The sequence below is a fragment of the Neolamprologus multifasciatus genome, chromosome 22, assembly GCF_963576455.1.
Source record: "Neolamprologus multifasciatus chromosome 22, fNeoMul1.2, whole genome shotgun sequence".
Classification (NCBI taxonomy): domain Eukaryota; kingdom Metazoa; phylum Chordata; class Actinopteri; order Cichliformes; family Cichlidae; genus Neolamprologus; species Neolamprologus multifasciatus.
Window position 1 is genome coordinate 33,143,823 of NC_140459.1, and position 121,896 is coordinate 33,265,718.

At 39.4% G+C, this 121,896-nt stretch overlaps 2 protein-coding genes, 2 long non-coding RNA genes and 2 pseudogenes across 4 annotated transcripts; 4 read left to right on the plus strand and 2 right to left on the minus strand.

The window, feature by feature from the left end:
- Positions 1-765: 765 nt before the first annotated feature.
- On the minus strand, positions 766-2,515 carry LOC146493826 (uncharacterized). The gene is made up of 2 exons (XR_014871979.1): positions 2,384-2,515; positions 766-2,049 (listed from the first exon to the last, which is right to left on the minus strand). It is a non-coding gene; the product is annotated as an uncharacterized LOC146493826 (long non-coding RNA).
- A 37,199-nt stretch (positions 2,516-39,714) lies between these two features.
- Positions 39,715-40,545, plus strand: LOC146493827 (uncharacterized). The gene is made up of 2 exons (XR_014871983.1): positions 39,715-40,143; positions 40,363-40,545. It is a non-coding gene; the product is annotated as an uncharacterized LOC146493827 (long non-coding RNA).
- A 7,847-nt stretch (positions 40,546-48,392) lies between these two features.
- On the minus strand, positions 48,393-121,579 carry LOC146493828 (neurexophilin-1). The gene is made up of 3 exons (XM_085148957.1): positions 121,500-121,579; positions 120,183-120,659; positions 48,393-50,384 (listed from the first exon to the last, which is right to left on the minus strand). Exons 2-3 carry the CDS (start codon positions 120,234-120,236, stop codon positions 49,629-49,631), a joined length of 810 nt encoding a protein of 269 aa, XP_085005083.1. The 5' UTR covers positions 120,237-120,659; positions 121,500-121,579; the 3' UTR covers positions 48,393-49,628.
- On the plus strand, positions 52,231-54,364 carry LOC146493829 (uncharacterized). The gene has a single exon (XM_085149360.1). The coding sequence runs from the start codon at positions 53,168-53,170 to the stop codon at positions 54,362-54,364; it is 1,197 nt and encodes a 398-aa protein (XP_085005486.1). The 5' UTR covers positions 52,231-53,167.
- On the plus strand, positions 54,550-55,712 carry LOC146493830 (uncharacterized; annotated as a pseudogene).
- On the plus strand, positions 67,547-68,824 carry LOC146493831 (uncharacterized; annotated as a pseudogene).
- Positions 121,580-121,896: the final 317 nt, after the last annotated feature.

A 121,896-nucleotide genomic window follows, 5' to 3' on the forward strand; every position in this document is an offset into this window, starting at 1 on the left:
GATGTTGGCAGCGATCAGCGAATAGTTATCAGCTATTTTGATACAAATAAAAAAAAAAGACACTTTATTCATAACAGCAAATGAACTGTACAACAGAAAATGCAAATGCTATTTATGGTCTCCTCACAACAATGATGAGAAAAATAAACTGGGCCGATATGGCATGTTTGTTAATACAGAGACACACATGTTAATGTGATCTCTGGTCTCCCACTCAGACACACAGGTCTCCGAGTGTCCAGCATTCAGAGGCTACCTGAGGACACTCATGTGAGAGAAAATCTGCTCACACAGACATGTAGAGCCAAATACTGTCAATAAGGCCTCTGCAATGTTCTGAAGACAATTAAACTTGTCAGATAGTGATGTCCAGCAGGTGAAAATGCAGCTCCATGAACACACAGCTGTGGATTCCAGCTGCTTCGATGTTTTATGTATGATTTCTATACATTTTACATCAGATAAAAACTTTGGTTGTAAGCTTCAGATAATTATTTATTAAAAGCTAGACATTTTAAATGAAAATAAGAAAGTATGTCTTTGTGCCCCACTTTCCCTGTTAATGCCCTACCTGGCCCCCCTGGCAAAACTTTGCTAGACCCGCCCCTGCACAGTTACCAGCTGTCAGCTGCATAGAAAAGGATCCTGGTGTTATTTGTCTCTCAGAAACAGTTCATAACTTCAACTCATTCATGTCACCTAAAAGGTAAACCTGTTTCTCCATCAGCTGTTCAGCTCTGATGATTCAGTAAGGACATCTCCTGGTTTCATCTTCATGTTTCCCTCTCACCACATATACAAACCGACATCATGACCAGCAGCTTTACAGCTGTGGCTCCAGCAAACATCAGCTGATACTAGAAATGAATACTAAATAAATTCTAACAACAGCTGATCAAGCTTAAATGTGCTGCTGTTGTTTAGCGCGACATTCAGCGGTTTCCTCTTTCTGGCGCAAAGTCGGCGATAAACAAACGAGAGAAAAGCCGATCAGCTGATCATTGATCCGTTTCATGATTGAAGTAGCAACAGGCAAGAGAGGGGGAGAGAATGAGATAAGAAGAGGCAGCTGTGCAGCGTAAGGACACAGAATAACTCCAGTTTTGTGTCTTTTTCCATTCTAGCTGAAGTATGGGACATAAGAAAGCATTGCATGTGATGTAACAGAGAAAAAAAAACTCAACAAAAAAAGGTCAATAGACATGTTTCGTTTGCTAAATACTTTATTAAAATACATTTTCCTATATACATTTCTGTTTCACATAAGTTTGTCATTTTTACTCCGGGATGGGGATGCATGATGTGCGTCCTGCGCCACCCATACGATCTGGGGCGTATCGGAGCCATTTCTGGACTGCTTGTGCAAAGACAAACTCGGACATAGAGTTTGCCCCTAACTGCTGCGTCAGGCCATCTAGGAAAAAAATACACACACACAAACAAAAAAAGTGAATTAGAGCACATGAATAAGCTCTTGTTAACTGTCTTCAGCGGGGAGAAAGTATGTAAACTCCTAGGCTGATAAACATGAAAGTCACCAGGCGTAAATCTGCAAACTGCCGCATTTGATTCCCAAAGAGCTATGAGCGGAAAAAGTGATAAGTCTTAGCATGGTGTGCCGTGTATCCTTTAAAACAAAATAAGCATGGGGTCCTCAGGCTGTACAAACTGTACAACCTGTGGACTAAACAACTAAACTGACCAAAGTCTCCATCTCCAGATTAACTGGAAATGAAAGTCTTGTTATTAAGAAAGACAAAGTAATATAGCAAAAACCGGACATAGGAAATGTGAAACACACCCAGCAGATCAATTGATCCTTTTATTGTTCACTTTAGGCTCATAAAACTACAATAAACGGTAAAACTTACCACATATGCATCTGCACAGCGCTGTATCTTTAAATGCCCTTTTTTGCTTTGTCTGGTCCTTGTTTTTTTTCCCTGCCCAGTTGAGTACCGAGGCCAGCTCGTTTGTAATGGCATAAGCCATTACACGGCAGACTCGCACCTTCAGTGTGGTCCCTCCAATCAAGGCAAAGCGTCTCACCTATAGGCACATTTTAATAGAATAGAATAGAATAGAATAGAATTCAACTTTATTGTCATTGCACATGCACAGGTACAGGGCAACGAAATGCAGTTTGCATCCATCCAGAAGTGCTTTAGTGATATAGATATATTACAATATATATTAGCAATAATATAGATATGTAAGTATATTACAGAAATGTTACAGAGATGGAATTAGCGTGTCTCATGTCTTAAATGTGTATGCAAGTGCTTGTGTGTTTAATCAACAGGCCGTCGTTATGTATTTAAATCACATCTGACAGCTATTACACTTTATATATACAAAGTGTACATAACCTTTATATACTTACCATTGCCTTATTTGCCTCTTGTGATTGAAGAGCTGCCTCTGCATTGTTTAGCTCCTCAATGTTGTGCAAGGGCAAATCCAGAGGCAGTACCCCAGCATCTACCGATTCATTGCAGCAGGGATGGCGGATGGCTCCGACCTCCTCACGGAGTTCGTTAACTGCTCTGGTCAGGTCTGACAGCATCGTTAACATCTTTTGTGAGGTCGCATCTGCTTCAAAGAACAATTCTAGAAAGATTAATGGCTCAAGCAGTGAGAGGCGAAAAACGAATATATCCATAAGTGATGGTGTAACATTCTGCATTCAAGTATAAGTTGTTCTAACTGCTAAAAGTGTTTGCTAGTTTTTGCCTGTCACATACATTTGATATTTGTATATGTAGCTTGCCATCACCAGTGTGTGAATTGTGTGTGAATAGGTGGATAACTGAATGTGTAAAGCGCTTTGGGGTCTTTAGAGACTAGTTAAAGCGCTGTACAAATATAGGCCATTTACCATTTATACCATGTAAAATCTGAAATTCCAAGATTTTTGAACTTGCCTTGTAATAGTGGCCTCACAGAGTCTCTGGAATCTACAGAAAAAAAAACACAACAAGATGACATTCAGGAGTATAAATTGGTGTTTTGAGGATAAGAGCACAATGACATTGTGATTCAGCTTTAAACTATTTTAAAAGCAGACCATCTATAGGGAAGGCCTCGACATCAGACTCTGCATGCTGGGGAGAGCTCAAAGCTGTGTCGTTTTGTGTGTTCTGCCGGAGTGGCGAAAGTATTTAAGTATTTAAGAATACAGACTACATGTCAAAAAGCCACCAACGAGACTAAAAATGTAGAAGCCCAGTATCTTAAACTTGTTATTAAGAATTCAGTATTTGGCGCTTCATCATCAGCTTCAGCATCACTATTATCAGAATCAAACGGTGGTGCATGGCAACCAAAGCTGTCAAAACTAAAGTCAGAGTCATTATCCTTGTCGGGTGATACATAGGTCTCACATACTTCTGAAATCTGCTCATAGCGACTGGTAAATACTTGACTGTCTATACCTGGGTGACAACAGTGGGACACACCAGACTCTACCGCAACCTGCGGTCGCTTAACTTCAACTTGAGCATTGCCGTTTTCTGTTTTTCAGCAACCATCTCTTTAAAGTGCCTGAGTATATCTGACTCTGCTGCCTCAACCATTTTCCGTAATTTGCGCCTCCTTGACCAGCGTGATGTCATTGTCAGTGTATATCAGATTAAACAGATAATGCTATATTTGGAAATAGCCAAATAAGCAAATTGTTTAACACTCGGAATTTATTTAAGGACGTGAGTTTCTTACTTATTGATGGTAGTTACCATCAATCAGATCTGAAAAAAATAGGAAAAATAGGGCACAATGTCAATAAAGAGGGAAAACTAGATACAAAGACGGCTCATAGAAGCTGAACCGAGTCCTATGTGTGAAGGGACAGTAACTGCGTGTGTATATGTAAGCATTTAAACACTGAAGATAATAAAATTAACAGTATTTTGTCATTGTGGGAATTCATGGCACTGAGACAAAAACATGGCGCACAGTGTGACGTCAAAATAGGCGCACACCTTTGATGCTGTGTTTTCTCGGTTTTCCTCGTCCACACGTAAATGCTAAAACGGAGTTTACGAAAATATCCAAACTGGCCGGTGTATTTAAAAATCTCAGTTTTCAGTTAACGAAAACGCAGTTTACGTGTGGAAAAAAGGTGCAAACGCAAGGTAGGTGACCGTGCAACGTAAAGTTAGGTGAGCGTACAACGTAAAGTTAGGTGAGTGTACAACGTAAAGTTTGAATTGAGTGCGAATTGAAGCGGGTGCTCTCCAATCATTAAAAGTAACAAAGTCATTGAACACATTTATACAGTTACCTTTACGTTTATCAATCATATATCACAGATTTACAATTTTTTGTAGTACTATGCTAAAAAGCAACTACAGAGCGAAAGTCTGGGTCAAGCGCCGAGGCGACGGCAAGATCAAAGGAACCCTCGAAGCGTTAAAGCTAGCTTTGTAAGGGAATATAATGGAAAAGTATGAAACCAAAATGTTTTCTTTGTTGATAGACTTTGTTCGCAGTGCAATTTATTTGTTGCCGGATTGTATGATGAAAGTAGACACAATTTCGGGCTCCCACATTTTGTCCGAAACTGTACATTGAGTTTTTTTTTTTACTGTTATTCAAATGCAACCGTGGAAATAACAAATGGAAAAAAATTCATTCATTCTTACCTTATACTAATCGTGGTGCAGGCCAGTGCAGTGCATGAACTGATGCCTTCTCCGGTCAATTCCGCTGAGAGTAAATCTAATGGAAGGGATGTACCACTGAGAGGGGTGCTGCGGAATAGTCCAAGTGATCGCTGCTTTAATTTCCCGGTCAACTATACATAAATTGCCGTCGACACGATTTTTTAAAGCTGGTGAACTAGACCAAAGTCATTGATAACAAAAGAACAATAAATCTACTTTCTCCGGTACTTTATACCCGCTCAGTTGCAATGCAATTTAACGCTCAACTACAAATCGATTGGCTTTTTGATGGTGACTGGCGCCAAATGATGGTCAACTACAAATAGACGTTTTCTCGACGTTGTTGTTGTCACCTGGTCGACTACAAATAGATCAAATATCAATGACAAAAAAACAATGGTAAATCAACATCATTACAACATCCCTATAGTAAGACCGTCGGTTTACCACAGAATTTCAATGTTGTTACAGCATTTCAACCCTGACCATCACCGGGCAACCGAGCAAATGCCCAGTATGCCCAATGGCCAGTCCAGCTATGGTCGTGCCATCAGTTAACCCTTCACGTTCCAACTGTGGCACGTGTGCCTAGGGTTGCCGACCCCTGATTTATATGCTCCCTCTTGGTCATATATTCCGAAAATATAATATAAATTTTCATTGTTATGCTGATGACACCCAGCTCTACATTTCTTCTAAACCCAGTTCATCCCTCCCACCTACCTCCCTCTCAAACTGTCTTATTGAGATTAGATCCTGGTTCTCCTCCAATTTTCTCAAACTCAACAGTAATAAAACTTAAAAGTTTTACTTGTTGGTACACCATCTATCTTAACCAAATCCCACAGTTTTTCCATTAACATTGAAAATTCTCCCACCCTTCCCTCCCCTCAGGTTAAGAGTTTGGGTGTCATACTTGATAATACTCTTTCATTCCAGTCTCACATTAATTACATAACCCGGTCTGCATACTTCCACTTACGTAATATTAACCGACTCCGTCCCTTCCTTACTCCCCATGCTGCTGCCATCCTTGTCCATAGTCGTATTACGTCCCATATTGATTACTGCAATTCCCTCCTATTTGGTCTCCCTAAAAGGTCCCTTCATAAACTCCAACTTTAAAATTCTGCAGCTCGGGTCATAACTCGTACTCCGTTAAGAGCTCATATTACCCGAGTTCTTCAGCAGCTTCACTGGTTGCCCGTAGAAGCCAGGATAAATTTTAAAATCTTACTTGTGTATCCATAAATCTGCTCCTTCATATTTGTGTGACCTGCTCCATATCACCACTGTTTCCCGCCCTCTCAGATCATCATCTGCTATTCATCTTACTGTTCCGTCCTCAAGCCTTATCACTATGGGGAACAGAGCTTTCAGTCGCTCTGCTCCTCGGCTCTGGAACTCTCTTCCTCCAGCCATAAGAAATATTGACTCCCTTTCCATATTTAAGTCACAGCTCAAACCACATCTGTTTAAACTGGTTTATTCGCTTTAGTGCTGATTTTATCTGTTGTCAAGCTCTGTTTTGCAATTTTAACTTATTTCATGTATTTTATGACTAATGTTCCTTTTATTAATTTTGTTCTTTGTAAGGTGACCTTGGGTTTCTGAAAGGCGACCTCAAATAAAATGCATTATTATTATTATTATAAAATTAGGAAGGAAGAACAGGGAGAGGAGGGGAAATGTTTCTAAATGAAGGTGTTTATGATTAATGAAAAAAAAATGCCCTAAACATAATAAGAGTGTGGGCCACCCTTAGCAGCAACAACTGCAATCAAGTATTTGTAATAACTAGCAATGAGTCTTTTACAACACTGTGGAGGAATTTTGGGCCACTCATCTTTTTCAGAATTGTTGTAATTCAGCCACACTGAAGAGTTTTTGAGCATAAATCGCCTTTTAAGGCAATACCACATCAACCTAATTGGATTCAGGTCAGGACTTTGAGTAGACCACTCCAAAGTTGTCACAGCGGGGTACGCCGGTGTGTTTGTAAAACGGACCCAAATCCAGAATACTGGAAGAAGCTGTACTTAGCTTTAAACAAAAGGGAAGCCTTTATTAGGGCTAATAACAAGAAGGCAAAACAAAACAACATGAACAGTGGTGAGAACTAAACTAAAACGTAAACTGGAAAAACTAGGAAAGACAATGATGACCATGAACATGATTTTGAGCAGGAGCATAAAAGAAACTATGAAATACAAACATGAACTAGGATCATGAAGACCCTGGAAATCTGAAGTGATGCGGAGGGAAGGAATACAGATGACCTGACACTGAACAACAGAAGACAGAGGACTTATGTATACACAGGAGGTGATCAGGGGATGTGGGAAGCAGCTGACTGAAATGAACATAATGGCTCACACAAGGCAGGACCAGAAGGTGGCGGAGCAGACTTTTGGTGGTGGCTGGATGGTTTCAGCTGATCCTCCAGCTCATGGAACAGGAAGCTGGACAACCTCGCCTGAGCCTCCAGCTGGCACAGGAGGCTGCATGCTGGAACATGAAGTTCCTGGCTGGCCTTTTCAAATCCTCCAGCTGGCTCAGAGGAATGTTGGGCGGGCTCGGCTGAGCCTTCAGCTGGCGTTCGATTTTATTTATACGGCGACAAATCACAACAACAGTCACCTCAAGGTGCTTTATATTGTGAGGTAGACCCTACAATAATAGGAGAAATTGGTTGACAGAAGGACAACCATGGAGACTGACACACAGATGCAAATGAAGCCACAGAAATGAAATGCTAGGAGGACTAAAAAGCCAATAACTAAAGATTAAAGGCACAAATAAATAAACCATAGAAAATTCATATCAGAGGTGCGTGTGATAGTCAAAATTCATGAACACATGAAAATACAATTAACTATTTTAGAAAAATAATACATATTCTTTATAGTTAGATCCATATTCTGTAATATATCTATATTATTGCTAACACACTTTCTGGATGGATGCAAACTGCATTTCGTTGCCTTGTACTTGTGACATGTGCAAAGACAATAAAGTTGAATTCTACTCTACTTTATTCTATTCTCAAAACCAAAAGAACCATAAATCTACAAAAAAGTAAAAAGTCTGGGTAAACAACCTAGTGAACCTGATGCAAACTAGTCCTAATCCTGGTCAGCAGTTCTCATCCCCAACAAAACATGAGCCAAGCCCTTGAAGTCAAATGGCTTGCTGGAACTTCCTTGAGGGCAGTCGAAAGTCTGTTCTCACACCAAGTTTGTTTTTGGAACTGCCAAAAGTGTATCCCCCTTTAGCTCAAGGTTACACAGGTGCTGGATCAGGAGCAACCGTGGCTAGCCAAGCCATTGAAAACATTTTTTTTTTAGTGTGGTGGCTTCACTTTCTGCTAATGTCCTGCAGCAAGAGCTTAGGTTGCCGTAACAATAAGTACAGGTTACTTTATGATCACAGTCTTCCCTGGGATGCAAGTGAAATCACTTTGGCTATGGAGGCCAAAGATCTAAGGCCATGCACTTCTACCAGACATCCGCAGTTCATCCCCACTAGCCAGCTGGGATTACCAGGTCTGTCCAACAGCTTTCCCTGCCATCTGATCAAACTTGCCACTAAGTGATTATTTGACAGATTTACTCACTTGAATGTCAAATGTCTAGGTCTCAGATCAGATGACACAAAATCCAAATCAGTCATTGACCTTTGGTTTAAGGTGCACTGTACTTAAGTTTGCTCATAAGTTGTTACTTTTTTTTTTTAATTTTTTTTTTTTTTTTATGGCCAGAGCATGCCTAGCAAAGAAGTCAAATAACAAAAAAATCACTCTGGTTTAGAGGCTGGTTATTCCTCTCAGTCACTCTTCACCAACTATCTCCATCACTGCTGCCAAAACCTCTTCTTTGAAAGGTAATCTAAGGAACTTGGAAAGAAAAGCATCTGGACTTCTTTAAGTTGCCTGAAGACGTTTCATCTCTCATCCGAGAAGCTTCTTCAGTCCCTGTGGGAGTATTCCCCCAAAGAGTCCTTGTGAAACCTAGCCCCACTCTATCATGTGATTTCCTGAGGTCAGATGGCCCAGGCTGTGAGTGGTCGTTAAGGTGTCTGGGAAAGGATCTCAAAACTGGATTATAGATGGCAGGAAATTGGTGTCGTAAGCCACTGCCTCTGTTAATAGGGTGGGTCTAGGTTTCACAAGGAGCTCACCTGAAATCCTGGCTGATTGTGTCCCACAACCGTTTTCAAACCTTGGCTCATGTGATTAGGTAGAGGATCATCAGGGGGTCCTTTTGTCCCTCTTTGGGGGGATACTCCCACAGGGTTTAAATCTGGGACTCTCCACCATTTGACCTTAGAACTGAAGAAGCTTCTCGGATGAGAGGTGAAACGTCTTCAAGCAACTTCAAGCAACAAGTCCAGACGCTTTTCTTTCCAAGCTCCTTTGACTACGATGACCTGGATGACTGAGAACCTTCACAGACACTTTGAAAGGTAACAGAAGCAGTGTTGACCAGTCACCATGGCACTACTACACAAGGTAGTAGTATTATAGCATACTAGCATATAGTTTCTAGTTGTACGTCCTCATTGTCACAGGAATTGTGGGGTGTGGTATTATAGCCTATGCCCGATATTATTCACTAGTAATTATGTAAGATTATCACATAATTACGAGATCTCAGGTCATGTTATATGTGACATAGTGCTCTCAGTTTTTTATTTTTTGCCTTTTCTTCTGTCAGTTTAATTACTTCAAACTCCAAATCAATATGGAAAGGCTGAATTCTTGGATTTTGGGGGACAGTATGAACTTCATACGACCCCAGAACTGCACTTTATAGTACCAGAGTACCAGAAACTATCATTCCACCTTTGTGTTGTTGCAAGCAGAGGAGTGAGCGAAGGCAAAAGGATGGCAAGAGTTAGGGGTGGGGTGTGCAAGGCTTCATGCTAACCCACATAAAATGGCGTTTACAAGTCTCTTTATCACAAACTTCAGGTCAACAAGGAAGACAAGATGAGGCTGCCGATTGTTGGCTGGGATCCCATCTTGGCCTTCTGGTGCTATTGGATCATAATAAAAAGCATATTCTGTCTCACTCTAACAATATGGTATGGTAACTGCACCAAATAGGACAGAACTTGACCTGGATAGTGAGAACAGCACGGGGGATCCGTATATTTGTGTTTTATCTGTTTGGGGGCACACCTACCTGCCTTCCAAGTGGTACCCCAGATACTTATTAAACCCGATTCTTTGATCCTCATGATAGAACAGAGAAAACTGACTCAGAGTGGTCAAAACATTTATATATTTATTCAATCATCTTCCGGAAGAGAGAGAGCCCTGCACAGCCCGAAGCCAGTTGCAGAATTTCTAACATTAGAAGCTCAAGGTGTGTCTCATATGGTGTTATTTTGGTACTTCACACGTCACATATAGTTTCAACAACTCCTTATATGGTACAAGTTCCTCTTTTCTGTCTTTATTTATTAATATGCTTGTATAGCTCTACACTAACTTCCCGATTTTCAGTCTGGCTGAGCACTTAGTTTGTGAGTCAAAAGTGGCCTTGCTTTACAAACCTTCATTATTAAAGTACATAAAACAATATAATCAGCAAATAAGCATTAAGAATATATATTAAATACATGACAGCTCTCCCCCTTTTCGTCTTTTTTTAAAAGACAACATAAATCCTAATTTATCCCATTCAATTTTACTTTCATGTGACAATAATAGCTAAAATATAACAAACATCTAGCTCTTAGACAGTACCTCACGTTTGCGACGGGCTGTGAACTGTCCTCCCTTAAGTATTACCCCCTTTAATGGGTAGCGCATATCTGGCCTGAACACTTTGTTTGGGCAATTTACATAACATAGAAATCTTGCAACTATTCCTAAAGTCCCTCTCATTACTCTTCATTACTTTTATGCTCACATTTAACCTGTGTCTAACGAGCTTTTAATCTCCTAAACAACACATTTGCTAGAACTGTGGTTCTCTGTGCTCTGTGCTTCTTTTTGCCCCCCCCCCCCTTCTGTGATTGGTTCCCTTCGGTCTCGCTACTCCTTCATACTTGCCAACCCTATGCGGTCGCTGTTGTCCTGAAATCTCCTGTAAAAAATAAACAAAACACCTTTCCCTGCTACGCCTCCATAAGCTATTATGTTCATCAATTGTTCTCTTAATTCTTCAAACTTGGTTCAACCTATCATGTTTGGGACTCTCTAATCAAAAGGATTAGCCTATTTATATGTATAATCGCGTTGGCATTTATCCATCGGCACTCAAGGTCATCCCTACAATATATCAGTTCAGTCAGTCACGCTGAACGACGTTTTTGACCTTCACTTGACCGAGTGACAACTCCTATGAGCACAATTGCAATGTGTATAAAAAAAATCATTTATACATACAGTGGGGCAAAAAAGTATTTAGTCAGCCACCGATTGTGCAAGTTCCCCCACTTAAAATGATGACAGAGGTCAGTAATTTGCACCAGAGGTACACTTCAACTGTGAGAGACAGAATGTGAAAAAAAATCCATGAATTCACATGGTAGGATTTGTAAAGAATTTATTCGTAAATCAGGGTGGAAAATAAGTATTTGGTCACCTCAAACAAGGAAAATCCCTGGCTCTCACAGACCTGTAACGTCTTCTGTAAGAAGCTTTTCTGTCCCCCACTCGTTACCTGTATGAATGGCACCTGTTTGACCTCATCATCTGTATAAAAGACACCTGTCCACAGCCTCAACCAGTCAGACTCCAAACTCCGCCATGGCCAAGACCAAAGAGCTTTCGAAGGACACCAGGAAAAGAATTGTAGACCTGCACCAGACTGGGAAGAGTGAATCTACAATAGGCAAGCAGCTTGGTGTGAAAAAATCAACTGTGGGAGCAATCATCAGAAAATGGAAGACATACAAGACCACTGATAATCTCCCTCGATCTGGGGCTCCACGCAAGATCTCATCCCGTGGGGTCAAAATGATCATGAGAACGGTGAGCAAAGATCCCAGAACCACACGGGGGGACCTGGTGAATGACCTGCAGAGAGCTGGGACCAAAGTAACAAAGGTCACCATCAGTAACACACTACAACGGCAGGGAATCAAATCCCGCAGTGCCAGACGTGTTCCGCTGCTGAAGCCAGTGCATGTCCAGGCCCGTCTGAAGTTTGCCAGAGAGCACATGGATGATACAGCAGAGGATTGGGAGAATGTCATGTGGTCAGATGAAACCAAAGTAGAACTTTTTGGTATAAACTCAACTCGTCGTGTTTGGAGGAAGAAGAATACTGAGTTGCATCCCAAGAACACCATACCTACTGTGAAGCATGGGGGTGGAAACATCATGCTATGGGGCTGTTTTTCTGCCAAGGGGACAGGACGACTGATCCGTGTTAAGGACAGAATGAATGGGGCCAAGTATCGTGAGATTTTGAGCCAAAACCTCCTTCCATCAGTGAGAACTTTGAAGATGAAACGAGGCTAGGTCTTCCAACATGACAATGATCCAAAACACACCACCCGGGCAACAAAGGAGTGGCTCTGTAAGAAGCATTTGAAAGTCCTGGAGTGGCCTAGCCAGTCTCCAGACCTCAACCCCATAGAAAATCTGTGGCGGGAGTTGAAAGTCCGTGTTGCTCGGCGACAGCCCCAAAACATCACTGCTCTTGAGAAGATCTGCATGGAGGAATGGGCCAAAATACCAGCTACTGTGTGTGCAAACCTGGTAAAGACCTATAGTAAACGTTTGACCTCTGTTATTGCCAACAAAGGTTATGTTACAAAGTATTGAGTTGTATTTTTGTTATTGACCAAATACTTATTTTCCACCCTGATTTACGAATAAATTATTTACAAATCCTACCATGTGAATTCATGGATTTTTTTTTCACATTCTGTCTCTCACAGTTGAAGTGTACCTCTGGTGCAAATTACTGACCTCTGTCATCATTTTAAGTGGGGGAACTTGCACAATCGGTGGCTGACTAAATACTTTTTTGCCCCACTGTATATAGGGCTGCCACGATTAGTCGACTAGTCACGATTATGTCGACTATTAAAATCGTCGACGACTAATTTAATAGCTTTGTAAGATTCTGAAAGATGCAGGAATAAGTAGTAGGATTTAAGAGTGTAATAACAGACTGAAACAGAAGATGGCAGCACTGCATGTACAAGGATGCCAGCTGCTGTTAAACCCCGAAGAAGAAGAAGCTGTGTCCCAGAATTCATAGCGCAGCCCAGCTCAGTTTCCAACAATGGTGGCAGCTAGTTAGTTTTAATATTACTCTTATTATTCTTTCTGGGTCACAAAATAAATGTTTAACATATTTTCAGGTGAGAATGTAGCTGTGTAAACCGCAAATATCTGCTCAGTTTATCAAGACACCACATATTTTCAAAAGCGCTCTGACGTTTTCAGAGACGTCTGTTACCCACTAGCTCAATAGCTAGTCGGGGGCAAGGTTCCTTGAGAACACCGGACTCCCGGCAAATCGTTTTCAAACCCACTGCCGTCTTTCACTACTACTTAGGTTAAATATATATAAGTCACTTAGTTAAAAATGTTATTGTTTGGCTTTTTTCAGTATTTTATTTGTTCCTGAGTAAATCTGTTTGGCTGAGATTAAAGTTATAGTTTTTACACAGCTGAATAAACGTCAAGCAGACAGCTGATTATCAGAAGTGTGAGATGCTCAAGAATTTACTCCGGTGTCCTGTTATATTTTAGATAGCAAGGAGTTTATTAAACTTCACCGAAACAATCTGCAAACTTCATTAAAATTTACTAAACTATCATCTTGTCTTTATTGTTAGTTAGCACATACCTGAAACACTTAAAGCTGTAAGCTAATGATAGTTATATAAGAGCAGATGCTGCTGGTGCAATAAGCTGTACGTTTTACGTCCAGTGGATCTGATTAGTCGACTAATCGCAAAAATAATCGGTGACTAGTCGACTATCAAAATAATCGTTTGTGGCAACCCTATACATATATAATCTTCAATGTTATTCATTTGGGTAAGCTACACTTTTGACACCCTTTTAATAAGAAGCTCTCTTCTTCTCTTATCTGATCATGAACATCCTGTACAAAAACTGTTGCTCTGCAAGTGCAAAGTTTCCAAGCAAACTGTGTCTTAACTTCCTTTTATTTGTCTCTGCAAGCATTGTTTTTACATTGACCCTTTACTACACTCTGTCACCTTTCACAATAGATCATCTCTTCATGTAAGAAAATCATTATAAAAGATCAAAGAGAAAACAAACATTTTCAATCAATTAAGTTTAAGCATAAAAGCAATTACTTATGAGTAAGTTTTATCATAGCTAACCTATCGAACACCCAGAAAGTCATAAAATGATCATAAAGCCCCTTATTTCAACTTAAACCCAAAATCCCCCCTTCTTGACACACTTTATGTGTCAAACAGTGTTGGGACTAACGCGTTATTAAGTAACGCGTTACAGTAACTACGTTATTATTGTGGTAACGAGCACGGTAACTAGTTATGCCAAAATCATGGACTGGTTCTTATATAGCGCTTTTCTACTCTGTCCGAGCACTCAAAGCGCTTTATACAGCTAATTCATTCACCCAATCACACCCATTCACACAAGCACTTCTAAGTTTAAGTGCTGAGTATCTAACATTGGTACACATTCACACTCCGATGGATGCATCGGAGAGCAACATGGGGTTAGTATCTTGCCCAAGGATATTTGGCATGCAGACTGGAGCAGACTGGGGATCGAACCACCGACCTTCTGGTTAGTGGCTGATCCGCTCTGCCACCTGAGCTACAGCCACCCCAATCAGGAAAATCAGGAACGCGTTAGTCGTTACTGGGATTTAGATAGGGTCGTTACTCGTTACTTCGTGTGGTGGCTATCGTGGAGCTTCCACAGATTCAATAACATTAGCAAGTGGTGGAGGCCAGCAGGTGGATGAGGGAAAGGGGACGCAGAAGGAAAAGAGACCCGAGGCGGCCGCCGGTCCAAGTGTGAACTGAACTTCAGGTAAGAAGTTATGACCTGCAGTCTATCTGGGTCAGATATAAACCAAGTTTAGGTGGAGTTTATTTTCGTTATTCTGACTGTTTCCGTACTGCGTACTAGCTAGCATGACGGAGTTTCTATACAGCTGGGTGGGTGCTATGAAGTTAATGATGTTGAACTTTATTTTGTTCATAAGTTATTAGAGTTGCCAACCGTCCCGTCTGGTATTCAGATAAAATATTACGCGTTTCTTATTGAGGTGAAAAGGAACAGTTTGTCCCGTAATTCAGCTACAATGAAAAAAGACACACAGCTCGAGTTATTCTGTGTCTTTGCTGCACAGCTGCCTCTTCTTCTTTCATTCTCCCCCCTCCCTCTCCCGTTTCTACTTCAATCATGAAAACTGATCAATGATTAGCTGATTGGCTCTCTTGTTTGTTTATCACCCACTTTGCGCCAGAAAGAGAAAACCAGCCGATGTCGCGTTAAGCAACAGCAGCACGTTTAAGCTTGATCAGCTGTTGTTAGAATTTATTTAATATTAATTTCTAGTATCAGCTGATGTTTGCTGGAGCCACAGCTGCAAAAAAGCTGCTGGTCATGATATCGGTGTGGTTATCTGGTGAGAGGGAAACATGAAGATGAAACCAGGAGACGTCCTTACTGAATCATCAGAGCTGAACCGGTGATGGAGAAACAGGTTTACCTTTTAGGTGACCAAGTGCATAGTAATTACATAAATTGCAAAAAAGTGCAATAAACTACAAAAAAATTGAAAATCGTTTTTGTTTTTTTAACATATATTTCTAGTTAGAGAAAATTTAAGAGGCTTATCCCTCAAAACTGTAAATACAAAAAAGTTGCACAAAATAGTTTCCCACCACAGGAAATTTATTTTGAGTGTCTTCATAGTTTTATTTTTGAAATACACCAATTTTTATATACTGCAGGAAAAACGAAAATAAATATTATAATGCAAATTTGCAAAACAGCAGCATATGCATCAAAATAAACTATTTCCAGCAGTGCAATATGAGTCCTAAGCATCCCAGAAACGACACAGAAAGTCATAAAGTCAAACATAACTTTTAAAAACACCAGTCTAGGCTCATGAGGCCTTGATGGTAAAAAACTACATTTCCGCAAAATGACGTCACTTCCGGTTTTGGGCAGGTCATGGCGGACATGTGATAGTTTGTGCTGATGGACATAGGAAGTGTTATGAACAACTGATCGGATCGGCAAAGCGTGTTTCTGGGATATTATGTTTTTGTTGCTGCAAGTGCTTTTTATGCAGTTTTTGCAAAGCTATATGTGGAAGGAAACTGTGACCGAGGACAAGCTGATGGCATAAGATGTAAGTACAACTCCTCTGGTTTCATATGCAAAAAAAATTATTGCGCTAGCTCACGTGGTTGCGTGCTGCTCTGACCGGTTTTAAAGGGTTATAGGAAAGAAAAACCTTGGTCTTTTGGACAAGTGTTTCTTATTCTATAACTGCATTTCTATATGAAAAGTCTAGCAATCCCCTATGTGACTCATAAACATTACTTTGGCTGTAATTATTTCCTCTATAAAATTTGATTGACTTCTACAGTGGCCTGCTTTTGTTAATAGTAACATGAGTAACGTCTAACATTTTCTCCCCCTTTAGCATTTGGTATTTTCCCCACTATATAATGTACTACTATAATCTACACCCAGTCAATAAAACAGAATTTTCTCAAAGCAAACATCAGCAACCCAAAACCAGCATCCCCAGAATTAAGTCTTCTACTCCTCCTGCTCATGGCAAAAGCAAAGCAAAGCAAACCCCTTTCTCTTGCCAGTGTGGTGAATTGTTTGTCAACATTGATTCATCCTAACCTTGGTCCAGTCTTTGTCTCAGTGTCAAGTCAGTCAAACCTTTAGTCCACGTCGTCAGTCCATCACAGTTCAGTCACACACTCACACCAGGTATTGCTGATAGTGGAGACTCCCGCGCAAATAATCAGATTCTCCACCCTCAGCAACATGAGCTCATTCATTTGTTTTATTTTTTAGAAAAAAGTTCTTTATAATCTTTAACTGGATTGACTCGCTGCAATCCCTTTAAACAGGAACTCAAACGCTCATCAGTTTCCACAGGTCGGCTTTTCCTCAGCCCATTATAATCTGGAAAAGCTCACCTTAAATTTGTTCTCCCGAAAATCTTTACAGCTCTGTTAATTCAATCTGGCAGGCCTGCTTAGAATAAAAATGAGAAAAAGAGATCTGATTATTAGCTCATCAAAGCACAAAACATCATCACCTGACAGGTTTTCTCTAAGTGCACTGTTACAACTTTAAAGGCCCATTGTAGACATGTCCATGTTTAATAAAACTCCCTCTATTAAAATAAGAAAACAACCCAACCCTAACTGTTAGAATCAACCCACCGCTAAAACAACAACCCCAAAAAATCTTGATCACAGAAAAGTTTTGCCTCCGGTTCTTCAGCGTCTTGACAGTCTGAGGTCAACTGACATAATTTCACCTGCTAAATACACAGAAAATCTTAAAGTTAAAAGCCACACAGCTTTGCACACCATTGATATTCTCATTAAGCCCTTCCTAAAGACGTTATAACAATCTATCATCACTAAATTCTAAATTTCTTTTCCAAATCTGCACTACTGCACTTAGTCACAGACCTGACCACTTTATTTAATTATCCCGTATATTACCAGCTTTCTTCTCACACAGTCACAGTGTCTCTTTCAGTGCAAGCTTCACTCATACAGTCAGACAGGAAACTTAAGTTCTTCTTTTTCTTTTCCTGTCCCCAGTCATTCAACTAATTTGCATACTGAGTCATATCTCAAGAAGTTGCCGTGACAAGAGAAATGCATATTTAAACATTACCACATTATTGAATTATTTTTTATTTTCTTTCTAGAGTAATCACTTGTTTTGATCAATCTGTACAAGAGCACTTCTAATTCACTATTTTAAAAAACTACTTTAAGCTTTAATCACTTTTCCTTTTCACAACAATCACTCTATTGTCATGGAACCCTGAGTTATTCCTCCACTTCAGGGTTTAAGTGTGTTAAATCTAGCATTTATGTCATGTATTCACATTCATAAATGTAAGCCTGTCTTCATTGCATGTATGTTATGTGTTCATATTAATATTGAGTGTAAGCTGATCTTCATTGCATATGTATTTTTATAATCAGGTTTAATTCCTGCATCTTTACACTGAGCTGTGGATTCAAACTGTCTCACTTCTGATTCTCTCCAAAAATAATTTCACATGTAACAGTTTGTATATGTGTCTTTTCTATTCATTCATGTACTTGTTAGTTTATTTATTTCTTTATATTCTGAACATTTCTAAACCTCCATGAGTTCAGTCTCAGTATTCAATCCACTTTTCCCATATGCTTTCACTTTATCACGTCTAGGTTCACCTCTCACTACTGATCCTCGTCCCTGTTCTCACAGTTTCCTGTGTGGCCTCGCAGATCAACACAGGCCCAAATCCGCTGTTTCTTCTCTCCATTGCTTCTCTCTTGATCTTTTCAGTCTTTTCTTTTGAGGTTTACTCCCAGCATGGCAAATATGAAACTCAGTGTCCAGTGCTGTCCAGTGCTTTCACATCATCATCTCACTGTTCAACTTCCCAGCTTGTAGTTCAGAGTGCATGTTCCATCAAGTGTTTTCTTACATGCTGCTGCTGGAGTCTTCAGTGTTATAGTTCAGTTGCCTGCTGTTAACTCTTCAAGTACACGGTGTTGTGTCTGTCTTCTGTCTTCATCAGGAGATTGACTGACCTTTAAGCTTCTTCTCAGGGTAAGGCCAGAATGAGAGGTGAAGCTGTCAAATTTTAAGCCAAAGCCTGGCCTGTTTTCATCCCAATTCTGTTAATCTAACAGTTTGCCGCTGTACTCATGTTTTCAGGTTGAGACCACCTGTATTGACACACTAAAACATTTATTTAATATCATTTTCATTACTTTTTCTTAAGACATTCATTCGCTTCCTCTACCTAGATTTTAACACGTCTCTCTCTCTCTGTGCACACTCCACACACCAGCCAGTTTCCTTTTATGGGCATGCAAACATGTTCACCTCCTGCCAGACACACACACAGCCACACACACTCATATTTTGATCTGTTTCTACAGCCTAATCAAACTCTTATTTTGTATTTACAGTCTATAAACCTTCTGTAACTCTGCTAAATGTTGATATAAAACGAATGCTCTCAGTACATGCACACACACACTTAAATATACTTAGCTCTTTGCATTTGCAAGCATTCACATCAAAATCTTCAGCGTGGTTAGCAGAGCTCTTTCAGACCTGAGGACAGTTTTTTTTTCTTCACACATATCACCATTCTTTAGCTCAGCTTTGTAGCCTCATTCACACAATACTCTCATCAGCTCTCAGAACAATGTGCACCTTTAATCATTCATCCAAATAATAATTTTACACTTCATTTATTTCTGGATTATGATTTATGTTCTGCTTATTTAGTGATACTCTTTTGTTTATTGTTATTATTGCAGCTTTAGTTCAGTGTCAGGTCTGTCTCTCTCTGTCTAGTCCGTGTCTTAGTAAAGTGTGTCTTGTTTCCTGTTTTACTTTGAAGGTTCATGTTCATGTGTGATGTCAGTGTGTTCAGTTTTCCTTCTCCCCTGTCTCATTTGCCCTAATCCCTCCCAGCTGTGTCTCCCTCCTGTTTTCCATTCCCTGATTACTCCCCTGTGTATTTTAGCCCTGTGTTTGCCTTTGCTCAGTGTTGTGTTGTACCATCAGATTTTGCCTGTGTGTTCTAGTTTGTGTTTTTTCCCCCGGTTTGATTTCTGTTTTCTGCAGTCAGTCTTCAGTTCATGTTTTGTTTATCGCCAGCAATAAAGCTATGGTTTTCAGTTGCAATTTGGTCTCTGCGAGTCCTGCTTTTGGACCCTCACCTCCGCCTACCCGCACACAGAGCCCTGACAGAACAACGCGACCAGTAATGGATCCAGTGGACTCACGTTTTGCCTCAGAGGAGGAGTATCTTGCCGGCGCATACTTCACTCTGTGGATCACTTCAAGAGGCAACTGGAGGTGGTGTTTTTTGATAACTATTTGTCGTCCACTACCTCCACTGTTAGCTTTATGAACATAAAAATATTAAAACAACTAATAATTGATCTGAGAACGAGGCTAAATTTTATTGCCAAATTGCTGGATCCTCCCTTAAGGAGGTTCAGGAGAACCCGGCCAGCATCACGCCTCTTCAGCTGGAGGGTCCGAGGAGCCTGTCCAGCATCAGGCCTCGTCAGCTGGGGGTCCTGGAGGACCCAGCCAGCACATCCTCATGTCTGCTGACAGCTCTGGGGAGTCCGTTCAGCCACCACCTGCTCCACCACCTGCAACGTCCACACCGTTGCCTGCAGCGTCACCGCCTGCAGCGTCACCGCCTGCAGCGTCACCGCCTGCAACGTCACCGCCTGCAACGTTCTGGTAAATGGAAAGGTCAGATGCCACTACACCCTCAAACAGATCATGGCCAATACAGGGTGGAGGCCTGGCTGGCAAACATTAAAAAATGCCAGTGAATTAAAGACAGAGTTAAATTTCCAACCTCTGACTATACTTGCATCACCATTTTGCAGTTCTTGAACGGTGTCATTGTACTCTTGTACTGTACGAATTGGAGCATGGTGTTCAAAATTTTCTAGCTCACTTCTGGTTATAAGACAGTAACGGCAGAAATAGTGAGGGGTACTAAAATTTTCTGTGAATCCACCAACATTATGTCACCCCAAATTGTCACCAGCAATACAAAAGACAGTTGCCTTAGCAATGTTTCCATGAACATTCAGTCCATTTCTCTCCAGTTCTCTAAGATCTGCTATCAATTGAGAAAAAAACTTTCTCATGGCCAAAATGTATGAAATCAGCTTCTCGGCGCAAAAGCTGCAAGTTGTCAACAGTAAATCGATGAAAAGCATCAAATTTTGCTAATGTGAAGCAGACACCAAGCATTTTGTGTTTTCTTTGCCGATCCACGGGGATTAACCACCTCGAAAGGATCTTGATACAGTATCACTTTTAAAGTGAGACCTGACTCAGAATAAAAAGATTGGATTTAAATACAGATCTGAGATCGGACGCATCATTTAAAATATGAGGTGCACTTTCATTCCTCGATGTAGAACCCTGTTCCAGCATACCAGCATCTTTTAGCAGAGCTTTCAATGTATGTTTTATGGGTAAATATTGAGCATATTGCTCCCTTCAGTTTTCGTCAAACACCCCCCCCCCCCCCCAAAAAAAAAGGGCTGTGGATGTACATAAGGAAAATTCTCCTCAAAATACTGTTTTCTTTTGTACTCTGTGGAAAGGGCTGAGCTGCAGCATGCATGGATATCTATGTCATCTAGGGTCTTCAACACATCTTTAATTTCTGTCTCAGTTCGGTTTTTGTTTGTAACAATGTTTTATGTTGATTCTGTGTGTATTGTAGGCACATTTCATTAAGACTATTAATTTCTTCTATGATCAGCTGTATTAAAGGAATAAGGTGTTTTGCCTGCAATTTCTGGCTCCGCCAGGGCTGCCCTTTGTCACCGGTTCTGTTCATAATTTTTATGGACAGGATTTCTAGGCGCAGCCAAGAGGCGGAGGGCTTTCACTTTGGTGGCCTCAGGATCTCATCTCTGATTTTTGCGGATGATGTGGTTCTGTTGGCTTCATCGGGTGAGGGCCTCCAGCTCGCACTGGAGCGGTTCGCAGCCGAGTGTGAAGCAGCGGGAATGAGGATCAGCACCTCCAAATCTGAGGCCATGGTTCTCAGCCGGAAATGGGTGGAGTGCCCACTCCGGGTCGGGGATGAGTTCCTGGCGCAAGTGGAGGAGTTGTTCGCGAGTGATGGGAGAAGGGAGCCGGAGATCGACAGACGGATTGGGGCTGCAGCTGCAGTAATGCAGACGCTGCACCGGTCCGTCGTGGTGAAGAGGGAGCTGAGTGTAAAAGCGAAGCTCTCAATTTACCGGTCGATCTACGTCCCTACCCTCACCTATGGTCACGAGCTGTGGGTAGTGACCGAAAGGACGAGATCGCGGATACAAGCGGCGGAAATGAGCTTCCTCCGAAGGGTGGCTGGCCTCTCCCTTAGAGATAGGGTGAGAAGTTCGGCCATCCGGGAGGTGCTCAGAGTAGAGCCGCTGCTGCTCCATGTCGAAAGGAGCCAGCTGAGGTGGTTCGGGCATCTGACAAGGATGCCCCCTGGGCGCCTCCTGGGTGAGGTGTTCCAGGCATGTCCCACCGGGAGGAGGCCCCGGGGCAGACCCAGGACACGCTGGAGAGATTATATCTCTCGGCTGGCCTGGGAACGCCTTGGTGTTCCCCCGGATGAGCTGAAGGAGGTGGCTGGGGAGAGGGAGGTCTGGGCCTCTTTGCTTAGGCTGCTGCCCCCGCGACCCGGCCCCGGATAAAGCGGATGAAGATGGATGGATGGATGGATGGCCTGCAATTTCATGTAAAACATGCACAGATTCTTCATGTACAAACTTTTCATTTGTGCAATGTCTAGTACATCCTCCTCAGGGACATCATCCTGTGACCCTTTCAGCAACAGGGACTGAACCTTACTAGGAACTGAAGGAAGACAGTATGAACCAGAGACATGGACAGCTGTAGAGTGTTTGTGCTTTCTAGATAAGTGGGCTGTGAAAGACGACACCACCAAAAAATGGGCAACGCACTTCCTTTCTTCTGGAAATGTGAGATTTTAGATGACAGAATAGGTCTTTCAGATCAATCAACTGTTTCTGACAATGAGGTTGTTCACATATAAAGCGCGCTTGCAAAGTCGGACACTGTGACACAGCAGATGACCGTTGATGATGGCGGTACAAATGACATTTAAAAGCATTATAATTTCTGAACTGAAACTTGCAACCTTCTATACAACACACAAACTGATAATGTGGCTTATTTTTATGAAGTGCTTGATGCTGAACATACCCTTTTCTCATTAAAGCAATCTTTTGACATCCTTAAATGCAGCACAATAGTCACCTTCACAGCTTACTGAATAAACTCGAAAACTCACGCCACTAATCTGCAGAGAAGGAAAGAAATCTTTGAATCATGAAACCTGCCAAAATCCAAATACATGTATGCAGTGTCTGTTTATATATTGTCAAATAAGTCACCTCAGCTGCTTTAGCCTACTTCCTCTCCACAAAATAAAATACTTGGCTTATCCTTTACATGTCCATTACATTTTACAGGGCAAAGCTAGCACAGTGGGCTACTTCTATTTCCTGTTCCTCTCACTTAATCACGCAGTACATCTTGGCGCACACGAGCTCTCTACAGGAGTGCAGGTGTGTTGCTAGAGTGGAACAGTTCTTATGTTAAGACAAATGCATCAGTGGCAGCTGGTCATCGCGGCCGCCTAACGGTGCGTTCACACTGAACGCGACAGACGCGACCAAAAGGCGCCAGACGCCCCTAGCTGGTCGCTTGCACATTCGCACCTCGCGTTGGTCGTACTTCAAAATATGCAATTTTCACGCGCATGAAGCGGAAATGTGGGAGGAAGTAGTGCCAGACGGTATGTTTGCAAGATGGCAGCTGTCGAGCTAGAAGAGAAAGTCTCCCTTCTCTATTTACTGTGGAGAGCAGAGCAGCGGCGTAAAGGACGTCCTCGCCGTACCTGGGTCCATCAGGTCCTCCAGAAGCGCGAGCAGTTTGGTGAGTTTCACCACTTGCTCCAGGAGCTGCGTCTGGATGATGGCCACGTTCAGCGGTACCACTGTCTTTCCTTCGCCCAGTTTGAGGAGCTGCTGTCCTGTGTCGGTCCAAGCATTGCCCGCCTAAACACCAACTACAGGCGCTCAATCCCACCTGCACAGCACCTGTACATCTGCCTGCGGTTAGTAAAAGTGTTTAATACGGTAATCCTTTATTGATACCTGTGCTAATATTTTGAACTATATTTTGAACCGCATGCGGCTCTTTTGTCCTTATACTGCAGCTCCGGGTGGTTTGGGAAAATAAATGAGAAGTATTTAGCTGAAGTGTATTTTATTTGTGTTTAGTTCTTTTTTTTAACTTGTAGTTCTAAATTGGAAGATCATTGTGATATTGAAATATAAAAATAAAATTACATCTTATTATTTTTTCATCGCTCAAAATAAGCGTCACACTCGTAGAAGCCGGTGTACCCGCCGAAACGGCTGCATTTATCGAGACGTTCAACCCCAGGTAGGCCAATTATGGATCTTCGGATCCACATTCTGTCAGCAGCTCCACTGTGAACTATGTTAAAAACAAACACCGCTCACGCCTCACAGATGGCAGCTTACAGTCCTGCGTAAAGATGAAAGCCCCGATTTGCAGACGCTGTGCGCAGAGGTTCGGGACCATAAGTCTTATTGTTAACGTATCACGGCAGACCCGACGATGTTTCCATGAACACACTTTTCAGCATCTCTTTACTGACCACTTTTCACGCAGGGTTGCTGTACGCACACAGCCGGCTGTAGTTTTTCAGCTCACAGCCCGACAACACAACAGCATAGATAGCACAGACTTTAAGGCGGCGAGGCGTGATTGCGGGTGCCGCTCAGGTGCGTCCGACTCCCCCACCACACACATTAACTAGGTAAATTACATATTTAGGCAGAATTTTGAATATATATTTAGCAGCATAGTGCTTTTTTTCCATTTATATTTTAAAAGTCAGGTCAAAGCTCCAAAAGCACAAAGGAGATATAAGGGGGCGGCTCACAACAGGTTTTGTTTGCTGGATCATTTTAGTTCAGCTTTCCTTTTGTTATATTTCTTTAAGAGTTCAAAATGTGTTAATTACATAAATAAAATGTAATTTTCTCTGTAGCACTTCATGAATTTCATAAGCAACACAGTTGCTCTGTGGATTCTTTTAAAAAGCAGTTAAAAACTTTTCTGTTCAAACAAGCCTTTTGTTGATCTACGTATTTTATATTCTTTACATTATTTACATTTGATCTTTTACATTGTGTATAATGTCTATTGATTGTTTATTTTAATATTTGTGTACAGCGCTTTGTGACTGCCTGTCTGTGAAAAGTGCTTAATAAATAAACTTTACTTACTTACTTTAGTTGTTCACACAAAGCATAAAGGTAAAAAAACAATATATACAGTGTTATCTTCAATTTAAATTTCAAAAAGTATTTGCGGCTCCCAGTGTTTTCTTTTGCATGGAAACCGGGTCCAAGTGGCTCTTTGGGTGTAAAAGGTTGCTGACCCCTGGTTTATACACTGATAACATGGATGTGGTATGCTGTCAGTGAACGCCGTGTTTACTGATAGCAAACTGTGGTATGGAGACAACTGTTTATAATATTTCTAGTGATACTCGAAAGGTGTCATCAAGTCCCGATTTAATTCGATTTATGCTGTTATCAGTGTTTGCAATGATAGCGTGGCTGTGGTGTCATATCAATGTATGCTCTCGGTGTTTGCTGATATCAAACTGTGGTATGAGGACCACTGTTGGTAATCTTTGTAGTGATACTCAGAAGGTCTATCTTATAAAGTCCTTATTTTGTTTTATTTAGACCTGGTTTAATTCTGGCGGTTGCAAGGCCTGGGTCACCCAACAGCTCCTCCAGAGAGGCTGTCCTGGTGAGGGAGAAGTTCATGGCCCACTTCTCGGCGGAGGGAGCAGTGTCTTGGCAAACAAAAGAATAGCCTATTTGAAGTCCCAGTGACTTCCCCACAACGGCTCTTTTAAGAGCCACCCACAAACCTCTAAAGAACGTCCCTGCCTTTTTAAAATTTTCTTAATAAATGGAGCTCTTAAACAATTGGGCTTCACTATGTTCCTATAGAGTAGTATATTTTTTCAATAGTATAATATGAAATAAATTCTACATGTGTCAAGTTGTGTGCCAATATTTGCTGTGTAGTAGAACTGAGACAGGGAGAGACAGGAATAAAAAGGACCCAGCTTAAAGTGGAAGAGAAGGAGCTTTGGCTGGACCTGCCCCTTTGAACTAGGTCAGAGCATCACGTCACCAGGCTCCTGATTGGTTGTCGTGGCGCGACTTGAAGCTGGAGTTCAGATTTTTCCAACTCGAGTGGTAGACGCAATACGTGTGAATGCACAAAATGCACCACACAAACTGCCGCACATATTTTTATTCACGCTTCAAACGCGTCAGTCACGTTTTCGCTGCTTCTGAATTTTCGCGGGACCCCCAGTCGCGCGTCATCGCGCTCCTCCATTGACTTTACATGTAAACCTGACGCTCTGGTCGCGTCTATCGCGTTCAGTATGTACGCACCGTAACGGGTATTAGTGGTGTAGAAACCATCCGCGCAGCAACTGCTGTGTTTACACGGTGACAGAAAACATTAGCGAACAACAAAGGATACCAAGTTAATTCTACTAAGCTGAGTTTGATACACTTGCCTTGCAGCACTGCGTGGATGATCTTTCATCAACCTCTCTCTTCCACCGTGCTTTCCACAACCATTTGGCCAATGTCATGTGTCAGTGTCATGTTGTTATGTGTCCCAACATCCAATGGCATGTCACGTTGTTTTCATGACCACGCCCTCACCCCAGGTGCGGAGAGTTTTAGCCAAATGTCTCCTGATAAAACTAGGCCTATTTCTGTTCAGGAATGCTGTGAATACTTTGAGATTTATATTTATTGCAGTTACTACAGCTACATTTATTATTTTTTTTAATATATAATTAGCACAGCATGGCCTTGCAATGCTTTATATGTTTTTTTAGTTTTTATTCCTATTAATTATATTTTCACTCTTTACTTCTGGATTATTGAAACAGACCTAGATGACATAACTGTCTAAGGAGCTTGCAAAGAAAAGCGTCTGGACTTCTTTAAGTTGCTTGACAACGTTTCACCTCTCATCCGAGAAGCTTCTTCAGTTCTAGGGTCAAATGGTAGAGAGTCCCAGACTTGACCCTAGAACTAAAGAAGCTTCTCGGATGAGAGGTGAAATGTTGTCAAGCAACTTAAAGAAGTCCAGACGCTCCTTAGACTACGATGACCTGGATGACTGAGAATCTTCACAGACATAGATGACATAACATTTTCAGCAAAATTATAATTCAAATACTCTAATTAATACTAATTAATTTTAGATCATTTTATATATTCTTTCATAGTATTAAATTTGTATTTAACAGTTCAATCTCTCAAATAACAGACGAATATTTGTGAAATTATGATAAATTTTTTTTATTACATTTTATTACATTCACAGTGATTTTATGTTATTTTACATTTGACATGTAAAATCACAGTCTATTTATGTAAATTTAATGATATTCTAAAAAAGCAGGAAAAACCTGTAAAATACACAGTAAAATACTTTTATATTACTTTTTTTACAGTGTGCCTCAGGAACTCCAGGACTATGTCCACTGACAAGGTGGAGATGGGTAACCAACCAGACATAGAAGTGGTGGAAAAGCAGAGTAAGATAGTTGTGTGATAGATGTAGAGCAGCGGTCCTCAACTCCCGGGCCATGGACCGGTACCGGTCTGTGAGTTGTTTGGTACCGGGCCGTGAGAGTTGAGGCTTGAGTGTGAAATTGATGGTTTTCAGGGTTTTTATTGTTAACTCTGTTTTCCTGGGTCTTTTCCCATGTTGTAGTTGTGTGTCTTATTTTGAAAGAAATATTTACATGTTACCATAGCAACCGGAGAGCATTAAGGGGCAGAGAGGAGTATAATACTCTCAATGTTGTTGCCACATTTCAGGAGGAAATAAAGTTAAAATGACAGACCAAGACAAAAACTGTGGTATTTTGAAAATATAATAATAAACGGAAATTCACTGTGTAATTACTTATTTTGTTGTATTTATCCACGACACTTTAAAGGCCCCCCAAACTGGGTGAGTGGCTTCATAAGATCCCAGGAACAACATCCGAGATCTCTGTCCAGAAGAGTGCAGTCCTAGGAACAGCAAAGATACTGCAAAATGACTGCCAGCAGTGTAAGTGGTGATTTTTAATATATATATATATATATATATATATATATATATATACACAAATTGTTCTGTAGAATTTTTTTAAAAAATACCTTGTTCTAATAGAATTCCTAGAGCTTCTCATTTTGATGAAATGGAGATTTTATGGAAATGGAAATTTCATACTGCTATCACCTCATTTCTGCTTCTAAATAAACTCTTCCTCAATTACATGTTCTGTTCCTCTTGTTGATTATACAGCATGGCGAACCTTGAAAAAGCATTATGCATGAGACCCGAAGTCTCTATCCTGAGGAAGGGTTCTGGTCCTTCCCTATTAATACAGAAAAGTGACAATCATTCATATTTTACAATTAAATAATTATAGCATTTGTTGATTTAATTAGGAACTACTACAAAGTGGATTTGATTAAAAAAAGTTTTAAAAAAATGCATATAGGATTTATTCAGAATAATCAAAAAAAATCTTTTCAAATCGAAAAAATCAATACTGACTGATATTTGCATTTATAGGGTGTACTCAACACCTGCCTCAAATAAGCCACCTACTCACTGTTCTGCCTTTGTTTTCATTTGCGTATGATGGGAAAATTAGTTCTTGTCCATCAAATCAAACGCCGCTGTCACAACCAATGAAGGAGCCCATTTGTTTCTAGACATTTCCACCCTGTGCACTCATACTAATACCAGAACAGTGGGCAAGATAGCCCAAAAAGTCAATAAAGGTTGGACACAGTTCAGTTTCATCCTCAGTTCTCCTTTTAGGCAGAAAAGCATGCCGGGAGAAAAAGCCTATTGAGCTGAGAGCTCTAAAGCTTTTGTGTCTAATATCAACTCTCTGTCTGTGTTGTTCCCCAGTTTAGTTATTTACTGTTTTATTTTGGTACATTTTTCCCATGTGTTTAGATTTACTATCCCTAGTTCGTTCCCGCGATTAGTTCTTGCTGTTCCATATCACCGTCTCTCTTTGGGTGGAATTCCAAGGAATTCTTGGAGCAGCTCATGTCTGGGGGCCATCTTCTTGGTGCATTTGCAGATGTGTTTCATCCTTGATTGTGGCTCTCACACTCATTAATCTTCTCCCTCCCTCTTTCCATTGCTCATAAGGCTCCAAGATACTGTAATTCAGTTTCATTAAATGAAATGTATTTAAATGTTATTTATAATTTTATTTTATTATACATTTTTAGCTCCACCCCTTCAGTCCAGTTCCCCATACACTCTCTTTGCAACAATTCATCTACACTTATACAGTCTGACTAACATCTAAGTGTCTTCCCTATAGATCCCGGTGAGGTAAATCAGTGAGTCAGTATCTCACTCACTTCTGACTCACAGCTTGATATGTTGATATATTTGATTTACTATGAAAGTCTCATTTTAATTTGTTTTTGAGTTTGTTTGTTTGTTTTTGTTTTTTGTCTTTTGTTTGTTCAGTTTTTTCACTTGGTTTAAATGTCAGAAATAAATATTTAATTGTTGAATATAATGAAAGATTTAAAGACCAGGACAGAAAGCCCAGGGATCAAACGGGCGACCTTCCGGTTACAGATGCGCTTCCCAACCTCGTGCGCCACGGTTGCATAGCACATTTAAAGCCAGCGGTACACCACAGTGCTTCACAGTAATACAACAATTTATAGAAAGGAAACATTAACAGGGAATAATTACACCAACAGGTGGAGAGTACTAATTAGCTGCAGCACAGTGAAAATATGTAAAAGAAAATACAAACACAACTCGACTAGGAGATTATTCAACAATAAAATAAAATAAAATGATTAAAACTACATAAAAGAACATTTGCAGGATACAGACACTAACTAGGGAAGGCTAGATTGAATAAATGGGTTTTCAACCATGCTTTAAAAGATTGAACTGATTCAGACGCACAGATGCATGTGGTTGTTGATGCCAAACAGGCTTGTCTCTGTATTTCAGAAACTGCTGATCTACTGGTATTTTCCCACACATCCACCTCTCACGAACAACCAACACTATAACCCATATGCTCCTTGAAGCTTATGGGTTACAGCAGCAGAAGGCCATGCCAGGGGGTCACTCCTTTCAGCTAAGAATGTGAGATTGAGGCTAGATTTCTCACAAATTCATCAAAATTGGACGATACAAGATTGGATTGCTGTAACCCAACAATTTCCACAGTCATAGATCTGAGTTCAGTAGAACACATTTTGGATGTGGTGGAAGGCAACATTAGGATAAGCAGCTGATAAACCTGCAGCTGTTGTGTGATATTATAATGCCAATGTGAACCAAAGTCTCTGAGGAAGGTTTCCAGCACTTTGTTGAATCTATAAAAACAAGAATTAATTTAATTCTGAAGATGAAAAGTGCTCCGTATGATTTCGTTATTATTGTTTTAACACATTAATTAATTAATGATGACATGAACCTGAAAAGAAAAAAGTGGCTAGGATAGAAACATGGAGAAAGGTGCAGGTCATTAACATAGAGCTTTTCATTTTAAAACTGTTCCAGACGGCAGTGTTGAACTAAAGTTGTTTGTAAGCACTGCAAAGAGTTTTCTTGTCTATTTCAAGTCTGAAGTTTCACTTAAATACATCACACACAATTGATGCCCAAAGTGGCAGCAGCCTTCAGCAGACTACGCTGCATGCAGCATGTGGGAGAAGTTGTCATGATCTGCGGTGGCAGGTTGCGTACAGTGAATGAGGTGTGGACCCAAAAGCAGACGATAAGATGTGGAACTGAAATTAACAAAAGGTAAGCCTTTATTGCGGTGGATATACAAACGTAAACCAAATGAGGGAAACAACTAGAGGAGAGACTAACATAACATCTGAACCAGGAAAACCTAAAATACACAAAACTTAGAAATACTTGAAGAGACAGAGGACTTAAATAAACCTCGCCTGGTTTCAATCATATCTCCTCGACCGTTCCCAGTTTATTCAACTAAGATCATTCCGCTCTCGTCTATTCCCCGTCATCTCTGGTGTACCCCAAGGCTCAGTTTTAGGCCCTCTTCTCTTTATAATATACATCCTCCCTCTAGGTACTATCTTCCGCACATTTGATCTTCAGTTTCACTGTTTTGCTGATGACACCCAGTTATATCTCTCTTGCAAACCTGATTCCTCCCTCCCACCTTCTTCCCTTACAGAATGTCTATCCGAGTTAAAATCCTGGTTTACCTCTAATTTTCTAAAGCTCAATGAGGATAAAACTGAGATCCTCCTTATTGGCACCAAATCCAACCTTTTGAAGGCAAACCATTTCTCACTCACCATCGATAACTCCACAGTTTTCCTTTCTCCTCAAGTTAAGAGCCTTGGTGTCATCCTAGACAGTTCACTTTCCTATAAATCTCACATCAATAATCTCACCCGTTCTCCCTACTTCCATCTACGTAACATTAACAGATTGCTTCCTTCTCTTTCCACCCAGTCTACGTCCATTCTTGTCCACAGTCTTGTTACCTCCCGTATTGACTACTGCAATTCTCTTTTGCATGGTCTCCCCCAAAAATACCCCCATAAGCTTCAACTGGTTCAGAACTCTGCTGCTCGCATTATCACCAGAACCCCCTCCTACCAGCACATCACCCCTGTTCTTCAAGAACTGGCTCCCTGTGAAATTCCAGATAATTTTCAAACTTCTTCTGCTCACCTTCAAGGCCATTCATAACCTCGCTCCTCCTTATCTTTCTGACCTGTTAACCACCACCTGTTCTGCCCGTTCACTTCGTTCTTCTTCTTCTTTCCAGCTTGCTGTACCTTCCTTCCGCCTCACCACCATGGGAAGCAGAGCTTTCAGCTGCTCTGCTCCCAGGCTGTGGAACCTTTTGCCCCCAGAAATAAGAAACATTGGTTCTCTCCCACAGTTTAAATCCCAACTCAAAACTCTTCTGTTCAAATCTGCATATTCACTGTGAATCCACTGTTTGTTAATTTTATCTTGTGCTTTTATTTTATTGTTCTTATTCTGCCATTGTTTTACTAAGTGTTTTATCCTATTGTAAAGTGTCCTTGGGTGACTTGAAAGGCGCTCATAAATAAAATTTATTATTATTAGACTAACGCATGGCATAACTTGACACAGGAGCTGAGAGGACATGAGAAAGAACACATAAAACACAACACAATAATGGCACCATTTGGAAGACACGGCACTCAGGAGAACATGACACATAGGGAGGGAAACATGGGAATAGTAGAGAGAAACAAGACAAAAGGACTCACATAAACACAGACACACACAGAGGGACACAGGACAAAGACACATATGGAAACACAAAATACTGGGTCAAAATGACACAGAACCATGACAGAAGTTTAGAAAAACAATAGCAAGACAGTTTAACAGGCATCATAGCAAAATGGATGATTACAAACTGCAAGCCACTTAGATGTCAAAGATGTCGGTCTGAGGAATGTTTTTAGGATTGCAAAACATTACGGCATATATGAGCCTCCCTCAAGACACACTATCACAAGAAGAATCTTGTGAAAAAGAGCACTAGAAAAAGTGACTGTGTGATACTTTTCCCCTGCGCTGGGAAAACCTGGCAGAGGCCATGGTCCGCAAGATCTTCAACTTACACGTCTGGCAGAGCTTCAACAGCCTTCCGAGGGAGACTGGGGACACTGAATCTGAATGGACCATGTTCAGCACCTCCATTGCTGTTGCTGCACTGAGCTGCGGCCACAAGGTGGTTGGTGTCTGTCGTGGTGATAACCCCCAAACCAAATGGTGGACACCAAGGTGAAGGGAGCCAACAGGCTGTAGAAGGACTGCTATCAGGCTTGGTTAGCCTGTGGGTCTTTGGAGGCAGCAAATAGGTATTGACAGGCCAAGTGGAATGCAGCTCAAGCAGGAGAGGAAGCAAAAACTTTCAGACTGCCTCAAACACATTCTGGCAAACCGTCAGGTGACTCGGGAGGGGAAAGCAGTGCTCTTCCTGCACTGTGTATATTGAACATTGTCGGGCTGAGGAAGGAATACTTCGAGGACCTCCTTAATCCCACTGGCTTATCTTCTGTGGAGGAAGCAGAGTCTGGGGATGAGGGGGACAACTCATCTATCTCTGGGGATGAGGTCACCGAGGTAGTTAAACAACTCCTTGGCAGGGCCCTGGGATGGATGAGGTTTTCCCTGACTTCTTGAAGGCTCTGGATGTTGTAGGGCTGTCTTCAATTCAATTCAATTCAATTCAATTTTATTTATAACAGTCGCAAGGCACCTTATATTGTAACGTAGACCCTACAATAATACAGGTGTGTCTTGGTTGACATGTTGCGTCGAGATCAGGGGCAGTACCTCTGGATTGGCAGATGGGGGTGGTGGTTCCCATCTTTAAGAAGGGGCACTGGAGGGTGTGTTCCAACTATAGGGGATCACACTCCTCAGCCTGCCAGGGTGCTGGAAAGGAGAATCTGTCCATTAGTCAAACCTCCGATACAGGAGGAACAATGCGGTTTTTGCCCTGGTTGTGGAACACTTGACCAGCTTTTTACCCTCTTGAGGATATATCAGAGTGTATGGGAGTTTGCCCATCCAGTCTACATGCGTTTTGTAGACTTGGAGAAGGCACTGGACCTTGTCCTTCAGAGTGTCCTGTGGGAAGTGTTTTGCGAGTATGGGGTGTCTGGCGCATTGCTATGCCATTCAAACCATATACAATGGTTGCAGGAGCTTGGTCTGCATAGCTGGCAATAAGTTGGACTCGTTTCCATTGGGTGATGGACTCAGCTAGGGCTGCCCATTGTCCCCGATTCTGTTCATAATTCTCTTCATAAGGTTTTTGCTTGAGTGGCCTCAGAATCTCATCTCTACTTTTCGCAGATGATGTGGTTCTGTTGGCTTCATCGGGTGACGGCCTCCAGCTCACACTGGAACAGTTCGTGGCCTAGTGTGAAGCCGTGGGGATGAGAATCAGTACCTTCAAATGTGAGGCCATGGTCCTCAACCGGAAAAGGTGAAGTGCCCCCTCCAGGTCAGGGACGAGTTCCTGCCCCAAGTGCAGGAGTTTAAGTATCTCAGGGTCTAGTTCATGAGGGATGTGAGATCAATAAATGGATTGGTGCGGCAGCTGCAGTGATGTGGACGCTCTCTTGAAGAGAGAACTGAGTGTAAAAGCGAAGTTTTCTATTTACTCACGTACCTACCCTCACCCTACGGTCACAAGCTGTGGGTAGTGACTGAAAGAACGAGATTGCGGATACAAGATGCAGAAATTAGCTTCCTCCGAAGGGTGGCTGGACTCTCCCTTAGAGATAGGGTAATCGTAAATGGTAAAATGGCCTGCATTTGTATAGCGCTTTACTTAGTCCCTAAGGACCCCAAAGCGCTTTACACTACATTCAGTCATTCACCCGTTCACACACACATTCACAAGGATTCACATTCCAAGGATATTTGGCAGCTCCATTGTGGAGTTCCACAGGGAACTCTACAATTAACCATTGTGTGAGAAGAGGACTCCCCATTTGCATGAACAAATTAGGGTATATTACATAAAAATTATTGTAACCACTGCACTGGAGTACCTTTAATATCTATGGCATGCTCTAATATTTAAAATAAAATAATAGAGTCAGCAGTATTGGACTCTACACTGAGGTGTAGCAGAACAAGCACAGAGATGAGTCCACTATCAGAGGCCATAAGATGATTATTTTTAACCTTCAGTAACCTTCATTTATTTTTCAGAACCAGGAGTTCTGAAAACTAAATGAAGGTTAAACTAAACCGTTAAATTAATCAATTAACGGTTTCACAACTACTCTTTCAAGAATTTTTCAGGTAAATGGAAGGTTGGCAATCAGCCTATAATTAGTTAAGACAGCTGGGTCTAGTGAGGTTTAAGTAATTAATTACTGCCAGCTTAAAGGCTTGTGGTATGTTGCCCAGTAATAAAGATCGATTCATCATATTTAAAGACTGAAGGATTAGTTAATGGTAACTGTCATTAACTGTCAGTAACTGTTATTAACTGGGTGACTAGTCTCTGATCTCATAAGCAAAAAGAAGATTTCTTCCTTCTCTTTTTAGCCTTCAGGACTCCATTAAGATTAGCAAGGATCTCTCATTATATTATTAAAATGTATTATTTATATACACACAGAGAAATCAAAGTAAACACATAAAATAAGTTATAAGAAATTTTAAAATACATTTATTGAAGAAATGTAACTGAGTTAAACAAAGACAGACATGTAGAAATACTGATCTGATCTGTGGGCTTATGAATGCTGAAGAGCAGAAAACGTGAGAAACATATCACAGCACCAGTCATCAAAAACCTCACCTTCAGACCTAAATGCTGTGTGAGAGTGCACTCTAACATGCAGTCAGAATACATGTAATTGCTAATCTATAATCTTTTTAATACACTTTCGCCTTTTCCCAATTGATCCTTTTCCAACCGGAACAGCAGCACCAGAGGCTACATTAATCCTGTTATTGAAAGACTGGAGTGTGGCTCTAGAAATCCAAATAGCTCTTTTACCCTTGTCACCTCACTCCCCACCCATCTGCTCCCTTGCAATTGTCTGTAATTGATATCTCCATCAATGAACCAAAAGGAACATAAAACAAGCCTCTTTTTTTCTTAGCTGCAATAGGAATTTCCTTCCTACTAAGTCTGCCACAATGTATAATAGCATAAATTGTAATTGCCATTTACACTGTATGTATGTATGTATATATATATGTGTATATATATATATATATATATATATATATATATATATGAATACCTGAGTCCAGCCAGCGAGAACCACCAAAGCTCCTACACTGAGATGTTCCGAGAGAGGTGCAGTCCAAGATGCGATCTGACACATAAACATAGACAAACAGGCACACAAAGAAACAAACATGCATTCCCAACCTCATTTATTTGCACATATGCAAATACTCAGCACTCGTCCAACATGGAGACACACAGAAATGAATACATTACACACACGCACACTCCCCAAACATACTCTATACTCCCAGGTCCAGGTACCATCACCCCCAGACCCAGAAGATGTTGCCCTTTGCCCTGGGGTGGAGACAAGCAGACTGCCCGCGGTCCTACAGCATCAAGGAAGCCTAACATCCCAGACCCTCCTACTGCCCCCCTGCTCCAGATGGCGAACAGAGAATAGGGGTGTGAAGACCCCATCCCTCACTCTGCCCACTCATATGTGCTGTTCTAAATTGCATTTAAAACATGGGAGGGTCATGGTACCAACGACCCTCTTCTACATAGCAGCTGGTGTCAGCACGGCCCCTTCCGAGAACTCAAGGCCCTGCATGTGTAGGGGTGTGATGGAGCGTGAGGAGGGAGGCAATTGGGGATGGGGAGGAAAGGATTGGGGGAGGCAAAGTTCACCTGCTACATTGTATATTTGCCCTAGTATTTGTTCTCGTCTCACAAAATTACAGGAAACTTGAATTTCTGCACAATATATTGGGACATATAGATTTCAGTCTGGAAAATCTATTTGTCTATTTAAGATTTATTTTAAGATTTTGTTTTCTCGTGAATAAAATAAAATTTACTATTGATCCAGTTATCAGAAACAATACATTTTTAGCTTGGGTTGATGGAAACCTCTGACATTAAATGATATTTAGAAATAAGGTTGAAGCTGAGAAGAGTTTTTTCAGTCTTTCTTACTCTTCACTTGATTGAGTATCTGCTTGAGTGGATGTCTAGTGTCTAATCAGAGAGATGAACACCCACTTGCCCTTACTTTAGTTGGCTCATCAGAGACCTCATCAGGCATTCCAGAAGTTCCAGAATTCTGTGCATAATGGACAACTTGACGGGAAAAAATTTACCCATACTGAGGAGAAGACATGTGCAGAATATAAAGCAGTAGATGTGACATTTTCTGACAAAAGAAAATTATATTTATGCCAGATTTATCATATAAAAGCAACTACTGATATTAAACAGTTTTTAAAAAAATGAGTGTCCACTGTTGTATATTTAGTGTTAGCCCTATATTTGCAGTGTGTTAAAGAGTGAAAATGCTATCTTCTAGTGAAAATAGAATTAATTTACAGCCACTGTACTAAAGTATAACCTAATTTAGCAAAGGTTCTGTTGATGTTTAAAATTAATATATGTTTTATTTTTTTAAATGCTTTATTTTGTTGTTGTTGTTGTTGTTTAAATTTGACTTAAGCTGCAGGTATGTCTAAAGGCAAATATTTTATAGAGAGTGAAGGAAGGCTGTGACATCATTTATCTTTTTATGCCTGTATCAGATCATGAACTTAGTTTTAACTCATAGTAAAAAAGATTTGCTATGCAAGTTAAAAAAAAAAAAAAGAAATGTTACTTGTTATTGCCTGAAATGTATTTATCACTGTAGGTCATTACCATACACTTTAGCTTGACCCCAGAGGTGGAGAAAGTGACCTGCATTTGACCCAGTCAGTAGTCTTATACCTCCCTTATTGTCACCTGCTTTAAACTTCTCTTTAAAAAACTTTCTATTTAATAAACTTAAATCAAAATATGCACTTAAATATAAGAAGAGGTGTTGGAGGTTACAAAGACAAGGCCTGGAAGGGATATGGAAAGAGGGGTGTGTACTTTAGCAGGTAATTAATTCTCATAAATTAAAGCGCTTTGTTTTATCAGACATTTTCCAGTGCCCTGGGGCAGTGCTCGTTTACACATTCAGTATTAATTAAATTGTTTTCCGTTGTGTTCTTGAACTTTTTTACAAGGATAACAAACATCCTTTGAGAGGCCCTTAAAGCTGTCTCAGTCCCTTGGGAAATGCGTGAAATTAAATATGAGAGTAAACCTTTATCTCTGGTTCAGTCCATATTCACTGATATAGGTCTAATGGAGTTTGAGCATGGGAGGAGTAAGTGTTAAAATGTTGATAAAGTTAGTAAAATGACATTAATTCTGGTGATTCATACCTATGTGTCCCTGTTATATGGGAACCATATGTGACATTAAGATCATATGAATCACAATTTTTTTTTTAACTTATCCCAATTCCCAGAACTTATATCTACATTAACCAGCATCAGATGCTGAGTATTAGAGAAAATTGTATTTAATCTTAGACAATGGTAGAAATAACACCCAAAAAATCTCGAGTAGAATTAAATCCCACACATTCAAAATTCAGGTGAAGGAAGAAGGTAAGAAAACTGAGGCGACATTTCACGACTCACCAAAAATGGACAATGGAAGAAAAAGACTGTACTCCATTAGCCTCCACAGTAAGCAGATCTCAGTCCAATAAAACATCAACGGGATGTGCTTGAATGGGGAATTTGGATGAGCAGCTGAGAAATCTGCAGCAAAATCTGTGGAATATTTCCACTGCCTTCTTATGGATCTCGCATACACACACACGGGCGGCCTTTATTCTTCCTTCCTTGAACTTCCTTGTCTTGATGTCTCTTTGTTACCATCTGACTACACTTCTCCAATATGAACGACATTCCAATGTCCTTGCTGTATATCCTGGTGGTGTAGGTCAGTGAATCAATGTCTCATTCACTCTTGGCATACAGCTTGATGTCATCCATGTGGCCACCCAAAACTGAAAGATAATGTACATTTAAAAAAAACTGACAGGAAAAGGTCTGGCAGACCCAAAGCCACAACTGAATCAGTGGACAGCTTGGAGGATAAACAGCTTCAAGCACAGCAAGACAAAGACCCAAAGGTCCAAGCTCTGCCAGAACTACCTCAGGAAAAAAGAACAAGACGGTAAACATGAAAATATGAGCGGCCAGCACAGTCTCCAGACTAAAACCCCATCGAGCTGATTTGGGATGAACCGGAAAGTGGAACTTAGGCAGGCAAAGCAACCTACAAGCGCCACATTTATGGGAACTTCTGCAAGAGATATGGGAAGAACTTTCTGAAGAACTTTTTGATTTCTATTGTAGAAATAATGCCACGGGTGTGTTCAGTTGTTATATCTGCCAAAGGTGGCTCCTTTGATGAGTCAAAAGTTTAGAATACATTTTGGTCTATAAACTGATTCCATGATGTCTTTTTTAAACTCCAATTACTTATTTCTACTATGCTTTCATTTCAGAGTGCAATGAAACATTAAACTTAAAATTTTCAATAAAAAACTGGAAATACTGGGGTGTTCTAAAACGTTTCACCAGTAGCGTATATGAACCATTTAAGGTGCATGCTCAGTGAGAATAGCCTCACCAAGGCTTGAGATGGAGAAATACTGGATCCAGTAATCAGTACAGTTGCAGACATCCAAAAAAAGAGTTGTAAGCATGAAGACTTGGATAGTGCAAGGCCCTGACATTAGTCACACCTATGGGCTAAAGAAACTAACTACACTTCATAAGCATCTGCCAGCACAAATTAGCTTCTACTAAGCTACTAATGGATGAGACACACCCAGCATGGCTTGCCGAATACCGGACAATCCTGATCTCCAAGGCTCTCCAGAAGAGATTTGTTCAGCTACTGGACAAAAAGTCTGCCTCAGAACAACATAGAAACTCCTGTCAAGCAGCAAAGGAGGAAATAGAAGCTAAGATCCTGTGGGACGTCCAGATACAGATGGACAAACTGGTGATGGGTAACCAACTGGACATAGTAGAGATGGGCAAGCAGAGGGAAATGGTTGTAGTGATAGATGTCTTTGTTTTTGTTTTTTTGGAATTTTTGCACACTGCATTTTATGTAGTCCTGAATTGACTGTCTGTTATATGTCATATGCAGCACCATGGTCTTGGAGCAACGTTGCCTCATTTCACTGTGTACTGTGCCACTGCACATGGTTGGAATGACAGTCGAGCCACTTGACTTGACTTGTATTCTGAATACTTTGGATTTTTTAATATATTGTCGTGCTTTTTACAACTACATAAATGTACTATTGCTGTGTGATTTATCATTGACTGCTTTCAGAACTACACATGATTATTTGCAGCAAGCAGATTGCTAATGCTATCCATCAAGTCTAACAGTCTGCAGCCTATGAACTAACCTCAGCTAATGCCAGCTAACAATGTTAGCTTGCTGGTGAGTAATAGCAATAAATCACACAACAATAGAACATCGAAGATACTGAAGTGACATATAACCAGTGTTGGGAAGGTTACTTTTAAAATGTATTCCATTACAGAATACAGAATACATGCCCCAAAATGTATTCTGTAACGTATTCCGTTACGTTACTCAATGAGAGTAACGTACTCTGAATACTTTGGATTACTTAATATATTATCATGCTGTTTACAACTACATGAATGTACTATTGCTGTGATTTATTACTGTTACTGAAGGCCCGCTGCTCCGAACCGTAGTAAAGGGACCTCTGGCTAATACGTCGGGTTCTGTGTCGGCTCGTAGCCGAAAACTAGCTTTACTTTGTTGTCTGGGTCAAGTTTGCTAGCAGAGACAGAGAGAGGCGTTGAAAGGCTGCTCCAACGGAACTTATTGTTTTTGGAGGAAAACACGAACACGGTGTACAGTCGAGTCTTAATAGCTTACTTACAACTGGGCTCGTCAGGCTCTCTTCTTGGCTGCAGTGGTTATTATTATATTTACATGCTTCCAGCTCCCGTTTCTGCTCGATGACAGCTCGTACTTTTCCTTTTTCTCCCTCCCTCGCTCACAGACACATCACGGGTATGGCAGTCCATTCTCCCTGCAGCACGGACTACACTGCCCATGAAGCTACATTCTTTAGAGCTATACCTGTAGCATTCTGCCTATTAGCTTAGCACAAAACAACAAAAAGGCCTCTCTCACCCAGGAAACACGCAGAGAGAGAGCGTCACCCTGTAACCATGGCAACCGTAACGCTGCCGCCTGGAACAACAGAACGTACTCCCCAACACTGCATATAACCCCGGTAGCTACCACAACTAAAACAAGGTAGTTGCAGTAGGCTAACGTTAGTTTTTTTTTAAAAAAGAAATTACTTCCAGATATTTCTTTAGGGTTGGAATCTTTTGACACTGAGAGCAGCTTGGTTGCTGGCAAAGAGAGTTTGCATTGAACAGTTAGATTTCGCCCATCCCTTTAAATACAAAGTGGTGTTGGAATTTCCAAGTAAGAAATGCATTCCTGCCCATGCCCTGCTGGCTCTGTTGTGCTGGCTCCGGGTCCATTGTGCAGCAAACGCCACCAGCATTAGCAGGACACTTACATTAGAGCCTCTTATTCCATGTTTGTTTGGGTTTCCAGCAATGCATGGAATTACCAAAATTACAGAGGGGAGGGAGAAGGGATAGCCTAACATATGAAACAGAAAAGGACTGCCATGTAATTTATTTCAACAAAGTAACTGGATTCGACTACCATTCCTCGGACTTTCTCCCGTTTGGCTACAGCAGGCAATGAGGTGTGTTCAGGGTGCCTCCGTTAATTTGAATTTCAATGAAAGTCCAATAAATAGGCATATACCTTTGTTTGTTTGGGTTCACTGTGATAAGAGTGTTATTGTAAACATGTCGCTGATTGTAATTGTTTTGTTTGGGTAGTTCTCACGACGATGATGATGACAACGCTGAGTGATCTTGTCGCTGAATGTTGAATAAATCATCTGTAAACAAGAACTTGTCCACGTGGTGGTTGACGGGAGCTACAGGTACATGTATTCTGTTACTCCCCAACACTGCTCATCCCTCCCCTGGAGAGAAGGGAGTTTCCCAGTAGCACTTAGTCAAACACAGCGTCCAGGAAAAACCAGCAGTGCCTAACCAGTCCAGGAGCTCGTCGACCTGAGGTATGAGGCGAGTGTCAAACTGTGACACATCAGTTACTTTTCCATAGTCCACACAGAACCATACTGACCCATCTTTGTTTACCACAAGAACTATGGGGCTACACCAAACACTGTGTGATTCATCTATTACTACCATCTCTAGCATATCAGCCAATTCCTTCCTTTCCTGTGTTCAGGCAATATTTTGGGCTGCGACCTCATCGTCACCCCGGGGCGGATCTCAAAATGGTGCTCTACAAGAGTGCCGCTATCGGGCAGGGGAGAGAACCCATCTGCAAAGCGCAGGATGGAGAGGCACAAGGACAACATTAGCAGCCATTGGATTCAGACCAAGAATCTTTTTGCTGTGACGATTCACCACTACATCCCTTCTGCAGAGATTCTCAACTGAAATTATTCTTTTTGATAAAATGTATCTTTCTAACAATTTACAAAATGCCTAAAAGTAGTGATAAAAATACACTTTCAGTTTACTGTTGCCCTTTAAAAATGTCATGCAATACTTGTGTCATCTGATGTACTGATGTACAGTTTGTGTCTCATGAAGGCTGAAAGCTGCAAGAATTTTAATGATATGATCTATTTATTTGTGTATTTATGTATGCATCTGTGTATTTATTTATTTACTTATTTGTGGCATACAGAATTTCAGGGACATCTATCAAACAGGTTCCAGAAACCTTTTCATTTCACAATCCAGCAAGGCCAGCAAGGAATGAAAAACAGAAATTGGAAATACGAGCTATTTTTTTTCTAAAATGCATGTAATTATATTGGTTATTTCAGGTTTATTTTTACATTGTAGAATTTTAATTGATTCTCAGAAGAAGAGTTTATAAATCAATCTTACATTTAGGGTATCCCTGTTACAGAATTTCTCTGGAAAAAAAAAACAGACACAAACAAATATTTCATCGCAGTAATCACTGTTTCCGGCTTAAGATAAGGTTTTCTTGTCATGTAGAATTCCATTACTGTCTTCTTTACCAAAACCTTACGGGAAGCAACAATCAACAGTTTGGAGAGGAATTATCATGGCTGTTGTTAAAGAATGGAGATTCAAAGTGATTAATGAAAAGTAATATTTTATGGCAATTAAAATGATTAAAGCTGGAGGGTTTTTCGCTGTTAGTCTGAATTGCACCAGGAATGAGGTGGCAAAGAAGATGAGAAGCAAACTGCATTAGTAAGTTGAGGAGAACTGTATTAAAATGCAAATGTACATCTGTTAATAGTTCTTCAAAAACCAATAATCCCCTACAGTCAGTCATGTGTCAAAATGGTTAATGGAAAAATATCCCAGAGGCACGCAAGGTCCTTTTCCATTCCGCTTTTGATTAAAGCAGAAATTCTCTTCAGGGAAAAGCACAGTTTAGGTCAGGATGGGATTGGCAAAGATGGCTTAATGTGGGCAGGAACCCAAATTCATTGTTCTGAAGCCCCTATTTCACAGAAACGTGTTTCTTCTCAAGGGAAGAACTCTTGTCATGAACATGACACAATACCAGGATTTATATCAGATCTGCAGTTATTACCAGCATTTTTCATACAGCTGAAAAGGATCCAACCTGTTCTAAAAAAACACTGACATGAAATAACGTTAGGTATTGATAAATTGAGAGGGAGGGGGTAAGGATTTTTTTAGTGCAGAGACCAGTAAAAAAAAAATTGTAATTGTGATTATAAAGCCAGAAAAGTGAAAGTTGTTGGTTTTAAAGATTAGGCAAATAAATAGGCATATTACATAACTAAGTGATATTATATAGTAGCTGTGGATAATATATTCTGTAGAAGTATATTAGCAAATGTCATATTAATCCAGCAGCTAATGAAATGTGCACAATCATAGGTTATTATTATAAGTGATCTGCTTGTAACAGCATACGTGCCTGCACAGAACAGGATGTACTCAGGATGTGCTCTATACATCATGGGCCCCATAGTGAGAACAGCAGGAAACAGCTGGGCTGAGAGACAGTTGAGATAGCTTTAAGTGTTATAGAAGATTACCAAAAAAGGAATTATATCTAACTGTCACTAAGTGTAACTGATGCATGTTATGTTATCTGCCTACTCATGAAGGGGCGTGAACCCTGACATATAAAACTGTGTGTCTAAGTGCTTACTCTTTGAGATAGACACGGAAGGTGGTATTGTGCACATCTCCACATGCATGTGCTTAATAAATGATTGTTGATTGACTGGACCTGCTCTAAGTATTGGTTGTTTGTTCTCAGCCCAACATCAAAGAATTCGGGACATAGCATAGTCAACCTACCTGCATAGTTAAAAAACAATGCATTTTAGCATTCATATTATTATAATACATCAATCATATACTTTTTTTTTTACTTTGTCTGGATTATAATCACAAAGCCTTTACACAATCAGAACTGCAACTGAACTCAATTTATTGTGTTCGATGGACCGCAATTGTATAAAATAGATCCCTACATTGAGCTTCTGTCAAATGTGTTGTATTTTGCAATAAATGATGATATTTTTGTTTTGCCTTGTGGGGTACAGTGAGTAAATGTTATTAATTGGTACACTACTATCTCAAAAAAGATTGGCACCTTATCTTGTATTTAGAAAAAAAGGTCCCCAGGGAATGCAAATGTGCGAGTGTCACTGTGAAGCCTCAAGTCTGGAATTTCAAATGTTACCATTTTTTTTCCTTTCTTTCTTTTTTTTCATTAGATGTGGACACAATGGCAGAGCTGAGGAGTTGGTAACTAAGGCTGCAGCTCAATACCTTGGCTAGCAGAGTATATCCAAGCTTGTGATCAACCAGAGTCCTAGAAAGAGTTATAATCACTCTTAGACTATCACAACTGTTTTTATTGTCTCGGAGCAACTGTAAAGACATAATTTCCTTGGGGATTGATAAAGTATTTTGATTCTGATTCTAACAAGGGGAAGTTTTCTTTAGAAGCATTGTTTGAATTTATTCCTAAATTGACTAGAACAAAATGATACTAACTGAACATTCTAGCTTGTGAGGCAAGTAAAAAAGTAATTTTAAAAAAATTGAATACACTGTTAAGTAGACTGAAAATGGTGACCTCTTACTACAGAGTCCATTTCTTACCTTAAACTAACTGATCAAAAGTGAAGTGGTTGGTTTTCTAGTTTAAAATGCTGACACTGGAGAGAAGTGAAGGCTCTGACAATCCAGACAAATAAAACCAACCAAGACAAATAAATGTAACCAATAGACAGAATTTAGATGTTGACAAAATAAAGAGCAGAACAAGCATGACGGTACTGTTCTGTATGTTGCATGGCTGCCTTTTCATGTCATCATTAAACTGCAGTTACCAAATGTCAGTGTAATAAAAAAGATCAGACATACAAATTTGCTTTCTTTTGTTGCAATAACATATTTCTCATTTGAAAATAAAGCATCTGATAAGATCCACAATGTATTTGTAAACAGTGCCAACAACACCATCTACAGTCCTATTCTTTGCCATAAGAGTGTGGTGAGTTCTTGGCTATGAAACTGTAAGAGGGTAATGATGGTAGTGTTTTCAACAATACAAATCCAGAGATTTATTAGCTCTGAGAATTTTTCTTCTTGTAATTCAGGTATACTAATGCTCTGTGTACATAGACTGTGATTCCTGCTTCGCAGTTGGTATGACATGTGCTTATGTGCTTTATTAATAGTCAGAATTAATGAAAATAAAATCAGGAAATGTAACTAATCCCCACGGGGAAATTGCCTTTTTACCATGGATCAAAATAAATTATATATAACCTAAAATGTAATAAAAGAATTTAAAACAACTAACAAATATTTTATGGCAAATAATGTATCAAATGCAAAGAAAAACTGAGTAAAAAAAGGCTCTCAAAGGAAAGCTGGGGCTCAGGGATTAGCATGAATTGTGTGTTTATAGAAAGGTCAAATGTCAGTGAGCGAGATAGTGTCCTAAATTGCCCCAGGGTATGGTTACAGAGTGCTTAACGGACATAGAATAAATGGTTATGTGAATGTGTGGGTAAATAAGGATTATGATAGAAAGAGCTTTGAATTTGTATATAAGTACCTGTACATTTACAATAAAGTAGCAGTAGCATAGTACCACAGAACTGAAAGACAACAAAAATGGAAGCACAGCAAGTAATTTTTCTTTTAAATAATTTAAAAGAAAAACAAGGTGTTGCATGACACAACTGAAGTAGTGGCAAACTTGTGAGATATAAGAGTGACTTATGACGATCACTTTAAGTGCATTTGTATGTAAGAAATCAGGCCATTAGGTGGGTTTTTATTTTTATTTTTTTAAAGCCTCCATATCATTATAATGCCTGTTAATTCTGAGAACAATTAGAACAATTGTATTAAACAGCTTATACTGTTTTTTTCTTAATTTTCCTTAAGCAATTGTGCTTCATTAAAAAAATGATTAGTGTCTAGTGTCAGTTGGAATTAAGAAGTTCTGCTTTTTTATATATTTGCTTCTACACTGATGGTATTTCGTATATACTCTCCCTTGCTTGTTAAAACTGAGGATTGAGGGTAAAGTTTTGGGAGGCAGCTTCTTAATGAGGACAGCTATAAAAGTACCCCACAGACCTCCAATGAAAACACAAACCTGGCATCCACTTTAATTACTGATAAATTGTGAGCCAGCAAAAGGCAATGGATTTCCCTTCCCTAGAGGCTCTAATCTGTTTAAAGCTGAGTACTGATCCTAACTGCCGAGTTGGAGGATTTGATAGCAGGTGCCACTGTGAAGTCCCACAACAGACGCTATCAGTCTTGCATCCCAATCTCCACATCTCCCGGGGACTGAATTACAAGCTTGCCTCTGTGTGTCCAAATTTCTGCCATGTCTGATCATTCAAATCTGCTTGATCACACATGGCACTAGATTAATTATAGGCAGGCACGCTGCTTATGTGTTCTTATGTTGTCCCTGTTAGTGTGAAGGAAATGTCGAGACAGACTGTTTACACATGCACTGTTTGTACACTGCACAAATGTGAAAATCCAAAGCTGTTTAATTTAGCACAGTGCACACTAAGTGCTTAATCAGTCATTTCTTTAGCCTCAGGAAAAACACAATTTTGTATACTGCTTAAAAAAAATATTAGTAAACCGATAAAGATAATTAATTGCTACTAAAGATGATTACCGTTAACTACTTCATTGCATTATAATACATAAAAACTGTCTTATTGCAGAGTGTCATGCTAAAGTGTAATAAAAATCTCTGCAGTTTCTCATTACATTTTAATCTCTGTAGTTTCCATTTTAATGACAAATTCATAGCAAATTATCTGCATTCACTGATTGTGACACATTTGTCACACATTCTAGAAAACTGTCAGTGTAACCTGTCATTCAGTATAATCTGGTTTCTGTTTTCAGATCTATATCCACCAACTAACTCTATTATAACAGATATGTATCATATGTATGTCGAATGTGATTCTTCATTTTTATATTAACATTTTGTAGGTTTCCTTTAAATTATATTTTATTCATTGTTAATTTATTTTCAACTTAATCAAGGTTTTGGAATATTTAGTTCCCTGTCTCTGTGGCTGTCCCCTTGGATACAGCAGCTGTCCCAGCTACGCAGCCCAGATAAGCACAGGTTCTCTCCATCACTCTACACCAACCAAGCAAAATCCAATGCTGAGTGAGAAGGACTTGTTGCCTCCTGCTCTCTTCAAGTCTGGGAAAAAAAAGACTAAGCTGTGCCACAAACTCTGTAGAGACTAAGAATGATAATTTTATTCTTGAGATGGCTGATTATAACACATTCTCTTCTGTCTCCATGCCAGACTTTGTTTTTAGTTTCTGAACCGGCCACTACTTGTTTAATTTCCAAGCCTGATAATAAGCCCTTTTCTGGGAGGCAGTGGGGGGGTAGAGCGTACAACCCGATCCAGCGCGGAGGTGTGGGAAGCCAGATCGGGCGCCCCCCTTCCAGCTCTCCTCTCTGCTCTCTCCTATCTTGTCCCTTTTGTCTTACTCCTCTCTATCATAAGAGAGAAGGCTCCAGGCATCATAAGGCTACATAAATGTTAAAGATGTAAGTATTATTTCTCAGTTGCAGTGAATAGATAGAAGAAAATAAACTATAGAAACTAAACAGAAGAAAGAGAAATAATAATTTAACATAAACCAGTGACACACTCCGGGGCCTGATCAACCCTGGCAGGGCCTCCTTGGATGAGAGTGTCTAGTGATAATGGCCAAAACACCCAATGAATCCAAGGTCCACTACTGGTGTTTAACCAGAGCCTGAGCCTGTGGGTCCCACATCTGATCTGAACCAGCACCTGAGCATCCAGTGACAGTGGGTCCTGCTCCACTTGGGCCAGAGGAAAAACTGGAATTGGCATCAAGATCAGCCATCAGCCATGCTACCAGAGGGATTCCATCACTTCCATCAACGTTCCTTCGTCAACGGCCTCTGACAAAGGGTTGCTGTTGCCATCACTGGCCACCTACCAAGTGATCACAAACCTGTGAACCTGCTCCCTCACCTTCACAGGCTTCCTTGAGATTTGCACCAATGGACTCCCGGTCGGCCTTCAGAGTTGCACCATCTGTGCCGCTGATCTCCAGAGTCCTGTGTTTGGGACCCACGCAGCAGCCATGACATAGACCTATTAGTTATTCTAGAGGTGTTTAATATATGTGTGACCAAACCTCAATAAGCACACACATATGTATTTATGAGATACCACCAATTTATTTAAAATTACATTTTTTGGGCCTCTCACTGTTGCTCATGTTTTAGGCAACAAATCTTGTGTTAGATGGGGTAGGACTCATCACACAGATATCCAAGATAATGGAGAAACATGTAACATCTCCTTAATGAATTGAATTTTGAGTGAAACCTGAGTCTTTTCCTGTACTTTGTTGCAGTTCAGTTTATTATAATAAATTTTCCTTTGCCATTGTAGCCCATTGTCCTACAAAGACGGGTATGATGGTTTGCTGCTAACCTTCAACAAATCATTACTGATTTAATTAACTCACACATACCAGAATTCAATTGATAAAATTTCTGATTTCTTTAATCCATCTCCATCCCCAAACCTTCCCCCAACCCAGTAAAGAAAATTTAAGTCAATACTTTTATTATATTTAGTCAGTTCTAAATCGTCTGTACATGATTTCTGTTTTCATGAAATTCACACCTAGGGCTGCAACATCATTTTCTGTGTTAGAGGAACCAAGAACAAGCATAAATGGACTTTCAAGAGGACTTAGCAGAGGTGGTCAAAAACACAGCTCATGGGGCATATACAGAAGCAGCATAATTTGGATAAACTATGTACAATACAAACCATTCATACAAATTAAGCTCTAATATATAGAATTCAATACATTACATTTGCTATATTAATTGACAATGAACAAGTCTTATCCCCAAGAACCCACTGATCAGTCAGTTAATCCGAAATTTTGTCAGTTCAAAATATAGGCCAGTCATCTAACTGACTCAGTAGCTGGTTAAGTTCGTTGTCGCAAAAAGCTCTCTGATGATGACCGAGGACTGATCATCTTACACTATCTGAAAGTCTGTTGTTAACAGGTTTTCTCAACTGGCTGTAGAAGAAGCCAGCCTGGTAACCTCACTTATTAAACTACCTCACATTTCTAACAGCATCACACTCACATTTGAATCTTTGTTGTCATCCTCAGCCTCTTTTTCTAATGACATTTGAAGGATAGTTTTCATTCTTTTTAAACAAGGAGCTAACTTTTTTCCATTATTCAGAATAAAACGCAGAGTGAAACTGGTACAGCAGGGGCAAACAGTCCATATACTATCAAGAGTTAATACACTGTATATTGAAATATGCTAAAAGAAAACAAGGTTATTAACATTCAGTTGGACTACAAGTGTGATGTAAAAATAACAACAAGAAAGAGCAGAGTTCAATAATGAACAATTCGTACTAGTACTAACCCAAGATGACCCAAAGGCCATTGCTTTCGACAAAATTCAGCTGGGATAAATCATAATTAAGGGATAAAATTCTAACTGGTAATCCAAGGTAACTTTTAAGCAGTTTACAATTAGCACATTTTGTAAGAATTGAAAGTTGCTCTTTGCTCTTTCAGAAGATTGAACAGGGGAATCATTTGGGCATAGCTGACACTCTGATATGGACATGTTAAGGGACAGAAGGGCTAACATACAAATGTCTCTGGCCTGGATAGAAGTCCTAGTCTGTTCTCCACTCGACCACTATGTAGTTTGTGAGTGTATGGAAATGTCAGCCAGAGGGAAAGTAGGGAGTGTCACTGTGGTAGTTGTAGTCTGGACACACTTTCTGCACCAGTTTGTAGTCGGTGCTGTAGAAGGAAATGAAGATGCAGATGACTTTGAATGGTTTGGAGCAAAGCCAGGAGACATGGCTCTGAGTTTGCTCTTGGTAGCATGTCTTGGATGGGTCAAAGTTGCAGAGTGTGTTCTTGGCAGCCTTCTCAACCTTCTCATATTCTATGCGACAGTTGAAGGACTTTGAGTCCTTGGCATCAATGACGGACTGCTGTGCTGCCACATCAAACTCAACTATCTTTGTTGGAGGGACCAAGCTAACAGACACATTGCCCTGCCCTGTGGAGTTGTGGCGAAAGTAGACACTGAAGGTGCCGTTTCCATGATCTACAATCTTACCAGTGATTAGCAGGTTAAGTTTAACTGTCTTAATGTTTGAATGGAAGTCCCCCCAGCCAAACATCTTCTTAAACTTTCCTGTCTTGACCATAGGCCGCCGCTTAGCCCGTGGTCGTGAGTCCTGCAGGTCCGTGGAATTTCTCAGCCAATCCCAAAGATCCTGCTCCAAATAGGGCTCTGGAGTGTCATAGTGAAGATCCAAAGCTGTGCTGTTCTCCTTGCCTTGTAGAGTCTGTGATAGCAGCCTACTGATGGACATTTCCTTATTACTTTGTGTCCATATATGCTTAAGCGTGGATTTCAGATTTCCTGATTTGACAATGTCTGACTTTGAAGGATGAGCACTTGTAACCTGGGGAAGAGAGTAAAAAACATCTATTAGCTGAGAGTTTACATCAATATGAGGATGCTACGTTAGGATCTAGATATCTATGAACAGCCCGTTCTCACTCCTGAGGCGTAACATGCCGACGACTTCAAGTGTATGTAAGTGTGCTTATGATTAAAGTGACACTTTTTTTCAAATGGAAGAAACTTTTATTCCGTCCATCCATTTTCTTGACCACATATCCAATTAAGGCCACAGGAAGACTGGACAGGGTGACAGCTAGGGCTGGGTATCGTCACTGATTCCTATAACTGATTCGATTCCGATTCACAAGATCCCGATTTGATTGGATTCGATTTTGCATTAGAACCCTGCAGTCGATCAAAATCTGAAGAAAGGCTTTATTAGAGACATAGCTTTTGTAATTTGGTATAATTTGTAAAAGTTTAAATTACACTGCACACAACGGTAGACTGGTGCGTAATAAGCAAGCAAATAATGCAGAAAACAGATTTTATTTATGCTTGTTCAGTGAATTTTGGTCAGAGGGTGATGAAACCTGCAGCTTCAGAATCTGTGAGATGTTGGCTTTTGCAAACATGCTGTCGGCAAACAGGGAAATCTGCGCTATAGCAAATTTAGATTCATCCAGCTACCCTAACATAAATGTGAACCATGGAGAATGCTAGAGTACCCAAAGTGAACCTATGGGGACAGAAATAATATGCAAGTTGCACACAGGAAGTCTGTGTTTATTTTTTTTTTTTAAACTTATATTCTTTGTTGAAAATCAAACATTTTAAAATGTAGAACACATTTCACAAGTTGATATAGTATTCATTCAATTCAACTCTCTTTAACGCAATAACAATTTAATTGAATTTTATTTAATTAATGCCAAATCAAAACAACAGTCCCTTCATGGTGCTTTATGCTGTAAGGTAAAGACCCCACAAAATATGTAGTAAGTAATTAATAAATAATATTCAGGACCTTGCTATTGAAGAAAGTTATGGTTATGCCAATAATGTTTGTTTAAAATCCTACAGTGTCGCTGAATTAAAGCAATTCTGCAACGAATGGGCCAAAATTCCTCCACAGCAATGCAAAAGATTCATTATCGACGATCACAATCATCTTCTTCATCAAGCAGTTGATTGTAGTTTTTGCTGCAAAGTGTTGGATAACCAATGGTTAAGTTTAGGGAACAGTTACTTTTGACATAGGGCCAGGTAGGTTTGGAAGTTTTTTTCCACTCAATAAGTGAAATCATGATTAAAAACCAGAGGTTTGTATTTACTTGTCTTTGTCTAATTTCAGATTTGTTTGATGATCTGAAACATGTAAGTTAAAAATAAACAAGTGCCCAGAAAATATCCTGAAGAGTTTAGATACTTTTACAGAAAGGTATCTCAGTGTAAATGTGCATGTTGTTTAATTGTATGGAAATTACATTTTTATTGGACAGAGTTGTAATTTGACCCTGATGTTACCTTGAATTAACGGCAGTAGCAATTATTGCAAATATGTTAGAATCAGCCAGTCTTGTGTTCCTCTAAATACATTTTTCAGCTTCTAAAGGTTCTAAAACTGTAATAGTATGAATATTATTTTAAATAGAGTGACACGAAACGCTGAAGACCAGTATATGCACTTCTTGAGTCCTTTGAGTCTTTTGACCTCTTTTATTCAGACATGCAAGCAATGATCATCATTAAATTCTTATAAGATACAAAAACAATAGTTATTAATTAATTTTTACCCACAAAAAATGAATAGTTAATGCAAACTTAAAAACATGAAGAGATCGTCCTCCTCTGTTTGTTTGTTTTTTCTGCCTGCTTACAAGATGAAAATTGTTGCATATCATACCAAATTGAAAATAATCAAGTTAAAGCAAAGCTTGGAATAAAAAGAGACCCAAAAAGTCCTAGCTTTGAAAAGATATTCATTGTTTCCAGATCTAACTTAGTAAATCCTGCTCTTGCTCTTGACGAAGTCGCACTTTTCTCCTCCTCCTCCTCCTCCTCTCCCTTAGCTTCCCTGCTTAGCCTCTTATGTCCTTGTCTAGTCTCGTGTTTTTTGTATTACTTTTCCCTGGAACATTCTCTCACTGTCTGTTCTCTAAAACCTAAAAGAGGAATTATGGATCAACTGGTCCCTAAATGCAATTGACACCCCTTTCTCAATGAGAAGTTTGGGCTTGGGTGAGCCTGAGTGCTGAAGATATCTACCTATTCAGAACCATGGTAACAGGGTTCTTGCTGATCGGAGCTGGCTTGGCCCTGACTTATCGAAGAATTAAGGAAGCGGAACCGGCTGTTCAAACCCCCACAAGGCTGCCCGCTGGGATTGGAATGATGGGAGAGGCGTGAGTGGGCTCATTGAGTCAGCACGGATAAGATCTTGGAGAGGCTACGGCTGCTGTGAATACTCAGAATAAGATCTCTGACTGCAGACTGGGTACATCTCGGAAGGGCTAGCCCGGAATAACATCTCTGAGCTCAAATTGGATGACATCTCGGGGAGGCACACTGCCGTGAGTTCTCAGAATCGGCTCTTTGAGCACGAAAAATGACAACATCACAGAACGCAAGTATGGTGAAGCTCGCGGCTCTCCAACGGGAGATTGAGAGACCAGTGTTGGACTGTAGAACTGCTTTGAAATTCATATGAGCTGTTTGCACTAAAGTATAAACCACCATCACTTATGCAGATACCCCTTTGGCGCCAGCTGCGGTCTCAAGGCTGGAGCTGAACAACAACACCCTGATAACGACTGTGTTTAGTCTGTTCCTTCCCATTCCATGCAAGGCCACCTGGGTTGGCTGGAAGACTGTTTACTTAGCCTGGCAGGGCGAAGGACACTGTCTCAGCTGAACTCTGGACACACACACACATACACATACACTGATATGCACACACTCATCCCCCCTCCCTTTCCAAACGCCTTCGACGCTTATTCCCTTCCGATGCTGACGGTGGATCAAGGAGACCAGCGCACGCAGGCCTGGATGTACTGTCTAAATCGGCTGTCTCTCACCCTTTACCCACCCCTGTTGCTTGTCATGTGTTTCTTTGGTGTATTAAGAGTTTTTTCATGTGCAGAGGTGTTTTTTTCTGTTCTCAAACTGATCTCCCTGTTGGAGCTCAGTCTGGGGGGAGTTATTTTTTTTCTTCTAATCTTTCCTCATGTGGTGCATTTTCCATTGTTATACCTCTCTGACCTGTCTTCCCCATGTGATGTTAAACTAGACATAAGAGCGACAGGACTTAGTGCTGCTGAACTGAAGAAGCTCGTCGCTGCATATATCGTCGAGAACATGTTGCCTATTTCCACTGTAGACTCTGAATCATTCCGACGTATCGTAGAAAAAATACCAACTAAAAGTGGTGTCAAGCTGCCCCAGAGAAAGTCATTTGTAGGATACCCTGAGAGAGAATATGACAAAATGAACTCTAACTTAAAGGCTACACTCGAAGAGGCAGAGTTTGTTTCCACTACTGCTGACATCTGGATGGTAAATAATAAACGTTTTATGGGTGTAACTCACTGGATTAATTCCACATTACAACGCAACAAGGCCGCCCTAGCATGCAAGAGAATTAAAGGCAGCCATACCTATGATGTAATCGGAGCAGAGATTGAAGAAATCCATTCATCATATGGACTACAAGACAAAGTTATTGCCACTGTAATGGATAATGCATCCAATTTTCCTAAAGCATTCAGAGTATGTCAGCCCTGTCATTTGGAGTCTGAATCTGAAAATGAAGAAGGTGATGACGAGGAACCGACCTTTACTGATGTCATAGAAGCTCTTTCAACCGCATCTGGAGATGCACAGTTTAGCCTCCCTCCACACTACAGATGTGCATCGCACACAATTAACTTGATTTCAACAAGCAATGTTGACAAACATCTAAACTCCTGTGCAGACACCAAGGCTGCATATAGGAGTAGCATTGCAAAATGTTCTGCTCTTTGGACTAAAGCAAGTTGATCAACATCAAGTCAGCCGGAGGAAACCTAATGGTACCGACATCCACAAGGTGGAATTCCCTGTATGAGGCCATTTCTAGAATCATCACAATTCCCTTGAATGAACTTAATCCCCTCTGTGTAAAACTGGGAATCAACTGCCTTAATTAAAGGGAGTACCAGTTCTTGAAAGAGTACTGTACTGTGATGAAGTCCCTGACAGTGGCTCTGGACATCTTACAAGGGGATGAGTGCACCTGTGGGGCTTTACTGCCAACACTCACAAGCCTGATGTCAAAGACGCTTGCCCTGAAAGATGACCTCTCTAGAATGACAGCTGTCATTGTAAAGGTAAGATTATTATTGGATAATTGCTTTGGGTGGATTTGTTAAATTTATTATACGATTCACAGTGGGTGGATGTTATACTTAGTTTTAAGCAGTGTGTACAATTATTAAAATGATAGAATAAAAGACCAAGTATTCACCCCTTGTTAAATATCAGGGACATTGATCATCATTAATCATGAATATTAATCATAATATCAACAAAAGCCTCAACCAAAATTAAACCTCATACAGTATTGATAATAGAAAATATAGATGGTTTAGGGCAGTAAAGCCCACAAAATCATGACAATAGGTAATTATATAGTAAAATAATTTTATTCTTAGATGCATCATGTTGTATGTTACAGGCCCTCAAGACTTGTTTTGATGCTGTTCTGGACAGCCAAGAAGGACTTCTCGCAGCGGCCACTTGTCCCAAGTTTAAACATTTAAACAAGTTTAAAGGAGAGAGTATGTGAAGGAGCTCCTGATAACAGAGTGTCGTAAAGCTGCTCCTGCAACTGAGAACACTAATGTGTCCCAGATGCCAGCCAGCCCAGGAAAAATGGACTTTTTTGAATTTCAGAACCAGCCCACAGAAAGCTTCTCAGCAGAAAAATAAGTAACTGACTGTTTAAGGTCAGGCTATGAGCTTGAGATTCTGAATCAGTTCCCAAATCTCAAAAAGATGTACATGAAATACAAGAGTCCAACTCCATCCAGTGCACCAGTGGAACGGCTGTTCAGTTTAGGTGGATTGGTGCTTTCCCCAAAAGGAACAGACTGTCTGATAGAAGGTTTGAGAAGCTTCTGCTGATGCGATATAACCACAGTTTCAGTCCAAAAGAAAACAATAAAACAGGTCTTTTTCAGGGTTGCCACAAAATGAGACTGGATTAACAGCCTAAATGTAGCATGCAATAGCAATTTCTGGTTTGGTAATCTCAATATTACGCCTCTCTGCACTTTACCAACTGTTAAAAGATGTTATTGTTAATTTTATTTATTTTATTTCTTTTTTTTGTTTTTGTATTTATGTGAAAGGATGTTTGTGTATACACAAAAAATAATTTTATGTTATATACTGTAATATGCAGAAATACAGTTTAAGCCTTTATTTTCTTAAAATATGGTGTAATGTGCAGAAATTTATTAAAGTCAAAGACTGTTGAATTTAATTTTTTTTGACGCAATGTTTATAAAGTTAAGATTAAAAGTAATAAACCAATTTTTAAAAAGACACTTTTCAATTTGATTCACTTTTATTCACTTTTTTTGGATTATGCAAAAAAATAGAATTGGGCCAAAAGGTCTATTGGTTTGTCACGCATTCAGGTTGTGTATCATGTTTTTGAAAAGTAACTAAGTAACTAATTACTTTTGAAAATAAGTTGCTCCAGTATAATGTGAATTTCCCCATAATGTCCTTTTTGACAAAGAATATAGTTAGGGTTGGATCGGGTGTCACTGAATTCCCCCTTAGTTACACTGTAATAGGTCAAGGTTGCTGGGGGCTTTCCATGATGATGATTTATTCTTCATTCACCTTTTTTTCACACACTGTTTATACGCCATTCTGCATTTAATCACTAGTTATTATTAATCTCTAGTTCTCTTCCACTCTTCCTTTGTTTGTCATATCTTCCTCCCCTTTACTCCAACCAGTCACAGCAGAGGACCCCCCCCTCCCTGAGTCTAGCTCTTTTTGTTAAAAGGGATTTTTTCTTTCCCAAGTTTGCTAAAGCATTTTCTCATAGGAGAAAATGTATTGATTTAACTTACAATCTAAAGCACCTTTGTCATGTGGAGTCTACAGTTTTCATGATTTTCTCCACAAGTCACCACTTCCTCCCTGGTAAAAAACCAACTCTGTCTCTGCTACTTCACAGAGTACTTGTGAGCATTCTGCGTGAGCCACTTGGCTCCACCTCCCCAAACACTCCGTCTTTATTCATTCGCCTGCTTCCTGCTGTATTAGACAGCATTATGACAGCCTTGAGGCAACAGTTGTATTGATTTAGTGCTATACTGCAGGAAAAATAGGTATTGAACACATCACTAAAAGAACATGCCACCAATTTTCTAAGTAAATATATTTCTAAAGGTGCTATAAAATTCTCACTAGATGTAACAACCCATCCAATCCACACATGCCAAGAAGTCAAACCACTGATGGTAAATGGCCGGCATTTGTATAGCGCTTTACTCAGTCCCTAAGGACCCCAAAGCGCTTTACACTACATTCAGTCATTCACACACTGGCAATGGCAAACTACATTGTAGCCACAGTTGCCCTGGGGCACACTGACAGAGGTGAGGCTGCCGGACACTGGTGCCACCGGGCAAATATGGGGTTAGTATCTTTCCCAAGGATATTTGGCATGCAGCCAGGAGGCAGCCTGGGATCAAACCACCGACCTTCTGATTAGTGGCTGACCTGCTCTGCCACCTGAGCTACAGCCACAAGCCACTGATGTCCATAAATGATAAGTAATGATAAGGCGTGACCAAGGAAAAAAATATTGAACACATGAAGTGAAAAGGGGGTGCATTTAAAGTTGGCTGATCAACATTTAGACAAGCTTGTGAAATACTGGGACAATCTAGTCTGGTCAGATGAGGCCAGAATTGAACTGTTTTGATGGCGTAATATACACCGTGTTTGGATTTTAAAAGTCACTGCATATCGACCCAAAAACACCATAACAACTGCAAAGTTTGGAGGTGGAAACATCATGGTATTAGGCGATTTTTCTGCAAATGGCACACTTCACATAAGGAAGAATGTATGGAAAAATGTATCGAGACATTCCTGTCTCAAAACCTGCCGCCATCTAACAGGATGATGAAGATGAAATTAGGATGGATGTTTCAGCAAGACTGTCACATGCCATGATACGCAGCACTTTGTTTTTCTGTTGCTCTTGTCTTTCAGGTGTCAAGCCTCCTCCTATTGGCCAATTCAAAGATAATTGGCATGTGCCTATTGGCTAATCTGGGCACAGTAGCCCAGCAGTCCCCAACCTTTTTTTGCCACAAAAATTATTATTTTCACGACCTGCCTTTAAGTTGTCGTGGAAAAATACAACAAATAAAACCTGTAAAGGTACCAAAAAAAGTAAGATTTATTCATAACACACAGGAAAAGACCCAGAGAAACTGAGTTAACAATAAAAACTATTAAAAATAATGATAAAAATCAATAAAACCCCTGAAAACTACACATTTCACACCCAAACCTCAACTCTTGTTGGTACCAAACGACTGGTACCGGTCCGTGGCCCAGGGGTTGGGGACGGCTGTAGACCAATCGCTTGCCAGGGATCATTACAAAAGAGCAGCTTCCTGGCCAGCTTTCTGATGTTCTCTAAACGTTTGTTTGTAGGCTTATGTGTATGTGAACAGAGAGTTTTGGTGGGAGGCTGGACAGGTAAGATTGGGGTACCCCATACACTTGCAACTGGGCATTTATTGTTAAAAACACTAGGTTATACGCTTGATGCCACTTTTGTATGTTTTGACTGACCCTTTTTTGTCAAGCAGCTAGGCAGACCTTTTGTTTTGTGTATTGTTTTATTTAGACCTTAGGAAAGAAGTCAGCCTCTTTTTGTTTTCTTAATTTCATTTCTTAATTTTGATTTGGCTCAACCGCCTAGTCCTCCTCCACCACCCTTTTCTTTTGTTGAGTTTATGATTGTCAAGGCACAGTAAACCATCAATAAAAACTGCCTGACTGTAACCTGGCCGTTGTCTCTCTCCTTCATTAATTGTGGTTGTCTTGTGTTGCCGTCTCCTCCTTGCCTTAGCCCCCACCGTGGTGGTGGTGGAAGAATGAGCCAAAGTCATACTTGAGCAATGCATATGACTATTTTCTCCATACAGCAAGAGTCTTGAAGCTGTCATCACCAACAAAGGCTTTTGTACAAAGTATTAAATAATTTTCTGTAAGCGTGTTCAATGCTTTTTTCTCTGTGTCAATGCTCATTATATTGTAGGGTCTTTATCTTACAATATAAAGTGCATTGAGGAAACTATTGCTGTGATTTGGTGCTATAACAATTACATTTAATTGAATTAAAATTTAGATTACACATAACTTAATTTATGGACATCTATGATTTATTTCTTTGCATGTGTGGATTGGATGAGTTGCTACAGACATCTGCTGAGAATTTCATGTCAGTAGCACTTTTAGAAATACATTTACTTAGAAAACTGGTCACGTGTTCAATACTTATTTTACCCACTGTATAAAAAAACATTGAATTGAATTAAAAATTAAATGATGCTCAGGTAGTAGCAGGGGCTCATGGTGTGTAAAAATAATATGCACACAACATTACATCACTAGCAGCCCAAGGTCTAATGTACTAATCAGAAGGTTGGTGGTTCAAGCCCTGTTTGCACCAGTGTCTTGGCCAGGAATATTTTGCAAGTATTCTTGGGCAAGATATTGAACCCCAAGTTGTTTTCCAATATTTTCATCAGAGTTTGAACACTAATTAGAAAACATGTAGAAAAAAAAAAATATAGAAAAAGTGCTTGTATGAATCTGTTGTACTGGTTAATGAGACATGTTGTATAATGCGCTTTGAGTCCCCCATTAGACTACGGCTAGAACATCAATGGGCTTACTGAGTGTATCACCAACTACATAACTTTCTGCACCAACCCCATTGTTCCAGCTCAGACTGTCCAATCGTTTCCCAAATACCAAGCTGTGGGTGACTAAGGACATCAAAGCCCTCCTCAGTGACAAGAAGGGGGCTTTCAGAGGCTACGTCCACACTAGCCCAAATAAATTTGAAAACAGCGTTTTCGTCTCAAAATGCTCCGCGTCCACACTATCATTTTCAGTCTTTTTTACAGAGTTTTGCGTCCACATTGAAACGGCCGAAAACGCTTACCTTCCCGTACTGCGCATGCGTGAAACGCAAGACGATTCGACCTGCCTCATTTCTGTCTGCCGTTTATTTACTTTCCGGCTCTTTGAAACGTTGCGGCAATGAAAAGTTTTTTAAATGGACTAACAATGAGGTGGAGTTGTTGCTGCGAGTAACACAAAAGTACAAAGTTGCAAAAGCGAGTGAGAATTAAAGAATTTGAAGAAAAGCTATCTAAAGCATGTACAAACTGATATTAATCTTTAACCCTTTGAGGTCCACACCAAGAAAAAAACAATGCAAAGATTTTTTGTTTGCATTTCTTATTGATTTGGGTGAGTAATAACCACAATCAATATTTTTTTTCAATAGACCCTGTAGTTTTTAAAATATTGATCTCTACCAAATGGTTGAGATGTCACTTAAATGTCATGTAAAGTACATTATATAATACAGTTGAAATTGTATTTATAATTATAATTTAATTAATAACAAAGACTATCCAGAGCATTGGATACAGTTTATTTCTAATAGCATGCCAGTAAACATTGCTGTTTTCATTCCATCAAAGGACAGTATTATATCAAACTACAAAATACATTGTTTTAATCTGCAAATGTGAAAAATGTGCTACAGCACAAAATACTCACATTCAGGCCACTTCTGATTGAATGCTACTGTGCAAAATCATTTTTGTTTTTAAAAAATAAATAAATAAAAACAGTGCAAATCAAGCACATCTGCATGTGGTTTTGGTCGTTGGGGTCTTATGGTGTAGCATTGATTCTGTGGTCTTGGAGAGCTGAATCATGGTTGTCCAACTCTAGATGCTGGCTTGTTAACTTTTTGAGAGCCATCGGTTTCTGGTCCAGTAGGGCACAGTCCCTCTTGTAGACCAGGTATTAAAGTCAAGGATGTAGCCGAGCAGTGGAATATGCCATCTCCTTAACTTGTAACTTATAACTTATCTTATACAGGTGTAATATCATATCAGAAAGCTTCACTAATGAAGAAACATCAGTGGCTGTCCTAGCTTCATTCAGCAAGAGCCCACAGCGTAAGTGGATTGGTCGTCGTGGGCCAGTTGAATGGCCCCCAAGGTCTCCCGATCTGACCCCCTTAGACTTTTATCTTTGGGGTCATTTGAAGGCAATTGTCTATGGTGTGAAGATACGAGATGTGCAGCACCTGAAACTACAGATACTGGATGCCTGTGCTGGCATTTCTCCTGCGGTGTTGCTATCAGTGTGTGAAGAGTGGGAGAAGAGGGTTGCATTGACAATCCAACACAATGGGCAGCACATTGAACACATTTTATAAGTCGTCAGAAACTTGTAAATAACTCATGAAAGAATAAAGTTACGTTGAAACCAAGCACACCATTGTTTTTCTTGTGACATTACCAATAAGTTTGATGTGTCACATGGCCCTCTTCCTATTGAAAAAACAAAAGTTGTATCCAAGATGGCCGACTTCTAAACGGCCACCGTGGTCACCACCCATCTTGAGGAGTTTGCCCCCTCACATATACTGATGTGCCACAAACAGGACTTTAATATCACCAACCATTCCCATGTTATTACAGTGTATCCATATAAATGGCCCACCCTGTAGATCCCCCTTGATACAGCAGCAAGTTGTGGATGATGCCAGATTAACTTGTTTGGAAGAACAATTTAAAGCCCCACTCATCTGGTTTGTTAGCAATATACTGGTGGAGAGTGCCAGCCCTTGTGGCTTCATATGAAACCATGACCTCAAACACACTGTGGTTGAAGATGGATGGTATCATGAGTATCATGCCACAGGACCATGTGATTTTTAGCCATATACTTGTTTAGCGTCCATATAGTACTTGTTAAACATGAAATTATAATTTTGACAACTTAGTAATATTAATTTACTAGCTACTGTAGTTTGGTTAAAAGGTGATCAGTTGTGATATTTGTGATTTCCACGTTATTCTTGATTTTTACAATATTTACTAATATTAACTCAGAAAGTGACAAAATGACTTACTGAGGAAATAATTTCAGCATATTCTTGCTGTGCTAACACTTAATGTGATTCATCAATAGCAATGGATAAACAAAATGGGTCTAGTGGTCTGATTTTATGGCAAATAATCAATTTTAATAACATTTAGGTTATGTTAGCATAAACATAACCATAAAGGGACAAATCAACCGTTTGGTTGACCACTTTTTAAAAAAATTATTAAACATTTAATTTCACTTTTTTAATGCTGTCAAGTAGGGCTGGGTATTGTCACTGATTTCAAGAATTGATTCGATTCCGATTCACAAGGTCCCGAATCGATTCAATCCACGATTCGATTCGTTTGGAAAATTTTGCCTCAGAGAGTCAGTAATATTATAATTCTGACCACTTATCAGTACATATCTATATTTTTATATCTATAAAAAGAAAGCTGACACTTGTGAGACTTTATCAAAGGTGTGAGCGTCACAGCAGATTCCTTTGTGTCAAAGTAACTGAGAATAAAACACAAAAAAACATGAAGGCGGTTTTCCTGGTCTGGGTTTTTATAGCAGATGACCTTAAAAATATTTTGCAGTCAAAAACAAAGTGAAGCAGAGCAAAGTTACAGAGGTTTGATTAGAGACACAGCTAAGCATTTTGCAATTTTGCATAATTTTAAAAAGTTTAAATTTGTTCAGTATTGAATAGAAGAAATGAGTCTTTCTTGTCAGAAGTAAAAAAAAACAACAACAAAAAAACAAACAGCGGCCGACACCGTAGACTGGTGGGTAATAAGTAGGGGTGGGTTTTGATTATCGATTTAGAGAGAAAGAAAGAGAGAGCTCTACATGAAGTGTGATTTTATGTTGGTGGAAGCAAAACAGCAAAAGTAAGAGGAAATTCGTGACGATGTTTATGTGAAGCGAAATGTGAAGAATAGTTTGGATCGTCTTTGGCTGCTGGTTCAGTCAATATTGTTTGGAGAGAGATACAACCTGCAGCTTCAGAATCTAGTGCAAAAAGGACGTAAACACAAAGCGCCCGCCGACGCTTCAAAATCAGTGAGCTGTCGGCTTTCAGACGGCGTGTCCGTCTCCGTGTATGTGCCGTCGGGTGAGAAAGGCGACATCTCACTGACTCGGATGCGCTGGGTCCACGTTTTGTATTTACGTCTTTGTGCAGAATCCGTGTACCTGCTCTCAATTACTGTTTTAGCTGTTTGGTGGTTGTAGAAACTTTTTGAGGTTTAACCTGAGAAAATAAATTTATTTTTAAATGAATTTTAATGAATATCACGTTATCCAAGCCAGAATCGATTTTTATTGATAAGTCGATAATCAAAACCCACCCCTACTGTCAAGTGACATACATCTGTTTAGTAAGTCCTCTAACACTATCATATATCAAAAAATTATATCTTCCTATCTTAGTTTAATCAAAAACACTCAAAATATGTTGGATGGTTTTTTGTTTCCGTGTTCCTGGTTGGGAGAAGGATAAGAAGAGCCAACAGTTTCCACTCACAGTGCCTTCTGGTGGATTTTTTGGCATTACAGATGTAAACCAATTGGTAGAAAAGTGTCACGGCTCTGGGTCAGTTTGACCCAGTATTTTGAGTTATGTTTTGGTGTGTTTTTGCATTTTGGATTCTTTTCTTATTAAGATGATAATGATGATTATGACTCTATGTTTCAGTTATTCTTGTTTAGGGATTCGTTTGTAGTTTTTGTTCTCATGTTTATTGCAGGTTTAGTTCAGTGTCTAGTCTGTCTCTCAGTGTCGTGTCTGCGTCTTTGTTTAGTGGTGTCTTGTTTCCTGTTTTACTCTGAAGGTTCATGTTCCTGTCTTATGTCAGTGTTTCTAGCTTTGTTCCCCCCGTCTCATTAGGTCTTATTCCTTCCAGCTGTGTTCCCCTTCTGTCTCTAATTCCTTGATGACTTCCTCAGTGTATTTAAGCCCAGTGTGTCTTTGTGTCAGTGTCGCGTCGTCTGTTAACATTCCTGTCATTCTAGCTACACGTCATAGTTTTTCAGTCTCTGTTCTGGTCATGTTCATAGTAATCTGCTCCTGTCATGTTCTCATAGCCTTTCATGTACCAGTCCAGAAGACTGTCCTTTGCTTTTTCTTGTCGTGTGCATAGCTCTTAGTTTCAGTCCAAATCAGAGTCCTAGTTTTTCTTAGTCTTTAGTTGTTAGATAATAAGATAATAAGATAATGTTGGATAACACCTCCCACCCACTCGATGACATGCTGGCTAGCCACAGGAGCACTTTCAGTTAGAGACTGAGATTACCAAAAAGCACCACTGAATGACACAGGAAACATTCCTGCCTGTGGCCATCTCCCTGTACAACTCCTTCATCTAATGCACTGTAAATTGAATTTAGGATCCGGCTTAAAGACACTGCAATTCGGTCTTTAAGCCTGACGTTATTAGCCATGCCTGGGCCCAAACTACGCTGCAGGTCTCTAAGTCACACGATCACTGCGGCAACACTGAGAGTTAAAAACTGTCTCAATCCTTTCATCTGTAATAAAATTATCAGCGTTGCTGTTCTACCAGGTGTAACAATTAAGTTTAACATCCAAGCATCCATGAAAATGAATTTATGAACTTTAATGGAGTTAGAAGTTAGCAGCGAGATAGCTCGCTAGTTTCCCTCTAAATATAATACACCATGTTCTGATTGAGGGATTTCCGAGACAAATTAAGACGTACAGCTCTGCTATCACTTCCAACATAAATGAAGACAGGAAGCTAAACAGCAGTGACGTTTGTAGGGTTACTGAAGTTTGGCTAGCTGGTATATAATGATGTGCTGCACAGCTATGTTAGCATAATATACAAGCTGGAGGATGAACGCTAACTTTTTTCCACTCCGTAAAAGTTAACGTGAGGGTTCCCGAAGGTTAGGGACAAACACAATCGCATGGCAGGATGCTGTAAACAGACCAAACTTCAGTCGGGAGAACAACTGAGATAATCCGTTCACAATACGAGGTTAGTCATCATCATCATCATCATTGTTTATTTATATAGCACTTTAAAAACACACCTAGTAGACCAAAGTGCTGAACAATACAACTATAAATAATAATAATATAAGAACTGAACAAAACAATAAAATTAATAAAAATTTATAAAAATGTCAGTCACCCACAGAGTAAAAAGCCAGAGAATAAAAATAGGTTTTTAATCTGGACTTAAAACCGGTACTGATGTAGCTTGTCTAATATGCAGAGGAAGATTGTTCCAAAGCAATGGGGCCATAGGGTAGAACGCCCAGTCTCCTCTGAGTTTCAGCCATGACTTAGGGCCTGAAAGCAGCAGTTGCTCAGCTGACCAGAGGGAACGAGTGGGAACATAAGGCTTCGACAAATCGGACAAATAAATGGGTGCCAAACCATTTAAAGATTTAAAAAACAATAAAAGAACTTTAAAAACGGATCCTAAATTCGATTGGAAGCCAATGTAGAGAGGCCAAAACCGGAGTGATGTGGTCGAATTTCCTTCTACCAGTTAAAAATTGAGCCGCAGCATTTTTCACTAATTGTAAGCGTGACAAAGTGCCCAGCCCACCCCCTATTAAAAAGGAATTATAATAATCCAGGCATGATGTAATAAAAGCATGAATTACAGTTTCTAAGTTACGTTTGGAGAGAAGTCATTAACATACTGCTGCATGGGCTGGGCTATAGTTACATCGTAACTGAGCTTTAAAATGATTAGCAGTAATAAAAACCAAGAGGCCAACAGTGATCACTGACTGTTTTTAGGGGCTTGAAAAAATTAAATAGAACAAGATACAAAGCATTAAGACATGTTAAATACACAACAGCCTTATTAAATGCAGAATAGTTTGGGCCCGAAACCAGGATTCATCACGTCATCACTTAAAGACCGGATAGTTACACCCTATTTGCACACACTCTTTTCTACTCTGTAACATTTGTAAATCTGTAACATATTGTATTGTTAAATAGTTTAGTCTTTTTCTGTTATTATTACTGTATTGGAGCAACTGTAACCCACATAATTTCCTTAAGGATTAATAAAGTATGCTGATTCTGATTCTGATTGATTTTGATTTAAAGTCTCACTTCTACCGCAACCACACTGGTACCACAACTGTTTCTCACGATACTGCACAGTGGTTTTGAATTGCACCGTCCTCATTTTGTGAACGCCAGTGGGAGGGAATTAAAGTTTTGATTGCTCACTTACAGGAACACGTAGAAGAGGAACGGCATGTGACTTGTGAGAGGATGCCAAAGTGTGTTCTTTGTAAAATCTACATTTGCCTCCTATATGTCTAGAAAACACAAACATTTAGAAAATGTGATTTGTGGTTCAAACAAAGATATTCCATCAGAGAGTCCAACTGCAAGTGCCACCAAACTGCAAGTTGCCACTGTCTCAGATACAGAAGACCCTGGTATAGATGGGTCTAATTTCAGTGACCTGTATCTCAGAAATGTATGTATGTTTTACATCAAGCTACACTGACAGCATCTCCTGCCACCATCTACCATTCAAACCATTGTTGAAGAAATGCAAAATATACATGAATTGGGACAGATGTATACAATGAATGAACTAAGCTCACTTCTAAAATATATGTTAGTTTCAGATGGAGACACTAAATATCTGTGGCACAGTAAAACAGTCTGACTTGTGCTCAGCTTGTCACACATGAGAAGCCCATGAAGAGTTCATCACTTTAAAGATGTGTTCAAGTATGTTGAACCCAAAGTGTTTGTGGATAGAGATGAGAACAGCGCTAAATACTTTGAAGAGTCTGCTGGATTCAAGTTTTTGGCAAGGTTTCTCATATCAGTAGATTCTAATCATGTTTCAAGACCAGATGTTCTCAGTGACTGTTGTGATGGTAACGTGTTTGTGTCAAACACATTTTTTCAGGAAAATCTTCATTGTCTCAAGCTGGTTCTATACCAGGATGTATCTGAAGTAGGGAACCTACGGGTTCTGCAAGAAAGTAACACAAGGTTTTGGTGGTATATTTCTCTCTACTCAACATTCCCCAATGCCCGGTCAAATGCTGATCACATGCAGCTAGTCTTACTGTGTAGAGAGACAGATTTTGGGTAACTTGGCCATGAAAAGTTTTTTTTTTTTCAGAACACCTGACTGATTTGAAGGTACTAGAAGAGAATGGGATAACAATGGCAGACAAACCTGTTGTGAAAGGACCGCTCTACTGCATTGCTGGAGACAACCTGGGCTCTCATTGTATTGGGGGTTCTACAAAAAATTTCAGTTCATCTGTGTACTTATGCAGCTATTGTCTGTTAACTTGAACTGAATTTCAGGGTGCTGATCCAGCAGCCTGTGGACCTCAATGGACCCCAGAAACGTATAGATCCACCACTGAACAACTGGAAAGAGAAGACCTGTCAGAAGTACAGGGGATAAAATTTAGGTTTGCATTTAATTCTTTACAAAGCTTTGATGTTTGCACACCTGGCATGCCCCCATGTCTCGGTCATGTCATCTTAAGGGTGTCTGCTCATACGATCTTGCTCTTTACCTCAAGTGCTTCATTAACACAGTTTGGAAAGAGTACATCAAGTGTACTTAAATGCAAAAAAACAGATGCTTCATCCAAACCTTGTGAGGTCAGTCCAAAAACATTGAAACTTGGTGGACAAGCTGTTCAAAATTGCAGCTTCTCAAGACCTTTACCTCTCATAATTGGAGACAGAATGCAGAAACCTTAAGATAATGTGTGGAAGTTAACTTGGCAGCTCAAGGAGATTGTTGACCTAACTTGTGCTCAGGTTACTTTTCTGGATGCTATATTGTATTTGGAAACCAGAGAGGAGCTGTTACCTAATATCAACTTAAGACCTATACACCATCACGTACGACATCATCCAGGACTGAGCCTCTCATCAGGCTGTGGACAATGTGCTTTGAGAGCAAACATAGTTACTTCAAAAAATGTACAAGGCATTTGAAAAATTTTTCAGAGACACATCAGATGTTTCAGGCCTTTCTTTCTGCTGGGTCAGCGAGTCCCCCAACATTGCAAATATAGGATGGCTCAATGTTTAATGCTTTCATACCTCCTTTTTTGTACTTTTACAGTCTCAAGCGCTTCGACACCAAACTCTGTGCATTCCTCTCCTGTGGATGTCCTTCCCTCTCCACCCTCAATTTCTTCTTCACCAGCATCATCCACGACTTTTTCATCACCTTCAGGAATCTGTACACCATTAATGCTAAACTGGATAGAGAGGTTGGAGATACCAAGGCTCCCCAAGGAGTTGGTACAGAACTTGGAAAAACAGAAAAGACCAAGTGCAAGACAAAGACGAGAAAAGGTAAGGATTGTGGTCTCTGAAATGATGAAGATTTGTCAGAATCCAACCAAACGCAACACTACAGAGATAGCAAAAAGGATGGTGGCCAAGTATCCCAAGTCTCTTCAAGACGTGATTGATGGTGATGTTATTGGACCTGGATATCATTCCCTGGTAAAGCAGCTTCAGGCAGGAGTTGAAAACATCAAGCGACCTGACAGACCAAAGGTAAGAAAATGCAAAGAAGCATCAGATGATGGCAATGACACAGACGAAATGCCTTCTGAAGAAAAAGCAAGTGTTCAAGACACATATGACTGTATTAGCTGGTAGCCATGCATTTGCCACTCTCTGACACCGTGGAGAGTCCGCTTGAAAAAAAGAAGAAATGAAGAAGCTGTTTAAAAAGAAGACGTACAGATATTCTGGAAGAACTAGTCAAGTGCACCTATTACACGCAGCGTAAAGATATCAACAAAAGGGCAAGCATCCAGAAACTATGCCAGGAATGGCTCTTTCTCTTCAATGAAACCGGTATGACAGCACATTTTCTAGAAACGGACTGGTGTGAATCTGATGGAGAACTTCCTCACCATTGTAGACAAAATGGGGGCAGGTCTGTTAAAGTTCCTCAAATATGTCGATGCACAAAAGCGCAAATAACTCCTGAATTCTCTTCTCAAGCTTCAGACTGAAAGAGTTCAGTCCAGTGGTTGCTCGAAAGAAGTCATTGAGATGATGCTCAGTGACTTTTGAGATGATGCTTCTTACTGGCTCATTTTGATGAGAAGGAAGAGCTTCTGTTCCACTGGTTTGAGATGACAAGCCTTGCAGAAGATGTTCAGATGGAGAAAGTGCCACCAACACCCAGCGTCGTTGTTTGTGGTAAGTAGATAGAGCAAAATTCAACAGTTTTTTCTGCTCTAACTGCCTTGTTCTTGTATTTTTGGCTTGTTTAGTTTCATGTTTCAGTTTAGTTTCAGTTTCAGTTTCAGTTTCAAACATAGAAGTTCAGCCAGCAAGTTAAGTGATCCAATGATATATGTAAAAAGTATCTCTGTATTATTGTTATTAAAGTTTTTAATTTTTAATTTTTAAATTCTCAGGTTCCTCCAGCTTCGCTGCTGAGACATCCATGTTGAGCATCGACATGAAGATTGTCAACGACCACATCACAACCTTCATTCACCTCCTCACTACGTACGACTCTGGATACTGTAGCTCCAGTGAAAACTAAGGTCTCTAATCAGAAGTACCTGACCCCGTGGTATAATTCTCAAACACGTACCCTAAAGCAGATGACTCGTAATCTGGAGAGGAAATGGCGTGTCACAAATTTAGAGGATCATCATTTAGCCTGGAGAAATAGTTTGTTGCTTTATAAGAAAGCCCTCCGCAAAGCCAGAACAGCTTACTACTCATCACTGATTGAAGAAAATAAGAACAACCCCAGGTTTCTCTTCAGCACTGTAGCCAGGCTGACAAAAAGTCAGAGCTCTTTTGAGCCAACCATCCCTTTAACGTTAACTAGTGATGACTTCATGAACTTCTTCACAAATAAAATTTTTATCATTAGAGAAAAAATTACCAATAATCATCCCACAGATGTAATATTATCTACAGCTACTCTTAGTACCATTGATGTTAAGTTAGACTCTTTTTCTCCAATCGATCTTTCTGAGTTAACTTCAATAATTACTTCCTCCAAACCATCAACGTGTCTTTTAGACCCCATTCCTACAAAACTGCTCAAAGAAGTCCTGCCATTGATTAATTCTTCGATCTTATATATGATCAACCTATCTCTAATAATCGGCTATGTACCACAGGCCTTCAAGGTGGCTGCAGTTAAACCTTTACTCAAAAAGCCATCTCTAGACCCAGCAGTCTTAGCTAATTATAGGCCAATCTCCAACCTTCCTTTCATATCAAAAATCCTTGAAAGAGTAGTTGTCAAACAGCTAACAGATCATCTGCAGAGGAATGGTTTATTTGAAGAGTTTCAGTCAGGTTTCAGAGCTCATCACAGCACAGAAACAGCTTTAGTGAAGGTTACAAATGATCTTCTTATGGCCTCTGACAGTGGACTCATCTCTGTGCTTGTCCTTCTTGACCTTAGTGCAGCATTCGATACTGTTGACCATAATATCCTATTAGAGCGATTAGAACATGCTGTAGGTATTACAGGTACTGCACTGCAGTGGTTTGTATCATATCTATCTAATAGACTCCAATTTGTGCATGTAAATGGAGAGTCCTCTTCACACACTGAGGTTAATTATGGAGTTCCACAGGGTTCAGTGCTAGGACCAATTCTGTTTACATTATACATGCTTCCCCTAGGCAGCATCATTAGAAGACATAGCATACATTTTCACTGCTATGCAGATGACACACAGCTCTATCTGTCCATGAAGCCAGATAACACACACCAATGAGTTAAACTGCAGGAATGTCTTAAAGACATAAAGACTTGGATGGCCACTAACTTTCTGCTTCTTAACTCAGATAAAACTGAGGTTATTGTACTCGGCGCTGAAAAGCTTAGAAATATGGTATCTAACCAGATTCTTACTCTGGATGGCATTACCTTGGCCTCCAGTAACACTGTGTGGAACCTTGGAGTCATTTTTGACCAGGATATGTCCTTCAACGCACATATTAAACAAATATGTAAGACTGCGTTCTTCCATTTGCGCAACATCTCTAAAATTAGAAATATCCTGTCTCAGAGTGACGCTGAAAAACTAGTTCATGCATTTATTACTTCCAGGCTGGACTACTGCAATTCATTATTATCAGGATGTCCAAAAAACTCACTGAAAAGCCTTCAGTTAATCCAAAATGCTGCAGCAAGAGTACTGACAGGGACTAGAAAGAGAGAGCATATTTCTCCTGTTTTGGCTTCCCTTCATTGGCTTCCTGTTAAATCCAGAATTGAATTCAAAATCCTGCTCCTCACATACAAGGTCTTAAATAATCAGGCCCCATCTTATCTTAATGACCTTGTAGTACCATATTACCCTATTAGAGCACTTCGCTCCCGTTCTGCAGGCCTACTTGTTGTTCCTAGAGTATTTAAAAGTAGAATGGGAGGGAGAGCCTTCAGTTTTCAGGCCCCTCTTCTGTGGAACCAGCTTCCAGTTTGGATTCGGGAGACAGACACTATCTCTACTTTTAAGATTAGGCTTAAAACTTTCCTTTTTGCTAAAGCATATAGTTAGGGCTGGACCAGGTGACCCTGAATCCTCCCTTAGTTATGCTGCAATAGATGTAGGCTGCCGGGGGATTCCCATGATGCATTGAGTTTTTCCTTTCCAGTCACCTTTCTCACTCACTATGTGTTAATAGACCTCTCTGTATTGAATCATACCTGTTATTAATCTCTGTCTCTCTTCCACAGCATGTCTTTATCCTGTCTTCCTTCTCTCACCCCAACCGGTCGCAGCAGATGGCCCCGCCCCTCCCTGAGCCTGGTTCTGCCGGAGGTTTCTTCCTGTTAAAAGGGAGTTTTTCCTTCCCACTGTCGCCAAAGTGCTTGCTCATAGGGGGTCATATGATTGTTGGGCTTTTCTCTGTATCTATGAAGCACCTTGAGGCGACATTTGTTGTGATTTGGCGCTATATAAATAAAATTGGATTGAATTGAATTGAATTCATGTCTGCCTAATGTTTGGCAGTTACTACTGCTTTAACATACACTACCCCGTCGAACTACAATCAACACTGTAGTTCCTTGAATGGTAAAATTTGTTTTATTATGGATTTATTTTTGTGTTTATCAAACTTAGCCATTTAATATCCTACCTCAGGTTGTTAATTTCCTCAATCTCTCTCTCCCTTTTTCTCCATAAAGGTGTTTGTTTTCCATAAATCCTGAGAACGCACAAAGGTTTAGTCCAAGAAGAAAACGTGTTCTCGGTCAATCCCAGTCTTCATTCTCATCTCAGGCATTGCTGACCATGAGTGGATCTAGTTCTGCCCTTCTTGTTTGAGACAAAGTGATAAAGGTATACTCTGTTACATACTCAACAGATGTTCTGTTGATGAAACAATTGTTACATTTCTGATTTTGAGTGGGAAGTTTTTAACAATGTGAAGTTTTACTAGGCACAGTTTGTAAAAGTACTTGTTCCACTTTTGCGTCACTGTTTTATATCTGGAAAATGTGGTAAACCTGCTTGTTCCAGGAGTGTCTTGGATTTGAATTTTCCTACAGTTTTAAAAATATTTGTACTCCAATGGTATAAAAAAAGGTATGGTGCATGTACATTGCTAACATTTTGTGGTTAACCAAAAATTGCAGATGAAGTTCTCAAAACAAGTGTGAAGTTTTTTTGTTTTATTACCTGGTGCAGTTTGAAGATGTACATTTTCAGCGTTACTGCTGAGTTCTGTGTGTCAAATATGTTGATGTAAACTTGTTCCTGGAATTTCTTAAATTCAGATTTTCTTTCAATTATAGAAAAAATGTTTCATTCTCTATGTCTGCATTTGGATAGTTTGAAAAGACAACATTCTACGTGTACTGACATTTATGTAGTGAGAACAGCACCAATAACACTTAAATTTATGGTAAAGGTGTCTGATTTGTCTGCTCCAGGTAATGTAAAATATAATGTATGGTCAACTTACAACATTGGTTTTACACAGTTTGAACAGAACTTGTAAAAATTCAGTGATTCTTCACTCTTGCTGTCATCAATGTAACTATTTGCGATTTATTGAGTAAAAAAGTAAACATTTGATGTTTACAACATCAAATATGTGAAATAAAATACTGTCTTGGAAATTTAAGGTGGACATTTTTGTGTTACATTCAGGAATTTGAATAAATTCATAGTTTGTGTATTAAGCTTGCAGAGTGGAACGATTAAAAGCACTCTAGTCTAAAAAAGGTTATCATCCAATAACAGCTGGCTAAATATTTTACTTACTTACACAATATTTGTATGCATGAAATGAAGTAGTTGATAATTCATACTATGAATATTTCACGAGGTAAACCCTTTCATAAAGCTCATGAGAGTTTGTCATGTCATGTTAATTTGTAAAGTAAAATTGGTGTTTGTAAATAGTAAATTAATTTATTCAATTATTTCTCTATAATATTTACAGGGAAGCTTTCTATTCTTTTTTAACCATTAAAAAAGGAAATTGCAATACATTTTTAAACACAAGTAAATTATGGTAATTTTTACAGAATAAAATTGAATTTTATTATTTTGACAGTTAATTTTACAGGGAAAAATGTTTTTTGTGGCACAAACTTTATTTTATAGGTTATTTTCATGTAAAGGAAAAACATTTTTTTTTCCTAAGTTAAAACATTTTGGTTTACAGTAAAACATTGACCGTAACACTATTTTTAACCATAATATCAACAATAACCATACGTTCTTACTGTAAAAGAAGAAAATGTTCTACCTTTTAATTTTTTTGGTTAGTTTTTTTAAAGTGTGTGTCGTCTGCGCTTTCAGTTTTATTGCGCAACAAATGATCTGGGAATACTGGGAACTCTAAATTAACTACGCAGAGTGGAAACACGACAAAGGCACAAAATATATAGAAACCAGGGGAAGGAGGACACAACATTAACACAAAGCAAACCAGGAATCTCATATTGAAATAACTCAAGTCCAAAAACTAATGAAGCTACGAAAAACAGTGACACATGTGCAACATGAAGGTATTTAACAAATGGGAATATCATGTTCAAATGTTACTTGCTAACCTTCTATTTTTCTTGATTTATGTTAAGCCTTTCCCTTCATTCACTTGTGTTACAAATTATAACATGAGCATCAATTGATGAAGTTCAGCAATAACAATGCTACTCTTCCTTACTGAAAGTTTGCAGGCAGAGATGGGATTCTGCCTAGAGAAATGCAGACGCTAATATGTCCTGAGGTACCATAAATCAAAGCCAGCTTTATTTTGTCAGCACACAGATGGCTCAAATACACAGCTCACCTCAATTAAGACTTGAGAATGGAAGCTGAAAGGGAAAAGTGTTTGGAGAGGAAAAGGGGCACCTGTTCGCCTGTCATATCTGGAGCTCTTCTGATCAGTGGCTCTGAGCTTCCCCCAGAGCTGTTTCAATGCTGAATTAATGATGGCAAACAAAGCCAAAGCCTCCTCACAGCCCCTGTGTGAGTTCATTCTCTTTCCACTTTGGTCCCTCTCAACTAATCTTCAGTGTCACACTTAATGAGATTTTCAGTTTGTAAAGTAAGTGGAGCAATAACTCCCCCAGCCCAGACTGGCATCACCATTCCCACCATCTCCTTGAATGCTTTTAAGCAACTACTTCTGCATTTTCTCTCTATTCCTCCTCTTACTAAAGGATGCATTATGAAAGATTATTTATAAAAAAATTACATTGAATTATTCATTGTCCAAATACTTGGCTGAAAGTACAGATTGCGTGGATAGCCTTTTTTTTTACTTCATTTTTCATAATGAGTAGTTTCTTCAGCTTCTCTTTGTGCTGGAGAATACAGTGAAAATTAGATTAATATACATATAAACATGAGCAGAATATAATAAAAATGCAGTTAAAGTTGTTTCCATTAACAAAGCGTGTTTTATTTCATGTAATTACTGTTTTGTTTAGTCTGATGTTAATAATTGTAAAAACAAAGGAGTCTATGGCTGATGGCTTGGTTTCCAAACAAATGTTTCCAGTTTAATTATGACTCGAAGATTGTTTTATTTTTACAAACTAAAAACATAACAATGAAATTCTTACAAAATACGCATGAACATTCAAAAAAAAGAACAACCTATGCAGAAAACCATGAGACTTCCTCGCCGGTGCTCGTCCTCTTCCTAAACCACACAGGTTTTTATGCTGCCATCGCACTTACATGCTTAAAGTGCTAGGCAGCTCTTTCAGATTCTATCATTACCTTATGTAAACATAACTTAATGTTCAAATTTATTCATCCTGAAAAGATCAGTTATGTAGCTCATCTGTGAATTATAAACCAAACATAAACTCAATCGTCAATCTGGCACCTATAATAATAATACATATAATAAATGTATTTTCTGTTATTGTTAACTTTAGGCACTTCACCACAGAAGCTTTGATTCTGAAACAAATGTATATTTATTTCCTTGTAGGGTGGTTGATCAAGTCTTGTTTCTGTTCTCCAAATGACTTGACAAAATCCACGTAGGCTTACCAGAAAGAGACCAAAGAAACACAGTATCTTGCATGCCAGGAAAATAATCAGGGACTGTACAAACTTTCTTTTTCAGATTATTGTATGAATGTGTGTATAAATACAAGGACATCTTCTTGACTGTGTTTGTAGTTTGAGACATGTGCACCTCAATATCTGGTTTTATACTGATAAAGCATAATAACTTTTTGTTTCTCATTACTAATATATATTATAATTCAATTAAGCTGTGTACCTACTGATTGATTTTAATATTAACATGATACTAACACTAGGTTTGTACAGTAATGCTACAATACTACTTTATACCTTACCATATATTACCACATCACATCACTACATTTCTTTTTCTATATTTGTCCTTAAAATCATCTTAAAATTAAACAAATATATCTACTGCCGCTGCAAGCCCAAGTCCTTACTTTGTATATTTTTCCAGTTACTTAAAACTACATTGTGGTTTTCATCAGAGAATGCTGGGATTTGATTTTACTTTCGCAACTGTAAAACAATTAGGACACACTCACTTCCTGTGCCTCAACATGTAATTATATCAACAAATATACTACAACAGAACATTCCTAATAATCAGTAATGAAAAAAGTAAAAACAATTTGATGGTTTTTAATGAGCCATAAAAACAAAACAAAATTAAAATAACAAACATCTTCCGATTAAACCAAGTGTACTCACACTGAACATGTTGAGTTTACCTGGTAGACTTTTGGTTTGTCGTGAAACACAATGAAATAATTGCCCACCCACCAGTAAATGTAAACAAGAGTCAAGTGTTTCCTTCTACTGATAAGATGATCCAAAGAGTCCATACAGGTTGCACAGGTTGTATGTCCGCAATTGCAAGGAGTATGATAGAGATACCAGGAGATACCTCCTGCAGAACCGGACAGCGCCGTAGAAAAGCATAAACTGAGCCTCAGGACCAATATTTCTTTGGACAAGCAGTAACATAACAAACACCACCTCAGTGGGATTTGCGCTCACAGCCCAGCACCATGCAAATCAACTGGCTGGTCTGCCACTGGCATCCTCTTCTCTTCACAGATGAGAGCAGGTTTGCATAATTTTTCAGAGAAGATCGCCAGCAGCCAAATGCTCAAAGTATTCTTCTTCTCTTTATCATCTTTTGCTAGGATTTATCTCGAAGAGGAATCTGTTAAATCAAATACAAAAATCCTCAAAACAAAACAGTTAGTAATCAGTGACTGATCCTAGTCTTTACAGTAATGTACAGATTTTTAATGTATCACCAATAAAAACAGCAAAATAGTGGGAGTTTACAAAGAGCATGTTTGCGGTGAGTGCATGTTATTCCTGCACCAGAGTAGTGTGTGGCACCAAAGAGGTTAGGTTAAGCTTCTTGCATTTAGAAATGCATTTATGATCTGTCATGAGGTGTGGAATGAGAGAAATGAAAATGCAGTATTTAGAACCAAGCAGGTTAAGCTGAAAACTAACCTTTAATTAGTATGTATGCAATTCACAGGGAGGGAAATAAACTATGGAACGCCAGGACTGCCATAATGAATTAATTAAATACACCATTAAATAATTAATTAAATGTGTCAATAATTAATTAAAATGGGAAATAATTAATTAAATAAATAGTTATGACACATGTAATTAATTAATTATTGACACATTTAATTAATTATTTATGTATTTCACATTTTAATTAATTATTGACACATTTAATTAATTATTGACACATTTAATTAATTATTTATTGACACATTTAATTAATTATTTATGTATTTCACATTTTAATTAATTATTGACACATTTAATTAATTATTTAATGATATATTTATTTATTTCATTTTGGCAGTCCTGGCGCCTGGCTCTCATCATGAAATAATTTTATCTGTCAACCTCACCCGTCAAACGCAGGGGGCGGGGTTAACGCTGCCCATGCAGCTTCTCTAACATTTGATTGGTTGCCGTGCAAAGTAAGTCAAAACAGGTCGATCCTAGATAATCGATTGCTTGTGTAGACTTGGGGCAGCCAGGTATCCCAGAATGCATTTCAAATCACAGGCAGCAATGTTGGTGGTGTAGTTTTAAAATACCCCGTTTTTCTGTCACCAACTACACTTTTAACTGTGTTTTAGCTGCGAATGTCGCGCTGTAATCTTCACATGGGTCAGGTTGTCAACATAGAACATGTTTGCAAAGGTGCTCAGATGTTTTCAGAGATTTCAGTAGCTCTGCTAACAGTCAGCATGCAGAGTGCACCGAGGGGGTTACGTTAACCGGTTTGTTTACATATTCCACTCTCCGTGTTCCATGTGTTGCATTCGCAGATTCTCATTTTCACCGAACGATCGTCTCTTTCCACCTGGTCTTGTGTCTCTGTGCTTCTGTAACATAAAGGACGAGCTGACATTTTTCTCACGAAACCAGCGATCAGCTCAACAGGCCCTCAGTTTACCTGCATGCATCCTCCTCCTCACCTGTCAGCTGTTTAACACCTGCTGCTAATTCAAGAAACACGCCCACGTTACCTGGTGATAGTCACAGTTTAACTGGGCAGCCGGTGCTAGATATTACGCAACCTCAGCACATTTTTCTGGACAAGATAAGTAAATATAGTTTTTCCCGAGCGCAGAGCTGCTGGAGCTTGTTTCCCAACAGAGCACGAACCCACTTTATCAGCGGCTGATGTCCAATCACCGGCACACAGCTTTGAAACCTGAGCTGAGTTTTAGCTCTCAGTGTTAAACGCTGGACTTAATTCACTCAGGTTTTGTCTGTCGGGTCACGTTTACTTCGCTGTTTTATTTACAACTGAGCAAATCGGTTTGGCTGAGGTTAAAGTTACGTTTCAGAACTGCACAGTTTTACAGACGTTTAATGGTTCACTGTGTTAGACTGAACCATTCGCTTTTCTTTATCTGGTGTGTTTTGGATTTAACAGTAAATTTTGAGATTAAACTGACTTTTAAAATGTTTTTATACAAAGAGGAAAGAGAAGGCGCATTTCCACCGAGAGGAGCAGAGTTTCCAACTACATGTTCATAATGCAGACTGCAACCTGGACAGAAATATTATATCATCTGTTTTTTAATAGGTTTTCTAAGCACCAGCGATCTGTTAGAATTTTTAGAGTTTACTTAACTAAAAATAAATGAGGTTAACATATAATTTGTGTGATTTTTCTCTCTCTCTCTCTCTTTTTATTCATTTTTTTGCTTTTTCGGTCATGTTATGTTTAACTGTCAAAGGTTTGTTACAAACTATGAAACACATGGTGCAGACTTCTGGATGTTAGAAGAAAACTAATACTGCTAATAAGGCAGGAAGGTGTCCTTTAAAACTAAACATGTTAGTAGGACTTTACATCATAGTTTATGAAATAGCACGTGTATTTCAGTAATAGCCTACTGATTTCAGTGTAGTAGTGAACAGTCACACAGCTCACGTGGGTGTTATCTGTGATACTCCTTAACTATAATTTATCCAGGTTAACTTCAGTTAACTCTGAGCGGCTGGATCGACGGAGGTCAGACAACAATTTTACATGTATGATCTTAAAACAGGACACAGCCATTATCCGTCCTGGCCTCATATCAAATGTGAACGCAGACTGAGTCTATGTTTGACGATTGCTTTATATCTAATCTTCCTCTCAAACATTTAAACAGTCTGCAGCTGAGGGAACACAAACTCAAATTGTCGGAACAGGGTTGCTCGTTTCTTGCGTTCATTTGGTAATTTATTAAATGTATAACTGTTATTCTAATCTGCTGCTGAGTCTCTTACGCTGATGAAAATGCAGAAAACACAGATCACGAACACCTGTTCAACCAATCGCTTTCATTCCACTTTGACAAACTGACGGTTCATTTACAGTGTTGCGTCAGACTGCTATATTTTTGTGTTCTTTATGCTGTAGATTTTCACGTCTCTGGAATAGTTGGCAGTATTAAGGATGCTTTTCTGTAAAATCATATTGATATGACCCGTGAATTATTCGTAGATGACAGTTAGATTAGTCAGCTGGGAAACTCTGTGTTACCTCAGAGAGCTGAAGATATCGTGGATATGCTGACCTCGCTCTGTGGTGTACAGGTCCGTTTACCCTCATGATTAATATTCACAATAAAAATATTAGCCGAACATCATGAAGTCTGTATGTGTGTCATAGTTTCGAACAACCTTTGTACAGTTAAAGCCAGCAGTTACTACATGAGGAAACACCAACGTTATCTCTTTTATGCGTTTATACGCAGGTCACGCTGATTACTGAACAAAAACCCAAAGATCAGCTGTTAATCGAATTTATTTGCTCTCTCTCCTCCTTAAACATGTTTTTAATGTTAGTTATAATTCAGAATTGGCGACTGAAACACGTAGGACACATAAGAACATCAGGAAATAAAACCCTGATAAATATAACCTCAGTAAAAGAAGTCCGTGTCAGCGGGGGTTATTACAGCTGTGTACCGGGGCCTGAGCCTTTTCGGTGGTAATAACAGCTCGATTGCTTGCGAGGCGAGCGGGTCTATCCACGCTTTGCCGTGAGACTGGGCAGACATCTCCGAAATCATCGAAGCACTTTTGCAAAGAGGCTGTATCTTGAGAAACCGACCAGACACATGAAGATTAAACCACTACATTCTCGGCTAAAAAAATATTAAAACTGTATTTGGTGACACACACAAACAGGGTTTTTCAAAGTTCAGTTCTGTTAGTTTCCACATGCTGGTTGTTGTGTTCTAAAAACAATGGCCACCAGGCCAAAGCAATGGTTTTGAGTCGATCAGCGTTAACCCCGCCCCCTGAGTTTGATGGGTGAGGTTGACAGATAAAATTATTTCATGATGAGAGCCAGGCGCCAGGACTGCCAAAATGAAATAAATAAATATATCATTAAATAATTAATTAAATGTGTCAATAATTAATTAAAATGTGAAATACATAAATAATTAATTAAATGTGTCAATAAATAATTAATTAAATGTGTCAATAATTAATTAAATGTGTCAATAATTAATTAAAATGTGAAATACATAAATAATTAATTAAATGTGTCAATAATTAATTAATTACATGTGTCATAACTATTTATTTAATTAATTATTTCCCATTTTAATTAATTATTGACACATTTAATTAATTATTTAATGGTGTATTTAATTAATTCATTATGGCAGTCCTGGCGTTCCATAATAAACAGCACAATCTAAAGTTTTTTGGAGAACAGCAAGCAAACAAGAGGAAGTTAAAGAATGAAAAGAAAAGAAAAGCTATGAAAACATACAAGGGAGTTAGGGCAAATGTATATATTATATATAACAAGTCAGAGCAAAACTAAATGCAACACACAAGAGACAGATGACTATATGGAGAACAGAAAATGAATCACCACGAGAAGAACTTTGTTAGTCTATTATCAGGAGTACATTACCTACAATATCTACAGTGCTTTTCATATGTATCTATAAAGTGCCCATGAAAAGTCTCACATTGTGACACAGAAGATGAAAGCTGATAGTGACAACAAGACATTTGAAAGCATTGTTCTTTTGAAGTTAACTGCTATACAGCACACATACTTTATGATGCATAGATAATGTGTTAGGGTTTTCACAGAAAAACCACATTTATGACAAGTGTAATTTCTGAACATCCTTAAAATGCTTATGCTGCAAACCCAGCTTTTTACAACACCCCTGTACACCAACAAGTCATATAACGAATCCCCCGAAAGAAAGAAAAGCAAACCTTTGGGAATGCAGTGGACACTTGAATAGATAAATCAGACTAAATCCAAAAAAGTACTGGATGCTAACAATTGTGGAAAAGCTAAAAATGCTAGCATCACCTCAGTAATTAGCTTTGCTAGCAAGCCCATTTTCTTCTCAAAATCACTAGCACTAAGAGTTGGTTTATAGTTTAATAATAGTTAGCTGACACCTCTGTTAACTTTTTAACTATTCATAGAGATTTGGTGCTAAGCTGGAGCAAAGGCAGGGTCGTATATTAGGATGCTAATGCTACTGAACTTGAGTTTAGTATACTTGCCTTGGAGATACAGTGTTTTCCATTCTTCCCCTTCTGATTGTGAAAGGTCCTTTTTCCTTCAGCAAAATTAGCATTGTTTTGGCAACAACTTCCTGTGTCCAGGGTGTCGCTTATCCAGACGTTAACTTGTACGGTCCATTTACCATCTTATCTCTGGTCCAAACTATAAATGGTACATTTGCCTCCCTGGAATTTTCCCTTGTTGCTGATTTTGAGTGACGAAACGTTTCTCCCACAAAACGCTACGTCCAGATGAACAGAATAACTTTTGGAGACTTGTTGCTGATTATTTACAACAACAGAAAAAGTCTTAACCTTTGCTTCCAAAAGACTGAGAATTCCACACTGTTCACTTGTAACATTGTCCCATAATGGCCTCTCCATGAGCTGTTTTGCAAGTTAACTGTTGTTGACATTGCACATCAGTGTGCCCACTCTGTAACCCTTAGACTTAATTTATTACAAGAACTAAGTAATCACAAAAGTTTTTAGTGTAACAACCCAGACAAAACCCTTTGTCGTTGTGCATCAGCATTACAGAGGAACCTAGTCTACTGCTTTGCCTGCATTACACAGGTCCCTACATGACCCAGAGGTGGATTCAGTAGTGTTTATGTGGTTTCCTCATTGGTGAGACATCAGATCATTTACCTCACCATCTCACTGAATGCTTTTAAGAAACATCACAGATGCTTTTTCTCTCTGTTTGCAACCCCATCCTGGAGGCACCAATAAGGTAGCTTGGAGATCATTTGAGGTGCGTTAGTTTTCAGTTCTTAATTGTCTCTTGACCACAGAGCATGAACTTTGCCTGAAGCCAGTAATTTGAGAATACAAGATACAGAAGATGGAAAGTTAGCTACATAAGCTAACGTGGTAACGCCTTGATGTCCTGACGGCACCCTGTTAGCAAGCTTTCCTCAGCTGTTATATGAATTTTCCATGCCAGCATTCCTCAACCATAAATGACAACTTATGATCAAAAATATAGTTTTCCAGTCCTTCATCTGTGGAATTTCACCTTCTCTTCCTCTCAGGTAATTACAGTAACATATCCACTTAGGAGGTCATCAGTGCCTCATTGGTAAGAGCATGAAACAAAAGTGTAATAATGTTTGGACTTTAGATGGGACGTGGCCTAGTGGTTGTCTGCTGACTGGTCCATTCTGTAAATACCACATTTGCAGAGAGGTTATAAGAGTATTGGTGTGTTTTTCTGTCTTTTTGGTGCTCTTTAGGTCTGTCATCGCAGACATAGCCCAGACAAACCGGAGGCTTCATGTTGCTTAAAGGTGAGTGTGGCAGGTAACCGGCTTCCATGTGGCAGAATGGTTACCTTTACAGGTGTATACCTAGTGCAAACCCCTTTGACCTCAAAACAGTTCAAACTGGGAGAAAAAGGTATAAAAAAAATTAAAGGTACTAATTTGTAACTGCCTCCAGAAAATTAATTTCTGATATCGATATCAACAGAAATTAAATTTATGCATGTCTAAAGTTATTTTATGCTGTTTTTTTTAGATTGCTTTGAATCTGTTCCTTTGTATGGAATAAACATGGTAATTGGCAATTTGGAAGCTATTAGCACATCTCCTAGTCATGATACCTGTATGTTTCTGAGCCAAGCAGAAACATACAGGTATCATGTATGTTTCTGTCACTCTGTACTTTTTGTTCTAAGTTTTGTGAAAAGTTATATTCAAAGTTACTTAACATCATGGCTAGGGATCGGAATTGATAATAAATTGTAATAGTGATTTCAATTTCATTCTCAATATCACTTATTGATTTGTTTCCTTCTCGATTCTCTTCTCGACTCTTATTTGGTTCCACCATTGCTAAGCAGCATATCAAAGACATTAGATCCATGCAGATTAAGTTCATGCAGTGGGTCAAATTTTTGTGCATGTTGGAGGTATTTTCCCTCTTTTTTGTACTCAAACAAACTAATTATTACACACATTACACAGAAAACTTTTCTTAAAAGTAATACATTACTTAATTTCTCCAATGAGAAAGTAATTCATTATACTACCTTCATGTTTCAATAGCTGAAAAACACTGCCTCATAATTACATTTAAAAAATTAAATTTTATTTATTCAAATTTTTCATGTTAGTGAATTAAATCTCTGCTAAACATGGGATATTTGATCAAGTGACTTGCACAACATACCATGAAACTGCACTGAGGACAGAACTGAAGTGAAATAAAGAAGGCACCAGATCAAAAACACTGCACTGCTAAAACCTCACCTTGCTCTTTCTCTCGTTTATCTGACAGCAGTGGTTTTCAGTCTGGGGCTGGGCCCCCTTGTGTGTTGCAAAGGTACTGGTGGGCTGCAGTTGGCCGTAGTAATAACAGAAATTCAATTTGAAAAAGTGTGTACAGTTACGTCTTTGTAAAGTGAAGATTTAAGATTAGGTTGGCCCCATTGGATCTTATGCTTTTTAAGTGGGTTCAGCAATTTTGATTTTGTGAATGGCTGCATTGTTAGTAGGATTTGGTGCTACATACATAATAATTAAAAGGTAACTGTTTTTACATAGGGGTAAATAATCCTAAAACAATCAGACAACACATTATGACTAAGCCCCTGCTGACAGTGGGAAGGAAAAACTCCCTTTTAACAGGAAGAAACCTCCAGCAGAACCAGACTCAGGGAGGGGCGGGGCCATCTGCAGTTGAGGGGGAGGGAGACAGAACATGAAACACTGTTGAAGAAAGCCAGAAATCAATAATAACTAATGATTAAATGCAGAGTTTGATGTGCGACTGAAGGACATACCCTCATTAAAAGTAATTCCAAGATTCCTCACAGTGTTACTGGAATTTTTAGGGTTGAGTACAATAACCACATTTTTATCTAAATTTAAAAGCAGGAAAAAAGAGGTTAGGGTTAAGGATAGATAGATAGATAGATAGATAGATAGATAGATAGATAGATAGATAGATAGATAGATATGATTCAAACTACTGCAGTGCACTACCTTTAAACCTATGCCATGCTTTAATCTCTGTAATAAAATATTATGTATCAAATTATCATGTATTATTATGTATCAATTGTATCAAAGCTGCAGTGAGGTCTAAAGATGAGACCTATTTACTATCACAGGCCACAACAAGATCATTTGTAATACTGAATAACACTGTTTCTATATTGTGATGAGTTCTGAAACGTAACTGAAAATAAACCATTCGTTTGTATAGGAACGGTGAGATACTTATGAATGGTTACATTCATTTTAGTTGTGAAGACATTCATGAAGTCATTTCTAGTTAAGGTTAAAAGAAACTTTGGCTCAACGGAGTTCTGACTCTTTGTCCTTCTGGCTAAAGGGCTGAAAAAAAACTTGGGGTTGTTCTTATATTATTATTTTTTTCAGTCAGTGAAAAAATTGTGAAATGAGCTTTACACGAGGTGCTTTTTTATAGAGCAACAAACTCTTCCAGAGTAATTGAACATCTTTTAATAGCAAGATGCCATTTCCTCTCCAACTCATGGGTCATGTGCTTTTTAGGTACATGTTTGGGAGTTATACCAGGGAGTCAAATACTTCTGATTTGAGTTTTTTTCTACATAGAAGCCACAATATCCAGAGTAGTACACAGCGAGGATGCTGTTTAGAGGTGCAACGCTATCATGAAAGATAATCTACCTCTGTGGGAGTAGAGCTTGAGGTAGTTGTTCTGTACTTAAGTAGTAGTGTTGAAAAGTAGTCCAGTAAAGTTGAAGTACTGATTCAACTTTTTAACTCAAGTAAAAGTGAAAAAGTACAGACTCTGACATGCACTCAAAGCAAGAAAGCTCTTTGGTGGACGTTTCTACCAGCTATTTTTATGCAAACCTAACTGAACCTTGCTGTATTAATGTAATAATAAATAGTACTAGTAGATGAGAAAACAAACTTTATTTTGGTCTAAATTGTAATTCTAATAAATATTGTTATCTATTGTTATCAGATAAGCAGAACATGAGCAGAGAAAAAGGAGGGAAATAAAGCTCTGTTTTCTGTTGCTTACATTGTAGAGGGTGACTTTGACTCTGACCACAAAATGAGAAGAGAAGAGGTTAAAGTGGGATTCAACACGTGGGGGGTGCCCAAAATCGACTGAAATGGCTCCGCGTGGGGAAAGTAATCATAATGCACAATAATTTCCTGTACCGCAACCACAACTTATGGACATCTTTAGTCTATCCGGTGTTGTACCAAAAACAGACGAGAAATAAAATTGTAGGATTTCATTTCATGTGTTTCTGTTTATTTTCAAATCGGTGTGATGATTGATGGCCCGCAGTGACATGAAATAATAACACCCCTCAAATGTGTCAAAACAAAAGTAACGAGCCTGTTTTGAAAAGCTAAGGATTAGAAAGTAGAGATTTGTTTATACATGTAGTGATTAAAAGGAATGGATTTGATTATTAAAGTTGATTAATAAACCATGGTCTGTGTTTCAAGGATTCTGAGATTTAATATGACTTGAAGGTGTTAATTAATTTAAACTAATTGTTGATCAATTACTAAATCATTTACCTAAGGATGAGATGTATTTTTAAGGAAACAAAGCAACTGGCCTTCTTTAGTCTACGTAAGTCAAGTGTTTTTGAAGACATTTCTTTTCTTAGATGAAATGTCAAACAAAGAAACTTACAGAGGTCCAGTTGCTTAAGCTCCTTAGACTACCAAGATGTGGATGACTGAGGACCTAGACACAGTTAAATGTGAATTATTAATGAATAGGTTATATAAAATAGTTAAATGAGGGGAAAGAAAGAAAAAACCTACAGAGTACAATATCATTTTGGCAAAGTTACACAAAAAATCAGTATTAATTTTAGTGACCTCATGCTCTGGCCTCTGGAAGACAGTTGCGTATAGTCGTTGTTGTCTCGGCAGGTTATGTTAATGAGTGGGGAAAAACTATTTGAAGTGTGAATTGGGTAGTGTACTGGGGGCTTCTGTTTATGACTATGCTTCTTGCTCACTATCAACCAGCCAACCAGGTTTCTCGATTTCTGGGGACAATCTAAATCTTAATCTCAGAATTTTTGTGGTAATTTCACAAATTTAAAGAGTGTCAACCAAAAATCCAGAAAAAACACATTACATAAAAGTTATACATTGATTTGAATGTCACTGAGTGAAATACTTCAAGTATTTAATCCCTCATAACCCATCCAGAATACTAGCTTCCAAACATTGGCTGATTGGGAGATCACGGTCGCCCCCCTGAGCCACGGGGGAATGTGAGAGTGAATGAATAATGGCATTGTAAAGCGCTTTGGGTGCCTTGAAAAGCGCTATATAAATCCAATCCATTATTATCATTATTAATATTACAGTCAATCAATCAGCCAATTACAGATACTTCTGATTTAAATTGATCATATCTATAAACCTGCCATGGAATCAGTTTCTTCCATTCCAACTTCTCTATCACCATAGGCAAGAACAAGGACCTCATAAAAGGACATCAGGGATGAGATTACAGAAGCATGCTGAGAAGGGCCTTGGGTTGACTGTTATTGTGATTTGGCGCCATATAAATACGATTAAATTGAATTAAAGGTGACAGCTGTTGATGTGATTTGGAAGTGGAAGAAATATGAAATGACCATTGGCCACCCTTGGTCTGGAGCTCAATGCTCGATCCTGCCTCATGAAAAACGTAGCGCATCAGCCCTCAACTACACAGGAGGAGCTCGTTAATAATCTGAAGACAGGTGGGTCCACAGCCACCGAGAACACCACTGGTAACACACTATGCTGTAATAGACTGAAATCTTGCAGTGCCTATAAAGTTCCTCTGTTCATGAAGGCACATGCACAGGCTCATTTTACCAGTGAACATTGAAATTATTCAGAGAAACCTTGGGAGAAAATCCTGTGGTCAGATGAAACCAAAATTGAGCTCTTTGCAACAGGGTGACTGAGTATGCTAAGGGTGCAGGACAGTGAGGGACCAATACAGGCCACATACTGTAAAATGCTGACCAAGAATCTCCTTCCCTCACTTCAGACCCAGCAACACACTCAGACAAAAACTGGTTCACCCGAAAGACAAAACGCCAAAACACAGACTTAACAATGTGGTGTATGCTGTACAGTGCAGCGAGGAATGCCCAGACCTCTACATTGGAGAGACCAAACAGCCACTTCACAAGCGCATGGCACAACACAGAAGAGCCACCTCCACAGGACAAGACTCAGCTGTCCATCTGCATCTAAAGGTCAAAGGTCACTCTTTCGAGGATGCCAATGTTCACACTTTGGACAGAGAGGACAGATGGTTTGAAAGAGGAGTGAAAGAAGCGTCTATGTCCACTGTGAGCGACCATCTTTGAACAGAGGCGGTGGTTTACGACACCAACTCTCTGCCATCTATAATCCAGTTTTGAGTTTCCTCCCCAGACGCCTTAACGCCCACTCACATCCTGGGCCATCTGACCTCAGGAATTCACATGATAAGGTGGGGCCAGGTTTCACAATGAACTCACCCGAAACTCTGGCTGATTGGGACCCACACCCAGTTTCACACCTTGGCTCAGGCGATTAGAGGATCATCAGGGGGTCCTTTTGTCCCTCTGTGGGGGGAAACTCCCACTAGGTTTAAATCTGGGACTCTCCACCATTTGACCTTAGAACCGAAGAAGCTTCTCGGATGAGAGGTGAAACATCTTCAAGCAACTTAAAGAAGTCCAGACGCTTTTCTTTGCAAGCTCCTTTGACTCCTTCCCTCACTCTGAACTGAAGTTGGGTTGTAGATGGGTCTTATAGCATGGTAGTTACTACTAAGCAACAACCACAACATCCTCTTTAGCCACATAAGCAATGAATAAAGAAGCAGCAAATTAAGGTCATGGAGTGTTCTTGTCAGCTTCCAGACCACAAGCATATAGAAATCTGTGGATGGAGCTGAAGCTTTGAGTTGTCAAATCGCAGCCAAGAAAGGATTTAAAGAATTTCTGAGTAGAGGAGTGGGCCAAAATCCACTCCTGAGATATGTGCAAACCCAGTGACCAATTGCAATAAACTTCTTATCACCACAAACAAGGGTTTCACCACCAAATACAATGTCATGTTTTGCTTAGTGATTAAATACTTATTTCACTCAGTGACATGCAAATATATTTATAACTTTTATATGATGTTTCTTTCTGGATTTATTTTAGACATATTCAGTCTCTCTCCATTGAAATTAAACTACCAGAAAAATTAGACTGCTCATTTCTTTCACAGGAAACCTATAAATTAATGGTGTTGAAGACTAGCTTACAATATTTTTGAGAAAAGAGTAAGAATATAATCAAGATACTTATCCATCCCTTTGTGACCTCTACACCAGGCTTCCTGTCATGTTCGGGTCAAATCTGACCGTTTTACAAATGAAAAAAACTCATAAATATTGTGTTTTACATGCGATTGCCTCGAGGCCTTACGACAGCCTCCACACTGTGCACTTGAACATTTTTGAATTTTGAGTGTTTTTATCAACTTTGTTACATCTGTGGCGTACCTGGTCAAAAGTCACCGCCATAGAAAATGAATGGGAACCCCCCCCATGAAACGAAGACCCGCTTTACGACCTACTAAACCACCCACCGAACTGAATTTGGTGGTGAAAAATGTTTCTTACGTTAATTTATGAGCTGTTAAAACAGACCGGTCAATTGTGACTGGAACACTAAAGGAAGGGGGTGGGGGTGCACACAGCAGGAGGGCTAGACTAATGTAATTCCCTTTACTTTGGTCTCCACTCTGCCCTTCTTCATAGATTGCAGCTTGTCCAGAATGCTGCGGCACGGCTTTTGACTGGAACCAGAAGGTTTGCCTCCATCAACCCAGTCCTTGCTGACCTGCACTGGCTCCCTAATAATACTGCGCCTTGCTATCTCATTGAACTCCTTAGTCCGTATATCCCTAGAGCCCTAAGATCATCAGGACAATTACTCTTAGTGCAGCCTAGATCTCAGCTAAAGACCAGAGGTGATCGTGCTTTTGTCCTGGCAGCCCCTAACCTCTGGAACAATCCTACTGCTGCTATTCGCGCCTCTAAATCCATTCATTCATTTAAATCACGATTAAAAACTTACCTATTTGACCGAGCATTTTCAGTTAGTTAGTGCATATTTCCTACATTTTATCTCTATGTTATTTACCTTCTACTGATGCAACACTGTATAAATCCCACCCACCTTATACGTATGAATACTCAGTCATTTTATCTTCTAATTATGCTCAGATGTTTTATTTTGTATTTGTACTCTGTTATGGTCTTATATCTGTTATGTTTTAACCTGTTGTCTTGATATAAAGCACTTTGGTGTACTTTTGGTTTTAAATGTGCTATATAAATAAAGCTGTATTGTATTGTATTCTGTAAGTTCTGCATCACCCACAGCATAACTGAACTGCAAATTTAAAATGTCTTTTATTTATCAAAAGAAAAATCAAGTAGATTCCATCAGCACTACAGAAAAAATGCCCCGGTATACTGTCCATGTCAAACCTCAAACTTCTGTTCATACTTCCTGCTTCCACACTCTGCAAATGAGATCTTCACCAACAGGATCCAGTCTAATGTTTTATTTGACCCTTTCTTATAAACATCAATTTGTTTGTTTTTCTTTCAAGTACAGAGTTTTAGAGACCTGGATTGGGTGGAAGCAGCAGTCAGGCAAGGAAAAGCCACACAAACACAGCCATATCTTATTACTATGCAGAGTTGTATCCTTCAGTGAAATTAATCCCATAATCCAATAAACCACAATTTATACTTCCATGACCCCAGAGGACCCCTTCTCAAACCTATGACTGGGTGTAATCAATATGATATAGGAGCTGAAGGCATGAATAACTTAGCTGAGTCCAACACACACTGTAAGAGAGTCAGTCTGATGTTTTCACTTATTTGAAAATGCTTTTCAGTTTGTTACTATCCATATGTACATATGCAGATATACATATGCATAACCAATTAAGATACTTTCATTAAATCAGGAGTTGCTAATTAACATCTATTAATGAATGTTAATAGTCAGTGAAGATACAGGGTGGATATACTCAGAGAATAAAACAGGGATCTTGAGTGACAGTTACACCAGTGTGTTACCTTCATAGCCATTACAAAAAACAAAGAAACAAATCAAACAAAACAAATATAAAGAAACAAGCATAATATTGCACTAGAACAGTTACTCATACTCTTGTCATTAAGTGTTACCACTCACAGGTACCGGCATTTCTGAATTGTTGAAAATTAAATTGAACCACCAGTTGTACCAAAGACAGCTACAGCCTCGGAGCTCAATGACTAGCACCCAATACTACTTTCTCCAATCATCATGAAGTGCTTTGAGTGGCTAGTCCTGAGTTACATAAAGAACAAGAACACCTCCACCTGGAAATGTATCCTGGACTTCCTCACTGAAAGGCCTGAAAGACCCCAGACCAACAACTGCACCTCCAGCTCCAACACAAACCACATTATCAAGTTTGCAGATAACACCACAGTGGTGGGACTCATCAGGGCCGATGGTGATGTGGCATACAGAGAGGAGGTGCAAGGCCTGTCACTTTGGTGCAAGGACAGTAATCTATCTCTAAATGTTGACAGAATAAAAGAACTGATTGTTGACTTTAGGAAGACCAAGGCCGTCTATCTCTCAGTATTGCTGGTGTCACAGTAGAGAGAGTGAAGATAACCAAATTCCTTGGGTGCTAACCAGCTGTATCACAGTTTGGAAACTGCCACGCATCCGACCGCAGAGCCCTCCAGAGGATTGTGTGGACCGCTGAGAGCATTATTGGCAGCTCGCTACCAAGTCTGCAGGATATTTAGACCTTACGCTGCATTCGTAAAGTCACAAGCATCATGGCTGACCTGCATCACCCCTCCCACCAACTGTGCTCTTCCATCTGGAACGCGACTCTGCAGCATCAGGAGCAAGTCGGCGAGACTGTGCAATAGTTTTTTCCCTCAAGCAGTCTGGCTCCTGAACACCATTCGGCCCTCCTCCACACTGGACTCTCTTCTCCACACACTTCTTTGGACTACACTGTACATAACCCTCTCCTCTCACTTCCAATACGAGCACTATTCCGTATTACAGTGTTCCACTCTGTGTACTGTTGTATTTATTCTGTGTACTATTGTATCTATGTATTCTTTTCTATTTCTTATTGTATTTTTATTCAAATACAATACTATTGCACTTATTCATAGTTTATTTTATTTCAGTATATATGTATATCAGTGATTCTCGAGATAAGGGACAAAACATGTCCGCCAGAAAAAACCCAATTTGGGGGTTAAAAATATGCATAAGTACAAACCCGACTGACTAAAAGACAAACCAAGGCAATGTTTATACAACAAAAGTATGATTTTGCATTTTTTATAGATATATATTTATATTAAATGGTACAATACATTACCAGTACCTTCAAAGTCCATTGTCCAGAAGTAAGTGTGATAATATTAAAATACAGAAAAATATATTATATAATATACCAAAATATGCAATTGAACATTTATTTGTACATATTTTTAAGTGATTAAAATTGTGTGTCCAGAGTTTTTGTCAACACCATCAGATTTTTTAAAAAGTACAAAAAATTCAGGAATTATTGTGGGTACCTTACACTCTGAGGACCCCTTTACAACTTCCTGTTGCTTAGTCCTCTGCATTTGACCCATTCACTCAGTGATGCAGTGGGCAGCACCTGGGGAGGTATAGAGACACTACCTTGCTCAAGGGTACATCAGGATAGCTGCTGTTCGGTGGATTTGAACGCCCAACCTTCGGATCATGGGGTGAACACTCTATCTACTGAGCTATCTCTGCCCTGAGATCTGGTCTTTTAAGTGATGACGTTCAGGCCCAAACTACTCTGTGTTTATTAAAGCTGTTGTGGTTTTAACATGTTTTAATGCTTTGTATCTTGCTCTATTTAATCTTAACAAGCCCCTAAAAACAGTCAGTGATCACTGTTGGCCTAACAATCAGAAACCCTCGTGTTAACTTTTATCAAGTAGAAAAAAGTTAGCGTTCATCCTCCAGCTTCACTGTGTTTGTTATGCTAACATAGCTGTGTCGCTAGCGGTCACGTAACACATCATTATATACCAGCTAGCCCAACTTCAGCAACCCTACAAACGTCACTGCTGTTTATTTTTCTGTCTTCATTTATGTTGGCAGTGATAGCAGAGCTGTACGTTTGAATTTTTTCAGACATTCCTCAGTCAGAACATGCTATATTATGATTGGGTGGAAACTAGCGAGCTAACTTCTAATTCCGTTGAAAATATTCTTTTTTCATGGATGCCTGGATGTTACACCTGGTAAAGCAGTCACACTGATCATTTTATTAAAGATGAAAGAACTTAGATGGTTTGTAACTCTCAGTGATGACACAGAGTTCCTTTGACTTTGGGATGTGCAGCGGAGTTTGGACCTGGAAACGGCTAATGACGTCAGACGGGAAAGCATCTCTATTGCTTAATATATAATTGTGTTGTGAGTATTCATCCTTAAGCTGTATAAATCCATATGCTTCAGAAAAATTATAGTAATTACAAAATGGTACATTTCAGGCTAGAATGGCAAAGGGGAAGCTGTCAGTAAAGGAACGAAAGAGAAGGAACAGGGATGATCAAAAAAGAAGGAGAGAGAAAATTAACAGCCATCCTGAGCTGAAGAAAGAGTTTCTCATAAAGGAAAGGGAAAGATGGAGAAATAGAGTGAAAGGGGGAAAAATAAAAAACATCAGTGATTTGAAAGGAAGGGAAAAAAAGGCAGAAGAGAAGGTTTTGGAAACAAGCACAGAGAGACTCGAGAGAATGAAGGAAAAAAGGAGAGAAAGTGCAGCAGGGTTTAAACACACAACCACAGAGTACTTTAAACATTAACTTTGAGGAATCAAGGAGTAGTAGGCAGCACAACTTGTACAACTTGTGCAAATATAGAATTATTGTGATATTACATAAGCTGTTAAAGTTTAATGGTAATTTTGAAAGAAATAATATCTTATTTTCTACTAGTTTGTCACCACTGTCAGCACCTTGTCAACTCCATAATATGGATTTTTTGTTTATTTTTCTCTTTTAAAGAACCATATATTTTGCTCCCTCATGATCTTCCAATAAAAATACTTAATTTTCTGAATAAATGTGTCATTTGCACGCTGTTAAATATGACTGTTTCTCAAGGAGATTAAATACAAACTTCTGAAAATATGTATAACTGTAACAATTAGTTTGAAAACATGTGCATGAACAGTAGAACAGACAAGCTGCTAATAGTCAAAATAGCTGAAACAACTACATTTAAGATATATATTTTTACATTTCTTTGTGTCTGATGGTGTTGACAAAAACCTTGCACTTCTCCAGCAAAAACATAAATTATTAAAAAATGATACACCTGAGAGATTGTGCCAAAACATGGTGAGACAGCCAAAACTTTGTGTAACAATTATATGTAAATGTGTTTTTGAAAAATCACAAAATATTTTTTCGAAAAATTAAAACCTGTTTTGTCCCTAATCTCAGGAATTACTCATATATATATATATATATATATATATATATATATATATATATATATATGAACAACAAACACCCACACCCAGCTCGCCCCTGCGAGCAGTTTATCCTTCAAACTCGGGTCCTCTACCAGAAGCCTGGGAGCTTGAGGGTCCTGCGCAGTATCTTAGCTGTTCCCAGGACTGCGCTCTTCTGGACAGAGATCTCCGATGTTATTCCCGGGATCTGCTGGAGCCACTCGCCTAGCTTGGGAGTCACCGCACCTAGTGCTCCGATTACCACAGGACCACCGTTACCTTCACCCTCTACATCCTCTCGCGCTCTTCTCTGAGCCCTTGGTATTTCTCCAGCTTCTCGTGTTCCTTCTTCCTGATATTGCTGTCATTCGGAACCGCTACATCGATCACTACAGCCGTCTTCTTCTGTTTGTCTACCACCACTATGTCTGGTTGGTTAGCCACCACCATTTTGTCCATCTGTATCTGGAAGTCCCACAGGATCTTAGCTCGGTCATTCTCCACCACCCTTGGGAGCATCTCTCATTTTGACCTCGGGACTTCCAGGTTATACTCGGCACAGATGTTCCTGTACACTATGCCGGCCACTTGGTTATGGCGTTCCATGTATGCCTTGCCTGCTAGCATCTTGCACCCTGCTGTTATGTGCTGGATTGTCTCAGGGGCATCTTTACACAGCCTGCACCTGGGGTCTTGCCTGGTGTGATAGACCCCAGCCTCTATGGATCTTGTACTCAGAGCTCGTTCTTGTGCTGCCATGATTAGTGCTTCCGTGCTGTCTTTCAGTCCAGCTTTGTCCAGCCACTGGTAGGATTTCTGGATATCAGCCACCTCCTCTATCTGCCGGTGGTACATACTGTGCAGGGGCCTGTCCTTCCATGATGGTTCCTTGTCTTCCTCCTCTTTCTTGGGTTTCTGCTGCCTGAGGTATTCACTGAGCACGCTGTCAGTTGGGGCCATCTTCGTGATGTATTCTTGGATGTTTGTTGTCTCATCCTGGATTGTGGTGCTGACACTCACCAGTCTCTGGCCTTCTTCCTTCCACTTAGCGTACAGCCTCAGGGTGCTGGACTTGGGGTGAAACCCTCCATGCATGGTAAGGAGCTTTCTTGTCTTTATGTCAGTGGCTTCTATCTCCTCCTTTGGCCAACTTATTATACCAGCAGGGTGCCTGATCACGGGCAGGGCGTAGGTATTAATAGCCCGGATCTTGTTCTTACCGTTCAACTGACTCCTCAGGACTTGCCTGACCCTCTGCAGGTACTTGGTGGTTGCAGCTTTCCTAGCGGCCTCTTCATGGTTCCCATTTGCCTGCGGGATCCCCAGGTACTTGTAACTGTCCTCTGTGTCTGCAATGTTGCCTTCTGATAGTTTGATCCCCTCAGTTCTGACTACCTTCCCTCTCTTTGTTACCATCCGACTACACTTCTCCAGTCCGAATGACATCCCGATATCATTGCTGTATATCCTGGTAGTGTGGATCAGTGAATCGATGTCTCGTTCACTCTTGGCATACAGCTTGATGTCAACCATGTACAGGAGGTGGCTGGCAACTGCGCCGTTCCGTAGTCGGTATCCGTAGCCAGTCTTGTTAATGATCTCACTGAGTGGGTTCAGGCCTATGCAGCACAGTAGTGGGGACAGAGCATCTCCTTGGTAGATCCCGCACTTGATGGTGACTTGTGCTATGGGCTTGAAGTTGGCCTCTAGTGTTGTCCGCCACATCCCCATTGGGTTCCTGATGAAGGCTCTTAAGGTCCTGTTGGTCTTGTACAATTCTAGGCATTCCAGTATCCAGCTGTGGGGCATTGAGTCATAGGCCTCCTTGTAATCAATCCAGGCAGTGCACAGGTTGGTCAACCTGGTCTTGCAGTCTCGGCTGACTGTTCTGTCTACCAGTAGCTGGTGTTTTGTGCCTCAGATCCACTAGCCACTGAGCATTGCAGTTATGGGTTGCGTCCTTTTCCCATATGCTCTTCCAGTATTGCTCCGTCTCCAGCCTTGGTGGTGCCGTTCTTGTATTGTTCCCTTGCCACTGAGAGTACACCTTGGCTGGTTTTGTGGAGAACAGCTGGTTTATTCTTCTGTCTTCTATTTTTCCTCAAGCGGTTGGCCAAGGCTGTGAGTCTTTGCTTGGCAGTTTCCACGGCCTCACGTATGGACAGCTTGCTGTATTTGTTATGCACCTTCTTTGTCGCACCTTTCTGCAACTCCGATAGTTGGATAACCTCCCTCCGTGCTACTTTGATCTCACTGAGTAGTAGTATAGATTGTTCGTTTCGGTAATGGTGGCGGTAGGTATCGTAGTGCTGCATTCACATGCCGTGATTATATCTTTCAGTTCACCTCCTCTCGCACTCAATGATCCTTCTTGCATCGCACTTGGAGCTTGGTACCCAATCTCGGGTGGCTGACCTGGCGTCCTGGCTCCCCCTTGCTGTAGCATTTATGTTGTACCTCACCAATCTCTAGCTGTGAGAGCAGTGCCTTCTTCAAAAATGGCCCAATTTCAACCCTGACTATAGCATATGGTTTTGCCTCTTTCATCTCTTTTTATGCAACATCCCCTGGTAATTAACAAATAGGATTGCCTGTCATGTTTTACTGTTTAGGCTCAAATCAGTCTGATGTTTGAAGGCCCGTAGTGACGAATAATAACACTGCTCAAATCCATTAAACCAAAAGTGACAAGGGCATTTTGAAAATATAAGAACTAGAAAGTACAAGAAAAAGTAAAACGTGTCAGAAAAATGGCTATTTAAGTAAAGTACAGATAACTGAAAATTCGACTTAAGTACAGTAACAAACTATTTGTAGTTCGTTACTTCCTACCTCTGCTTAAAACACACTACTGTGCTGGGAGTTCATTATCAACTAAGTGTATCCAAATAAGTGCTAGTCTTCTTCTCAGAGCTGCAGCATCATCAGAGGATAAAATGAGTGACGAAGACACTGCCATACAACATTTATGTGAATTCTTGTGGACTTTAGCTGTAAATGAACAACAGCTAGCTACGATTAGCTCTTATCACCCTAACTGAACCCCCTGTGTGAGCGGCAAGGAGGAAGGGAGGCAGGGTTATGTCAATGCTGTTTCCACTGCTCATTTTTTTCAACAGCATAAGCCAGGTTGGTTTAGGTGATGGCTCCTCTTTTCTGGCTACTAATGGGAAAATCAAAGGCGAGTGTTGCATTTGAACCCAGAGGGTGGAGGCTGTTAAGTGAGGGATGCTTCCACATCTGCTTTTCTCTCTCCACCTCATCAAAGCCAAGCAGCAGGGAAAACTGAACTGTTATCCATTACCTGACAGCTAATTGGTTCTATAATTCCATGTCATTTTAGAGCACTTCAGTGGCTTTAAAATGGCAGAATGGTCACCGAATGTCATTGTATCAAAGCACTCTATTGAGGTAAGGCATGTACCATACCTGAGAAAAGTCACCCATCCATTTCAGATTGGTAGATGTGTCTGGAAGAATGTAATAGTTGCAACAGCATAGACAGGCTAACCCTGTGACAGGATGTCTCACAGAAAGTGAAACAAAATAGCACAACAATGAGACAAATGCAGTGGTTTAACAGAAGTCTAAATAAATGATGTGTTAAATAGATAGAAAGAGACATTATTGACCCTTATTAGTCAACAAAAACAATAAAAGGGCTTCCGATATTTCCTTTATTTGTAATACAACCTTTCAAACAAGTAACTGATGCTTTTGGATGCCCATGTAAAATCTTTGGTTCGCTCCTGTTTTTATCACTTGAGAAACATTGCTAAGCTGAGTCCCATTGTATCACGCTCCAAATTAGAAATTGTCATTCATGCATTTGTTTCATCTAGTCTGGACTATTGTAATTCTTTGTTTACTTGTTTATGTAAAGCCTCTTTGGAGCGTCTGCAAGTTGTTCAGAACGCTGCTGCAAAGCTTCTGACCAAGTCCTCCAAGTCCTCCCATGTCACACTCCTGCTGATTCAGCTGCACTGGCTCCCCGTTAAATTCAGAATCCAGTTTAAGGTTTTGACCTTAACTTTCAGGGCTCTGCATGGACAAGCACCAACATATATAAGTGAACTTTTACATCCATACATTCCCCGCAGGTCCCTGAGGTCATGTGACCAGGGCTCGCTTGCTGTCCAACACACGAGGCTGAAAACAAAAGGCGACAAAGCTTTTGTGACTGTGGCCCTCAGATTGTGGAACTCTCTCCCTTTGAGCCTGAGATCTGTGGACTCAGTGGTCACTTTTAAAAAACAGCTAAAAACTCATCTTTTTAAACTTGCTTTTGGTTGATTTTGATTTTTAGGTTTTAGCTTCTGTGAAGCACTTTGTGATTTTTATCTTGAAAGGTGCTATATAAATAAAGTTTTACTTACTTTTACTTACTTTTTACAAGATATGCATATGACATAATCATATTACATATACCTGCACAAGAATTTTAGAAGTAAATATACAATTCAGTTTTATTTACATAGCGCCAAATCACAAGAACATCTGCCTCAAGTCACCTTATATTGTAAGGTAAAAACCCTACAATAATACAAGGAAAACAGAGAAAATCCCAACAATTATATGGCGACAGTGGAAAGGAAAAAAAATCCCTTTTAAGAGAAAGAAACCTCCAACAGAACCAGGATCAGGGAGGGGCAGCCATCTGTCGCGAATGGTTGGGGGTGAGTGGTTGAAGACAGAACAGAGGATTTAGAGATGAAAACTGCAAGCTGAAGAAGAGGGGCCTGAAATCTGAAGGTTCTGCCTCCAATTCTACTTTTAAAAACTCTAGGAACAACAACTAAGCCCACAGTCTGAGAGCAAAGAGCTCTAATGGGGGTAATATGGTACTATAAGGTCATTACGATAAGATGGGGCCTGGATTTGAAGCAGGAATTTAATTTTGACTCTGAACTCTGGATTTAAAAGTCAGCCAATGAATATAGGCAATATGATATAGGAGAAATATGCTCCAGCATTGTGGATCAACTGAAGACTTTTGATGGAGTTTTTAGGACATCCTGACAATAGCGAAAGTACATCTAGTCCAGCCTAGAAGTAATAAATGCACGAACTGAACTAGCTTTTTAATGTTGCTCTGAGACAGGATGTTTTTAATTGTTTTGGAGATATTGTACAGATGGAAGATGGAAGCAGTCCTACATATGTGCATTAATATGTGCACTGAAGGACATATCCTGGTCAAAAAAGGTTCCTCCAAGGTTCCTCACTGTGTTACTGGAGGCCAAGGTAATGCCATCCAGAGTAAGAATCTGGTTAGATACCATATTTCTAAGATTTTCAGGGCCGAGTACAATAACCTCAGTTTGATCTGAATTAAGAAGCAGAAAGTTAGCGGCCATCCAGGTCTTTATGTCTTTAAGACATTCCTGCAGTTTAACTCATTGGTGTGTGTTATCTGGCTTCATGGATAGATAGAGCTGGGTGTCATCTGCATAGCAGTGAAAATTTATGCTATGTCTTCTAATGATGCTGCCTAAGGGAAGCATGTATAATGTAAACAGAATTGGTCCTAGCACTGAACCCTGTGGAACTCCATAATTAACCTCAGTGGAGGACTGCACACAATGTCCTCTTTGTCCTTTGTATATATTCACTCACTGTAAATGTTTCTCTCTTTTTGGACAGTCGAGGAGTGTATCAGGGCACATTTCACTGCATGTTGTACTCGTATAACTATGCACGTGACCAATAAAGAATCTTGAATTACAGCATGTTCTAATTGCTGTAATTGCTGTAATTCTAATTGTCAACAGTATCGAACGCTGCACTGAGGTCTAGCAGGACAAGCACAGAGATGAGTCCACTGTCAGAGGCCATAAGAAGATCATTTGTAACCTTCACTAAAGCTGTTTCTGTGCTGTGATGAGCTCTGAAACCTGACTGAAACTCTTCAAATAAACCAGTTATGTGGAAAATGCAGAAATGAAGAAAGTAGTTACTGAAGTTAACTCAGAAAGACCAATTGGAGAAAAAGACTCTAAATGAATGTCAATGGTACTGAAAGTAGCTGTAGATAATGTTACATGTGTGAGTTGGTTACGAGTAATTTTTTTTCTCTAATGGTTAAAATTTTATTTGTGAAGTTCACAAAGTCATTAGTAGTTAACTTTAAAGGAATGCTTGACTCAACAGAGCTCTGACTGTTTGTCAGCCTGGCTACAGTGCTGAAGAGAAACCTGGGGTTGTTCTTGTTACCTTCAATAGTAAGATGTTCTAGCTTTACATTGGGCTTTTTTTTATAGAGCAGGAAATGGCTTTTCAGGCTAAATATTGATCTTTTAAATTGATCTTTTCAATCTGCCTTAGGGTGTGGGTTTGACAGTTAGGAATTATGTTCTTAGGAGAACTTGTTCTTTCCATTCTACTGACTTTTCAGGACTTGCCTGACCCTCTGCAGGTATTCTGACTACCTTCCCTCTCTTATATACCATCCGACTACACCTCTCCAGTCCGTATGACATTCCGATGTGCTAATGGTGAAGAAGTGGGCCACAATCGCTCTATTTGTCCGTGGCATCTCTTGTCAATGATCTCAATGAGGGGTTTCAGGCCATAGCAGTGGGGACAGGACATCTCCTTGGTAAATCTCACACTTGATGATGATTTGTGCCATTGGCCTCTAGTCTTGTTTGCATAACACCTTTCACTGGGGTTACTTGCGTATTAGCTTTCCCGCAGTGCCCTTTTCTCATTCCTTGCCCACTTTTGCCTTCTTGTTCCATCAGTGTGTCCCAGTTCCTCAACACCTAATGCGGACCTTGTTAATCCTGGCGACGTCCAAGCTAACCAAGCCTACCTCGGAGATGAGCGAGAGAAGGATAACTGAAACCATAACGGATATATATCAGCCAAGAACAGAAATTCTCCTTCAGGGTTTAGAATTTTTTAAATTTCTGCTCATGTCTTAATAATGATAGAACATGATTCATTATTGGACATTGTTGGACTGTAAGGAAATCGGTCTCCTCTCATGAGTACAGAAGCATCAAAATATTATTTCCAATCCTATCCTCTCCTTTTGCTCTACTGCCACCTAAACCTAAAAGAAAAGATGAGGAAGAAAAAAGACATTGGACTCAACCTATAAAACCAGCGAGAGCACCTAAAAGAAGTCTGCTAACTCAAACACATTCAGATAATGTCACAACCCTTTTTTTCTGTAGTGGGAGAAGGTTACAACTTTATTGCGTGCGCCAATAACTTAAAACTTTAAGCCAGATAGTTTTTTGTTGTTGTTGTTTTTTAAATTTTAGCTGGGTTAAGGTTAATAAATTAGGTTTTACTGGGTAATGTGAAACTGCAGGAAACACTCAGTAGAGCCCAGCTTTATTTAGTGTTTGGGTCATCACTCAGAAAGCAATTTTACTACAGTTTACTGTCCAGGAGAACTCCTTCACTGCATTGATTACTCTGTTGCTCTGGATAGCTTTTTTTCCATAATAAATGAAATCATAATTTAACAATGACACTACAATCAGGATGATAAATATTTCTTCACAGCATTATAGGTATAGAGGGACATTCTAACATATGCAGTGTCTTCTACATGGTGGTGGCCAGTGCTTTATTTTTTACAGCAATCTGCTGTGGAGAAGATGTCCCAGCAGCATACTGGGATAAAGCAGACAAACACTTTAAGAAAGCCAGCTCTGTGGCCAGGTCTGAACTTGAGACAGCCCAGCAGGCTGCAGAGAAAAGAATGCTCTCAAAGCTGAAGGTTATCAGCTGCACCACCTTCAGTTAAAGACTGGCTGCACCTAAGTGCAAGTCTGAGCACCTCAGGAGGTCCTTTATACCAGCTGCTAAAAGACTGTGTAAAACATAATAAAGATATGATTTCACTCACTTTTGTGCAGATTTGTACGTTAGTTATTGGTTGTATTATTTATTAAAAATACTTTTTCATGCTTTGACATTGTGTTACACAGCTATTTTCTGTACACAACAAACAAAACAAGAAAATAAAGGCTTTGGAGTGGTTATTAAATCTATTAAAAATGTACTTCATTGATCTATCTATCTGTCTATTAGGGTTGGAGCTGAACCCGAATACGGTATGCAGATAGGCACGAATATCGTGTTTTTTACGAATACTTATTTTGAACAAATACTTTAAAAAATATTTGTATTCGGGAACAAGAAAAACTTTATATCAAAAAGCTGAGTTTCTTTATTAGACCGCAGTGCATGCCCGGATGAGTGAGTGACGTGTAAAAGGTGAATGTGCTCCACACAGCAGCAGCAGAGAAGACTCAGCTGAGCGGTAAAAGACTGAACTGCATCACTATTTTTGTTAAATAGATGTTTTTGTACCTTAACTGGGTTCCAGAGGCAGTTTATAACTTTAGCGAGGATCAGGAGATTAATCAATTACGCTGCATTAATGACGTCTGCAGTCAGGTGCTCTCATGTTCGCTCTGTTTACGTAGCTCTGTTAGCTTGGTAATTGGACAATAGGCTGTTGACAGAGTAACGCTAAAGTTCGGTTTAAAAGGATAAAACAATGCTTCTGTAGTTGTGTCGAATTGTATGCACTTGTGGGAGTTATATGGTACATTTAAGTTACTCTGTCTTTTGCAGACAACAAGATATAGGCTACAGGCTAGTTAACCTTAGCATAGCTTCCCGTCACTCATTAACTTAGCTGAAACTTCCCACATGGATTTGGTCAAACAGAAAAGCCAAAACAACTTGATCAAGTTCTGTGTGGAAGCATTTTACACTCTGCAGATGAAACCAAACTGATATGTAATGTGTGCAAAAGTCAGATCAGCAGAGGCAGTTATATCAAACATCTGTCAACATCTGTTATGCATAATCACATGCACTTAAAGCATCATAATCCTGGTACCCACCAGCACCACTACTAAAGAATACTTACACTATAATGTTAATTAGAAGTGTAACGCAAAAAAACCCTAAATTTTTACGCCTATTTTGAATTTTACTCAAATACAAATACAAATACTTTTCCCCCTCAACAAATACAAATACCGGCTGCTTTGCACATCTATCTATCTGTGTTTGTATGTCCAGGATCTATCTGATATTGGTCCAATACTGACCCTGTCAGCTCCACACCTGCATGTGTAACAGGAGAAGCTACTGTGACTTCATTTATTTTTTCATTATGTATCACAGGACTCTTTTTATTTGTTAATTCTTTAATAAATATTAAAACGTATAAGGAAAGCTGTTTAAGTCAAGGTCAAGGTTTCTTTACACATAAACACTTCCCCACAGTGAGGAAACTGATAACTCATTAATTATTATTAACACTGATATTAGATCTATACTTGGTATTGGAAGATACTCATAGCCCAAGGTTTAGGTCAGAATCCCAAAAAGTTGGATCGGACTATCCCTAATAGTATTTTGTTAATATGTACCAATGTTTCTAGAACACCTTATATAAGGATTAAATTAACAGACTTGCAACACCGATGCACAGACAGAGGAATTCAAAGAGCAAAATGATCAGTTTAAGAGCAAATACTGAATGTTTGGTTTTAAACTAATGTTTAAACACAATTATATGGCTTACTTTCCTTGGCTCATAAGCGTGGCTGTTCTAACAGCTGTGACATTCTAATTTAATGCAGCTTCAACAAAGGTTTCTCACTACCACTGGGAAAACTGAATGTATTCCTAAGGGTCCAACCCAAATCTCCTGGTTCATACATATTCCCAACGCATCACAACTACTGCACCAGTCTGCTTTCTGTCCACTCTCACAGACAAGAACATACATGTCTTTAGCAGATCATCACGGTGGGGCTGCTCTCTGCGTTGTCCTGAGCTGTTCATGTTTTAAGTAATGACTTGTGAAGCCTGACAGATCGGCCGTGCTCTCTCGGCGCTTTGGACACACCGCTTAGAGAGGTGAGCAAATCCATCAAAGCGACAGGATGAATTAGTGCAGAGACACCTCACTACCTGTTCAGAGGAACTCCCATCAGCAGTAATTGGTTTTATAAATGCTGTAGCATACACAGAATGAGAGATAAAGGTAGCGGCACAATGCTGTGTGCCAGAAACTGCCCTTTTTTGCTCTGTGAAGTTTCCCAAACCTTACAGGGAAACATTACGATACAAGGAACATGTGCTAAAGAGGACTTGATTATCTTTAGTTCAACACTTTAAGACATTTTTTTCTACTTTGTATTATGTTTGTTGCTATTGGTAACTGAAATATTTTGAAAATGCATCACTCAAATGAATATTCTCAAGTTGCTGCTAAAGCAACGAAGTAACCCTGGAAAAAAGTAGCTGTAAAAATATGATAATGGATATTTGTATCGACTGGTGTTGGAACGCCCCTTTTTTGATGGAAATGAAAATTATTAAGCTGCAAAGGGCTGAATTCAAAGACACCCCAAAAATCAAAGTGAAAAACTGTCATGGCAGGCTAATCCATTTGGCTGAAATTTTATAGCAGAAATTTAAAATGGCACTCAGTATTTTGTATGCCCCTCATGCGCTTGTTTGCATACCTAACAACCTCAGGGCATCTCCAAATGAGATGATGAATAGTGCCCCTCCTTCCAGAGCTGGATCATCATATCACTTATGACCAGTCTGATGTCCAGCCTTCCTTTAATTCATTATATTTTTATTTTATTGTGAGCAGAGTGGTTTGAAAGAGCTATTTTTTAGCTTTACAATAAAGTAACATATAAGACATATGACAACAGTAGCTGGTATCTCACAACAAAACACAATTAGGCAAAATGAAAATGTCCGTCTTGGCCACTGTGTTCAATGTGGTGGGGTAACATGGCAGCTTCCACAAACCACCCATTTCTACATATTCTTAATGGATGAATTCTAAGAGAATTGAAAAGAGACTTAAAGTGCCTGCAGTGAAGACAAAGAGACATAGATTGTCTTTTGTACCTACTGCTATTATCATAGTTAATAACACTAAACCATAAGTGTTGTTGCCATTGCACATTGCACTTTTTTGATGAAAAATCTAGGTTGTTTTCTCAGGCTTATATTATATTATTTTGGTGAGTGTATGTGATGTGTTGGTTGTCTGTTTGTTTGTACGGACATACTGCAAATCAATTTCCCGTTAGGGACAATAAAGTTACCATTGACCATTGATTGACCAAGGAAATGAAATGAAAATTTATAAGAATGAACTAATTTGTTGGAAGATGTAATTGCAGTGTAATCAAACTATTTTGCTGAGTGTAACATTATTTTTGATGTATTTATTATTTTTAGTGTACTATACTTTAAGTTTGAATCTCCTTTAAGCACAAAATACACAAATTACACACATACTCATGCTAACACTCGTGCTAACACAGCAGCCCGTGACTTTTCCAGGAACCATGCCCATGTAGCCCCTCTGTGGCCAGCACAGGCACGTGACACAGCATGTGATTAGGTCCAGCACACAAGCCGACTTTGAAGAAACTCAATAAAAGCCGACGAGGAAGCCGTCTCGAATAGTGACCAAGATGGACATCAACATTTCATCTTGCATTCTGCATTTCATGTCTCTCTCTTCCACTATTCCACGTCGTCCTTATCTTCCTCACCGTGGCCTTCTCATGTCTGGGCAGCTGACAGCATGTCCGAGTCCAGCAATGTTCGATCCACTTCCTTGAAAGTTTCTAGTTTCTAGTTACATTCTAGTCATCTCGACGTAACGTTTTCAGTGAGCGAAACATTTCGTCGCGTTTTTGTGCTATATGGCAAACAATGAGGGGAAATACATCTGATTGAAGGAAAGGAATATTTGAAGTCAGGGGTCACCTTGATAAGAAGTTATTCATGTGGCTCTGAGAGTGTGGAGAATGGAAAGTCAGAAGAGGAGATAACAAGACAAGGAGTCTGAGAGTCGATAAATAAGGAATAGAGATAAGCAAGGAACAGAAGGTCCCCTGCTCTACTTCCTTTAAAGGATGAATATCATTGTGCTGACTGACAGCTGTCAGCCGCAGAAAAACACTCCTCATACCTGTTTTTTCTCCCCTCTGCTGTGACTGGAAGCCATTCAGAGGCAATCAAATCTAAAAATCAATATGGCCACAATCTTCAGGGCTGCAGTAAGTAATGAAGCACTGTCATTTGCTGCAATGGGGCCCTGATAAGGACAATCATTGGCCTATTCCATCACAACAGCCTTTTGCCCCACATAGCAAAAGGGACACAAATGTCTTTGCCTGTAATGTATTGATTAATGAAGCAGTATAAACAACTTTTAAGTGCGCAGTGACATTAATTTTATCATTCAATTTTTTATACTGTGCAACAGTGCCACCCTGGGGTGTGTGTGTGTGTGTGTGTGTGTGTGTGTGTGTGTGTGCGTGCGTGTGTGTGTGTGTGTGTGTGTGTAGTTTCATATTAATGGAGAGAGACAGGATATCCACCACTTGCACAGATCTCAGGAGGGGATTTCGGTGCACTCCTCATTACAGAAATTCCATAAAGGGATTAGGATTTTGGGCTGCCACTTGGCAACGCAAAGCTTTGGCTCCCTCCACAGATTTCCCTTAGTATTTTGCACACTAGCTAGGCAACTCCATGACCTTGACATGCATCTTTTTTGTCACTCCTTTGTCACCTTAGTATGTTTTGAGTCATCGTTGTACTTGAAAACCCATTTTCAGTGTTCTGATTGACGGATTCTTATCCAAGTTTTTATAGTACACGGCCTGGTTCATTGGCCCTTCAATGGGATTAAGTTGTCATGTACCCTCAGCACAAAAACAAACCCAAAGCATAATGTTTCCTCCTCTGTGCTTAATGTGGGGATGGTGTTCTTTGGGTTATATTCAGCATTCTTCCTCCAAACCAGGCGGGTCGAGCTGATACAATAAAGTTTGATTTTGGTTTCATCTGACCACAGTGCTTTCTCCCAAGCCTTCTCTGAATCATTTCAATATTCACTGGCAAAGTGAGCCTGCACGTATGCCTTTTTGAACACAGGACACTTGTAGGCACCGCAAGATTTCAATCCATTTTGGTGTTGTGTGTTACAAATTGTATTCTTGGTGACGGTGGACATCTTGCATCTTGAGATCCTGCATGGATGATAGATAGATGAGATGGTACACACACACACACACACACATATATATATATATATATACATATATATCTTTTATGGCACAAACATGCAATTGCAACCCCACATGTGTAGTACACTCATAAAGAAATGCAGCACATGAAGAAATGTAAATGTTTTGAAACTCAATCTTGGACGAACAGGAGAGAGCTTTTCTCTGGATACAGAAGCAGATAAATGATTGTTGACACAGAATATTATCGACACATTTACATTTGTTTTGAAATTCACAAGTAGCATCATGTTTTAAAACGAGCTGCACAAGCTGGTGAACGACCTCTTTTTAGATTCAAAGACACATTGAGGGCTACTTCCCAAAGTCTGACTTGCATGCGCTCATCTGTTCAGTGTACTCGTCACTCGTGCTGGTTACCAGAAACACTAAATTACAGTTAATTGATGATTAAACTGAGTTTGCACTGCAAAAACTTGTCAATGATATGGGTGTTTAAATTCATTAGCAAACTGTATGAACTAATGTAACTTATAGGTGAAATAGTGTATCAATAAAATTCAGCCCAGAGGGCACAGTGATTTCACCCAGACGCACATCCTGGAATCCATGATGTCAGTAAAAGCACCGTTAAAAATGTCAAATTTCAGAGCATGATTAACATCATTACCTCATGGGCCGTAAACATTACCTTCAGATGGCCCCTCCCAGCTACAATAGTGTAGTGAGACAGCTATGTTGATATTTATTTATTGCTTCCCTTGAAGCCGGCCACAGTTGAATTGATCTGTCAGTTTTGTTTTTCTTCTCCTTTGTTTCCATTTAAAAGTTTCTTGAATTTTTTTTGAATACAGAATGTTTATTTATGTGGTTGTTACACAAGGATTTAATGTAGTTCAACCTATACAGAAGAAATGATATAGTGTATGTTCGGCATTTTGTTTAAGACTTAGAGAGAGATTGTTTTTAATTTACTAAATTTTAAATGTAAATTATTTATTTGGAACTGACCAGATGAGTTTAGTTTTTCATTTTCTGTGTGTTCTTCTATAACACTTCTGTTTATGTTAAAAATAAAGATTTACATTTATCATACATACCTATGAAATGTAACCTATAGATCAAAGATAACATAGAATATAGCATTGATAATTTGACAGCACGTTTTCTATGGTTAACTTTTGACAGAAAGTAATAAATCTAATTTAAATCAAAATTAAACTTTCTCAGGTTTTCTCAGGTATAAAAAGAAGCCTTTAAGCATCGTAGTAATCAGATTTATATTGTTAAATATATTGTTACAAAACAAAAAAATAAACCAATAAATAAAACCTTTTCTCTTGTGCCTTACACAAAGACTGACAATTTATTGTTCCATCTAAAGAAATAAATAAATCATCTGTTGACAATTGTGCAGTGTGCTTTTCCTCAGATGCATTATATTTCAACCTGTTTGCTGAGAGTGACAGTGACAGCACAAACAGTCCATTCTGATAGACGCGCTGTATTGAGGACAAATTGGAATAACGTACTCATGAAGCAGCCTCTTCCCTTTATCCTCTTCTTCTCCATAACTCACATTTCTCTTGTTTCATTACAGAAACTGAACCAAGGGTTTCAAAAGCAGTTCTGTTGTGATTGGAGATTCAATGCCAGCGTTTTGCTTTGATTCAATATAAATACTGGAGAAGAATAACAGATATAGATATAATATCACATGAAAAGCAGTCTCGTTTAGAATCATTAACTGAATCACGATGGGGCAGGGATAGCTCAGTAGGTAGAGTGGTGGCCCCATGATCGGAAGGTTGGGGGTTCGACTCCACTGAACGGTTACCCTGAGGTACCCCTGAGCAAGGTACCATCCCTACACTGCTCCCCGGACGCTGCATTGGTGGCTTCCCGCTGCTTCACTGGGTGAATGGGTTAAATGCAGAGGAGCAATTTCCCTATGGGGACTAACACACACACCTTAAGAACTTTAGATTTTTCTCCTCTTAATAATTGTGATGATTAGGACATGAAACACTACATATAAAGGTTCATTTACACCATTTACACAACAGCTCTCAGAAACTGACACAGATGTAACATCTGTGAAGCTACATTTGAGTGCCTCAAGTTTAAAAACATGTTTAGTGCCGTCTTCTGTCAGAACATTACAACACCTCGTTGGTTGGTTGGTTGGTTGGTTGGTTGCGGTCAATAGGCATATATTAATTTATGTTAGCTAACTAATAACAGAACCAATAATCAATGATATGCTGTCCACTTTCACTCTGTCGCTTTAGCAGTAAGTGGTTTCTGAACCACCAGTGGAAGGCTGGCTCCAAAGTTGTAAAGTTTCCAAAGTTTACAGATGATTCGGTTCATGAATTCACGATTGCAGCAGACATGCTCGGGAGTGAGCAGCCAGCTGCTGATAACCACACTAAAGATGCTCTCTGTCATGACTTCAGCCATTTGAGAGGTGCATGGGCCTCTTTGCAGGACAAACTCAGGAAACGGAGATAAGAGTTACTGAAATAATCATCTAATCAAAACAAGAAATTGGCAGATTAGTTACCAAAATGATCTTTGGTTGCAGCCCTACTATTGGGTATAGATAAAAGTATTCTTAAGGACAGTGATAGTTGTTGCTAATTAATTTATAATTCTTGGAAAGCTTCTTATCCACACCAGCAAATTTTCACTCCTAAATACTAAATTTAACGCCTCCTAAATGGTAAAAGGCCTGTATTTGTATAGCACTACTTAGTTCCTATGGACCCCAAAGCGCTTTACACAACCAGTCATCCACACATTCATTCACACACTGGTCATGGCAGCTACATTGTAGCCACAGCTGCCCTGTGTGCAGCCTTAACGGCAAAGTTCAGAAAAGAGTATCTAAGCTTAAGAAATTAAATATGTTGTAATTAAAACCTTTGAGTATTATATCATGTTTTACATATTGTGTATTATATGTTCAATTTTTTTTCTCTTCTCTTTTTTCTTGCTTGCTGACTGTTCATTAATCTGTCTTTGCTATGTGACTCCCACTACATTTCCCTTTCTACCCACCAGGTAGCACACCACTATGTATGAACTAGCTCAACTTCAATAACCCTAAAAAGAAACCTGCTGTTGTTTCTGTCATTATTTACATCCAAGGTGGTTTCAGAGAGCTGTATGTTTTATTTGCTGTGTTTATTTATCCTTCAGTCAGAGCATGGAAACTGGCTAGCTCACTTCAGGCTCATTGGGTGTCAATGGGTCATTAATTTATATGATGCTCACACATTCACATTATATCACATTATATCTGTCTGCATCTATATCTATGTCTCTTTGTTGCTGGCAGAATTGGAATGGTTAAAGGACTTACCTGTAAATATAAACAATTAGCACACCATGGTGTTTTGATTTCCATAACTGATTACCGATGATATCAAAGTTAAGTACGAGTTGTCATTATGAGACCAGTTAAACGATAGTTAAGTGGATGAGTACTCTGTGGACAGTGGAGCTTTGTACTGGACAAACGGGAGACTTAAAAATGGGAAAACATTTTTTTTAATTTGAAGACTTCCATTTGATTGGACTATTTTGTGAAGAAGAGTGAGTTAGGATTATTAAGGGTTAATTGATTCAAATGGTTTACTCACATTGTGGTTGTGTCAAAGGTTGCTTAACACATTTGTTTATTTGTTTGTTTTTCTAATAAGTTTAGGAGTGTCTTGGAGGTTTAATGAGTTGTAATATAGAAAACAGCTTAAAATGAAAATCTCTACTGACTTTGAGATGAACACAATTCTTTTCCAGCTCCTTGGATTTTACACTGTTAAGTAAAATCCTCCCTGATTTCGCTGTCATGATTTCACACAAATAGTGCAATAATGTCAAGCAATATATGGGGCTAATCCCAAGTTTTGAGAGCACACATAGGTATTCATCACTCACTCACTTTTTTCATAAATCATCTATACATGTGTCTGCAGTGAAGTGACAGCACCCACATACCCGAGTATCCCAACAGGATGGAAAGATCTAAAGTAGGAGATAACGGACATGGCTCGTAATTCCCATCAGTGGATGCTGTGACTGCTGGACTGTGCAGCAGACAAGAGCTCCGATGGCAGATCCATCACTGCCGAGGCAGTGGAGGGAAGCATCCCCCCCCCCCAGCACAAACACACACACACGCAGCCATTTTAACTATTTCCACCACTTCCACTTCTCCTCTTCCTTCTGCTTTTATCCTTTTATTTTCTAAAATGTTTGATAATGCTGTGACATTTCCTTACTAATATATATATATATATATATATATATATATATATATATATATATATATATATTAGGGGTGCAACGATACACAAAATTCACGGTTCTATATTTTTTCGATACAAAAAAATGTTCATGCCTTTTTAATTTGTCATTTATTAAAATTATAAATATATATTTTAACTCAAAAGTACAGTTTTTACATTTAATGTTGCTGAAACAACAAAATAATAAAAAATTAATCTATCTGATGGAGAAATCACTCATCTTTGAAAAAGAGAGTTTATTACAGAGAAATGTCTCTTTCCAAAATAAAAGCTATACTATACGCTTCTTCTGGGCTATATTCTCAGCAGCATATTAAACATATCAGGTCCCCATAAGGAGAATCATGTGCTAACGGCTGTCTAAATGACTCGGGTAAAGTTTGTAGCATGCGTGCTTGTTGTTTTTGTCTGCTTCCACTTGTCTTTGCACTAGGATGATGTCGGAGTAAATGTGCAGTCATATTCGTTGTGTTCCCACTAGTGCTGTCAGCGTTAATCTGAAATGACGTTAACGCCACAACACGGCAAATCTCCGTTAACGAGCTACCGCGGATCGCCCCGTGCGTGGGGCTGGACGGCCAACACGTTAGCGAGCTAACTGCGCTAACACAATAGTTCCCACCAATGTAATTGAGCATTGCGTGGCACATCCAACATACTGTTTTACTTTAGTCCATGACGCGCTTACCTTCAGGGTCATACGTCACATGAAGACCAAAATAGTTCCAAAGGCCAGATCTGAATGAGGGTGGGGGAGGTTCAATTTGCCATGTTGCAACGAGCTTAGCTTCTGTCTCGCTAGCTTGCCCTGCGCTCAGTGAATCTGCGTTCGACTACTCCGCCTAGGCTGCACTGTCGAGCGCAGATCCACTGAGCGCTCAACACAGACAGCACCATCAGAAGGAAAGTTGATAAAATAAATTAAAAATGTTGTATTGTTCGATACATATGCGTACCGAACCGAAAGCACTGTATCGAACGGTTCAATATCGATACGAGTATCGTTGCACCCCTAATATATATATATATCTTTAGTAAAGTATATATGGACAAAATTGTGGTGTGTGTGTGTGTGTGTGTGTGTGTGTGTGTGTGTGCCACATCCACCTATGTTCAGGTCACATGTTGTGATCATGATGTCTCTTAATACATTTTAAACTTGGAATACTTTGAAATGTGTTTATAATAATAAAATGAATCATTATAAATTATTTGTATAAATAATGTTAATCTATTATAATAATACAATAAATAATAATAATAGTAAAAATGACACACCAAATTGCATATTCTCCTGCTTTCATCCGAGATCTCTGTCTAGAAGAACACTGTCCTTGGAACAGCAAGGACCCTCAAGCTGCCAGGCCTCTGGAAGACCTGTGCTCAAGGATATGTATATATATATTAGGGGTGGGGGGAAAAATCGATACTGTGTAGCATCGTGAGATTTTGTTTGCTAATAATGTATCGATACAGGGACAGCAGAAATCGATATTTTGTTACAAAAAAAGTTGTTTTTTTTTCTGAGCAAGAATCCTGACATTCCTTCACTGTCCAAATGTGTTTCACTTGTTTTTTGGCAGCAATAAACATGACAGTTTACTTATTTTAATTTAAGACATGTTTTATTTTAATTAAGTTTAAAACTTTTATTTAATGTAAAATTATATTTTGTTTTAATTTACTTTCAAATTCTTCAGTTGCTGAAGGGGCTGCATAGTTTTCATAAACTGCATAGTTCAGAATAGCTATAATTGTACCAGATGGTTGATTCAGTTAAGTTGGACTAGATTGTAATACAAACCGTTCAGTTTGTCAACAATCAAACTGAAATGAGAGAAAGACTGAGTGTGAGACTTTGATATTAGATAAAATGAATATTGATAAAGTTTACCTTTATGTACAGAATCTGAATATCGCAAAATATTTTTAAAAATTGCAATAATATCGTATCATGCGTTAAGTATTGTGATAATATCGTATCGTGGGATGTATGGTGATTCCCACCTCTAATATATATATATATATATATATATATATATATATATATATATACATATATATATATATATATATATATAACACAAGTAACAAATAATGTTGACTTCACTTTGCTACTGAAATTGAAACTGAAACATTTATTTTAAATAACTGATAGTTCTGTACATGCAGATATTTCACTGGTCATCATGGCTGCTGTTTGTTTTCGCATTGATTTTATTAAAACATTAACAGTTTGTTTTGTTGTTTTTCTGGCAGCAGAAGAGATGCATCTAACAAACAGGTATGATGCTGTATCCACCATTTATAGCTCTGTAACACGAGCTCCTGGATGCTGGGTCCAAAAAACCCTCAAAAAATCTGAATCAACCCAAGTGAAACAGTTTTCAGTTTGAGTGCTGTAGGTTTGTGCTATCTCTTTAGCTGCAATGAACCAAACACATGGCAGACTCCAGAGTTACACGAATACCTGGAGATGTAAAGCAGGTGGAATGAGGTTATCTAGTCCCTTCCTTCCTTTAGAAACACTTTGCTTCATGGGCTGCTTCAAAGTGCTGCTATCAAGGTGTCACACACTTCGCCATAAAAGGATTGCTCTATGTGGAGAGGGGAGCAAGTGCTGGGTGGGGGGTGGGTTGAGGCTTCCCTCAGGATCAAACCCAGGTCGTAAGCAGGGCTGGATTTTTCAGAACAACACCCTTCAACGATCAGCTCCAGCTTTAACCTTTGAACTGCGAACACGATTGAAAATCTGGAGCAATGCAAGGAGCAGAGAATAGAGGCTGTAGTCATTAATCACACACTCTTACCATTTCAAACATAATGCACTAGCAACACACACACACACACACAATAACAATACTACCATTTTCTATGGCTGCAAAGTCTGCGGGGCTGTTGTGGGAATATTTAAGGTTGATTCCTCTCTCCTTTAACATCAACAGAGATGCAAATTTAAGCTACATATCCCTCATTTGCCCTCATCTGGATGTGAATAATCATCCCTGGATGGTGCATGCAGAGAAAAGAAATAAGCGACGGACTTAAGTGCCGATTCCACGCACCACAGTAGGTGCGATTACCACTGACTTTATGGTGAAACACCAAGGTCAAGTGCTGTTTTGACTGTTTGTGGGAGAAAACTGTCTGAGCTCAGACAATCCGGAACTCACAAGCAGGATCACAGAGGTTACAGTTCATGCAGTGTGAAGACTGAGTCTCCTTGATGCATCAATTTAAAGTTCTACACAATCAGTCTGCCTGCCCAGACGCACAGCAGTGTCCTGATTGAAGGTCAAAGGTGAACTCCACACATGAGGTTCCAAGATTAATTTCTAGTTGTTTTAGCATGGGCCTTACATATATATATATATATATATATATATATATATATATATATATATATATGAAGACATTTTAAATAAAGTTAATTTAAATAAATATTGTGAAACATACATATATATATGACAGTATAAAAGTGAAAGCAAAACAGCTGCCCTGTAAATTCAAGTTCTTTATTATTATTTTTACATAACCACTAAGAGAAAGAAAGGATTTTTAGATTCCAGTGGTAAGATTATAAAATTCTATGCAGATAATGACCTTTAACATAACTTGCCTATCATTTGTTGTAAACAAAATAAACAAACAACAATGATTTATCACAAAATCTTATGATTTGTATGATATTCATTTAAAGATGTAAAATTGGCTCCAATATATAAAATAGACTAAATTCTCCAATAACCATTTCATTACCGCTGCTGAATGTCATTTTAATGGTTGATGGACATAAAAATGAAAATACTGTCCAATACAGATGTTTGACTAATAAACTGATGCAGCGTAATATCTCAAATGTAGAATACAATAAACTTGTAAGGCAAAAGTATTAGATTGGTCATTCATAAATTTCATGAAGTAATTCATAAAGAATTTGATATATTTAGTAGAGGTGGGAATCACCATATATCCCACGATACGATATTATCACAATACTTCACGCATGATACGATATTATTGCAATTTTTTAAAATATTTTGCGATATTCAGATTCTGTACATAAAGGTAAACTTTATCAATATTCATTTTCTCTAATATCAAAGTCTCACACTCAGTCTTTCTCTCATTTCAGTTTGATTGTTGACAAACTGAACGGTTTGTATTACAGTCTAGTCCAACTTAACTGAATCAACCATCTGGTACAATTATAGCTATTCTGAACTATGCAGTTTATGAAAACTATGCAGCCCCTTCAGCAACTGAAGAATTTGAAAGTCAATTAAAACAAAATATAATTTTACATCAAATAAAAAAGTTTTAAACTTAATTAAAATAAAACATGTCTTAAATTAAAATAAGTAAACTGACATGTTTATTGCTGCCATAAAAAAGTTAAACACATTTGGACAGTGAAGGAATGTCAGGATTCTTGCTCAGAAAAAGGATCAACATGCTCTGAAGTCAGAGCACAAAAAGCTTTTTTGTAACAAAATATCGATTTCTGCTGTCCCTGTATCCATACATTATTAGCAAACAAAATATTACGATACTACATAGTATCGATTTTTCCCCCACCCCTAATATTTAGGCTTGAAAATAATTATGAAAAAGTGAGTCATTTATTTGAGAAGTTTCTTTATGTATTATTTGTTTCTATTTTCATTTTCAAACGATAGAGAAAAAGTCTGGATTTGAATCACAGTTTGATTCTATGCTTCCATTATGTTTTTTCCAGAAGAATATTTTTATTGTTTGCTTTTCTCATAGATTACTTTGAAATTTTAATGGGTAGATATATCTAGTTTTACTAATTCTTTTAAACCTTCTCTAATGAATACAGTTTTACCATAATAATTATCTTTCTTGCTGCCAATTGAAATTCTAAATAACAACGTGGGGAGTAGGGAAAAGGTTTTAAAATTCCTCGAATCAGTTATTTATTAATCTACCTTGCAAAGCAAAAAGAAATAGTGTTGATTTTTATTTTAATCATCTCTGATTTGTGTTATCGTTGGAAGGACAGACACTATAAACAAGAGTGAAACCGACTGTGATAAACTGATCAAATTTTCCTGTCTGCTAAAGATCAAAATATCAAACGGTTATCACAACTTGTGTGCTTTGAGACTGGTGCCATGAAAAACACGAGGTTTTATTTCTGTCATTTAAAATAAAAGGTTGGGGGCAGCATGGTGATAGGATGAATACTCACAGAAAGAAAGTCCTGGGTTCAAATCCAGGCAGGGAACTCTTTTGTATGAAGCTTGCTTGCTCACCCTGTGCTCACGTGGGTTCTCTCCAATAAGACCTGCATGTTGGCTTGTTGAGGATTCTAAACTGACCATAGATGTATATTAATACTACATGAATGTGGCTTGTACTTAAGCCCTTCAAGTGGTCAGTAAGAATACAAAAGGACTGTATAACGGACTAAATAATGAAGGTTTATATTCCCACAAAACCTACAGAACCTCTCCAAAAACAAATGGAACGTTTTTCCGAACAATCCAAACCTCCTCGTGAATCTTCACATTGCAAACCGCTGATGTAGATGAAATAATTCACAGCAGCTGGTGACTAGTCACTAAAGACTCAGTGGAGTCACTAAATGAAAACCAGTGAGTGTAACAGAGCTGGGTAGCTGGGCTGAGCTGAGACCACTAAGGCAGCGGCAGGAACAGCAGCAGTGGGGGAATTGCATTGTTGTTATCTGAGACTGAACTCTGAGCCCTTTTGTACTCGGCTCTTTCCAGCAGCCAAGCTCTCATAGCTCTAAAGTGACGCCTCCATGCTGCTTTAAAAGCTAAGTAGCACAAAGGTTGAAGAAGGAACTGAGAGAAATGTTCACTTAGTCGACATCTGGACTGAAAAAGGAAAGCTTCACACGTTCAGCAGCTCTTACTTGATGACCACACAATGCACTTGTCCACTTGTGTGTGTATGTGTGTATTTATCTTCAGTCGCACAGCATGTGGGCATTTACAAGAATCCATTTGCTATATAATTCAATTAATGCTGGCCCGCTCTTGATTTAAGCTTCAAACAGCTCAACGAAAGCATATTGGTTGTTTTATGTTGTTTCTTTTGGGGGGGGAGGGGGGGGGATTATAGAGGAATGTGGAAGTGAAGGTTGTGCTGAGAAGGGGGTCAGGAGAACGGTGAACGAGTAGTGGAGGTAGTGATAATAGGCTGGTCACACTGTGTAAGGTGTGCTGTAGTCATCTTTCTTTCCTGCCTCCCACACAGACAGTTTGACATTGTAGGATCCAATGCACTGGTTTATAATAACACTTTAATAGGACTACGACGACTGGTGCCAATGGGACCACTGCATCCTTTAGTCCCAAGGGTGAGAGGGAGGGGAGTGGGGGATTGGGAGAGGGACAGTGGGAGTTACAGACCCGAAAGACCTCACTGTCTGACAGTATCCTGTCTCAAGGCCAGTTTGGTATTTAAGCTGTTGTCAGTGACTCAAATCCTTAAATCTCTCATGTTGTCAGAATTTCTGTCTATTAACTATAAAAATAAGTACAAGACAAACTGATGAGATCATCCAACCACAAAAAAGAGTCACTACAGCATCAAATAATAATACAACACGAGCCAAAATTAAAATCAATAGAATGTTCCAGCAAGATAGTAAGATCATTACCACAAGAGGAAAGGTTGTGTAATTAATAATATAATATAATATAATATAATATAATATAATATAATATAATATAATATAATATAATATAATAACGGGTGAGGTCCCTGAATTGCATAAGTGGAAAATAAGGATGGGTGTGTAGACATATTTAAACAGTAATGAAGAAACTATGAGACTTTAATGAAATGAATGCACTGTAATTAAATATAGTTTTAGATTACCGTTTCATAAGGTGTCTAAGAAAGACAGGATGAAGCTCCAAAATATTATCCATAATAACTGTTTGAATAAATCAATGTGACACTTACATAAATAATTGTAATAATAAGATGGAAATAAGACGCGTGAAAATTAAATAGTGGACATTTTAAGTAAAAGTCCTGCTGTGTGTTTTACATGTGCAGCGGTCTACCTAGACTGTGCTGTTATCAGGGTCAAGGCACAGCTCTCAGACAAGAGGCTTAAGCAGAGACAAGAGCCTTTAACACAAAATAAAACCATCAAAGTTCAGCTCTAATCCTCGCTGCGGTGGATAAGGCTGATAGTTAACGGGCTCTATTATAAGCTCTGCTTATCCTAGCCGAGTTGTCGGAGTGTGTGTGTGTGTGTGTGTGTGTGTGTGTGTGTGTGTGTGTGTGTGTGTGTGTGTGTGTGTATGTGTGTGTGTGTGTGTGTGTGTGTTCATTCCATACTCAATTCAACATGCCAAACAGGATTTATTGTACTGTGAATTGACATTACCATTCCACAATATTAAAAATGGATATTGTGGAATGTGTGACAATTCTACAATAAACTCACAATCTGTTTTAATTACTGTAACTGATACCATGCCTCCAAATTTGAAACAGAAACAGGAAACATTAAGGGGGGATTTCAGAGAGTACTCCCCAAAGATTGGAGTCCACTTGCAAATTAATGTCAAGAAGAGAATGGTGTCAAAAAGTGGTCACACAACACAGGCTTCTGAGTTTAGTTCACAGTGACCATTTCAATTTTAATTTTAATTTTAAAATAATCTCGTGTTTAGGCCTGTTATATTTCCTGTGACGTCTCCGTGTTTCTGTGTATGCTTCAGAGTGTGCGCTCAATGATTTCAGCACCTTGGCCAGCTCCCCTCCGAACCATGTTTCCCCTTTATTTTATTTTATTTTCAATAAACGAGTCATGTACATTGGGGGGGGGGGGGGGGGTGGATACGACCCATAATACCGCCGCAAAACTGATACACAGATGTTATCCGGGACAAAGAAGGGGAAAGTTACTTAAATGCGGCTGTGTGTTTAGTTAGTTGGTCATTGTTTATTTAAAACAAACAAAGCAAAAAGAATTATGATTTCTTAATGACGACAGCTGTTTTCAGAGAACCTGAAATTACCCCGTGAACGCTCTGCTTCAATGAAACGGAATATTGTCTGCAATATATATATGTAACTCCACTGTTATGGCATTTGCTCAGCTAAATTAAAGACTTACAGAAGACGAAGAAAAAAATGAAATAGAATCAAATTTATGTTTCCACTTTTTGTTTTCTCAAATTATACGAAATATCAGGCCCGAGAATAAAGCTTATATGTCGCTCTTTTCCAAGTAGACGATCATCAACAGTTTGTTAAATCACGTTTGTGCGGCCAGATGAGCCTAAATCAGTATTGTTTTTGTTTGTTTATTTGTTTGTTTGTTTATTTGTTTGTTTATTGTTTGTTTATTGTTTATTGTTTTGTATTCTTTCCATCTCAAAATAAAAAACCCACTTATGACTAGACTTGTATTATATTAACCCGAAGCTGAATTGCGTCTTTTCAAGCAAACACGTTGTTAGTTTTTTGCGAAATATGTTTCAGTTGTTTAATCTGCTCAAATGATTTATTTATTTATTTATTAATTAGCTACAGAAATCATTCTAAAGTATGCAGAAAAGCTCATTTGTCATATTTCTCTAAACCGATCTCAAACTCCAACTTCCGTCTCTCGTTGCTTTCCAGCCTAAGAGGCTCCACAGTTTGCGTAAGACGACCCGACTGACCGGGAGTTTTGGTTTGTTAGGGCGCCCTCGTGAGACATTTCTACTGCTGTGTCTGTCTGCGATCGAACATGTAGGTGTTACAATTTGTACCTGTTCAAAATGAAAAGTATAATTTTAAAACATACCATGTAATATATTTGAGGAAATTTCCTTCGCGCATATTACGCACAGCGAATTTGAGCGTAAGACACACCTGTCACAAGTCCTACTGTTCCATAGTTATAATAAAGTGTGAATCTAAACTTTGAATTCCACTTCTATACTTTAAGCAGTGCAATATAAGGTGGAATCCCCCGAACAGTCGCCAGTCTCACTGCCAATGTAAATGCATTTGGAGTACGCACGCTTGAAAGGGTAACGGACCTCACACAGTGTGGAAACAACAACAAACACGGCTTTTCTTCTTCCTGACAGAATAAAACCGAAGTGCAGAAAAGTTGAACTGGAAGAAAAATCTAACTCACCAGGTAAAGCGCAGGCGTCAGAAGGAACACGGCGCACCAACACGTCACCTGCATCCTCCCGGAGCTCAAACTTCCACTAATTTCCCTCGGATGGTAGTTTCGGCTTTGACGACCATAAATCCACCTTGTATCCACTTCACAGCACAATCAAGCCCATCAGCTGCCCAGGCAACAAGGAAACAACGAACCCCATGGCAAGAGAACAAAGCAGAGAGTTGCAGATTGGGAACAGGATCGATCGGCCGGTGAGGCTGCTGCCGCGGCTTGACGTTAGCGGGACCAGGTAGCGACAACCAGCGCTTACTTAAGAGTTAATCCAGGTGGAGGGAGCAGGAGGGTCATAGTTGTGAGCACGTTCAGCTCTTGACTGTCTAATGGCCAGCACGCTCAGCGGTTGGAGCGTTCCGATCTGAAAGGAATGGCGAGGCTTTCTGCTTTATAACGCGCTGCTACAACACAACCAGGGAGACTCTCGCTCTAGGGGGGAGGGACGAGATGAGGGGGAGCAAAAAAGGCAGGGGAAAAAATAACGGGAGTAAATTCCAAGATGTAGTGAGGAAACATTAAGTTTCCCTCTCTCGTGTTTTGTAACAGAGGCTTGTGGAGAAAATGCGGGTTACCTTGGTTGTGGTTTGTGCGTCTGATACAGATGAATGAGCTGACACTCTGAACTATGATGCCAATAACTTTAGGCAGCCCCCCTTCAACAAGGGAGCCTCAAACCTAAACAAACAGGAGCTGTTGTTTATAATTTCCCCTTTTCCCGTATATTTGCTGTTTGTAGTCTTCTTTAAAAAGATTTTCAACCACTGTTCAAAACCCATCCTGTTTATTTAAATGCAATTTCAATTCAAGCAACAACACAAAAATCAACATGAAAAAGAGACCAAAACTAGTTTGACTGAACAAATTAAAAGTTAAAAGGCTTCAGATAAAATCTAGTTGAACACATTTTATAGCTAAAGTTTACATTTACAGCTTCTTCTGTAATATTACTAATACAAATGAATACACTTGTATTTTTTGAATAAGCTGCTATTTTTATTATTATTATTCCTTAGGGATGCATCAGTTTATTAGTATTCTTAACATTACTATCAAAGTCTTCCAAATAAATCACAATTAAAACTGTACGATTTTTTAAATCTGTTTTAGCACATCGTGGGTAAAAGATTCAATGAAAATAAACTTTTGCAGAAAACCAAAGCAAAATGAATCTCTGATGAACACGCTATCCCAGCGCCACTCACCCAAAGCACAGTTCCTCCTAAACATGGCTGTGTGTTTACGTGTTTCTGTATGTCACTCTGTGCTCACCATGCTAGCAGAAGCGAGTCAAGGTGACTGAAGCCTGCTTAGATGCTGAGCATGTGTTTCTGGTTTGTGGGCAGACAGATAGGATCCTTTCTGGCGGTGAACAGACGGGGCAGGGAGGTGAGCAGAAAAGAAAAAGGCGGGTGGGGGCGGGGGGTTGCGCTTTAATAAATCCCCAGCAGGCTCATTGCTACAACATTGCAGTGGTCTGGAAGTGTCACCATAACTCAGACAGTGGGGCTGATGGGATCCTGCTCTGAATGGTCCAGATAGCCTTCACAGGACCAGCATGGCATCCAGTGGTAGTGAAGGTGAAGATAAATCACGAGGGCCATCTGACTTCCATTGTGTCTGGAATGAAATGCATTCTGGTCTACAGTCAGGCAAAGGGCTCACATTT

Excerpts from the sequence above, each read along its gene's own strand:
- LOC146493829 (XM_085149360.1), top strand. The coding sequence starts at position 53,168 with ATGCAAGGCCACCTGGGTTGGCTGGAAGACTGTTTACTTAGCCTGGCA.
- LOC146493828 (XM_085148957.1), bottom strand. The coding sequence starts at position 120,236 with ATGCAGGTGACGTGTTGGTGCGCCGTGTTCCTTCTGACGCCTGCGCTT. Across the intron at positions 50,385-120,182 it reads TGACGCCTGCGCTTTACCTG|GTTACAAGTGCTCATCCTTC; the intron begins GTGAGTTAGATT and ends TCTCTTCCCCAG.